This window comes from Metopolophium dirhodum, chromosome 2, assembly GCF_019925205.1.
Source record: "Metopolophium dirhodum isolate CAU chromosome 2, ASM1992520v1, whole genome shotgun sequence".
NCBI lineage: Eukaryota > Metazoa > Arthropoda > Insecta > Hemiptera > Aphididae > Metopolophium > Metopolophium dirhodum.
Genome location: NC_083561.1, coordinates 19,266,623 through 19,379,937, shown reverse-complemented (window position 1 = coordinate 19,379,937; position 113,315 = coordinate 19,266,623). Strand labels below are relative to the sequence as shown.

The 113,315-nt window shown below is 29.9% G+C and overlaps 4 protein-coding genes across 9 annotated transcripts; 2 read left to right on the top strand and 2 right to left on the bottom strand.

Moving 5' to 3' along the window:
• The first annotated feature begins 7,401 nt into the window (after positions 1–7,401).
• On the top strand, positions 7,402–10,437 carry LOC132939364 (uncharacterized). Its single transcript, XM_061006479.1, has 2 exons — positions 7,402–7,493; positions 9,236–10,437. Exons 1-2 carry the CDS (start codon positions 7,463–7,465, stop codon positions 9,943–9,945), a joined length of 741 nt encoding a protein of 246 aa, XP_060862462.1. The 5' UTR covers positions 7,402–7,462; the 3' UTR covers positions 9,946–10,437.
• Positions 10,438–12,092: 1,655 nt separating this feature from the next.
• Positions 12,093–104,240, bottom strand: LOC132939363 (follistatin-A). 5 transcript variants are annotated; one of them, XM_061006477.1, is made up of 7 exons: positions 104,123–104,240; positions 72,319–72,513; positions 28,060–28,254; positions 26,253–26,480; positions 25,864–26,088; positions 16,065–16,331; positions 12,093–12,964 (listed from the first exon to the last, which is right to left on the bottom strand). In XM_061006477.1, exons 2-7 carry the CDS (start codon positions 72,428–72,430, stop codon positions 12,903–12,905), a joined length of 1,089 nt encoding a protein of 362 aa, XP_060862460.1. In that variant the 5' UTR covers positions 72,431–72,513; positions 104,123–104,240; the 3' UTR covers positions 12,093–12,902. The 5 variants fall into 5 exon arrangements, with proteins under 5 accessions (XP_060862460.1, XP_060862458.1, XP_060862459.1 ...); XM_061006475.1 differs by lacking the exon at positions 104,123–104,240 and adding an exon at positions 96,574–96,714; XM_061006476.1 differs by lacking the exon at positions 104,123–104,240 and adding an exon at positions 75,000–75,309.
• Positions 32,193–36,072, top strand: LOC132938744 (uncharacterized). The gene is made up of 3 exons (XM_061005762.1): positions 32,193–32,627; positions 34,421–34,568; positions 34,940–36,072. The coding sequence occupies exons 1-3, from the start codon at positions 32,453–32,455 to the stop codon at positions 35,562–35,564; spliced, it is 948 nt and encodes a 315-aa protein (XP_060861745.1). The 5' UTR covers positions 32,193–32,452; the 3' UTR covers positions 35,565–36,072.
• LOC132938743 (uncharacterized) lies at positions 32,510–36,851 on the bottom strand. Of its 2 annotated transcripts, XM_061005760.1 has the most exons (3): positions 36,495–36,851; positions 36,100–36,403; positions 32,511–33,649 (listed from the first exon to the last, which is right to left on the bottom strand). In XM_061005760.1, the coding sequence occupies exons 2-3, from the start codon at positions 36,396–36,398 to the stop codon at positions 32,773–32,775; spliced, it is 1,176 nt and encodes a 391-aa protein (XP_060861743.1). In that variant the 5' UTR covers positions 36,399–36,403; positions 36,495–36,851; the 3' UTR covers positions 32,511–32,772. The 2 variants fall into 2 exon arrangements, with proteins under 2 accessions (XP_060861744.1, XP_060861743.1); XM_061005761.1 differs by lacking the exon at positions 36,495–36,851 and having other exon boundaries at positions 32,510–33,649; positions 36,100–36,486.
• Positions 104,241–113,315: the final 9,075 nt, after the last annotated feature.

Sequence of the window (113,315 nt, the reverse complement as noted above, 5' to 3'; positions counted from 1 at the left end):
ACGAATTGGTTCTGGATGAGGCAGCCGAAAACACGACTATATAGTATCTATAGCCGAGGCCAAAAGTGATGGCGACGGGTTGGAGCCAGTGACTACTACGATCCAAGCAAAGTCAGCAGCAGCAGAAAAACCCCGGCAAGGTCGTCGTAGATCGTTCTTATCGGCAGTTGGGAGGCGGCTCCTCAAGTTCGGAAGGACGTTATACTGCTGTTGCTGTTACAAATAAATAGGGTGCTAGGTACACTGATACAGCCATGTGGTGAGCTCGAGTGCATCTGTGAGATGACAACGAGTTGAGAAGACGAAATATATGCAAAAAGAGATGCTGACTTGTGGCATCGATCCAAAACTTAAGTTTATAATTTATTAAAATTAATTTTTGTTGAAAAACTTTAATCTTATAATGATTGCTAATTTTCTCATATTATTAAATAAACAATGAAGCATAAAATATTTAAATATTAATTATACTTTTACATTTTTTTTGATTGCTATCAAAAATAAAAATGTGATAATAATAAGTAATTACAATAATAGAAATAATATAATTTAATTTGTACATTCGTCTCAACATTAATTACTTTTTATTTGTATGATTATTGTATTTATATGTCGTATTTTAATGTTGTACAATAACCTAATACTAGAGATACCGGACAATTAACACGTTCACTGCGGATGACGCCAATTGGCGTCATTTAGCATGGTTCACATATTATGCGGATGACGCCAAATGTCATCCGCACACTATTTTTCAATACACTATAATTTAGTCCGCGTTACAATCAAAAACCTCATTTTCGGTCAGCGTTATCTATAGATATTATTTAATACGTGTGCGCAATCGCACATCGATATTTCTATTTTTAGTCTATAATATTTTTATTTTATTTTGGGATGTTTACTATTCCCTTATCATGTTAATTATCGGTATTTTCAAGAAATTCACTATCGTTGCAATCATTTTTCCATCGTCGGTCGTTGATGAAACACGTACGTATTCACATTGTATTGTTTTTATACATTTTATAATTAAATTATATACATTTTATTTCTTTTGAACGATTTTTTTTTATTTCGTTTACTTTCGTATTACTTATATTATGAACATGGATAATACATTGAATGAATCCGGTCCATCTCGACCAAAACGGTTATGCAGTATGAATCGAAATTATGAACAACAAATTGAGCAGATGCTTTTTAATTCTGATAGTGACGAAAATTATGATTTTTCCGATTCTGGTAGTGAATATGAATTTGAAAATACTGAACAAGTGTCTGACGATTTTGAGAGTGATACTGAGATCGCGAATAATGTACCAAGTGTAAATACTCAATCATCAACAAATACTAATAATGACGGTGACTGGCAAGAGGAAGAAATTGAATTATCTAATTTTTCTTTTATAAAACGAAACGAAATGCTTGTTTTGATAGAAGGCAAAATAAATCCTATAGATTATTTTTTTATGCTTTTCGATGAACATTTTATAAAACTATTGGTTGATGAAACGAATAATTATGCTGAAACCGAGTTTTTACGTGTTGGTAGTGCACCACGTTCTCGTATCTCCGATTGGAAACCAACAGATAAAGACGAAATGTTAACATTTATTGCATTGATAATTCACACTGGTACCATAAAACTCAACAGATTGAATGACTATTGGAAAACACATCACCTTTTCAACTTTTCTTGCTTTTCAAATTATATGAGCCATGATAGATTTTTTAATTCATTAAGATGTTTTCATTTTGCACCAAATATTGAAACTAATAATCAAAACCTACCTGAGGATCGCTTATATAAAATTAGACCTTTAATTACATATTTCAATAACAAAATGAATACCATATATTATCCCAAAAAAGAACTCTCACTTGATGAGTCCATGGTGTTATGGAGAGGCCGTCTCCAGTTTCGTCAATACATTCAAAATAAACGACATAAATATGGAATTAAATTATACATGCTTACGGAACCTCATGGATTGGTATTAAAATTTTCCGTTTATGTAGGAGTACTCGATGACTTGGGAGGAAAAGGCCATGCAGCTAATGTGGTTTTGCATTTAATGTCCGAAAAGCTAAATAACGGCCATGCATTATACATGGACAATTTCTACAATAGTTTTGATTTAGCCTCCAAATTAATTGAAAAAAAAACGTTTTGTACTGGAACGTTAAGATTGAACAGAAAAAATACACCACAGGATGTTGTAGAGTCAAAATTAAAAAAAGGTAAAACCGTTGCCAGGTACTCTCAAGGTGTTATGATTGGAAAGTGGAAAGATAAGAGAGATGTTGGTTATATTTCCACCGAATTTAAAAATAATTTAATTCTTACCAAAAACCGAAACGGTAAAGAACAATTTAAACCTGAACCTATCTCAAATTATAACCGTTTTATGAGTGGAATTGATCGGCAAGACCAAATGCATAGCTATTATCCATTTACTAGAAAAACAATCCGTTGGTATAAAAAAATTGGTATACATATAATACAAATGTTATTGATGAACTCATTTTATTTATATAATCAATATCACGCCGTACATAAAATATCATTGTATGATTTTCGATTATCCATACTCAGTGAACTTTTGCCCAAACATCCAAAACCTCGATCTTTTTCAGTATCACATACTAATCATTTCCCAAAAACTCACGATGTTGGAAAATCTGGAAGACCTAACAGAAAAAGATGTCATCTGTGTTATTCTAAAGGGATAAGAAAAGATACAACATACTTCTGTCCAAGCTGTCCGGAAAAGCCCAATCTTTGTCATCAACCATGTTTCAAAAATTTCCATAAATAGTTTAATAGAACCACGACAGTGGTATAGCTAAATTGCTTATCCGTAACGCCGTGTAATCATAACGATAATATTCAATTAATACATGAAGAAAAAAACTAACGGCATTACAGAAGAAGATAAGAATAACTTTGCCACCATATTATATACTAAACATATAATTATAGACTATTAGCCTTAGATATTAATATAGTTAACGTATTCAGTATAGTACATAAAGTTTAAAAACTTGGAAACTATTTGTTCAAATTTCGATTTAAATTCATTAAAAGTTCCTAAAATCATAATTAAAATAAAAACATAGTTTCAACTTTCAGGATAAAATGGGTATGAGTGCGCTTGATGCTTTGCTGAATCACTCTGAAAATGAAGACAGAGAAGTCATTTATGGATGGTTGACACCTCTTAAACCGACGACCACCTTCGATGACTCTTATAGACTAAACTCTTCAAGCTCTACGAATTTATTTTAATTATTGTTTTTTCTTACACACAAACTAATTTTTAATAACAATATTTTTAAACAACAATTTGATTTATAAATATTTTTTTTCATTGTGGAAGCCCATGCAGTAAATAATATAACTAATTTTTTTTTAAAAAAAACGTAAAATTTACAAGTATACGAAAATGTAGATAATAATATTGAATATCCATATACGAATTATGAAGTTTATATACCTAAGGACTAAGATAGACAACTATCTAATTTATTCAGTGTTTAAAGTTTAAAACTTTAAGCTATATTTTAGTATTTACCTATACATTAAATAACATTTTCTACCACGCAATAATAAAATATTTTTGACAAGAAAATGTTTTAACTTGTTTTTATATACCTGTATAATTGTGTCCAACAAAATATATTCTTCCCCGTGATTTCCCGACCATTGGATATAGTATATAGGTACTGAAATTCACGTATACCTAAGCCCGTTAACCGGTTATCGTCACGGAAATAAAAGTTTGGTCACTAATGTGTCGGTAACAACAAATTACGGGACGCGTTATGTTTTTAATTTTAAAATAGTTCAGCGAGTAGATACAAGTATGCAACGTATTATGTATTATGTATTATGTGTACCTATTAAATTTAATCCTATCTATACGACTGATTTGAAGTATTTTTCTTGGTAAAATTGTGACTATGTATTTTTAATATTTTTCAACTGTCATTGTAACAATATATTAGGATCCTTATACTAAATGTTCAAACTCAAGCTTTTTTACCCAAAAAATACAATTTTATTGACATTCATAGAAAAAAAAACTAAAAAAAAGTTAAAACTGAAAATGACCGTAAACAGTTCAAAATTTTATCGTGGACAGAAAATTCTAATATAAACAACCAGTGAAAACTTTATGTATCTAGGTCTTATCAAAAACCGATTTTGCATAAAAAAACGTTGTTCAAAATTTAAGTTTTGTTATATTTAAGTTGGAACACTTAAGTATATGCGATAAAAATACTAAAAACGAATAATGCACTCGCATTCTGTCATATTATGCAATATGCACCTTGCACCTATATAGCCACAACTAGACCTCTAAAACGCGGTTTTATTGAATTGAGTCCATGCGACTTTTATGTGCTTCAGTATTTGAATAAATTGAGTCTAGCTTATTAGCTTAATCTCTTTGAATTGAGTCCGTGTATTTAGTTGCAAAAGCATCTGATATGATATTATGAGATTAGCATACTACTTGGCTATTAATGGCACTAACATGGATTTTTATAAAAAAACGTATTTCAATTGTAAAGCAGTATACGAAAAACAATGTAGAACTTGCACATATAATTCAATTTGATGCTCAAGCCAACAACAATATATAAGTTGAAAAATTCTTTCTTAAATCACCAAGTATCAATCAATTGAATACCTGTAGCAATCACAAATGTCAAAATAACTGAGAAATGTATGTTATTAATTAAAGTTAATGTAAGTCATTAAAAAAACAAGGAAATATGAAATATAAAAAAAAAATGTTAATATCATAGTTTTTAAAAACAACTTATGTATATTCCTGTACCTATCTAAATGTAATAAATAATAAATCATGATTAAATTAAATTAAGTCCCAAATAAGTTAAATCATCAATAAAACTATAATGAATTTGGATGATATCATAATACGACCAATATTAGCAATATGCAATAAAACTAAACTTAAATGTATAGAAATATGAATGTTTAATTATAATTATAATTATATATAATTGATTTTACATTATACAATTTTAATACAAAAATCTATTGACTTATCTAATTTACTTTAAAAAATATTTTAAGTAAACAATTCTCTGATAGATCGCAAATTTTCTAAGTACATAATAAAATAAAATATAGAGATAAAATAAATTAATAAATAAATAAAATATAATAATTTATTTTCAGCTAGGTACCGTCTCACAGTAATAAATGCATTCATAGAGCCAAGTGGCTTAAGCGGAATACGTCATTACATGGCATATATAAAACGCCAAGTGGACAATGGGACCAGCACGACGACCTAACTCGCATAATTCGTAAAATTAAAGACACAATGCGTATAGTGTCACATACCAATTTTTTTTTTATAAAGCAATAAAATAAAACGATAAATTGTATAAATAATTACTTTCATTGATACTTTATTTTATTATGCAGTGTAAAAATTATTTTATTTTGATTGTTAAGATTTCCAAGATTTTAAATATTTAAAAAAAAATTAATTTGAATGTTATAATGATTATATTTGGAAAAGAAAATTTTATTTCACTATTTTTTATTATGTTTTAGAAGTTAATTTTTCAATTTATACCTCTTTTGTTTGTATAACATATAATACATTTATTTTATTTTAATTGTTTGTCCGCTGTTGTTAGAGTGAAGTTAGCGGCACTTTTTCAAAAATGCATATAAATTTATTCTGTTGCCATTGTTGAAAGTGATTTCGTGTACATTCCATAAGTGTGGAGATAATATCGGGCTCCGGACATCCCTCTAACATAAGTTTCGTCTAATATTTCAATAATTTTAACAATTACACAGTTTCGATGTATATAAAAAAAACCATTCCATCAGTGGCATCCGAAGTCCGTATTATTATTATTATTAAAATATTATAAGCAAGACGTGTATTTCATATACGTCTTACCAGAATGAATTCATTTTTGAAAAAACATTGTATTTGCATACCAATTTTTATAAATTATCTGTAATTTTTCGGTAAAAGTATGCGCTACTTGTATGAAAGACATTGTATTAAATTGTCTAGTCCACGGTTATCTACTCGATAACTAGATCTACTAGATAACCGTGGTCTAGTCTTAGCTATACACATTTAATATTTATAAGTTTTAAACTACAAATTAACTGTGGTTTTGACAAAATTTGAACTTTAAATACTTATAAAAAATAACCATGGTGCTGCCTATGTATCGTTAATATTTTACCTATAATAAAAACTTACATATTACATTTTTAAGCTTTTGACCGGATGAATAATTTTTTATTGACATTAATTATAGAAAAAAAAAATTTAATTAATCAAATACAATCCAAGTGAGAACGGTATAACCAAGCTGGTTACCAAACAATTTTAATAAATTTTCATTTTTTTTCTCTAATTATTTTAAAAAGCACTGAGCATTTTCAATTTCGACCTCCTAAAAGTACCAACTAGATCCAATTTGCTTCTAAAAACATACATCGGGCATCGAAGTTTATGATCGGAGCATTTTTTCTACCAGAAAAGTCACAAACATTTTAAAATACCTCAAATAAACGTCTGAAATCTTTAGACTGGACAAAATAAAAATAAAATTGTAACAAATTTTCAAGCCCCCCCCCTCCATTGAAAAATCCTGCGTACGCCACTGCATTTCATCCATTACTTCACTAAGTGGTAAAAATGCTAAAGCGTTAATCATACGGTACCTAACTTATTCTAAATGTATATTATTTCTATATAAGGAACATAATTCTAGACGAAAATTTGGTAATATCAATTTTATAATAGCTTTTTAACTAGATTAAATCTTATAGTTTCTACATTATTAGAACATTATTCAAAAATTAAGAAAGTAATATTTTATTTATAACATTTACTTAATATGCTCATTAAGTTTTTTTTTTAAATATTTAATCTAAAATTTCTTAAGCATATTAATACAACTTGCTGGGGATCAATTATTAAAATACTTGAAAAATCAAGAAGTTCAAAAAACACACGGTAAAACAAGTAAAAATAATGTTAGAAATGCATTTATTACCTACTAGAACAATTTGTATAAACGATATTGAGGAAAGTTGGTTACTTGACCCATGAGTATGTGTGTGGTAAAATAAATTGGTTTTATAGTCATGGACTTGGGTTTTTTTTGTCGATTTCTACTGCGATAATTAATCACCGATATCGCATATTTAGCGATATGTAAGTGCTATAAAATCCCAACCCTGGTCATTACTTATTATTGGATCTAAGTATTACCTTTATCAATCGGTCAACATTCAACAGAAAAAATAAAATAAAATAATACAGTTATGGGTAGGAGAACCGTCTATATAAGATAGCTGCTGTGGTAGTGTCCATCACAGTGCTGCTAGTACAGGAAACACGACAATTATTATTATCATTGTAAAAACGCAAACGAACACATCATGAAATCTTTAACAACAGTCCTGTTAGTAGGTAAGTCAATATTATTTATATTATTGTTATCTATAATAGTACCTTGCTACTTATTGTATATTAAATCCGCTAGGAATGAGATGTTTCACTCAGAAATTAAATGCATTATAAGTAGAGCGTGGATTTGTATGCATTTGCATATTTATTCTGGTTGATCGATAATATGTTAAGTGAGCTCAACATTTGTCTCATGACATAATGATTTAAAAAATGGAACTTTTTTAGTGCATATTTTTGCATATTTCAACATTAACCCATTTTTTTTCTATTTGAAGGGCTTATTTTACAATTATTTTAAATGCTTATTTCGATGTTTTTTCGTTTTTTTATAAATTTTTGAAATATATACTATTGTAGTCGTATAAAAAAAAAATAATATTAAATATTTATAGTTTCAATTAATATAAAAATAAATTAATATATATAGGTACTTGTAGGTATAGGTAAAAACGGTTTTTCTAAAAATGACTACATCAATAATCGGTGAAATAAAATACGTAAGTATACCAAGATGAGAAAATATCGATTTACTACGCCCATTGACCATAGACATTAGGTATTTCCGTAGTTATTTGCTTTCCGTCGTAATTCACGTTTTTATTATTTATTAATATAATTTATTCCTTAATTAAATGTTCAAAAAAATACTTTTTTTTCTAATTTTTTTATGCATATTTTTTTTATTTTTCATGCATATTTCAACATTTATATATAATCTATTTATGTGGAACCTTGTTTTAAATTTTGTTCAATCCTTGGCTATAAAAGTTGAACATATTTTTCTACGTTTTCAACTACTGAATAATATGTAGATTTTCAATTTCATAAATTTCGTAAAAATTCGAACTATAAATGCTTATAAAAAAAATTGTAACTGTATTTTTAATAATTTTCAACTGTCATTGTAATTATATATTAGGAGCATTGTATTAAATTTTCATGCTTTTTTACTCAACAAATAAAATTGTATTGACATTTATAGGAAAAAAAACTAAAAAAATTGGAAAATGAAAATGTCTGTGAACAGTTTAAAACAAATCAAAATATTTTGAAAATTCTATGGTGTATAGAAAATGCAAATATAAACAACTATGAAAAATTGCATGTATGTCGATCATTATTCATTTGCTTTAGAGTTACACCAAAATCCAAAATCAATTTTATCAAAAACTGATTTTGTTTGAATTTGAACTTAAAATGTCTGTAAAAAATAACTGTATTACAGTGCTTACAGTATGAATTATGTATGAGAATCCTTGTTTGAAATTGTCCATATACTTAGCTATAAAATCCGAACATTTAGTTATTTTTTAACTACATTATAAATTTGAAAATGTTCTAAATTTTGATAAGTGTTGTCAATAATTGAACTTTAAATTGTTATAAATATATAATATCTATTGACCTTTATTATTTCTCATCTACTATTATAACTACTTTTGAGGAACCTTGAATTAACTTTCCAAGCTTATTAAACCAACAAATACAATTTAATAGAATAAAAACTAAAAAAATTTCAAATTTCAAATTTCTTTATTAAAAACTCTATAAATACCTCAAAACGAATCAAAATATTTTGAAAATTGCATGTTAAATGTTAAAATAAACACTAGATAAAAATTTGAAGTACCTACTATCTATAGTTTATTATAGTTTATAACATAATATAATATAATACAATTTAATATTATAGTACTTATATATATAATTAAATAACAATGTTGAATATATTTATTTTTTAGCATCATTGCCGTTTACAATTGTACATTGTGAAAATGCTTTATCAGAATTTGAGAATACTTTTAAAAAACACAATCAAGCCTTAAAAGAGCTTACGATGATTAAAATACGAAATAAAAGTTTAACAGAAAATGTAACAAATGCTCAAAGAATATATGAAGATTCTGTTATAAAAAATGATAATCTGAAAATTGATAATCTAACTTTAACAATATATCGTGAGTGTTTAGAAAAAATACTGGATGAAGGTATGAAACCAAATGGAATAGATATTCAAAAAAATCATTTCTTAAACAATATACCGTATATTGATAATTTATGTAATGATTCTATAATACTGAGGCAATATTATAATTCCTCTATATGTGAAAATATTCCGGTTGTCCAATCTGCAGTGAGTTGGAGTTGGTTAACTAAAATATTTAAATCTTCACCAAGAGGTCTTTCAATTGATACAGCTCTTATGATAAGTAATGCTTTAGATAAGAAAAAATGGATATACTTCATAGGAGCACCGACATTTATGATCGGAACTGTATCCGTGACTTCTATATATCAAAAACTAACAAAAGAAAATCCAAAAGTTGTTCCCATTATGAATAATGTAGAAGACGCTATTAAAATACAAGAACAATTAAAGAAAGATTGTATCGATGCAAAAAATCATGTAGATGCAATAATTGAAGTTTTAAAATCTCAATTCAATAATTGAGTAAGTCATAAACGTAGTAATAGTAGTATATTCAGTAGTGTATTCAACCTAAAACAAAATTGTGTTTCGATTTTTTATTTATTATTTTGATTATAAACACATAAAACGTATTATTTTTACGGTATAATTGTAGTAATTATATTATAACAAAAATATTAATGTAATAAATGCTGCTTATACATATATATATTATATATATATAACAATTATTGTTATTCGACTGTTATAGTTAGTAAAACTAATTGTCAACTGTCAAGATTACTTCCTTGTAATATATAATTTATTAATAGTTTTGGACGGGTTTGCAGGTGATGCTGATGAGTGATGCCTAATAAATAAAAAATGATTATTAAAACGAGCCAAATAAGAACCCGTATAAATAAATTGTTATCAGGTTGTGATAAAGACCAATATTAATTATTAATATCTTAGTAATACATACTGGATACAGCTTTAATTTAAAATCTTGAAGCCAATTTATTCACTTTCAATAGAAAATTATGTATGCAGTATGCACTAGTACCTCAAACTTCTTACAACACGAGTCAAATTTATTTTTAAAAATTTATTTTGAATGTTTTTAACCATTTGTTGACCAGACATAAAAAAAGAAAACTTTTTTTTATTTTCACACTGATATATTTTTAAAAATATTTCATGAAAGATAAATCAATATTGATATATAATGATGGTACTTTATAATATCGTTGGTAAAATTCTAATTTTTACCGTGGTATTAGAAAGTACCCACGGTTATCTAGCTGACATTTTTGTGGACACAGCAGCATACAAACTTTTTTCTATTTTGCAAATAAATCTATTAAAAATATTAAAATGATGATCAGACTGATTTAATAGTATTTAATTTTTAATCCTTTTGAGTGTTTACAATTACTAAAATAATTAAAAAGATGTAAAGCAAATAATTATTGGAAGAATAATACGCGCGAACTAGTTCACGGGTGTGATAACAGTTTGCCCACAACACGCAAAAGTAGATCACACGAATGACTGACGGTATTCATTTCGGTCCGCTCCATAAAAAACATCATATTTTCTGCTAATTATTTATCAAGTGATAAATGATAAGTGCTTATCACTCAAGATACAGATGACTTAGTATCTAAACATAGCAACAAACAATTTTAATGAATTAGATTATTCTAATCACTAAACATGCGCTTAAAAATTAATATTAACGTTGAAACCACGGATATAGATACTATAGTACAACCTATATCCGTGGTTGAAACTGAGTAGGTCTAATGATAAGCGTTGTTATTGATGTTGCTGTCTCTACACGTACCTACCTAGTTTACACAATACACAACATTAAGCAAGTTTATAGGTATAACTTGATAAATTAACCATTTTGCGTGTATAAATGAAACCAACTAATACTTTAATTAATTAATTAATGCGATATTGGATTTTACACGAATTTCTAAATGTTTGGTACTTAAGTCCTTTAACAGTTTAACCCAATAAGACCGCTATAATTTGACCTTATTTTTTGAAATATCAATTAATTTATTAATTTGAAAGGTAAACAGCTGATAGCAATCTTCATCTGGAGTCGTTGTAAATGTTATGAAAGTTCCGTTACAACAGGCTATTTTCACCTACAAAGAAAATGTATTATAGTTTGTAAAGTACTGATGTTATCAATACATTTTCTTATTCAGAGTAATTTACATTTTTTTAAACTCACACTAAATTATTTTATTGCGGAATATTCCTAGTGGCACATCACTAAATGTATTAATGTAACATATATTATTAAGCCATATAATAGTATCATGTTCGATAATATCAACCTTACGAAATATTTTGCATACATATTATATTAGGTATATAATATGTGTCTATAAATTTCGAAGAACTATAAAGGTTAATATATAACACTTAATTATTATATTGGTCTAATTGCTATGAGTCTAAAAAAATACTTTGACTAGACGTTTAATAAGAAAAAAAATAATGATAATTATAATATCGAAAAGAACTATAATATTGATCTTTGACGTATTTTTGTTTGTTTGGTTATTTTTGGGATATAATAATTTATTATACCTAGACTACTTATTATTAATTTATATACTTAAACGTTACACATACAATATAATAAAAGACAATATATTCCTAAGTAGGTTCTATATAATATATAATATTATGTATATAACTACATGTACAGTATAAATAATTATAATTATATATCTATATGTATACATTGTACAGTTCGTTAAGTTAATTTATGTAATGATGTAATTAATTCATAAGAGGACTTCGTCAAGAATGAAAATATATAAATACAAATACTCGCTTATCTATCAATTCTACATCTTATATTATATTAGGTTATAAGTTAAACAATAATAATAATAATATTGATGTTGGGCGAGCCGTCATCGTCTCGTGACGATAACTCGATAATAATAATATCATTTTAGTCCGATATTAATCTGAATAAATATATTATATTATTATTATATAACATTAAATTATACGACGCACGTTATTGTAATATAGCATTATAGTCGGTATAGTTATATATTTTACAAAGGTATACCTAATAAATATTATATAATATAATTGTTTTAGTCTGGACGTAAATACTTTCAGGGTATGATAATATTACTATAATATTATTATAATACTACTGCAGTTATAATCGTACTTAAATGTATAGGTGATAATGTATATTATACGTGACTGTACTTATAGTAGTTATAGTATTACATATAGGTGTGTATAAATCGCGTGATATCATAATATAGATAATATCGAGTTATTTTAATTTCACTAAAATATATATTATATAATAATATTTTAATATTAGCATAATAATATAAGTGTATAATTATTATAGGTAAGTATATAATATTATATATAGTATAATGTGTATTAAATTTGTCTAAAGGAATCATATCACGTTTCTGATAGTCAATTTGTCTTGTTCAAATCCCATCGATGAGTACGTTGGACGCGTTCACGTAATTCCAATTGCCGTTGAATACATCTAAAAAAAAAATAATAATAATAAATCATTTAAATTATTAAAGTAATTTTTTGCAGTATTAGTTGAAACGAACTGAGAAAAGGTACTTAAAATGCCGGTAAGTTCGTTAAAAAATATAAACTACCAAAATAAGCAATAATTATCGTATATCATAATATATAATATAACGCCTTTATCTAAATGAAAAATAATTGGCTTGTAAATGTTTTTCATGTTTCAATTAAGAAGAAGTGATCCAAATCCGGGAATCCCTCCTTTTTATTTTCCTTAATCGGGATTTTGATAAATTTGAACTTTAAAGTTTAAATGATTATTAAAAAAAATCGTGTCTATATGTATCTTTATTATTCACACCTTGTATTCAATTTTCAATTTTTTGATCACTTATTTTTACTATTTTTGTCTTTATTGGTAATTTGGACTTGACAACTATAAATCAAAATCAACTATAAGTCATTTAAAATTGTATCGTTTTTTCCTGCCTATTAAAATGTATTGATTTATTAAAAACATTCATATTTTAATGATTTTTTAATGTTTTTAAGCATTTTTTTTTGTAAAATGTTATAATTAATATTTTATGAAAGTATTACAATTTTATTATTAAACAATAATGGTAATAATTGAAACTAAATAAGTCACAAACTGTTCTATTACATAATTTTAATTAAATTAAAAATATATATTTATGAAATTATTGGAAATGGCTCTGTGTTTACCTTTTACCTTTAAGGCCTATAGTATTAGACTATATAAATAGCTAAATTTACAAAATATAAGTGTAATAATTTGACTAATATTATGCTATATAATATTTTTAATTTTTGTATTTTGCAATTTATTCGGCAATAACAAGTAAATACACGCAGAATATAAATTTTATGTCCAACATTATTATATTAATATAACGTATAAGTTGTAAGTCGTGTACATACGAAGAGCGTATAATATACTATAATATATTGTATATTATATTGTTCGATATCCTCATGTGATGTCTTCGTCTTACAAACGTACAACATAATATTATATATCAAATTTAAGTTTGTTAATTCAAATTTCGTATAGTAAACTTTAATGTTAGAATGAATTGACCTCGGAATAGATCTATTACCAAACTTAAAGGTAAAATCATTATCCGTATTTTCACGCCTTATCTACTCGCTTACTTGCTTAAAAATTAAAATATTCTAAAAAAACCCATGAAAAAACACTAACATTGTTCTTACCTATATAAGTTTGAATGTTTGATAACAGGCCAATTGGTACACTGTATTATTTAAAGTTACTACTCAAAATTGGAACTTCTGATCACCAATATGCTATATATGTCATACGTTTGTAAGATGGAACACATGCGGATGTGGCGTCCTCTTAACAGTATTTAACTCTTTAACCACTCATAACCACCCTCCACAAATAACGCACCGGTTGCCGGCGGTTAATCGACAGGCTGAGGCGTAAGGTATAACGTTTCACAAATATTTGACGTCCCCTCGAAGGAATACGCTCTTCAATAGGTTCGTCTGTCTGAAAATACGTGCCTCTGACCGGATATGAATAAATTTAAGAAGCAAGACGACACGGGAAGTGGCGTATAAATAAATCATACCGTTTTGGGGGATAGATTATAATATTATACACCTATTACCTATACAGTATACATAATGCATCTATATAGACTATAAACCCTTGAGTCTGCACCACTCTTTCGGCTGTCGTCTCCTTGATTTATAGTCGATATATACACACCCGATAGACGGGTGCGGCTGTTATATTATACACATGGTGAGCGTCGACTGTTTATAGAACACTAAAACGATTGAACGGAAACGAGTAATTGGACTTATCGTGATCCTCTTATGACGATATACATAATAATATGTATACCGCTATGCATGTTGCCGTGGTAACTGGTGCAGAGAGTAAAACGAATAAATTTAGAACTTTTCGGCGGTGCATTATATAGAAGGGTGTCGGGTGAAGTGAATAATTCATCTCCATAGGGTTACCGATATTCGGCAGCCAGACGATGAAACCTAACAATATAATCGTATACTTACTAGAGTTTTGCCGTCGTGGGTAACGACTACCGACGGTTATTCTGGCACATACATTTGCTGATAGTCATTATCGTGTCTATTCTAATGTCTATTATATTGTATTATGAAATTATTTCCTCCACTTATACAGCTGGATTGACTCTTTTCACGTTTAGCATAAATACAGCTCCCGACATGGACCATTATATTATCATAATAACTATAGTACATAATATTATGCACACACAGGCGTAAATTGGGACGAGAGATTAGCTTAACCCTCCTTAAAACTCTCGAGTATTACCCCCAAAGTATTTCCTAACTGAACCTCGTAAGTATAATAAACTCAAGGCTGGGCATTAACGAGTTAAAAAGTTGAAGTTGAGTTAAAAAGTTAATTTAATTTTAACTTTTTAACTTAACTAGTTACTTTTGGTTTTTTATTAACTTAACTGTTAACTTACTAATTTTATTTTTTTATTAACGTGAAATTAACGAATTAATTTTTCATTTTAAGAAGTAAGTTAAGTTAATTTATTTTGTTTTTATTTTATTATATTTCACTATTTCGGACTATTTCGTTTTCAAATAAAAATATTTACCATGAATTGTTTAAAGTTAAAAATGTATATCATTCGAATTTAACTTGTATGTAAATACTGTATAAAGTATAAACACTATAGTCTATAATTTAGTTTTGGGTTGGAAAAAAATTAAGAACGCAAGCGTTGTGTAAACAAATTAACTTTTTTTTAACTTAATAAAAAGTTAACAAAAAGTGTGTATTAACTTTTAACTTAACTAAGTTAACCTATAGTTAAATTAACTTTTAACTTTTAACTTTTTGTTATTGGTGCACATTAACTTAACTGAGTTAAAAAAAATCATTAACTTGCCCAGCCTTGAATAAATTTTATTAGTACGTGTTAATTAATATTTCTAGCCCCCAGATTTTTAACCAAATATACGCCTATAAGACGAAAACGGGTAAATATAGTTGTGTTATAATAAACTATTTACCTACGGATATGTCGGAAAAATATAAATCGATAACTTACCCATTTCGCCGTCTCGGCACGGTCCCGACGCCTTGGTCTCGATCACTACACCCGTGGCACACGCGTCCATGAACATCTGACACCAAGAGTGGTACGTCTTGTCGTTGCTACCACACACTTTTCCGCTCGCGGTGTCCTTACGCTTTCCCGAAGTTTCCGGTTCCGGGCACGACAGGTTGCACGTCACGCACCTCGGACGTCCGGTCTTTTTCTCGACCAGACATTTCTGACCACCCTTGCAGCTCACAGTGGCGCACGTGGCAGATTCTATGTGGAAACACACGAGTCAGTTATTTTATACGTATTTTATTTATTATAATTAGTACAGGTTAGGCGTGGCGGACTTGGAATTTTTCAGAGGATATATAGTCTAATATTGCACAATGCACATACCCTGTAAGCACCAATAACCCGTTCACTGTCATATTTTAATCAGAACTATAACGGTTGTAGTTATTACTAAAATACTGTAGTTAATACTAAATTATCACCGATTGCGGCAATTACCCACCCACAAGAAATTATCTGCAGAGGCGGTTGCCTCTCGATTACCCTCTTCGCCACGCCATTGGATGCATCGCATCATACGTACATGGTATTAAAGACGATTAAACCGGGAAGATGGAGGTGGCACTGACATATCACTTAATAAATTAAGTATGCTATATAATATGTCTATTTTCCATAATATAATATTAAATCTGTGGAAAAATCACGCTAGAGCACCAAATGTATTATATTTGTTATAACTTATAATATATTAATATATAGCTTTGGAACTTAAGTAACATGTGCAGTAATAAGCACAGAGTAGAAAATTAAAATATTATTTAGAATCGGGTTACTTATTTTTTGTTACTGATGAATACGGATAACGGGATATGGTTTTGGCGTACCATCAACACGTAGATTATATGCGACGAGTCTAGTAGTAAAAGTTTGTTTGATTTATTGTTCTCAAAATAATGACGGGCTCCTGGCAAAGTGTCACGGAGTTAAAAAAAATACACACATTATTGTCGTGTAATAAGCGCATCATATATTAAATAACCGTAAACAATGTATATAATTATATTAACGAAGTATTTTGAGTTTTGACGGATGTATGGTCTTAGTGACAAAAAAAGTAACTACGTCAAAAGTTTATGACAACTATAATAATATATGATCACATTGCATTAGCTCATTGCAGTGTCTATTCCGGAAAACGTCACTATGATAATAATAATCATCGTCTCACGCGAACGATTTGTTTCGTTTCTGTTTGACAATTTGACGTCCTGCAGGTGTATGTATCTCAGTATCTTAGTACCTATTTTAAAAAATGTATAGTCGACTCATGCAAATAATGGTACTTCGTGGTTTGAGAGATTTCAAAATCAGCGCACTTATAAACTGCCCGCGGGCTTATATCGAGTGATGACTAAAATACATACCTACCCATACCTTGTGCCCGCAATAATTATAGCGTTTTATTGCCCTGTGTGTGTGTGTGTGTGTGTGTGCGTGTGTGTGTGCAGTGGCTTATTAGCTATACCTATTTTTTTTTCATTTACTCGCTCCGACGCGTTAAAATTCCCCGAGGTCAATAACGTATGGTTACGCACACGTTGTACGCAGGCATTATTATAGTGTCCAATAATTATTATATTTTTCACGGAGACGACGACCGGTAAACGAGACGTCGGTCGGCGCGACTGACTCACGTTGTACAGCAATACAATACCTATACATAATATTATATAATAATAACATATCACAAATATGAAAAAAAAAATCGCCTCGCTACAATGTTTCGTGTAGGTACACGGGGTACGTATTATATAGGTATACTTCCTAATAACCGCTATAATAAAAACGCAGTACGCGCGTTATCCGCACGCAGAAAGACCTGAACGAGTAGTCGTCGTCGCCGTCGAGCGAAGTCTCGTAAGTCGTATTTGAATGCATTACGTAGGTATTATTATACACCTATAGTGTATAATATATACATATAATATGATAATTATGTATTATATCCGAATAATAATAACAATATTATTATAATAACGACAGTAATGATCAGCGGACTACGTCTCTCCGCCGGACGAGTCGGCGGGGCGCGCGCGTGTGTACGCCATTAACATTTCGACGGTTCCTTCCATCAATTTAGCGGCGGCGCGGCGTCAAAACGTCGTGGGTCAGCGTTTTTAGTTTTTACGTTTCTCGCAGTCGTCCGCCGCCGCCGTAGGTACCTATGCTTACATGTTATATTATTATTATATTATACACCCACCGCCGCCGCACTACTTCTTGTCCGCCTACGCCTCCGCCGCGCACCGGTTATGGTAATACGCGTCGGGGATGTATGACGATGATGATGATAATAATAATAATATAATACAATGATATGATGTTATTATTATTTAGCAAGTCGTCACTGCGGCGGCGGACGGCGTTAAATTTAACTCTTGAATGGCGGTCAACTGCAACGGCGGCTATTACGAGTCATTACTCGTACATATATAATAGTAATAATAATAATATGTAGTAGGTACTATAAATTAAAATAATGATAATAACAATAATAATAAATAGCTCCGGTATTACGCTTAACGTTGCTTAGTCCATAGTAAATCTCGACACATGAATTCCTCCCCGCCCCCAGACGTCGACACTTAAAAATATTCTATTTTTATACATATTGCCAGATTTGTCGAAAATCAACGCTACTGCAATACACGCGTGAGTTAAATTTTATGATCAGCCGCTGTGACCTGGGAGGGTGGGAGGAGGGGTTTGAAAGTACAATCACCCCTACGCATAACGTAGCCCATTTTAGCTTTTTAATTATACGAGAATTTATTGTGAAAAATGAATAAGATGTATAGTAACAATTTTTTTTTACTTAAATAATATGTTTTTAAAAATCGTGTTGTCGGTTTTGGTAACATGATTTAATTTTAATGTATCACACATTTTCAACCAAATTTAGTGCATTCAAATTGAAAACACGTGTTTGGTGGTAACTGGTAATACTTATTAGTTAGCGGTTTGAGGAGAAGACTGATTAGAAAATATATCGACCGTCAACTATAGCAGGTCGTCTGTGTAGGCATTAATATATTAAAAAAAAGTACCTTTCACTTATTTATTCCAAGTTCTATACTCAGCACTCATTGGTTTTTAATTTATAAACTATTACTAACTAGCTTATTTTCATCGATCGTCTTGAATCTTAAAATACTTGTGCAGGCACCACTTTAAAATGCAAATTTTGTAAGATACTATCTTAGTGCACACTTACACGGTGCTACGAAGGTACCGTGAAAATTACAAGCCTCAAGCTATCATTAGGTTAGGATCTACGCGTTGATCAGTCAGTGAGTCAGTCTGGACACGTTCGATTATATTATATTATAGCCATCTCCCCCCCCCCCTCGGAATGACCTGTGAGACACGCTTGTGATTATGGGAACAGTGTATTTTCAAGTAGGGAATCCACCTGCGGTGGATTTCAAATCCCGCGAAGTGCATACGTAATTTCTAATGTTTTATTAACACGTCGTTACTATGATATACATGTGTTTAAGGTTCCCGGGACAACGGTCGAAAAATCAGATTTGGGAATACCATTTTTATTAAGCTATATTATAGTGTTGACCACGGACTAAGGTATAATGGACTGGAAACGAAATGATCGGCGGCGGTCGGAGGACGGTCACCAAAAGGTTCCTCACACTGGGAACACAATTTTTTCAACGCTACAGGTGGTTTTATTTGGCTTCACATTTTGTATCTTACTATCTTAGTCCGTGTTTTATTAAGAAGGAGTTGTGAACTTTGGGTCAGCATTACGGCCCCTCGCTTTTGCATCTTGTACCTACATACATAAGATAAGCTGCTCGTTTCCAGTCACCATTATATCTTAGTCCTAGGTTTGACCAAGTATAATATAGGTACAGGTCTAAAACTATATTCAATCATAACCAATAGTAACATATTAACTCAACAGTAATATGTACGCATAATATCATTGATTATAAGTACTAGTATTGTACTAGTTTATGCATATTATTATCAAACATATCTTAAACGAAACTGGTTTCGCGACCTGTTGGATACATGAAACCTATAGCATATAAATCCTAACTAAATACTCAAAATAGGTAGTGCCATCATTGGGTGGCTTCTTTCGTCATACTACTCGTGTTATATATTAATTTATCAAATTTGCATTATCTTCTTTGTACAGATTGTAAATATCTTGTAAAAATAAAAAAATTATAATAAACCAACGTCCGCCAATGGTTGATATAATAATATATTTATGAGACGACAGACCCATAAATAATAATAATATAATACTGTTAATAACATTATACGATGGGTGCTTTTATGTTACGTTGAATTAAATAAAAGAAAATTCCGGGATATTAAAAAATGTAATTGCCTGCACGGTATAATGAAACGCGTTGTTATATCTGTTAGCACTCGGCGCATTTCAATATAATATTATTATTATTATGTAGGTACAACGATTTTCATCGCGTATTAATTATTACAGAACGCATGTTTGTATTTTAAAAGTTGACGAGTGAGCAAACTTTTTCGAAATTTTATTTTTACCATCTACTATTATACTAGCATTAGGTAGTATAATAATGATTAAAACCTATATTAGGTACATTCCACATTTTCCGGGCACTGACCGTTTCAAGTGAGAACGTGATTTTTTTGTTTCCGCTATAACTATATTATGACGTTGTGCCTACTTAACAACGTTCACTTGATATATTTTCTTCGACTTTACGGGCAGTATATTAATTTAAGTAACAATAAATTACTAAACTATAAAATGTCTATAAGGAAGTGACCTAATGTTGTATTACAATTCAAAATTTCAAACTATGCCGACAATATGACATCCTATCGTCTAATTATGTTATATTATATAGGTAGGCATAACACAACAACTAGTTTTTGTGATTGTCTGTGAATCGTTCATTTCGACGAATAATATTTTTAAGTCACGACCATCCCATTTTTATAAAATAAATGTAATGTGTCCAAACCAACGTCTGTGTTCAAAATTACTAATAGGAAATGAAATCACGTACCTATTATAAATAACAACAACAAATTACCAAAATTATTATGGTATTAATCGTTAAATCATAATAATATTGTCATCGTTGCATGACAATAATATAGTTGGCGGAAACGAATTATTTAATAGGACCAGACGACAGGTCATGTTATACACATAATATAAAACTAGTTAACTATACAACTCGTATGATATTACTGATTTCACCTACACGCACAGGACTATTTTCGGCAAAAAACTAAAAATGGATGTCAGAGTAAAACATGACATTGCGGCGATATGATCTACACTTTAGATTCTACAGAAAACTTTAAAAAAAACTCGGTCTTAAAAAATGTAAGATAATTTTTGGATGCAGAAGTCGACGTGCAACAATAATATACATATAGTAACATTGTATACTTAATTGTACTAACTACTAGTATAAAATATAAATGTATAATAGCATCGTTTGTTGTAATCTTTATATTTTCTATATAATAATAGGATCGTTGTTTTTAATTTACTATTTCGTCTCGAACACCGAAGTAAATCGACTAGAATTTAACATATTAAGCATAGATTGGAGAGCAAAGTGCAAGTCAAATAAGAATATAATAACATAACAACATATCAACATCTTGGCATCGTATAGAGAAAATATATAATATTATGTTATATCCTAATCCTTCTAATCCTTAACTATAAATAATTCCCGACTAAGTGCAAACGTGCATGCGCCATGCATAATATATTAGTATTCCTGTACATAGTGCATATTGTTTTAAGGGTGTACTGCGTCTTTCGAAATTAATATTCGCGTTGTGATAACTCGAGTATTCGATTAAAACTGTTATTTAATTATTATAAAACTAGCTGATCCTGTGCACTTCGTTGCCCGTTAAATGTACCAACAACTTTACACGACTCAAACTTTGTTCAATTCGTTATTTTATATTCGGTGTATGGTGTTCAAAATTTATCTCAACTTTTCTGTTGCCTGGAATAAAAATTCTGATTTGCAGCCATATATTATCAGGTAGGCAATCTAGATCGCGGACTCAGTGCTGTTTGTACGTAAGTGTATGATTTAACTCTATAGTATCAAAGTTATACCAAGTTTATTTTGATATAATACGGTGGATTAATATAATCAATTAATACATAATCCTAACCGTAATAAAATCCGATGAATAAAAAAACCAAATTTAACCCTTTTTAAATTAGCCTATCTTCTTCCCAGAGATCTGCACACAAACATTCATTTATATATAATATAGCTGATCCTACGCACTTCGTGGCCCATAAAAAATGACTCCTTTTTGGCGTAACTCACTGTAGTACGTGCAACTCAGCCACCCTGGTAGGCAATGTGCGAAAATTCAATTTGATGCATGCTTATACCTGATCTGCCCGATTAAACAATAGCAACCAATAATAAACAAATACTATTTCTATTAATTATTTCTCATATAACCAATAGCAACCATTTATATACAAATATTTCCATCGTAAATCTTAAAATCACTGTTTGAGCACTTCTATTAATTCGTCGTAGCGTGATGTTATATAGCCTATAGCCTTCCTCGATGAATGGACTATCCAACAAAAAAATAATTTTGCTATTCGTACCAGTAGTTCCTGAGATTAGCGCGATCAAACACACAAACTCTACAGCTTTATAAATTAGTATAGATATATTGAATATTATTTATAATGACTGCAATAGGGTGACTATAAAGTTTGGAGAATTTCATAAATATTTAGTCCCAAAATTATACAATGTTACTGCTTAAAATCACATTCGAAAGACCCACGCTAGTAGAGTTGTTATTGTTACGTGTTATAATAGTTATATATAATCTAAGCATCAAAGTGGTGTTTTCTTGAAAGGGAAAACGCCACATTTCAGTACAGTACAAAAACATAAAAGGTTGTAGCAGCACTTCAATACAAATTAGAAATCTATTTATATTGCATTTTAGAAAGGTGATTTTTCAAGTATTCATATATAATAGCTTTCTAATGAAACCGTAAACGTTTTATAAAATAATGCTCATGGTAGCAAGTAGCACATGAAATTGTTTTTCAAGACGATCGCCTTGCTTTTAATGAACTAATATTGCACTTGTGTATATATATTATATATATAGGTATATTTTTACGAAGCAATATGATGACAATAATATACGCTGCAGTACATTGATCAGGACAGATGCGCATACACCCGAAGTTCGAGTATAATAATATGATAATATTAAATTTTATTATAATTTGTAATTGTATAGAAACTACGATCGACGGTGTAACGATGGTTTGTGGCGACGACGACGCCCGTTATAAAGTCAAATAACGTCGTATAATATAATATACATCGCCGTTGTCTAAGCCGGTGAATCTAAAGTATGATGTACATAATGAATATCTATCTATATAATATATAAAAATCACGCATACAACGAGTTTAAGTGCAATATTCTCAAAAAACTACCAAACCGATTTTGATAAGATTATGCTCTATGTGTGGAATTTGGTTCAGCTTAAAATACAGGATAGTTGTTATTTCGATAATAATTAGCCTTAATTTTATTTTTTTGAACATTTAAGAAACGATTTTGAGATTTACGATTGAAATTTTTGTCTATAAATGGTTGCTATATTTGTTACAGTTTACAGTATTATTCAAATTAATTGTTTTAATTGATTTCTTAAAGTAGGATATAGAGTTGGAATTTTTAACGGGCAACGCGAAGTGCACGGAGTCAATACGTACATAATAGTATAAAATATAAATACACACTTAAATATCGACTCGTCGACGAAATTAATTTATGACACAACGTCGACGACGTCCGAAAACGAAAAACAACAGTGTCGCGTAATATTATATACATCACACACGACGACGCGTATATAAGCGATGGTCTGCGAAAAAAACAGGTGGTGGCGACGACAGTGGCGGGTGGGCAATAGGCGGGGTTGTGTTTATTATAATAATACTTAAGCGATATTAAATATACCTACACACTTGCACACCCGTATTTATGTGTGTGTGTGTGTGTGTGTGTGTGTGTGTGTGCGTATTATATAAAACGGGCAAGTTTTGATGGGTAGTAAACGCCACGGACGACGACGGCGGCGGTGGCGGTGTGCGGCGCGCGAGTTTTGTTGCTGCACCGGAGCGTCTAGACGGCTTAATGAAACCGACTGGTATAATACAGTGTTGTGTTGTGCACACATATAATAATAATACAATAATAATAATAATAATAATATCGCAGCCGCCGCCGCAGCAGCACTATAAAAACGTCCATATAAAACGCGTACATAGTCTGCTGCCGCCGCCGCCGCAATAACAATAATAAAGTATATGCTGTTCATATACATAATATAATATGGTACGGCCCGAGGAGGAGAAGCTGCGCGGAAAAACGTAATTATTATTAGCGTGCCCGTGAATGTACATATACGAGTGCGATTCGGTAATAATTCCGAGCCGATACTAAAATTTCGTATTTTTTTTTTCATTCTTTCGCTTTAGTGCGGTGTGTATTATTATACACCGCGCGCGTTATATTATTATTATACCTGCCCAATGTCTACCTGCTGCTAATATACGCCATTTGTGCCGAATGTGCAGTACCTATATATGACGATGTACATAAACATAATGTGTGTACATGTATATGCGTTTACCTACTACGGGGCGCGGCATGCCTATATATATATATATACAAAAATATGAACATTTATAATATATCTCCTGCGCGCGCCCGTCGGCAAGCTTGTGATATTAATATTATGATACGACCGAATTCTCACGATATTGTAATAATAATAATAATAATAATAATATTATGATGTGTGCGTGTTGTACCTGTGTACGCGTATTATGCATATTACTGCAGTCGTGTAATAAGTATACGACCACGTCGTAATTATTATATTATTATCGTACACTCTGCGGAGTGCGGACCGTCATCATCGTTTACGACTCGGAGATTGGCGACGATAGACCATATCATATATAATACTTATGTATGTGTATATTTATCGTCGCGAACAGTAAAAGAAAATAAAACACTACTCCCCAATATTACTATACGGTATAGACATTATATTATGGTCTCCGCCAGCGGCGTCGGGTGTGTTCGAACACTAAAATGTATACAACATAATAATACGTCGTATATCTATATATGTATAGGTACGTAACGTCTTATTTGTCGACGGCCAGACGCTAACGGTTCGTATTTTAAGCCATTTGCTGTCGACGACGACCTGCGTGTACGCCATAGCCATATACACATCGTCTTTGAACATTGTAAAATAATATTAAAAATCTGGCTACGGTGGTCGGCGGACAATGTTTATAATAAACCTGTATTATTGTTATATAGAGCCGAAACCAAATCGAAAACAAACAGTTTGAAAACCCTAAACATGTCGGGAATCAATCGAGGAAAATCGGAGATTACCGCTGACTACCAAAATCCATCAGACTATACACCCTGCTCAAGTACCGCGTGTTACGAAATGATCGGCGGACATTGCAATGTTGCATAACCTAAGACCTGCTGTAGGATGCAGTACCAGCTGCATCAGGTTTTTTTAATGAAACATTTTGACGATAATCGTGTATCTTAATATTCCCATATTATAATAATTATTATCTACAACTCGATACATTTTATTTATATTATTATTATATGATTTCGTTTTGGTACTCACTCTTGCAAAGCCCCTTGTACGCTATCGGTATGGCCTTGCCCACCCGGCAGGCGGCTTCGCGCAGATGACACGCGCTCTGGTACGTTCTGCCGTCCGACCCACACACCAGCCTGGACGGCGACATGCCCGGAGGACAGAAAGTTGCACACTTGACGCAGTGCGGCATCAGGTTCTGGTCCTGTAGACAGTACTTGCCTCCCGGGCAGGTGACTTTATTGCACGAACCTGTACAAAAGTAATTATAGTTTTTTTTTTTTTTTAATTAAACCCATATACCGCAGACATTTTTTACTTGCAAAATAAACAATTATTATAGTATTATATTTTTCGCACTCGCATAATAAAATACACTTAGGTACCTGTATTTTATTTTTGTACCGAGTACTTACTCTGACACAGGCCGTGGTAGTCGACCACCAAAGATTGGTCTCTGGTACGACACGATCTCTTTTTCAGTCGGCAGTGCGACTTGTATGAAACGCCGTCCGTACCGCACACCGGACCCTTGACCGTGAATCCGTCACGTTGCTTGCAGTTAGGTGAACAGATACACTTTGGCGAGCCGGATCGCATAACGCACTTCTTGCCAGTAACACATTCCACGTCCGTGCACGATCCTGCGCAACGTGTACACGTGGAGTGAGTAATAATTTTAAATCACAATAATGAATAAAGACGACCAATAATTGGCTTCAATGGATTGCAGCTATTATTATACGGTATATATAGTTAATATCAGGAAAAATGAATTTCCGACAGTAGGTACACAGTGATTTAAATACTACAGTTGTAATAAGAATAAGGAGGGGGGCTAGTTAGATATACAATTTAAGGTGAGTTGGAGGACGGAGTATCAAGGAACCATGGTTATATTTTTGGTCATAATATAGTGTAATGGAAAAATATATAGTAGTATCAGTGGCGCAACTAGGGCTAAAATGTTAGGGGAGTTGTAGCCCCCATCTGATATTACATAAATACTACTACGGAATGGGGGGGGGGGGGGCGTTGCCCCCATGCCATCATATATATTCACTTAAGAATATAACAAAAAATTATGCAAAAAAAATATATTTATTTACTTAAGTTTCATTTTTCTCAATAATAACATACTGGCTGTATATTACAGTTCAGTACATACACTTTAAAATTATGCACAATATTCGTACCAATGTACTGATATAAATCTTTTCCTTAAAATTAAATACGGGCATACAGCTAGCGATATATTTTACCATATTAATTATGATAGGCAGTATAAAAAAATTATAAACTTTAAATAAAAATTAAATAATTACATTTTTTCCCCCAAAAAAATAAGAAACTACAGTTTAATTTTAAAAGGTTTATATTTTAGGAAACAATTAAATAATTTATTTTTGGGGGGAGGCTGAGCTTTTCCTCCAGCCCCCTCCTACCTAGATGCGCCTATGAGTAACATGCAACATTTTGTTATGAATTTAATTTAATTTAATTTTTTTATTGTTGATTTGCGTTTATATGGCAATAAGCAAAGCGTTACAAAAATCGTTCTCACAAAAATTGGTAACCACCCCAAAAACATATTAAAATATAACGAAGTATCTACTGAGAGGGTAATACACAATAAAAATGAGAGTAATAACGAACAAATAACTTTTCAATTTATTGTAGCTTGTAGGTACTCATAATACCTACTGGCTACTATAATATTATATATGACACTTAAAAAAAATTATTTTAATAAATGAATAATGATCTTTCAATACGAGTATACGACAATACATCACCACTACTGTACATTACTACTTACATTAAAATACACTGGTACACGGGTGAATTGCAATAACAATAATAAACATACTATTTATATATTTATACAAATTGAAATGTATTTATGATTCTAATACTATTCTATACTATGTCAATCTAATGTAAGCAAATATAACTTGTAGTTTATGTTTAAATAATAGTTTTAAAAAACGTTAAAAAAATTAAATGTACCTATTAAAAATGCAGTAAAATGTTATATTTTATTTTTAACATATTCATCATTTAACGTACAGTGCCCAAATCTAAATGGGCACAGTATACAATGCCCGGACAATGTTAACTTATTCCAACTTTGCCCTCGAAAAACGGGTATTGTGCACAATGCCCAATTTCCTACTTTGCATATATACAAACATAAGAATTCGGCTGTTAGCTATAAATTACCTTTGCACTTTGCGCACGGTACTCCGTCGCCCAAGACACGCCAGAAAAACAGCGCCCCAGGGTCCAAGTCAGTCGAACTCCAGGACGTGGAAACGGAACTGCCGCCCAACTTGCAGCACTGTTCTTTCGACAGGCGTTCAGCCAACAAGTCCTTGCACAGGCCATTTTTACCCATCGATCCCCAGCACATGCCACCTGCAACAACAGAATAACGAAACTTTATAATATTGAACCGTCTAAAACCACTAGAAATCAACCATTTTTCAATTTAATTTTATACCATGACATAAACATACCCTCCATAGAATTTTTTAGAATCCACTTTGACTCATAACCAAATATAAGTGTAATTTTAACATTTAGTCTCGCTATCATGCATCTAGTTATAATATTATAATATTTATTTTTACTTTTAATAATTGTATTTAACTTTGTATAACACTAAATTATTAAGTTATAAATTAATAAATTAAATCGTGTGTGTGTGTGTGTGTGTGTGTAGTGTGAAACCTGTAGAAATTAATAATAATATACAGAATATTATATCGGTGGCGCCGAACTATACAAAAAGTGAGTGGCCACGAGGACTACGGCGTCGGTTCCGACGCGTACCGTCGGCGGTTCGAATCTCGACAGGCGGCTCCTATCTCTGGCCAGGCAACTATATAGAAACCTACGGATGCCCAATTTTCAAAACCAAAAACACACGTATTTATCAAACCTACAGTACCCTCCCCCACAGTTGAAAAACCACCCAATGGCCTGAGTTACAGAAGGTTAATCAATAAAAAAAAAATCGGTAATTTAATAACACACACTGGAAAAAAAAAATTGTATTAAATTTTAGGATAGGGGCCGGAGTGGTGCAGTGGTCACGCAGTTGACTACGACTCACACAGTCATCGGTTCGATTCATAGCAAAGTGCAAAAAAATTGTGTGGTTCTACGCAACCACCAAAAATCCCCATGCTGTCGTCCGATTGCGTCATCCGGTTTCCAACTAGGTCCCACTCCACTGGGATAGACCACACATGTCTCCTCTTGGAGAAGGGGAGTAGTATCATGTATATAGTGATATATATACATAGATAAATAGATCACATGGTCTCCCTACTACCCACTTGTGATAAGCATTGACGAAGACCTTGAGGTCGTTTCAATGAACAAATACAAAAAAAAAAAAAATTTTAGGATGAAAATGCTTACGAAATAATATTGGCAAACGGTGTTATAGTTATTTTTATTTTAACATACAGTCATAAAATAAGTACCTACTAACTTTACGTTTTTTTCTTCATAATTACTTTACTTGTACCTACCTATTAGTTATTACATTATACTATATTATTTCAGACCAGACTGTGCACTGATCCCGAGTCTCCGAAACCATGACATCGGTTATGCGGTTACAAACAATGTGTCACCGTTGCTGAAGCGGCCGTACGAAATCCAAATAAACGGCGCTAAATACTCGGCCGGAAGTGACAGCTTGAACTATTTTTTCTTGACTCAAATAGTGAATTTATCGGTTGCAGTTAGTGGTTAAATAATGGCTGGTTAACCATTAAAACTAACTGTCTTTTCCAATCATAGGACACCGCCAACCATTAATATCTTTGTGAATCACATAGGTACCGTCAAGTGCAGAGCGAACGGACAAGCGTGTTATATTTAAGTATATAGTCTTTCGTGGCCTCCAGAAAGCGTGACATTCCAATCGACCTTTGGGGTATCTTCAGGGTACGTTTTTTATATTACTGTCAAAAACTCAAAATTATTTTTGGCACTAAAAGCTCCGCAAACTGGTGCAGGGTGCATCACTGTTGTACATTGTTGTACGGTCAACTTGATTAGGTATTTACAAATTTCCAATCACAATTAAGTTTTTTTCGTTACATTATCATTATAATATAATATTAATATATTAAACATTGTCCAAAAATTAAAGCAATTGGTTTCCAAACTTTTTTTGACGGAAACGGAAATCGTGCCTTTTTGTTTTTAGAGGAAAAAGACCGTGGCGGAAACAGTCAATATTATTTTGTGGTATCGGGTAACACCCTATACATTTTTTTGGCGATATCAATATAACTTAAAGACCATGCAATTTTTTATTGGCAACTGCAGTCGTACAAACACATCCTTTTATTACACACTGTAAGCATTTCTTCTGCACACAACTTTTCCAAAAATTCCAAGTGTGTGCGGTCGGGGTTGATATTATATGACACGGAAGAGGTTTGACCGCATTCACTGCAGACGCTGTGAAAATTCTGACGGCGGCGGTGGCGGAGGCGTGGTGACTACGGTATATTCTTCAGACTGCAAAGGAACCTCTTTCGTGTCATGTCATGTTTTTACCGTCGTGTTGTGTTTTTTCGTCGTGTCATGGTATTTGTTGATAATCATGGATATAGTTAAGTATATTATATTCATATAATGAATTTTTTCAAATATCATTATGACTGACTTCAGACAATTCTGTGTTTTGGTTTTCAGAGTATATTCACAATTCAGATTTTACTATTTCAGTTTACTAGATATTATTTATTTTCATAATTAATTCTATTTCACCATTTGGTACGTACGTAGAGTATCAACAGTATGATTTGACGAATCAAAACATTTGTATAAGTTTAATACGATGGTTGATTTTACTCAGAATAAAATCGTAATTATTAATACTGACATTCGTAAGTAATCAAAAAATGTATTAACTGATTTTCGTAAATCGAAATATAAACGATGATACTCACCATACACTAATCACTAATGTATGGCTATTAATGGGATGAATACTAAACCTTTTTTTAAAAAACTTTATTCCGTAAAATTGGATTATCTATCAAAATTGATAGATGATTTGCCGATATGATTATAACTGATCCTGTGCACTTCGTTGCCCGTTAAATGTACCAACTCTATATGACTTAAACTTTGTTCAATTCAATGGTGTTCAAAATGTATCTTAACTTTTCTGTTGCCTGGATTAAAAATTCTGATTCGCAGCCATATATTATCAGGTAGGCAATCTAGATCGCGGACCCAGTGCTGTTTGTACGTAAGTGTATGATTTAACTCTAAAGTAACAAAGTTATACCAAGTTTATTTTGATATAATACGATGGATTAATATAATCAATAATCAATTAATACATAATCCTAATCGTACTAAAATCCGATGAATAAAAAAAACTAAATTTAACCCTTTTTAAATTAGCCTAACTTCTTCCCAGAGATCTACATACAAACATTCATTTATATATAATATATCTGATCCAGCGCACTTGTGGCCCATAAAAAATGACAAAAAATTTTGATTGTTCAACTCCCTTTTGGCGTAACTCACTGCAGTACGTGCAACTCAGCCACCCTGGTAGGCAATGTGCAAAAATTCAATTTGATGCATGCTTGTACCTGATCTGACTGATTAACCAATAGCAACCATTTATAAACAAATATTTCCATCGTAAATCTCAAAATCCCTGTTTGAGCATTTCTATTAATTGGTCGTAGCGTGATGTTATATAGCCTATAGCCTTCCTCGATGAATGGACTATCCAACAAAATATAATTTTTCGATTCGAACCAGTAGTTCCTGAGATTAGCGCGTTCAAACACACAAACTCTACAGCTTTATATATCAGTATATATAATAACAAACACTGTATATATTTTACTTGGAATAAACATTTACTTAGTTCACTAAATAAAAAAATCATCGATACATTTTTTTATGTTAATATTAAAATAAAAAATATATTTTTCACATCAATCGGCAAAGAGTTGAAATTGACAGGACCCATAAATAATTAATAAACTTTTGACCAAAACTTCACTAACTTGTATTAGTATATATTACTTTAATATTACATAATCTATCTTCCCCGATTAGCTTGTCATTCTGTTTGATAAAGATAAAGCTATATATATATACATATATTTTTTATATACAAACATTATAGCGGTTTTTTGTAAAGCAAAATTCAAAATGTAGATAATGTTCTATGATAAGGTCATAAAGCAATAAATATAGACATGTTTGAGATTGTATGGATAATTAATGATGGTAGGTGGGTGCCGTCTGGTAAATTCCTAAGGGTCCCGCCACACCATGCGTTTTGGCGGGTCCGGGTAAAACGCATCCGGTCGACCGGAACAACAACTTGCATAGTTTCTAATCATAGGTGCTATATTAGAGCGTTTTGTCGGGACCGGTCGATTCCTGCCGCTGACCGACCGCATCATGTTGCGGTCGGGCGGGAAACGAATCGACAGGACAAGTCATCAAAACACATTATTTTAAATCGTGTATGCCACACTGTGCGTTTTGGCCGCTGCGTTTTTTGAATATTTTACCTAGACATATTTTTTAAATATTTATATTTTGAAAAATGGTTTTTGATACCGATAAATTTATATCATGTGTACAAAATAACCCTTCCATATGGAAAATTGGATCCAAAGATTATATGGATAAGCATATAAGACAAAAAAGTTGGAACACGATTGGTGAGTACATGTTTGAAGATTGGAGTGAGCTTGAAGAACATGCAAAAGAAAGTAAAGGTAAGTATTCTAAGTTATATTTTATATTTATTATACTGTTTACAATTATTATATTATTATATCATGTAGATATAAATTAAATTATTGAATACATTTTTAAATTTAAAAATAATTTTATTCTAGAACTTATATTTTTATTTAAAAATCAAATCATGTCGTATTGAAAATCTACTGCTCCTGGGCCCATAAAGTAGTTGGCAAAGTAATCCCTCACTTCAATTCCATGCGAACGAGTCCCTGTTCCACGAGCTTCAATATCTTCTAAGTTGTGCGTTTCAGAATCTTCATAATTTATACCATCTCTTTTACGAACGAAGTTGTGCAGTATGCAACATGCTTTTATAATGTCGTCCGTAAAATCTGGCTCCACCTGGATAGCCGTATGTAAAACACGCCATTTATTCGCGAGGACTCCAAAGGCACATTCGACTGTGCGCCTTGCTCTGGATAATCGGTAGTTGAACACTCTTCGAGAATCAGTAAGGTTACGTCCAGGGTACGGTCTAAGTAAATTTGAATGTAAAGCAAACGCTTCATCTCCAATAAACACATACGGTTGTGGATTGGTACTTGTATTTGGTAAAGTAACTGGTTCTGGTATGTTCAATTTACCTTCATATAATTGTTTACCAAATGCACACTCCTTGAACACATTGGAGTCCCCTTCACGACCATATGAACCCACATCGATTACAACGAAATTCAAATTTGCATCAACTATTGCCATCAAAACGATAGAGAAATACTTCTTATAATTAAAGTAGAACGAACCGGAGTTGTTAGGATTTCTACACCTTATATGTTTTCCGTCTATTGCTCCTAGACAATTTGGAAAATTTGTTTTAGTATAAAATATATTTGATATTTCCACCCAATCTTCTTTAGTCGGTTTAGGCATCTCTTTTGAATTTAAAGTTGACCATATCACTTTACAAGTGTCTTTTACGATCACTCCAATCGTACTTCTTCCCACACAAAAATCAAATTTTAATGCAGCGAAGCACGTACCAGTTGATAAATATCTAATAAACAAAAAATACATAATTAATAAATACATTTTGATGAATAATTTTTTTTTAGTTTTTACATCCTGAGCGTAACAATGAACGTATTGATTTTACAATGTGTTTGTTTTTTTAATTTTATTTTTTGTGTCTTTGTACACGATAAGATGTCGAAATAATGATTCGATATTTTCAACTTTAGTATCTTTTCCGATGGGATAGTGAATCTTGTTGGTACATACAGTCGAAATTAAAAATTCCCAGTAGTTTTCAAAAGCATGAGGAGAAAAAAAATTAGAAAAAACGGTTTTCAAAAAAATTAATTTTGGTTTTTGGTTTTACTCTGTTGATACATGGCATTTTTATTGAGTGTTTTTATTAGCATATTCTATACAACATAACATTTTTAAAAATATTTTGACTTATTTTGAGCTATTGACGGTCATTTTTAGTTTTTTATTCTATAATTAATATCAATAAAATTTTTTTTGTTGGGTCAACAAGCGTGCAAATGTAATACAACACTCCTGATATATTTTTACAATAGCAATTGAAAAATATTAAAATACATAGGCACAATTTTTTTTATAAGCATTTAGACTTAGAATTTTGACAAAATTAATCAAATTTAAAATTTAATAATTATTTTGTAGTTAAAAATTTATAAAATGTTCAACATTTTTTCGAAGGATTGTAAATTTTAAACAAGGTTTCACGGAAATATCCAGTTTTATACTGATTTGATTAATTATTTATATTTTATAATATTATAAATTAATATTATTATAGTGACCGATCTGAAAGCTAAATGGAGACATATTAGAGACCACTATTCAAAATTTATGAATCAGGGTAAAAGTGGTGATAGTGCTAAAAGAAAAAATTATGTATACGCAGAATCACTGACGTTCTTGCAGCACATAATTAAAAAAAGAAGGTAATTATATTAATAAAGATATTTATTACAAACATATTCATAATGCAATCTAAACTCGACAATTTTAGATTTTTAAAAATACGCTGAAATCCAAAAATAATTTTTTGAATTTGAGTCCAAAAAATCACAGTTTTTGTTAAAAATTACTAAAAAATGTATTCCCCAAGACCAGACCACTGCACTGTGATACATTTTGTACATACTATTTTTTTTATAAATATTTCCGGTTACGCCTCTGCAGAGTAGTTAGTTTTATCTGATATGAAATTAATATCAGAAATTATAAAATCTAGTTCATAACAAAAAATATTCATGAAAATGTACATCACTAGTAATGGCAACTAGATGAATTATTATTTATTTGCTCATAGGACGACAGGTAATTTCAATGAAAGTGTACAAGAAGAAGGAGAAAATACCGGTGGAGAAGATTCATCCTACGAGCTGGTTTTAGATAATGAAATTATGCCACCTCAATTCGACACATATTCAACTCCAAAAAGTAAAAAACAAAATAATTCCAAGGTACAAAAGATGACACCATTTCAAAAAGAGTTACTAAGCAATTTAGCTACTTCTGAAGATGATGTAACCTCTGATCCTGATAAGGCATTTTTATATTCCTTATTACCCGATTATAAAAGACTAAACTATAATCAAAAAACAGATTTTCGTCTTATGACTCTACAATATTTTAGGAACGTATCATTAGGATCTAATCAACTACAATCAACTCCGCCATATTTTAACATTAATCAAAACACTAGTCAGAATGTCCCTATCCCAACTCAATATTCAAATGTATGTCCTTCGTTCAATCCCGGCCTGGGGAACAATCAAAATCATAATCTTATACCACAACCCTTGCCAATATATTCATCTGATTTCAATCCAAATGCTCAACATCCCACACCATATCCTAAAAGCTCATATACTTATATATCTGATCAGTCCCAACAACCTACTACTAGTGGAGATTTGTTTGAAAAATTTTAATAGTATGATACATAATTAAAGTTTAAATTATACTTATTGCAATAAGGTGCGTCATTTAAATTTTAAATTCAAACATGACCTTTTTTAATTTTTTTTATAAATATTAAAGTAACAAGGTTTGTTATACTTACAGTAAAATATTATATGGTGTTTATAATGTATTAATGACATTAAAAAGTATGTAATTTTTAATTTTGTAAGAACATGAAATTGTTTCATTTTTTTTATATTTTTTAATTAAATAACGAAGATTGTTATGTTTTAATGTTATTTATACCATACTGTTAAATATTATTTGATCTTTGAATAAAAATAAAGTATTACATTTTTTTTCTTATACCTAATATACTGTTTGTCTTTGTATTTTCATAACCTAATACGGAAATTATGTTAAAAAATAAAAATAATTATTTTTAATTTTTGATAACTACTTATAGGTGATTAGTGATAACTTATTAATTATTAATAGTCATATATAATATATATCACGTTGAAGATCTTAACTTTTATACGTAATATAAAAAAATAAACTTACCTTAAAGTAATTGATAGACGTTCCTCAGCAGATATCGGATTACGAAATTCTGTGGTATTTTTCGTTATATGTGGCCGTAGAGTTTTTAGCAACTCATCAAAACTTGAAATCGACATACGGTAATACTCGAAGAATTTATCAGGATATTGTCTAATATTTTCAAAAAATGTCGTAAACTGGCCTATTTTCTCACGATCCGCATTTAGTGGGTGTACCCAATACCTTCGTTTTGCTTTTGGTGGATCTAATAAGCCTAATGCTTCAGCTACAGCAACAACTTTAGTATTTTGACGATTCATTTAATCTATATTTAAATGTATTTAATATGAACTAATTAATAATAAAATATTATATAACTACGATTTAATACATTTATAAAATACAAGTATACTTACTTATGTAATGTTCAAAAAATAAATAAAAAAATGTAATTATTTTGACACACTTTAATTAGGTACCTATTAAAAAATTATACTCGTACCTATAACGTTATAACTGATAAAGTAATATAATAAAATAATTCTGCATAAATTACGTAAGTAATCTAGGTCTAACTCAGAGAGCGTAGGGATGTTGAATGTAATGAAATTATTGGTCGTAGGTTTTTGACGAATTTGGGGACTAGTGGTGGCGTTTGGAACTTGGAATGCAGTGGCGGGAACGTTTTTAAGAACAAAAACGCATAGATGTGACATAGGCAAAATCATCCGGTCTAAACGCATCCGGTTTACCCGGACCTGCTAAAACGCATGATGTGGCGGGACCCTTAGTCTGTCGCCCGTAGAAAAACATTAATTTGCTCCACCTACTATTATATTATTGAGGTAGGTACTTGTACTATAATAGTACAATACGACGCAGCGGGCTTATGGTATCCTCATATGTCGTATATACTACCATTGTACCAATATAATATAAATATCTAGTAGGTATATTGTTCAATTGTTGAGCAACCATTCATTTTAGAAATGCGCAATATTATTCTAAAACTATAGAATATGGTTCAAAATATATTATATAATATTGTTGTTTCGTATTATAATATTGCGTTTTGGTTTTTCGACGTGTACGATAAAATCCGCGAGACCTCGGTGTACAAATTTGAGGTCCACAAGGTGGTGCACTGACCCTGTACACGCATCATAGTATTATACTGTTAAATGTAGCTTAATACTATTAAGTATGAGGTTTACAGCAGATTATTATAATATAGGTATAATAAAAAAAACCGCCTGTGCGTACAGACCGCTTTAAACAAACGATTAGGGAACAATATTATAATACTATGCGTTACGGTCTTATCGATCGCGGTATTGTCTACGAGTGTATTTAAAATATATTATCACAATGAATTTTACGGCAATAATATTATATTAACGGGCTGTATATATATATGCGTATCCGATACAAACAATTTAATATAATATATTATATTATAACATACGATGTTAATGATAACAATATTATGTCTGTATGCGTTATTGAACTTGGTACATTATTATATTATTGTTAGCCGTGTAAAGTAAAAAAAAAAAACTATTGTTAATTTATTTTAAATCGTTTGCATTATGTCTGTAGTTATGCCACGTCATTATTGTAATATCATTATAAATATTTCTGTTTTGTTTGAAAACAAACATTATACTATACAATATTTGTTGTAAGTATAGCGTATAGATACAGCTTAGGTACATGGTAGTCATATGCGGATATAACATGGATCGCGTTTTATTAATTAATTAATATTTTTCATAATAGGTAGGTATACAATTTACGATATGTGGGATCGCGTCATCGCGGTTAAATAATAATAATAATAATATGTTATTCTGACGTGAATACACATTTTACATTTTCAATTTTTTGTTTAACTCGGAGTTTGTTGTATACAAGTTTTATTGTTTTATTGGCTTAAGCACTGCAAAGTTAGGACATCAGTTTATAATTACAAAACAATTACATGCCTGTTCGCACTCTGTAACATGCTCTATACTCTGAGGAAATTCATGTAAATTTACACATTCCCGTCGGTAGATATTTTCCGCCCCAAAACGAAAACGTTATCGCCGCTATTCAGACACGATGACCCAGTCAATGTAAAAAATGAATGTTATTAATTATATTAAAATATAAAATTCGTTTTAATGTTGAATGCACACAACAAATATGAAGATGGATATTATGTTAATTAAGGTTGATTATGGCACATAGAATGCAGACCGACATAGTTTTTTAAGAGTAGTAAAAGTATATTATAGGTAATTATTAATATTTAATAGTATACTGGAAAGAAAAATTAACAAAAGTCAAAATGTAAACAGCGTTCGAGTTATGGGTTTACCACGAACTTTCTTGAAATAATAGTTTTCTTATTTTATAGCTTGCGGATGAAACCTAATCTAGCAGCTTATTGTGGCTTTAGGCCGTGTTCTGTGGTCATACATATTTTGTTATTATTGACAACTCGTAAATAAAACGTATAAACTGCGTTTCTCTGTGTCTCATGATTATAATATAATATGAATGTGTATGTACTTAACTATTGTAACTCTAATCAGCCGTAACGCCGTGAAATAATAGTTTTAAATAAAATTATTTCAATATTATAGAATCTAAAAGGTTTTTTGTTACTCAATAGTCTTTGTTTAAACCGTTTTTATTTTGAAAATCTGATTTAAACGTAGATATACGTTATAATAATATATTGTGCGCTTTTATTATGCGTTATATTTTACTGTTATCTAAAAGTTTTCAAATGCTACTGCCTAGGAGTATTCAAAATAGGTATAGGCCTTAGCTTACAGCTGATATATTATCACATGATATGTTTAATGTTCGATCTGTACATCAAAGTTTAGAGATGCAGCACAATATGTTATTGTTAACCTTAATTTACCTACTATAGTTACTACCATATGGCATATTATAATGGTTAGGTGCGCTGCAGCACGAACACGTGCCATAGACAAACACATTCCCTTCGCTGTGATTATTGGAATTTAAAATGTAAATAAGATACATACATATATTTGACCTATAAAAATCTATTAATCTAAGTTTAAAAAAAAATGTACTGTTGTAAGAGACGGTGGTCGATGTTTCATTCAGATAAAATTGTTGAATTTAATTTTTCATTAAATTTAACATATTATTACACGTAGATTCCATTATAGATTCCATTTATTATTATAATACATCATGCGAGTGTATATGCCAAGTACCTATGTATATTTTGTTTACGCTATATTGTTCGTACATTCATCATTATTCATTTTTGCGTAACGATTACAATGTACGTGTACCGTCAACGTCCTACAATATTATCCTTATACAATCCACCAGTTAATGTAATCATAATATGTAGACGTTAAAAAATTACAAAAAATAAAACATATTATAGGTACGTGTAGTACATGAAACGTGATACCGATGCTCACTAATCAACTGCAATATAACAATGATAATATAATATACATATTATCAAACCACGTTAGTATAATGCAAACACACACACACACACACACACACACACACACATATTATTATATATTATATTATATAATACATTATAGGTATCTAAAATCTAAATGTACCACAAAGGTTTGAGATTTTAAGTACTTTGGAGTCCTTTTTGTCTCAGTTATATTTTATAGCCGCGATTCTCAAATGTATATAGGGTCACTAGTACACACACTTTTTAATGCTATCACAACAAAAGAGTAGCCAAAAATCTTGGTGACATTATGGGGCATCAAAAAGAGTGAGATCCACAGTTGTATAGAACGCGCAGTACCTACGCGTCAAAATAATTGTTAGGCATATTATACTTATAAGTTATATGTATATAATACTACCAGAACGAAAAAAATAAAATAAAATATTTAAACCGAAGACAATTGGAATATTAATTATGATGACTTAGGTGATAGGTACCTTCCCTAACGATAATATTGTTAATTTCATCAGGACCAGTAACGAATGATTACGAGACGAGGCGACGAGACATGGCGGCGAGACAGAGGTGATTATGATAATATGATGCTCTCCCGCGATAGTTTGCTCTTTTGTATAGATACACTGATGTATAGAAATAAATATTATATTTAATATTCTATTAAAATGCGAATATGATCAAAACGACCCTACATAATGATATGCACCGGCGAATTGCGAATAACCGGTTCCTGGATAACACACAAGCGGTCCGGGCGGTGTTATATTATTTTATTCTTTCGGGTATATTGTAGTTAAATAATAATAATAATAATAATATGCGTGTAAGTAGCGACAGACCAGACGGAATACATAAAGTCAAATCGGATACCCTGACACGTTCCGATTGTACGCGCCGATGAACACGCCGTATGTACTATGTATGTATATAGACACGTTCGTTTGTACAATGTACGAGACCCCCAAAAACTGTTTGACAGCTCGTCGCCGTATTCAATATTATTATAATTTTTTTCCTATCCAAAACTTGTATTACAAGTTACAATAATAATGACAATGGGGGGGACGAGGTGGCCGAGCGGTCTAACGCGACGGATTCGGCACAGTCGGTCCGAGTTCGATCCTCGACCACCGGGCGGCATTTTTCTCCGTGCAAGTCACGGTGTCCGGAGAACAAGTGCCGCCATCCCCCCACCCGGGGCATGGCAGAAACCTACGGGTGCCCCATTAGAAATTCTGCCAAAACACAACACACACGTGTGTACCAACCTACCCAATTTAAAAACCTACAGTGCCCTCCCCCACACACAATGGCCTATGTTGCCGCAGGTTACCCAATAAAAAAAAAAAAAAAAATAATGACAATGAATTAATGCGAGATAAAGGATAAAATATTTAAAATGGTTTCTTCAAAAACAATAAATTGCTTGTAACAGAAACTAGTTCACTCGAAAACGGCGACCACACGAATTTTCATTACACGCATCACATGCATTAAATATTTTTCATACATACCCAGCTATAGTTTGATGTTATACCTAGGTACATGCGATAAACAGTCTAATAGAGTGCTCTCCGCGTGTTTTCCAAATCGATTGACTACTGTTTTTTTTTTACAATAGGTGTATAATATGGTTTTGGTTAGGATTATCATCACTGACTATAATTTATAATTAATATAATAATAATTACTAGAACTCGTTGTATTTTTCTATGTACCTATATAAACTCCGAACAAATAAATATGATCAATATCGTGTTTAATCTGGGTTAACCGCAATTTACGTAAACGTTTTGAAATTTTCAAATTGTCGACATCATGAGTGTTCAAATAGCTTTGCTGATGGGACCTCGGGGGAGGGATCCAGGTAGATAGTTTGTTCCGGTATAATTTATATGGTATACGAGGACGAACACATTATACTATTATAGTGATACCCCGCAGTATAATAAATTTCATATTATACGTATCTTGGTATCTTCGGTATATATCTACATATATAGGTACGCACATACAATAAACATTTTTAATAATACGTATTATTAAGCGTGCGCGGTTGTCAGACTATAAAAAGAAATGTGTTAACTCATTACACTCGTATTGTATAATGTTATATATTATTATATTATGTTATATGCGTCTGTGTTGACGTCTGGACGATAGGTGTGCAAACTGCAATCGTATTATTGGTATATAATATGACGTGTATTGTATATGATGCACCGCAGGATGATCGGAAATGTATTATTATATCAAGTTTGAAAACTTATTTCCTTACAACAACCGTTATTTTATACGTAGTTACATATAACATTATTGTATATAGCATTATGATATTACAAACAAATGTATCAGGTGTATAATAATATACGTCATTATGGTTTTGTGCGAAGAAATGAATTATAGCGATTACTAATTGCGTTATCATAACGCGTATAATAATACAATAATAATATGCAAATGCTGGACATTTTCACTCTTATAAATGATAATATGATAAACAAATTAGCAAATGCACAAACTACGCCAATATTATAATATTATGATAGTTGACGAAATGGCATTGTTGCAATATACAGTTGTAGAATAAATCGTATTATATATACGAGCTCTCAGAACATATTATATTTCTAACTTGGCATTGTTAATTGAAATAAAAACAAATCCACTAACAATTCTTTCGAGTGTATGACGTAGGACCATAATATGTCCATATGCATTGTATTTTTGAAGAAAAAACAAAATAAAACTAATGACTCAAATTCTTTCAAGTTTCGTGTGAAATTCAATATAGTCAGAAAATTTGACTAATTTGAATTTAAGTTAAAAACCTAAATACAATATGATATTATTACAGAATTTCGTTAAATGGTTCTAGAGTTCAGAATTAAATTAAAACATATACGTTATATAATAATATCGAAATAAGTTTTATATTATTATTATTTAAAAAAAAACTAAAAAACGCCGTGCCTGCTTAGTTGATATAATAGCAATAATAATAAACAACAATTATTTAAATGTCCTATTTCTTCGAGTGACATTGTCTTTGTAGTAAATAATTATTGTTTTAAAATCGTTTAAATATTGGTTTTTATTGAACCGTGACACATCCACGAAAAGCATTACTAAAAAATCTGGTCTAAATATACAATATACCTATGCACGAATCGGAGTTGTAGGCGTGCAATAGACGACATACACGCGAACCGATTGTTAGGCGGAAATAATAATAATGATAATAATTAATAATATATGCTTATTACCTACGTGGCTACGTATATAAATATAAGAGCTTCGAACACACCTGCAGTTCCGCATTTATTTACATGATAATATATAGGTATACATATACTTACATAAATACATATTAGTGTGGTGCAAGTTCCTAACGGGATGTATATAATATTATAATCGCGCTGTAACCCGCGGTTGTAAACACGATGACGACGACGCAGCCCCGTTACCAAGATAACGATCAAGTTCGACACAGTGGTAGGTACCTACCTATCTATAATATTATAATATAATAACGTTTTCGCTATCAGATAAAAATCTGAGCTCGATCCAAACGGCATATTATAATATCGTATTATACAGCGCGCAACGTAAAGTTATTGTAATGTTGTAAGGAGCCACAGAGGTATAAGATAGATAGTATATATTATACTTAGTGTGACCAGACTTCCCGCATTTGGGGGAGGAGGATTATCCCGCTTTTGAAATCGGTGATCCCCTTTTCAAATATTTTGTCACGGATTCACTAAAATTTAATATTTTAATGTTTTATTTAATTGTTATGTAAATATATTTTTTACTACGTAAGGTTTTTGATAAAGTGTAAACCATTGAGATCTAGCGACCCCTATGATCGTCATTCAATCATAAATTATAATAATATTATTATATTATAACTACCTATGTACGATATACCCACCTACTAAAAGTAGTATTTAAATTTCATATGTTATTTTACTTTTTTTAAATATTATTTTCCATAAAAATAAAATTAACAGGCGTAGTAACTAAGTAGTAACCGTTTTATATAGCTTTGTAAATCTAACAGATATCGGTAATTATCAAAAGCTTTTAAAAGTATCCCCTTTTTTGATGGGAACATGATTGCCAAATCATATTTTATATAATATATTATATTCGACATCTTTGCAGAGATATAACCATAATATATGGGTACCTATGAGCTTTGTTCTAGGTATACTTGATGATTCACCAAGCATATGTAGGTACAGTGTAATTAGTGTAAACCTCCAATTTTTCATTCATTTTTCATTCATATGCATTTATACGAATTCTGATTTTGGGATTCTTAACTAAAAGTACGTTTGAAGACTTTTCCTACTTGGATTTTTAGACCATTTAAAAAATATTCTGTGACGTTATAAACTTAATTTTTTTTTCAAATGAGCTAAATTCATTTTTAGAGAATAATATTTAATCAGGCTATGTTTAATATTTTATTTGTATAAATCGAAATGCAAACGATTATTTTTTGAGTTATTAAAAGTTATGCATGTCTTAATATTACAACTGAAGTATTTGAAAATATTCTCTTTAAATGTTAAAATGTGCGATAAAAACAAAGACAAAAAAAAACACAGAATAAACACATTATTAATTAATGATAAAAGCTGGTGAGCACATTCTCGAATGAGGTGGTACGTAGTTGTTGAAGTTAGCCGTTGTGCAATTTATAGTAAACCGCGAGCGAACAAATGCATTGTTAAATGATAAAAGCTGGTGGCATAATATTATTCTATTATTCTTGGTGATTCACCCTGACCCTATCCGTAGTTGCAGTTAGCCGTTAGGTATTTTTTGTAAACCACGAGCACATTATTACCGTAGTAGTGTTTGTTGTTGTGATGATAATATTAGGTTGCTGCCTTCCGGCGGTGGCGTGGAAACTTAAACATCTGTACACGAGGAAGTGGCGACGGCGTTTTTAATAGACGTCGCGCGTGGCACATGCTAGGTCACGGCGGGCACCCCGCGCCGGCTGGTGGGACGCGAACTGCAGCTCGAAAAGCGCAGAGTTGCATAATATTATTATTACCCGAGTACAATATAACAACTGGGACGAATGCATTACACAATAAATACAGTGAACACACACACACACCAAAAGACTGCAGTTTAACCGAATAAATATACGCCGCACATACAATAATTGTGTGCAGCATATATTGTGCACGTCGTTGTAATATGTACGTACACATGCACAGTACACGACGCACGTGACAATAGTAATAAACTAATGATAATATTGCCCTCCGCACTCGTTCCACATGCATATTACTGCGTTTGCACGTAATGTAATGCAATATCGCGAGCCAAATGCAAATAACGAGACAAAATCTGGCGGAAACGATGTCGTCCACGTGCAGCGGTGCAGCGACGTGAGCGCTCGGATTTAGGTCAGGCACGCGAATTTAGGTCAGGCACGCGATCCCTCTCGCGCGATTTCAACGGGTCCGCTAATGAGTTTGACACAGTTTTTGCATAGCCAACAAGCAACTGCAGTGTATTATTATTATTATTATTATTATTATTAATACCATTCTTATCATCATCATCATCATCATCATCATTATTAGTTATTACTATATTATTTTAATATTATATACTGTACATATTATAGCTGCGTGTACCGCGCACGTGTGAATATCGATTATTATATTATTATCTCGTTTCGTTAAATAGGTACCGCGTTTTTCCGTTTTTGTGTATTAACCTCATGAGAAAACTAGAAAACACGGTGAACCAACCTCATAGTGTAGTAGGTAGTCATGCTGACATTTGTAGGCTTTTTTTCAATGATGGTAAGGTTTGTATGGTGACGTGGTTACTGATCATATAGCTGGGTTTAGTGTTTATGTTTTAAATTGATGATCGCATCGGGAACTTTCCAAAAATAAAAATTAATAATGTTCAAATATCAGTGGTTTCAGAGGAGATTATAACATCTTATATTATAAGACTTATAAGTTATAAGCAACACGTGTACATATAAGGTTATGCAGTGCCGCAACTAGGTACACATTATGGGGCTGATGTGCAAATCTTAATTTGGGGCCTAAATATAAAAAATATAAATAAATTATTATATTAAGCCATGTAAACAAAAAACAAAAATATTTAATTGTAGGTATAATTGTTATAAAAATAGTATTATAGTATAATTTGTACACATTTATAAATTATCTAACAAAATTGATTTTTCCTCGCTTTTGCGTTTGAAAAGACTGTCTCTACATCTATATCGGTAAGTCTCAAGTTCTTCTCCTTTCTATGTTCAGTATGGAAATGCCACTGAGATGTTCTTAACTTATAGACTTCCGCAAAAAAAATGTTTGATTATGGATATTGGATAATGTAGACCTGCACGGGCCCGCATTATTCAATTATTTTTGTTCTAAGAATTAGTATTACATTTGTCCATTGGCAACAAGTGTGTGAACAGTTAGGTATGATATTATTTGATTACAATAAATTATAAATATTTAATAATATGATCGATTTGTTTTTTTTATTCTTCATTTTACTTAAATTTTCTTCAGCCACAGCTTTACACTTAATTTTAACACATCTATTTGGGGGCCTGTATCGGATTGGGGCCTTGGAGGGCCAATATGCAATGCACACCTTGCACAGCCGCTAGTTGCAGCACTGAGGTTAAGTTAACGGAACAACACAAAATATAATACAACTAATTCGTGCCAAATTGAAATCACACTATCTTTGTGTACGGTAATTTACTAACGAATGAATAATTACGTCAATTTTGTACAAAATTACGTCGCGGAGTTGACACGTTTAATCGTGCGCATCACGCACACACGCTCATAATATACACAATACACACAGTGTATAGCGGAGCTTTAGGTTAGGTTAGGAAAAGATCAAAGAGTTGTGCAGAGTTTATATTTGTGATATACGCTCAGCATAAAATATGCAGTAGGTACATATATTATACTCCGTACAATAGATTTTCATCTTCGTTATATTTTCTGGTAAGAAAGTGAATCTAGTTGGTACCTGTGGGGGGGGGGGGGGGGGGAGGAATTAAATAAATTTGAGAAAATGGGAATTTTTACGTAAAACCAATTTTTTGACAGTACCGATTTTCTCATTTTGTTGGATAATATTCAAAAACTAATAAATCGTATGGATACATGAAATGTTTACAACTGTTTATATTATTAGCATTTTCTTCATATCAAATAGTTCTCATAAATGTTTGACTTTTTTGAATTATTTATAGCCTATATAAGCATGTATTATTTTTGATTTTTTTTTACTTTTTTCAATATATGTCGATACATTTTTTTGCTCGGTCAAAATTACGAAAATTTTAAAATTATTCTGTAGTTAAAAATGTATTCAATACCTAGGTATTTTATTCTTATGGCTAAGCATTGAAAATGTAATACAAGGCTTCTCATAAGTAGTTCATACTGGACCTAAAAAAATTAAATATATAAACCCAACTTTTTATATAACCATTTAAAGTTATGGCCAAATTTCAAATTTTAGCCAAATTAGATATTTCAACAAAGAATAACAATTTCATTTAATTTGTTGCAATTCAAAAATATTTTTTGTATGGATTTGAATCTTTTACGTACATTATTATATTTTATATACATATAATGTCACAATGACAATTTCAGAACATTTAGATTAGTTGTATGCTATATCGCCTATATTTATACCACGAACCTGAATTATTATATAACACCAATAGTTATACGGTTTAATTCGATATTGAGTGAAAACTCAAAACTTAATAACAATAATATATAATATTATATTCTAACGATTAAATATTATAATAATAAAATAAATGCACTGATTTCAGCAAAAATTTATTGAAATTACCTTCTGTTACTAATAGTAAAATGAATGACTATAATAATTATAGTAGCATAATATACCATAATAATTATAAAATATACTATAGGTGTGTAGGTATTAATATATGCTGGAAAACGCGGTCTTCGCTCAGAATCATTTTTCATTTGCAGTGATTTATCGCTGAATTAAAATTTATTGCATAATACATACATTACAGTGACTTTCCCAATGATGAAGTACATTCGACGCCTATATATACTACAGTAGGTACAGCCGAGCGGTTACCTATACTTTTCCACTATTTTCTTATTTTTCGGGTCCCCGGGAAAATACAGTAGACTGTCTACAATTTTATGGAGTAAAATATGTATCGTGCATGCATTCCGTGCGGATGAAAAATGAAATGTCTTGCCATATCATTATTACTATTTTCTTGTTTTCGCATAAACGTCGGGGGCCGTATGACATTTAAGACTATTTTGGCAAACGATGGGTTTCGGTCGATTTAGGTAGATTTATTATTTATTTTTTACGGTTTGAATATTCTCGAGCGTATGCTCGTTGGAAAACTCACCATTTCCTTACACGAAAATTATCGGCTCGTACACATAACATTATTATATATAGCGGCGTACGTTGTACTATGTTTTACTGACCGGCTGTACCATAACAACCACCACCAGTCCTTTTATCTGGGCTATTAATCTCGGACCGGACCTGGAACACACGACGACGGTCGCACGGTAAATCATAGAAGACGGATAATGAGAAAAAATAAAACGTAATAATAATTTTTTTTCACCGCACACTGAACGAAAGACTGCACTGTCGTTCGTATTTGTAAAAAATGAGAATACAAAATACAACTACACATTGTACCTATATACTATACGCGATTCTTATTAATATGATGCCAAGATAAATTATATATCCACTCTGCGCCTAAGCGGCATTAGGTATAGTGATGTAGACGACGGTGGAAGTGGTGGGGTGGTGGCGGACTGACTGTCTGAGAGTCAAGGGTTATCACAACAATTATTATTCCATAATATATTTTTCACTCGGCGAAAGTCCTGTACAGTCCGGCACCCTACGAGTATACAGGTATTATATACAATAAGTTATTTGGTTCAAATTTCTCACGAATTTTTAGTTTAAACAGTACAAATATTTGCGATAATAGCTGAGTGAATTTATATATTTCCGCACATTTGATTTGAAAAATGGAAAACTAGTGGAAGAACAATATAATACAATAAAATTATCAGTCTTTGGAAGAGAATTATACACATAATAATTGTATATGTTAGATTAAGTATTATGCATCTATAACAGGTCACAACACGTGTCGTGAAAATTACAAAAAATATGATTATTGAGTAGTACCTAATATTATGATTTATAAATAATTTAATAATTATAACTAAAACAAATCTATTGAGGATTACTTTTTTTTTAAATTATTTCCCTTTATCCTTTATTAATTAATACCAATTTACTACACTAAACACATATTATTATTGTGTATACATAGAATTTTGTATTTAACCTTAACCTTAACCTTTAAGCTATCCATGGTGAACCTCATTTAAAGTTAAATTTGTTGACTTAACGATTTATTTCTGCATATAATATACGAACCACTGTATAAATTATTGGTTACTCGTGTGTATCATTTAGAAAACAATCTTCTATGACATTTAAATTTATTTATCAATGCAGATATGCAGTTACTATTAAATGGTTTTACACAATATTGAATATCATTAAAAAACAATAACAATTAAAAACGTTTTTATTTCTATACACGAAAAGATATTGTATGTATATCAACTACAAACAATGATGAGCACGCATTCAACGACTTTAACGCGTTTATTACACCCTGTGAGTTTACTCTACTTACAATTCGTTAAAATGCATCAGTAGTTTAATAATGAAAAAAAAAGAGAAAATTACAGTAATATAGTATCACACATAAATAATAACTAATAACTAACAATCCGGTCATGAGACCTATACGAGATTTTGTTCAAATAAAAAAAATGAGCGTAACAGAAAATATGATTTATGATACTACTTATTATAATTACTATCCACAAAAATAAAGTGAGCTGAAGCTCAAACTAACCACTTATATTACGGGTAGTATTACTTAGTTTCTTAAGCATTTTGTATTTTGAAATGCCTGTAATTTAAAATGAACATAGGTAGTAAGAGGTAAATTGGTGTAATATTATAATTGCAGTAAGTACACATTATATGCGTAATGCGTGTAATATGTTTTGTGTTCATTCATTGAAACGTCGAGTGCATTGTAATTTAACAAAAACATTTTTGATTGTTTTTTTCTGATTGTTTATAGTTATTTGTTTGGGCGGATATTACCGAAATGTTTGGAGTTTGAATACAAAATAATAATTATTGTCTTAGATACTCAATAAACCGAAATATGCACAACAATAATAATAACATCATTATTATAATAGTATAATATCATGCTAAAAAGTTTATAAGCCTGAAGCTTATAATAGTAAACCTCAATAATATTAAATGTGATAATAATTAATAATACACGATTATTACATCATAATTCGATAATATTGAATTATATATTATATATTATACATGCCCGACACTATGCAATCACATTGACAGGAAAGTAAAATATGAAGTATGTGAATTTAAGTACCAACCTACACAAAAGTACTCTTTTTTTATTATGAATTATTGTTTGATAATTATCAATTTCATAAATTAATGTGTCAAATGTATATTATATATTATTATATGTATCTTATATAGCGCAGGTACTCACTACAAATAAAAAAAATTCTGACGTAATTAAATAAATTTTAAAATTATAACACGAAACAACAAATCAACACCGTAGTCTGTTCTTTTTACTAATTCGAGGCCTCAGGAAAAATAAAATAATAAAAATAAACGAAGGTTCATTTTAAGTTTTTAAACACTGCTCATTATTTGGGGTATAGGTATTTCAAACAGATATTCAGAAATCAATATTGTACAAACTATTTGACAAGAGAATAATATTTTTATTCTAAAATTAATTATACAGTTCTGCATAAAAATAATATACTGTTGTTATACCTACTATGAAATAACTACATTTATCGACGTCCACGATTACTGCCAAAATCGCTCCGCCGACACAGTAGTTCGTGAATATTAATATATTGCCAACAATTATTAAAGTTAAAAACATAAATATTCAGATATTATTATTTAAGTAAAAAATAATTAGCTGCCAACAGTGTAAATCTGCAGACAACAACTATAATAATATAACACAGCGATACACAACAGTTGACAACAGCGATCAATAATAATTGAAAATTTATGTTTATCATAATATAGTAATAATATACGCGGCTCAGTATTACGTGTTAAACAATATTAATTTTATAATATTTTTCAATACATATCATCCGTTCTTAAAAATATTTTACATCCTTAAATAGCTTATATTATAATATTTTATTATTAGTAAAATAAATTTGAACCATTATCATACTTAGCAATAATACATAAATTATTATATTCTCGTGGCGAACGATATACTATAATTGGATCGAGAGAGGGAACGAAGACGGCAGACATTTTAGCTCAATACACATTTTTTAATTAGATGTAATAATTTTCCAGATATACGTATATATAGCAATAATATTATAATATAATGTAAAATATTATAATAAATGAATGGCTGGCTATTCGTACGATGATAGAATCAGTAGGTATTCATAATTATTATCCATCACGAATGATATATTTTATCAAACCACACCCGAAAAATGGCCGTTAATATGTGCGAAACATAAGATAATATAATATTATTATTATGAATACGATTATTATTTACATTTTGAGCGACCATTACAATCGAATCAGGTTTGATAAATCACGACCATCTACTATTCGACTAATATACAAAAATTCGAAGAACGCTTCACAAGGTGAAAGTTTGATACGAATTAAGTTCCTGCAGTATACATTTGGACTGCCCGGTCCAAGCTGCACTTATCAGATCGCGAGGTAAAGTGCATTATTATTATACGTAAAATGCATTAATTGAACAATTATATACTTATGTACCAATAATACATAAATTATTAGATATTATTATCATGGCGGACGATATACGCAAATGGGGCAGTGAGAGCGGACGAAGGCTGCAGACATTTTTGTCTGTATATACGCGGCTCAGTATTACATGTTAAACAATATTGATTTTATAATATTTTTCAATACATATTATCATCTGTTCTTAAAAATATTTTACATATTTAAATAGCTTATATATTGTATTATTGTATTATTAGTAAAATACATTTGGAAAATTATCATACTTAGCAATAATACATAAATTATTATATTCTCGTGGCGAACGATATACTATAATGTGATCGAGAGAGCTGGGAACGAAGACGGCAGACATTTTTGCACAATAGACATTTTTTAATTAGATGTAATAATTTTCCAGAGATACGTATAATATATAGCAATAATATAATATAATGTGGAATATTTTAACAAATGGATGGCTATTCGTACGATGACAGGAATCAGTAGGTTTATTCATAATTGTATTATCCATCACGAATTTTATATTTAATCAAACCACACCCGAGGGATGGCTGTTTAAATCTACAAATTGTATAGATATAAGATAATATTATATTATGTTTACGATTATTATTATGTATACCTTATGCGACCATTAATCGAATTAGGTTTGATAAATCACGATCACGGTCTACTGTATTTGACTAATATACGAAAAATATCGAAGAACGCTACAATATAGGTGAAAGTTTCAAATGAATTAAGTTCCTGCACTCGACCTGCAGAATAAATTTCGACTGCTGAGTCCAAGCTACAGATATTAGAACGTGAGATAAAGTGCATTATTAATATGCGTAAAATTAATTTTGACAATAATTATACTTACCAATTATATTTAAATTATTATTAGATATTATTATCGCGAATGGGGTCGAGTGAGGGAACGAAGACGGCAGAAATATTTGTCTCTACACAATAGATATACACATTTTTTTAATTAGATGTAATGATTTTCCGGAGATATATATAGCAATAATATAATACCTATAACGTAGAATATTATGATGAATGGATGGCTATTCGTACGATGACAGGAATCAGTAGGTGAATGATATATTTTAATCAAACCACACCCGAGTGATGGCCGTTATTACGAAACGTATACACTATAATTATAAGTACCTATAAGACGATACGTTATATTTATACGATTGTTATTAGGTACACGTCTTTAAGCGACCGTTACTCGAATCAGGTTTGATAAATCACGACCACGGTCTAATATTGCATTCGACTAATATACGAAAATATCGAAAAACACTATACAAGGTTAAAGTTTAATTCGAATTAAGTTCCTGCAGCATAAATTACACGCATTTCGACTGCAGAGTCCTAGATGCACGTATCGGAACGCGCGTGTCATTCAAACTCGAATTCTTATCACATTCACCTGCCAGATTTTGAAACTAGAACAAAATTTCAAAATCTAAATACATTTTTTGTATTTTTTTTTTCGTAGTCCATCAAATATTTAACTCCGGTATGCGATGGCGGTTTCCGCTCACAACGAATAACGATACAGTTGGAGAATACAAAAAGTATATAAAAAGTAAAAGTAGAAGCGTCTTTTTTCTCTTTTTTCTCCGAAGGTCTTTTATACGTAAATCTCGCATGTATTATAAATCGACAGTAATAACGGACATTGGAGTTATGTATAATATCTCGAAATCTATAATTCGGAGAAAAATAATCTTAACTGTATACGTTTCACCAAGTATTTATTTTATTATATATAAATATTTATTATACTATATTTTATTGGTACATAATATATTATATAAAATAATTATGATACATAAACAATATTAATGATAAATATAATATTATATGCGAATAATAAGGAAAACGGGGGACGAGGTGGCCGAGTGGTCTAACGCGACGGATTCGGCACAGCCGGTCCGAGTTCGATCCTCGACCACTGGGCGGCATTTTTCTCCGTGCAAGTCACGGTGTCCGGAGAACAAGTGCCGCCATCCCCCCACCCCGGGGCACGGCAGAAACCTACGGGTGCCCCATTAGAAATTCTGCCAAACACAACACACACGTGTACCAACCTACCCAATATAAAACCTACCAAACCTACCCAATATAAAACCTACAGTGCCCTCCCCACACCCAATGGCCTATGTTGCCGCGGGTTACCCAATAAAAAAAAAAAAAAAAAAAAAAAAAAAAAAATAAGGAAAACGAAAATTATCAGTATAAATTCGTAAGTATGTACATAGTACGGCGTTTTATGGATATTTTAGTAGGTGTTTATATATTATGGTTATCGTAAAAATGTTCTTTTTTAATGTTTTTTTCGCACGATATTGCTAATACTTGAAGTATTTATACAACAAATACGTTTTGGCCAAGTGAATATCGTCACGTAATTTATTATTATTATTATCATAACAAACGAACATATTATTTTTGATGAAAAGTCGGACATTTGCCGTGCATATATATATTATAGCTATCTTCGATATTCCCCTCACAAGTATAGTGTGATACTGAAATGAATTTGAACCATGTCCAATAATAAAGCTGATCACGCGTATTTTACTCGTACAAGCCGAGTTCACTGGCGTAATGTATAAAATAACAAATATGTGAAAACCGCGAAATTAATAGAATTTCATAATATTATAACGACAAGTATAAGGGTCTCCCTTAATACCACGCGATAAGACTGCCCGAATGACATACTGAATACACACTAAATATTGTTTTGTATGTGTTTCGCGAACAATTATTACTGCAGGTAGTATCGCAGTTATATGCCGAAAAAGCTTTTCATAATAATGTATTATTTTCCATATTTTCCTTTGCATAACGCGGTCGTGTCTGGAAAAATGTGCACACCATATTTATGCGTATATTTATGGCCGCCACGCGTAGGTAGGTATAACAATCCTCTATACAACTTATACCTACCTCAATTATTATTTAGATACAAATAGTTATGTGAGCGTTATAGTTATTTACCGAAACGCAGCTTTTCATATAATAATAATGTCCATTTTCAGTGTTATTTTCCTTTGCGATTCGTCACGTGGTCGGGGGGTCTGGAAAAACATGCAAGCCCTATTCATATAGGTACCTATATATATATTTATAGCCACTGCGTAGGTAGGTATAAGTATGTATAACAATCCTCTGTCATAGACTATAATACTATACACACTACCAGGTAGTCGGACTACCTACCGTAATAATATTATTTTAATACAGTTGCAGTATTTTTTTTCCGATTGATGTGTAATAACTAGCATTGATAATATTATACTATATTATCATTCCTCGTTTTTAAATGATATTATTTATAACGTGTATGACAATAATAATGCCGTCTTGTATGTATATAATATGTTATAGTCTTCGTAGGTGGACGCCGCGTCCACGTATACGTCAACCTATACACTCATCAACGGCGTCAAATCATGAATGACGTATACAATTTAATATATATTATACACCATAATATTATGCCAACATTCTTCGATTTTCCTCATCGTTACTACAATAATATACCTTTGAAACGCCGCCAAATCTCTTCCCGAACGCATGTCCGCCGACAGCCCAAACCAATAATTGTTGTCTAAAATATATAGCAAAATTAAGTGTACAGAAACACGCCGTGCAGTGATAATAATTTAGGGTTTTAAAATTTCATGAAATTTTATTTCTTGAAATATTTCACGAAACTTTTATCAAATATTACATTAATTATGAATTTATATGAAAAATAATAAAAAAACAATTGCCTATCATGATAGGTATCTAAAAGTTTATAATAGTCATAAACATAAAGCAAAAGAATATTTTTAAAAGTGGGTTTATTGTATCGAATACTAATAAATAATTGTAGCATGGTATGGCGCGGTGGTTGGCCTCGGTCACTAACGTGTTCTGAGGTCAAGCATTGGCCAGTGTTGCTAGCTCCCGGATGGGTGACCACCCGGATATTTAGTGACAAATCCTCGCCACATATATGTGTTTCAAACCGTACCCTCCCCCACAGTAAAAACCGACTAAAAATAACCTTCAGGCTTATAACCTCAGTTGTTGAAGCCTTATCTAAAAAATAATAATAATAATAATAAATAATAGCCAATAGGGACGCATTTGATAATAGTGATGATTGAACCAATTATATATTACGACCATTTATAGGTAGGTACCAAATTTATAAGTTATAACCAATAATAACATAGTAATTCGTAAACCTTGGTTAATAAGTCATTCATTATCGATATTATCTGCGTGTAATCAATTATCTTTCCTAATTATCCATAACCGAATAGGTACGTTTAAATGAAAAAAAATAATATTTTTCATAACTTCATATGAAATATTTCAAGAAGATTGAAATTTTCAATTTTTAAATATTTCAAATTTAGATCCTTAGGTTATATACATATGCACGTATAATATGTGTGCCCTCAATATTTTATTTTATATTTTTGTATGGAATCCAATCGACGACCACTAACCACGCAGACATCGAATTCTTGAATTCAATTAAAACAACATACATTTAAGTACCTATAAAGAATATACTACAATATTATTACATATATCTTCGTCGACCGCGATGGTGCGACACTATATATGTCGGAAAATGTGCTTATTCGTCTTGTTCGATATTTGTAGGTATATATGAGATTATTATCATACGCAGTTTAATGTACGGACAGTTTGTGATAATTCATACGCTGTTTTCCTAAAAAGAAGAAATTATTATACCTACTTAGAGTGTTATTGAGTACACAAATACACAATATATACGTATATTTTAATAATATAATATTTTATGGGTAAGTAATGTATGTCTAGACTGCCCGTGGCTGTGCTTTTGTCGTGGAGAAATCCAAAAGCACATAAATATATCAAAACGTGCGCAAAATTATGGATTATTGCCACCGGGTGCAACCGATGCAATTTTCGTCGCCGGGGCAAGCATAATATAGGTAGGTAAGTACACACGATTTATAAATTGAGACGAGATTGCAGTGCGTACCTGTAGTAAGTACCTATATGTTATAATATACATATTATTATTATTATTATTATATTATGTGTGTATAGAAAAGCAATAATTTTAAACTCTTATAAATAATATAAATCGATCATAAAAAAAATAATAACTGCAGGTGTACCTATATACCGTGTACGTGGTTATTATCTCGCGAAACCGACGATTTCACATAACTATATATTATATTATATACAATGACGACAGTGGTTATTGTGAGGAGAGCAATTCGGTGGAACTTTTATTTTTTTTCCTATACGTGGAGATACAAAAACGCAGTGCAGATAGAATAAGCACAGAAAAAAAATGTCTAAAAACATAATTATAATGGAACACATACTTCACATATATATATCGATGTTTTATTACTTGCACGTAACACGTTAATTAATGCTCTATATATATGACGTAGTTACGGATCGAAACGTTCCTTATATTATGGTGTCCGATCGAGATGAACTGTATTTTTATACCACTTTAGCCCGGTGCATCTAATAACAATAATTACACAGGTATCAAATATTATTATGCATCATCGCGACGGTGACCACCGAGAACAGTGATGGCGTGACCAATACAAATCATGTACCCCCTATGATTTACCTGCCTATATTTAATGAGTAGAATGCATATATGTACACTTAAAGCATTTATATGGCGACCAGTGTGATACTGATAAAATCGATGGCTACACGATTATAATTGCGGCATATCACAGTATTTGAATCATACAAGTAGGTATATGTACCTACTTGTTTATCAAAGGCCTAATTTCTATACCGACGACTTACAACTAATACCATTGATTATAAATTCATAAATAGATACCTACTAGTATTTAAGTATAATAAATGATAATACCTTACTATACGTACCTCACTTGTCTATACGACGAAGCAGACTACCAATTGTATTCGAATTATTAATTATAATATGTGATTGCAGAATAACTTAACAAACATTTTTTTTTTTAATAAAAATGATTTGAAGTGTAAGACGTACTTGATAAATAAATTTATCGCTGAAGATCAGATTATTTTTTCTTTACCTGCAGTACGGCTGTGGGTACGCAAACAAATTCAATAATATATATTATTGTGAAATGCGTACCTATCGAGTTTAACTGTAAGCCATAATTATACATCATGTGCATTACATATTATATTATTATTATGATATATAGTGCATTCCTTTTAAAAACCTTAATTTGAATGTATACTTCTTATAAGTTGATACATAAATCTATACACCTTTACGTATTATAGTTGGGACGTTAAATTGTTGCTTTTACATTTTTTAATTAAATCACGTATCTTTAAATTAACTATTGTGATTTATCTTTAATGTCAAAGTTCCTTCAGTGGGAGGATTCTCCGTTATACAGAAAAACATGTCTTCATGTTCTTCATTATATTATTATAGGTGGTAGGTAACACATTCACTTATTGTTCTGATTCATATATGTAACCGAATGTGTAGGTAATAAGACAACTTTAAATTAAAAAAAAAAAAATTAAATGAGAATGTAAACTACATTTTACTTATACTTATTTGCCTCAAGCTGCAATTTATTTTAAATGTATTACTTTTTAAGATACATTATATTAGATAATTCAAAGAGTTGAGAATTATTATTACTTAAAAGCGTACCTACGACCTACGTAATAATTATTTTTGTCATTTTTTTTTCTACAAAATTACGAATGATGCGCGAATTAGAAAAAGACTATAATACTCATTTATTATTATACCACCTGTATGTAAATATTAAATAACACTTAATCACTTTATATTTAATTTATATGGTTAAACTTTATATTGACATGGTTGATTTTAAAAGTTGTTGTTTGTCTGATAATTAATTCCTGAGTTTCCGAGTAGAAAACAACTTGACCCTATTCACGGAGATATTTTCATAAATAATATTTTATATAAAAAACGTTATACAGTTAACAATAGTAGGTAAACAAGCGAAATTAGAATCCACATTTTGGCAAGCTACCATAGTTCACCGTACTGAAATATACTAAAGAGGGTAGAATTACCATATATTTATAATATTCCATTTTTGGTAATAAATAATGAAAACATACATGATAATAGTAGGAATGAGTGAAAATAGTCTACTAAATTTTTGTAAACGAATGGTCTCGGAAAGACAGCTCTTTAAGAAATATAAAAATAAAATTACACTTTTATCATTTAAACAAACAAGATTTGTTCTTTATATTTTGAGCGTAATTTTCGTATGTAGGTTAAAAACATATATATATATACTAGATTTATACAATAATATGAAAGGTTAGATATAATATAACTATAAGAATCTATTATAAAATGTTTTAAACAAGAGATTATTTATCAATTACAGTTTGTTTTTAAATTAGTTGATGCCACACTATTATAAAATCAATTATTGTTATATTTTGAGATTGTTATTATCAGTAATTTTTAAGCATATTTTAATGTCAAAAAAAGTCGTTTTTGATTAGTGAATACATATTTCAACTACAAAGTTGCAATCATCAGCATTTAAAAACGCAGACTTAACAACTTATTCAATTCTTATCTGCCTGCAATGACCTCCTTTTAAATTTTACTAAACGTCTTTCATTTTTTTTTTTTTTTTGATTCATTAAAACTTATAAATTAAATTTTTAACGCATAACGAAGCTATATACTCTACAAGTATAAAATAACAATATTTTAACTAGCATTGGGTAACAGAATAAAATAATAATATTTTAAATAGTGCAAAGTATTATGTAATATTTTAAGAAAAAATATGCGACTTGTGCAAATAGAGAACACCTTCCATTTAGGAACATTGCTCAATAAGATGGTTATCATTACTGTCAACTATACATTGTATTACAAGACTAAATATAAGTAATTGTTATAAAGAGGTGGAGTTTATTTTTATCTTACCTACCTACATGGGTGAATTTCAAATTTAAATTCATAACAAATCAATCATTTTTATAAGTTTAATGTTTAACCCCTATGTAATTAAATTAAATTTACATAATAATAATTACGATATTGTAAAAAGTTAACTTTGTGTTAACCAAAATGTATCTGTTTAATTGAAGTTAATATAATTATTATTTACATCAAGAAAACGAAGGCACTTTGATTATTTAAATAAAAAAAAATTTCAAACAAGAAATCAATTAATTAATTTGAAATTGAAATTTACTTTTGCGCAAAAATATTTAAAACTATAATTTTCTTAGTTTCTAAAATTCAAAATTTATATAAAGATGCACATATTCATGCACAAATTAAAAAAAACAACTATATCGTTACTATACAATTAAAATTCTCACTAGTTGGGTAGACAAATAATTTGTATACTTTCATGGCGAAGTCTAAATGGAATATTATGACATCGACACGACCATAAAATTCCTTCAAAATGCTCGTTGTTACATTAAGCGACATCTCCATGATTCGTTTTAGTTTCATTATCACAAATTTGTCCATACACCATAATGTAGGTATATACCTATAGGTATATGGGCGCTAATATGGGGCACGTAATCCCGTTATATCTATTGATTGGGTAATTACCACCGTATCTATAGTACCTACAATAACCAGTACATACTCTTTAATGCTTTCTATTATAATACACGACGAGAGTGGCTCAAAAAGAAAACCAAACACACAACAATTAATATTTTTAAACGAATCATTCATCGCGATTCGTCCGCAATCGATTAACCACCCCGAAATAGTATAAAATATATTAATAAAAATATTACGCTTTTCGAATTCCGGGTAAATAAATTCTATTAAATATTTTAAACACCGATGCACCTACATACTTTACACACAAACCGGGAATTAAATTGAATGGCAAGTATTGAATAAGTAATATTTTCCCCAAAGTTTTTCCTAGGTTTTCCCTTGTTCTATACACCGACACGCTGTTGTAACTACGAGCTGAAGTCACCACTCAATAGATTATTATCCTCTTGCAATGCGATAAATGATTACGATTTCATCTATGATTCCGAATTTATAAGTTAGCTCAAAAATTTTTTGTTAATATTATAATGCGTAATTGTATTAATTTCTATTAAATTTACATAATATTATCTATTGTACCTACATTTTTTGTTTTCAATTCTTTTACTGTTTGCCTTTTTGGCGTTATTCTGAAATAAATAAATAGATATTATTATAATATTGCAAACCACCGGTGGTATAGATTTCTCCAATCACACAAAGCCGAATAATTTTAAATTGAAAAAAAAACAGTAATTATTAAACAATTTATCGTAAGATGCATATTTTAATGATGCAGTCGACGTCTTCATTGCCGTCCGCTAAGTAACTACGGTGACGAAATGCCGCATTTAGCTTCAATAACACAAAATGTATGACGTATAATATGAGCGTCTATGATAGGTACCGGAGAAAACTTTCGCAGCTGTATCCTTCGCATAACCGTGCTCTAATAGCACTCGCCCAGACAGACCGAAGGTGGTCCCACAACGAATGTTTTGACGTCGTGTTTCCTCTCGGTAAATATATTTTATTATATAATGTAATTATATTATCATATCGGTTGTAAAAGCGGCCAACGGCCCGTGGCGTTCTCCGTCATAGCCATTTACGAAGGCTATTATAAGAATCAAATGTACGGCAGCGGCGACAATAATATTATGAATTATTTTATAATATTTAATTTTAAACACCTGCCCACGTCATATTACGGGTTCGGGGTTGTCGGGTTGACGAGTGGAACAAGTTGCAGCAGCAGTTATATATTATTATGAAATAATCGCGACGCCTCGCCGCGGGTACCTACTTGCGGCCCCAGACAGGGAAATCAGATAATAAAATATGTATATAGCCTAGCGCTTATAAGTAGCTCCACTCGACAGGACGAGACGATAGCGGATCACGCTGGAGACTGCAACACACAACTGTTCTCGGTAAAAGTTAATGTACCCTCCTATATTATATTATACCTTCGTATTAACTGCGATCGTGATTCGTGGGCGTCTGCAGGTCGGATATAGCAGCAGATGAGTTAACACGCGGAATTAAAATATACAAGCCGTTTATGTAGGTAGATATAGGTAGTAGGTACCTATATATACGTGCGTCCTTTGAGTGACCGCTGGCCGTAGAGTATAGGTATAATAAGACGTAGATCCTATTCTCACTGCGGCTACAGCACTCGGTCGTCTTAAACCGTCTGCATCGTCAATGAAACCGTATTATATTATAATATTTATCTTATCACGCTTGGAGAAACTAAAATATATTTCATAACGTTACCTAGGTAAGTATACATATTATTATTTCAAAACCCAAGGCTATGACGTATAGAAATTAAAAAGGAGAGAAAAAAATTATAACGACACGATGATAACATATAGGTAATATAATATTATAAGATAGTCTGCTCATTGGTTCGAAAGACGTGATGTGTACCAAAACGATGTCGAAAAAAATGTTATTTGCAATTATTGGTTATTTATTATTAGTGTTATTATTATAACTTTTGCTAATTTCTTTTTAACTATTGACTTTAGCTCCACATGGTGTATTTATATTATATGATACTTCTTTAATTACCAACTTATTTAATATTTGTTAATTATATTTTAATGTCTATAGACTATTATGATTTATGTACTATACAATATAGTGAAGTTTAATACACGATAACGATTAAAATAATTTATCATATAATTTATTACTCAAACGTTTTGGAGGTCATAAAGATACATAGTTGATGAATTCATAAACGAATGCATAACAAATAACAATATTATGTACAAAGTACCAATCAGATAATATATAATTATTTAATTATGAAGAACATCAATATGGAGAATGTTTGTAATAATTATTATTGTTTATTATCGATAGAAATGCGTTATATTGTTATAATATTATAATGTAATGTTTGTTAATAATGTGATATAAATACACGGTTTAAAGTTAATCATATAAAAAACTATACTTTTTTAGATACATCTTATTATGTGTGAAATATAATATTTCAAAAGTATTGCATTTTTAGCGAGCGCTTTCTATATAAAATAAAAAACCATAAATTATAATAATATGCAATAGAAATTCTGAAGAATAAAATATTAATTGTCTTTGTAGAATAATTTATTTGTAAATCCTATAGATGAAATGCTTTATTTTATATGCGCAGACGTTTACATAAAAATAATCCTCGTAAATTATAATTCACCTGAAAACACAGGTTTTACTTTTAATGGTTATATTATATAGTGTTATATTTATAAAATTATTGAATTTTAAAATGACATTAACTAGTACAGTCGTTGCATCAAGGTCTAAACAATTAGTCTTCGCCATTAATTATTTTAAATGTTAATATACGTGAAAAAAATAATAGCATAGGTATACTTTAGTCTTTAATTTATAATATATGACCAAGTTTTACATAAAAATGTTCCATACCACGAAAGGTAGTGTTAAACGTTAAAATAAATTAACCAAGGCGTATAATTTGTTTAACAGTGACATTTATTTTCCACGTGTTTAGTTCGATTATATACCTATTATTATACAGTACCATATATCTTATATTATAATAAATCGTTCATATTATAGAACGAGACGAAATACACAAATTTAAATTTTTGTGGATAAAAAACACGTTTTTTTCTTTCAATTATGTTTGAAAATAATAGGAATTGTATTTGTTTGTAATGGACTTATAATTTATAAACATATAATACTCACTGTATTTTACAAATCATTAATAAAAAAATATAATATACCTAGTAGGTATACTACCTATATTATGATAAAATATGTCGACTTAAAATTCGAATTTAAAATCAACAAAATTAATAAACAGCTGGTTTTTGTTTTTAACGATCAGACAAAAATAACCATTTGAGAATAGTTTTAAGTTTTGACTTTGTTTATTTCATAATAATAAGCACCACAGCTATTGTACACATACTATATTTTTACCCCTTAATCGATATTCCAAAAATTGATTTCTTATAAGTAAGTATTTGGATATTTCGCTAAAAAAAACAATTTAATTTATGACTTTTATAAAAAAGTATTTCTCAGTAAGTGTGTATCTATATTGCTCCAAAAATATTTTTGAAAATTACTCGACCACAAAAAAAAAGTTATGTGGTGATTACATTTTACAGCTGTCATTTAAATATAGGGTAGTTTTTATGAAACATTATGCACTTTTGTGGTTTTATGTAATTGATTTACCTATATCCGATTTACGAAAATATTGTAAAATAGCATTAGTCCGGGCTAATGTACCTACATTTGTAAATAATTACACTGCAACCGCGTGTGAGCACGGTCTGCGAGTAAAATAATTATAGTATCATGAACCCTGTATAAACGTATAATTTATATTTTATAATATATTTCAATATACAGAACGGTTATTTTATCGTAATAATTGTTTCCCCCAAAATGCAATGTTGTAATGGATTCAAATTATGTAAAACAAAATAATGTTTTCCAAAAACACATTGATTTACTGATAAAACGACTGTTTTTTGATATGAATGAATATTTACTGTATCATTATATAGGTGCCACGGGTAGATAAAACACATATTAGTATAATACTTTCGGTTAGCCTCAGAGTTTGGGCAAGTCAAACGTGTATAATCGTCGTGAACAAGAGATGAATCGTTTCCGGTAAAATGTTCGTCGCACGACGTCTTACAATGATAACATGGTTTTTTTATTGGGCGCGTCTCCCCGCTGCGAAGTCAACATACCGCAGAGTTGACTTTGGCCAGACGGATCCTCTACGTCTGATACACCTCTCCTCATTGATGTCTTCAAGCGTCTCCGTCGGATCTATTGTTGTCGGCACCGATTCAGCTTCGATATAATGCAACCGCGACCTTGATGCAAATAAACCTTCGTCCGAAGATATTTTCCCATATAATGTCGGCTATACACACGCCATTGCATGGTTGTTTTTATCGTCATATAACGACTACGTGGGTTCACGTATATATAAGCGCATATAGCACACATCATAACTTGCGGGGAAAAATCGCGGGATGGACTAATTCTATTAAATATTTTGCAAATTTTATGTGTGCAATGTATAGGATATATTATGTGCGATCGGGCGAAGATCAATTTATCAATATAACGATATTATTAGGTAATAAGTACAAATTTAAAAACATTCCAAATCTTGGATTTTTCACATATTACAGGCATATAACACATCATAACTTGTAATAAATAAACCATGGACTATTGTATTCAAAATTCTATACATTTTATGTATACAATGTATTGGATATACGATATACCTATATACGATCAAACGCAAAAAAAGTATCAATATGTAACGATATTATTAGTAAGTATACCCATACATTATAGCCACTAAATTACTTTTTGAAAAACTTTTGCACATAACATGTTAATAGTATTATACTATATTATATGCAGACATGTAATATTTTCATGTGTCAACGCCCTTCTCTATCGACGCGGGTCAACTATATTTTTGAAATTATATCTAAAAACCTTCCAAATCTTAGATTATATATTAGATATTATATTTAGATATATATTATGATAAGTACATTTGGTCAAAGTTAGAAAGAATAGATACCAAGTATTAAATTGTAATTTGATTCTTTTAATGATAAATAATATCTTAATTATTATTACAAAAATAAACAGTTAATAGTAAACAGATTTATCACTAAATTATTAACGTTGTGGAAATAAGTTTTTTCATATATAATTTGAATTAATTTCAATATTATTTTTTAAGATTTTTACTTTTAAATAATCACAAATTTTTTTAATTGACATTCCGAAGTAACGTATTCCCAAAGAATTGTTATGCATAAAAATCAAAATTTTTCGTAAATAAATAATAGGTGTTTTAATATTAATTAACGTCATATTTTGAGTGTTTTAAGTCCTGATGAGTAGAATAAAGTGATTGCTCATGGGTCCTAGTAAAATGTTGGACCACTTATATATAAACTCATAATACTTAAAATAAGTTATAAGGTCTAAATAATTAACAACTCGTTAGAAATTCCTTTATTTATACTCATAAATATTACTATAAAAACATTCTTCTGCTTAAGAATAAAATAAAAAAATTTTAAAAATACGTTTAGTGATGAATTCAGACATAAAAATAATCAAATATTTTTAAAAACATTAATACTTTTGATATATTGAGAGTTTATTAATTATTGTTCACATAATTACTCATCGTGGTTATGTTGCAATGCTTGAAAATGGTATTATTCCATATTTCATATTCAGGTTAAACTTTAAACATATACGAATATTAAAAACAAATTGATTATTGTAAAAACATAAACATCAACAATTTGTAAATTTCCACTTATTTATAAAATTGTATAACAGTTGTAATTCGATACACAATTCGTAGTTTATTAGATGACCAAAACAAATTAATAATTATCATAATAATATTATATACGTATTTTGAAATACCGGCATACATAGAAATATGTACATTTTAACATTATTATTTAAAACTGTAAATATTGGTTATTTAAAATAATATAATAAATAAATATTATATAATATTATACTGATAACAATATAATCACTATAAAACTAATTTAATTTAATAATATTTACAATTATGAAAGAGAGTGTTTGTTCGATAATCCAATACCAAAGTTTAATGATAACTTACTTGACTAGGATTTATTAAAGCTTTATCAATACAAATAATTTCTTTATGGCCTTTAAAAAAAATATATTGGACTTAGTTTTAAAATCATTAAGACAACACTTTTTTTTAAATGTATCATGAAGCAAATCGTATTAATAATTAATTTATTTGGAGATATTCCACAAATTTCTTTAAAAAGACTAACATGGCGCGCATAAACATAAGAAATGAATTAATGAATGGGCAATAATAATTCAAATTTAAATATTTTAGAATGAAAAATAGTCAACTGTGGGACGTGTGTGAATATAAAAGCAACATTCCGGAAAAAGATAATCATTTTATGAACTTTTAATATTAATTGCTGTTCCATTTTTAAAGAGACGTTTAAAAAAAATAAATCTTATCTAATAAAAAAATCATGTTTACACTCTTATAGGTAGGTAGTTACATAGTTATACTCGGCTCGTCCGTCAAAACAGCAAATGGGATTAAATATGAAAAATTAATGTGTCTGGCAAGCCAGACGGCGTTGACACTATATTCGTCATATATCTATTGTTCGATAAGACATCATGTGAATGGCAAAAAAAAAGAATTATTAATAATAAAAACCTTTTGAATATGCGAATCGTTGTTAACAAAACATACGAAACACTGAACGCGTATTGTGGTTACCACAAAAAGCGTCAGTGAGTGTTGGGTGCTTTATTGCGCACACAGACGTGTTTTCCTTACGGAGACACTAATGATTTATATACGCAATAAATAAGCTTCTATTAATGTAAACGCGAAAAAAAAATAAAAATACAAGAATGTTGCTCACGGTAACAAATATTATTCGTTTATAATAATAATTTTAAAATTCATTATAAACACTTGGTATAGGTAGGGTACCTTTTAATGGAGGAAAACAATATTTCCCAGAAACTAAATTTTTCTCGGAGAATAAATGTAAATATAATATAGGTAGTATCGTTTATGATTATTAAAATATATTATGGATATTACAACAATACAACGGTTTAAATTTAATAATAATTATATGAATATTGTACTTACTAATAACTGGGTAATAAGAACGATAGATATTAATAATATCAAATATTATTCATATTATTATTATATTGTCATTAATATAGGATCTTCCATGATTTGAGAAATGTCATGATGAGAAACATTCAAAGTTATATTATATTTTTTATTTTATCATAAAAATACTTTATAAGCATTTTGCGGGATTTCAATAAGTTAGATGTTTTAAAAATATTTTCATCACTGTAAAACAAATGAAAGTGTCAACTCGCATTGTTTATTTCTGTTCGTGTCTCGACTCGCAAGTTTCCTCAAACGATTTAAAACGACCCGAAAAAAACTGTAAACTAAACTACTACTAATACAATTTTAGTGATTTCTTATTTCTGTTTTATACTTGCGCATTATTGTAGTTATACGAAATCGTCCGGAATAGAAATGTTGTGTTTCTAAATCTAAAATTATTATACAGTTCCTAGGTACAGAAGAATGTTATTTTACAGAGATTTTTATCATTTCGTAACCAAAAATCAGAAACATGAATTAATTTTTTGTGAATTCTTTTACATGGTTAAGAAACACAGGTACATCGTACATGTCAACTTTTCGTATTTTATTATGCCCAGCCTACGTTTAAACATTAATAACACATTTTTCTGTTGCCCATGTATTTTGATTCACTCGTCTAACTTTTTATGGCAGTCCGTCGATTCCACAAACACAATTACACGTATTTCAAATTCCACAATAATAATATACATAGTATATGATCTATGACAATGAAATCTCTTAACAATAACATGTGCATTAACAATTGGAATTCCAAACAGTGATATAGCTCAAGATATAGAAGTGAACATAACAATTATATTGCATCGACTTAATGGAATTTGTTTGTAGGAAAAACTAAAAGTTCCCGATGTATATAGTTTATAATATAGTACGCGAGTATATTAATACAGGGAGGATTTCACCTTCGATGGCTGATCACTATTTCTAGCATTGCCTATATAGTCGTAAATGTTAGGAAAATAATAGACGTTAACAACATAATATAAGTAAGTATAGGTAGGTAGGTAATAATTTAGTATAATTTTAAACGTACATTTCACTTGATACAAGTAACAAGTAAGTATATGACTATACCATTCAAGAATCAAGATAAAATTGATAGACGAAAAATTTAAAATATAATATCATAGAGTAACCTATGCGTACGGGTTTGCTAGTTTCATCATAGAAATTGCTACAGAACCATTATTTTGTGTTAAACGATAATTATAAATTTTGAAATAATCGAAAAATAAACTATTTGCCTATACCTACCTACGTCGAAACGCTCACAATTTTTTGACCTGAATCTGTGTTAATGATTATGACAAGACGTATAAAAATTAAACTTAACACATTACGCACTTCATGGTCGTATTATTTTCAGCATTACCACATATAGAAAAAGTTGAAATTTAATGTATGCAAAATTGCGTACAAAAAAAATCACTGTGTATGTTAGAAATGTTATGAATTAGGTAACAAAGATAAATAGTTTATAAGTCTGCTGCAACTGCAGATTATATATTTGAAAAGAAACGAGATAACAGCAATTCATTTTAAGCCATATAAGTATACAACATAATATTTGAACTTATTTTAATCAAAAGTTATAATGTTATATTTTGGCATATAGAATGATATATTTATTTATTATATAAATACTAATATTAAATATTATCATGGACGAAAAAATCGCACAAATTTAATTATGAATGTATTTATGATGGCCTACACCTACCTAACCTGTAGCACGTAGAAAAGTCGAAACTATGACGAATATAAAATATGATTATTATAATGTAAGTATATCGTGTCATTATACTTTTAAAATCGTAGTCATTATAATATGTTAGTTGTATATTTTTATTTACGAAAAAACGTTTCTATATACCTTCCGGTAGGTATATATTATACCAACGGCTGATCGCATCAACTAACCCATTTGGAACTGACGGTGGCGTGTAATACAAAAAAAACCGTCGGAAACTTCCCGCGCTACACCGAAGGGGATGATGTGCGAACAGCAGCTGGGGGAGGGTTATTGAAAATATTATGTTGTCATCATGGCCAACTCGACCGCGGATGTCGCATATAATGAAATGATCGATCATTTATAAGAGAAGAAATTCGCTGCTCGATGGCGATTTGATCGTTCTTGATAATAATAATATAATGTTTTGGACGTCGTATGGGCGGCGGCGATCCGCTGTATACATAGTTATAGTAATCAGTCAAAAGGATTTGACTTGTACCGCCACCACTGCTGCAGCCATGGCGGTCTGAGGAGACGACGCGGAATTGACTAAAAACGTAATAATAATCGCCAACGGCTGCGGTGGCGGCGGAATACCGTTAATGGCACCACGCCGGGCAAGGTCATCTGATTTGCGTGCTTGTGTGTGTATAATATTATTATGTCTGGAAGTGTATGTAATAATATATGAAATAAACGGCGAAAAATATAAATTAAACGAGACACATTTTTTTTTTTTTTAATATCATAGTATTTACACAGACTGAGCTGCGGCAGCAGAAGGAGTAAAAGTATAATATAATAATACAAGAAACGTAAAATAAAGAATCACGGACACAAGAACACAAACATTTGTAATTGCGTAATGATATGTCTATAGGAGCGTCTGTCTGGAGGAAACGCGTATATGTAGCTTCTAAGAAGTATGACTCGCGTGGTTACGATTGCTACAACAATTTTACAGTGCCTCATAACAATAATAATTAAATTACCGAAGTCTAGATTCTTAGTTCACGATATGTACAGACTCGTACTACAGTAAAAATACTACTGTTTGTTTGTTTGTAAAAAAATGTCAACGATTTCAAACCGTTCCGGCGTTTCTCGACCCGTCCATTTCTTTTTAATCGAGTTTTTATGGAGTTCGCGTTTATATGCATACTAAAAAAATACTATTCTATTAATTTATTATAATTCATGTATTTGTATTTGTGTTTACAAGCACACATCATTTATAATAAATAAACAGAATTTGTGCTCTATAATGTAAGTGTGGTTAAGCATGTTCATAATATATATAAATATAATGTAGTAGAAATCAAAAATGAAGAAATTTTCCTTACAATTGTATTCTTTAATCTTTATAAATGCCTAACTTTGGTGAATTGAAAATGTACTATTATAGTTGTACAATTATACTACCTATGTGTAAATATATTATTTTACATTTAAAAATGTCTATTTAGATTCTATGAAAATCTTATAACCAAACCAAACATCAACGCATAGTACAATACATTTAAGCAATCGTGTCTGCGTGAACGACTTGTCGATTATTAATTGTCGATTTATGAGAGGTGTAGACATAAATATTAACTTTATGATATTACTTTTACCATGTACCCACCATATTGTATACAATATACATACTTAATATTGTTATTGTAAATAAAATAGTATATTATAAATAAGTAATAATTTTCTATTTAATAATAAATATTATAAGCACGGTATAATATAGTCTATAATCTACCGTTATTATAAATGATAGATTTGTTTTACTATATTTGATAGATTAATACAGATATGTAGATACTTACAGACTTAATAATTATATTAATTTCCTATGGTCACAGTTTAAACTTGAAATTATTATATGATATTCGTTTGCTAGAGTAACTTTTTAAACATTTAATAGCAACAATTTTACTGTCACATATATTTCGTCACATTTAACTACGTAGTTATTTTATGTAAAGGTTTATCTAAGATCATTTATGTTCTATCGTCAACTGGGGTTAGAAAAAATATTATAACGTTGGGTCAAGTCGTTTAGATCATTTATGGTCTTCCTGTATAATATATAGAAGAAAAATAATAATGAAAAATGGTAGACAACAATTGCTACGTAGTTTTATAGCATTTTTATAGTCAAAAAGTCAACGCAATGACTACTAAGTAGCTGAATGTAATAATGGTATGATTCCATTTAAACGATTTAATCTAGAATTTAAATTTATATTAAAAATTATAACAATAATTATAGTTTAATAAACATAAAATTCGATAAATATTTATTGTGTACAAGAAAAACGGTAAGATAATTTTGATTTTGATAATGTTCTATCAGCTATTTCAGAAACGCGAAAGGAAAAAAAATGAATGTTAATAGTTGTTACAAGTCCAGCACTCCAGCACGATTTCAAAATAATGAATAACCAAATATTATATATACCTATATATGTAGGTAGTAAGTAGGTATACCATGTATATTGTACACCTATTATTATAAGCCATTAAAATTATATGGGAATAAATACGTAAAATGACTGGCACCTATATGTGTACAGTATTGTTTTAGGAACTACCTGCAATAAAATGTCGTGTTATTATTAAAATTGTTTTAAAACCTTTTTATATAAACTGGCTTATACCTTGCAATAATATTTCTTTTCAAAATGTATTCATAATTCATATTGGTACTATATTATGTTTCCAAGAACTTTAAGGTTTAAATATTAAATATATGAGTTCCTGTAGGTATAGTTACTATTACAACTTACAAGTAGGTGTTATAATATTAAAAAAAAATAGATACTTTATAATACTATATTGTCACTTTAATACAAGCCGATGAATGTGTGTACTTTACAGAAAATCTTTAAAACTAATCGTTAAAATAATTTTTCGGTTTTTACCGTCGATCGTAAACCACCATATACGGTGTTGATGTATACGAGAGGCCCGCCTAGGTGAATGCGCATTGTATTTTCAAATTAGTGATCAAAATCAAAACAATAATCGTAAGAAATATTATTATAATGGTCGTATGCACTATTATTGCAATTATCAACGCGTCTATCATAATATAATAACCTTCGCTGCTGCAGTTTCCTTGATCAAAGAAAATCTAAATGCATATAGGTATAACTACCTACTACAAATATTATAACAAATAACAAGGTTACACTTACCCAGCACCAGGTCTAAACTGCACACGTATAGGACGACAGAGAACAAAAAGTATTTGGGTTTCCAAGCCACCGGGTACATGCTTTTCATGGAGGCCACACCACAGATCGTCATAGAGTGAACGTGCTCCGTGATAAATTGAGGACACCATAATTCTGCTGATGTGCATGAATCACCATTTTTGAATCGGTCGTCGCCTATAAAAATAAAATACAAACACATTAAGACACATAACAATCAATGGACAGCGTTCGTCGTTTTGTCGATTTTGTATTATTATTGTTATTATTATACATTATGCATTTCTTTCGATTTACTAAGAATGTTGCATATTATTATATCGTACAATATTTTCAATGAAAACTGCCGTCGTGGGGAAACGACGATAAACACCGAAAGAACTGTTTAAGATTTCATGCGCGCGTTTCTATACAATATATTTAATATTCGCTTATTATAATATTGTATTATAGGTCTTATATTGTGATATTGTTTTGGTTATATAGCGTTGGTCGGTCGACACAAAAAGTGTAAATAGAAAACATTCCGGAGAGAAAAACATAATAATATTGTAATAAACTTCCAACATCGGTTTCGTTTAATATAATATAGGTGTTTACATTTTTTTTTTTTATCGTACATCATTAATCAGTTGCCGTTGAGCAGTCTTTCATTAAAAAAAAAAAAATAGAAAAAAAAATTCTAACTAATTTCTAGTATTGTGTTCGTGCACAAACGTACACACACACACGATCGAGCGAGCACACGGGAAATGCGCTTTTCGGCCTTGAACTGCTATCGACGGCTAGCCAAGTAGGCGGAGGCAACCGTTCCACTTGGAACCGCACCAACCGTGGTTGCGATCCGCCGGGCAGTCGGTTCACGAAAAACGTCGCGTCTACCTTTAGCGATCGCACACACACGCACCTGTGACTTATGTCTGCGCCGCACTGCCGCCGTGTAATAGGTGTCTCCGTGATAAAAATAACCGCGGTTATGTGTCGGCGCACACATAATATTATTATAGAATCGTTATCACCACCGCCGCACACGACTGATAAAAATTGTTAAATATCATTATCATTAATAATATTTTTGTGTTCTCGTGGGACTACAATAATAATATTATTATCGGCTGCACGTGACGTCAGCCGCGGCCGTCACGCTAAGACGCTGTCGCGCGGTTGGTCCGCTGCAGCTGACATAATAATATAATAATACAATATAGGTGGATACCTAATTATACCAGCCGGCCACGGGTGAATTGTACACGCTTATATTATAAGCCGAGTTTCACGGTAACGACGATATTATTATTTTTATTATTATTATATATACAGCGTACCTACGCGTAGGTAGGCAGGCCATTTATATACCTATGTTATATTATTATACCACATACGTGGTAAGCGCGCCTGACACTTTCGTTTTTTTTGGACAAGACTGCGTGGCTGCATATCGTCGTCCTATTAACGCCGCCGACGCCGCCGCGCCGTTCGAGCCTATTACAATTTATACTTTTAAGTGACATTTACCGTGTAATATTCTTAGATATTGAACTGCGTAGGTATTTTATTAGATACTTGAACACGTTTCAAAATCACTTCAACGGGTCACTGTGTATACTATACGAACCTATTTCACGGAAAACTAATAAGAAACGAAATTAATTATTATACTTTGTAAAGAGTACAAACCGCTATATACATCATCGACCATAATACTAATACTGTGTGCACTTGAGTTTTGAAACATTTTAATATTACTTTCTTAAAACTATGTATAGGTATGTGATGATGATTATTGTTATTAGTTGTAACTTTCTCTGACCAACTGAAATTACCTAGGTACTAATAATATAAATAATAATATGAGATATTACTTCACATAATTTGTTATTGAATTAGAACTATTATTATAAATTGAGTGTAGGTTTATTTTTATAATTCCAACAATTACCTATTATGATTTGTAAATATTAAAATCTAACTAAGTAAAATTTAGTAAATATACCAACAATTATTAGTCATAATATGAATTATTACTAAACAAAGTTTAAACAACGGTTACAATTATACATCACTTTATGTATGAAAATAATATGTAGTGTATTTGTATATATTTGTAATTGTATAAATATAATATATCAAATATCGTAATCTATTTATATATAGGAATTGGAATGAAACCGAACTCAAAGCTGTCAAATAATATTTTATAAGCACAGAATATTTATCTTGAAATTTACCTTAATAGATACTTATCATTTAATAACTCTTCATTTATAAATCTTCTAGTTAATATTATCAAACAATTTTGGAAGATATGTTAAACGAAAAATAAATTTATACTTTTATGTACCTAATATAATTTCCCTTTTTGTGATTCTTGAAAAAAAAATGTTCGTGTTCCTAATTATTGTCTTTAATATTTCAATTAAATTTCCAAAGAAAAAAAGCATTCAAAATACTTTATTGAGACTTATTATACAATTAATATTATTATCATAATAATCTGCGTAAAGGTTAAAGTATAAAATTTATTTATAGAGTGTTAATAAACCTAAATAGTATTATAGATATTATATAGATAAAATTAAGATGAAAAACAAGGAAGAAATTATTATAATATAAAATTGAATTTATTATATTCTGGTAAAAAAAAAATTCGTTGAATGTCATACCTTCCGAAAGTTCAAAGTTTTATAAAAAAGACGAAAATATTCTAGCGGTCATGAATCCGACAACGTGTTCAATAATGTGTTATAATAACCGCGTTCCCGTTACTATATTCGATTTTTAATAATTAATATTATATCGTGTTAAAAATATATTTCGAGTTAAAAACTATTCAACCATGGAACACACAAATTAATGTAAACTACGCGGACTTCCGTGCCATTCGGCACCGTCAATTTCGGACTGTTAACCGTCTCGGCACAAGCAGGTACAGAGAATGTGCATGGGACCGTTCCCGCCATGTGAAATGCACTGCTGACACTATCGAACGTGGAAACCATCGATTTACTAACGCTCACCGCTACTACTACTACTAGTAGTACTTCACGATTGCGGCGATTTGTATCCCATTTTATCATGTTATAATAATAACACGAATGAGCCCCGAAAACACGATATTTACAGTTGTATATAGTTAGAACGACTGCGTAGTTGTCATCAAACTTTATTAATCAGTATATAAGCGCCTGATGCAAAATCCTATTATATTAATTTTACAAAATAAATTTACTATTTTTATTTTACAATATATGGCAGACCACACTCTGGGTAGGTACATACTTGACTATAGTAGTGTTAAATCGCACACGCCGGTGAATAATATTGAACGCGATTTAATCATTTTCATTTAGAACATGTCAACGCGATTATGCGGTGTTGTAGGTATACGTCCTGCTGTTATATAATAATATAATATTAGAAACACACGATTAACTGTTCAACGAAATCGTCGATAATACTTTTACAGTACGTTATGTAAAAATAATATGTATACTTAAGAAGGTTTAGTACCTACCCAGGTACTTACTTATTTATATTTACATCCAATAATAATTTATTTAAAGAAACAGATATTACATGTACCATTACATTTAAGACTTTAGACTGTTTTAGGTTTTTCGTCATGTCTATTTGACAATTTATATGAGTATCTCCCCATAATGTCTTACACAAAAGTTGGTCCGCAGTTAGTAGGCTTCAATAGACAGTAGAAAAAAATAATAACCACCTAAATAAGTAATTTTTAATTTTATTTGACTACTATAAAACAAATAATTATTTAATTTTTAAAAATATGACGTATTATGTTAGTTTATACCACCTACCCAGTACCTATATAGTTTTGTTATTAATATTACCTATATTTAAAACCAATCGTCAAGCATAATATTATATTAAACATATTATTTTTGTGCGTAGATATTAGGTAATAAGGGACATAAATATGAGAGTAGATACTAAAATCAATATTTATTTTTATATCCCAACCCCCTGTAACTTATAACGATTATCACCTACAATTTAGCAAGTAGTTGAAATATATACAATTTAAACGCACTTGTTGTAGTTGGAGCCTTGGAGGTACCTAATACAAACAGTATATTAATAAAATATATATAATTTATAATATCAGCTATAATAGAAATTCAAAGCTCAGTCAAAATACTAGCTTACACATAAAATAGCTTATGATTTATTTATTTATATTTAATATTTATACGAGAAGCCGAGAGGGGGTATACAAAAACTTAGTTACATAGTACAAGTATAATATTAGTATGCAACATATTTTTTAAAATTCAAATTCTAGAAAATACCGGTACTCTAAATGAATATTGATTGCCAAAAATAAATTAAGTGTGTAAATACGAGTTTTGAATATCCTAATTATTTCTGATTCAATAAATGAAAAACCTGTAATATAATATCCCAAATTTCTTCGATATAATAATCAAACATATAAAAAAAATATAATTCCATTTCGCATTATAATTGACGCACTATAATTGTAATTCAATAATATTAAAATTGATCACTCGACAGTGAGTACTACAATACATTATTTAATTTTTAATTAAAACATAGGTAGATTATGAATAATTATTAATATTTACTAGCTGATCCGGCTTACTGTGCTGCCGATGATAAATTATTGATAGATGATTTACCCTTTATTCTTAAACAACGTTAAATGTAAACTTCACAGATTTCAAACACGGTTATTTGGGTTGTTTTGATAATATATAAAATACAGGAGTAAAGTTATATTACCTAATCATAATAACTATTTTATTTTCCTGGTAATATAATAACTGTAAAAACTCCATCAAAATCAGATCATTCGTTTCGAAGCCTTTCCCGGACAAACAGACAGTCGGTCAAGTGTATCTGTGCGTGATTAATGCAATATTACATTTAATCGTGTAAGTTTAAAAAAAAAATCATAGAGTATTTAAAATTTTAATACTTTTGATTTGTGATACGCAAGATATGATATCAAAAATAAGACCGTTTTTCAATTGCAAAAGTGTCAATTTTCCAAAGCTGTGCGGTAACCCTTGTGAACAGGCGTGACATGTAAAAAGGAATATAGAAAATTATGGTTTTTCCGAATAACTGTTAACTTCCCACCAACTATATTTGTATCAAGTTTCCATGACAGTTTTAAAATAAATAATACATTTTGAAAATTATATCCAATCATTCCAATTATGATGACTAGGTATTTTATTTTCTGTAACCAATGGCAACCATATTATATTATTATATACAAAAAAAAATAATAGATTTCCGTTTACCGAAACAACATTTCTGTGTTAGCCCGTTTATAAGGGTTTAGTAAGTTCCTACATGTAAAGATTTGAACACTTGAAATTCTTGTGTTTTTGCAGTGTTGCAATATACCTATAGATATATTATTATTATATGGACTGGATTCAATTAAAAGTTGGACTAGACTTATTTTTATGCAACACAAAAACAAATTAATTTTACATTTTTGGCCACAGTAACTATACGTTTAAGTTGTCAGTCCTAAGTCTAGATAAAGTGAGTAGGAAATTTGTATTCGTTAAAAATTTTTTTTCGTGTGGGGACTTACATGTGACACACCTGTGGTGATTTTTATACCCACTATTTAGCAGGTTATCTCGTCTAGGAACTTACATTCATAGAATTTTTTTAAATCCCTTCTTACTGCATATCGCTAAAGCATCGGAGGAACCACTAGGTACAAATTTCAAGTTTTGTCGTTTTTGTTATTATATAGCTAAGGCCTAATAGTGTTTGTATTTTATGTAATAATATATAGATAGATTTTATTGCTTATAAACCCCCTCGCCCCCTTGTTTTGCATATTCTAAAAAAATGCTCCATAATATACCTAACATAATATTATGTAAATGTCAACACTTATAATAGTTTTTAAATTTGCTTGATCGTGTTTTATCGTTTGTATTACAACTTCGATAATATTTACTTTCTCTATATTGTATATTTAGAACAATTAATATTGAATTGAATATATTATAACAGAAAATAAACTCTATTATAATATTATTAGGTATGATACGAGCCGATAATATAATATCGGGTATTGATGTATACTTGTATGTAAAATGACTAATGCTCTAAGAATTCTGTCTAAACTACGGAATGATTATACTATGTTATAGAGAGAGAGTATAAAATATAATGGAGGATTAAGCTTAATGTGTAATTATTGTTTATGATATTATAGTCCTTCAGAAAGCTATTTTACGACGGAGACCATCATAAAATATTGTCCAACAACAGAAATAATATAAAAGTGTCTGTATAAAATATTTCGAACTCGAATCGAGCCCCGACACAGTATAATCCGTATAAATAATTATAAACCGACGACCCAAAAGGGGAAAAATATCATATTTGACCAACCTGCAACGTGACTAAAAGTCGGCATACATTCATAAAAAATATTAATATCGAAAGGCCCAAAAACGATATACTTGGCCGACATACTTCATGAACTGTCAAAGTATAAATAATAACACGACAGATTTTGAAATTCCATGATAATTATAATGTTCTTATAAACGCCAACAAATCATTAAATATAATTAGATCTTCTCATTAACGCTGAGAAAAACGAAACAGAAATCAGCGGTGCAGCAACTGCAATTTTTGATTGAAAAAGTCTTCTGTCGTCCACCGAGATTGTTGACTCGGGTGTTATCCGTTTCCGCCAAAATTATACTTATTCAATATTATATCATTTCTGCCACAGCTATTTTCCGTCTACAACGAAAAAAGTACAATTCCTGTTTTCGCTAAAAAAAGTTTGGACGCCAATGGTTTTAATTTTTAAGCAGTATAATATTTGCGAAGACCATAAGTACAACAATATATACAGCGATTAAAATATGAATCCTATATTCGACTAAATTTTCAAATTTAGATTCATATTGGCAGTAGGAGTCAAGTTATTTATATTGAGAGTTATAGCATTAAGAGTTATTGGGGAATTCAACTTTCTATAAGATATAATATTTAACTATTTAAGAATACCGGCATACCTTGCGAAAGAAGTCAGCGCACGCCTACAGTGGCGTGTTGAACTAATTTTTGACAAGAAGCAAAAATGTATACAAGGTACCCACCCCTTTGATGTTTATAACGGCATTTCCAACTAAGCAAAAAGTTTAAATTAAAAATGTACAAAATTTGCATACATTTATAACGATTTGTATATAATCGGATATGATATTTCTACGATATACCTAGTCACCTAGGTGGCCGTGTGGGTGGGAAATTTATGGTAGGGTGACCAATGACCATTTGTCCCGTTTGAAACGGGGTTGTTCCTTTTTTCATCGTATAGTAGTTAGTGTACCGTTGTGGCGTTGTCCCGTCAAAATTCAAACGGTATACGTTTTTGTTCTGTCCCGTTATCTTATAAGTAAATCCGTTTCTTTCTCGTATTTTCATTCGAGTAATCGAGTATATAGGTAAGCATAATATTGTTATCTGAAATTATTATTATTATTACTATACGACAATAATATAATGGACTATATTTTCAATCCAGGATTTGGCAAATAACGAGTGGTGCGAGTCACTTTTTACGCATTATAAAGAGTGACATTTACTCACATTTTCCATATTTTGTAACAGATTTAGATTTAGAAAGGCTTGATGGAGATCAACTTGTAAGTTGCTCGTCTACATTTTAAATCAAGTTTCCAAAATGTAAGGAAATTACCACTCGTATATTCCAAGAATCGAGTCGTCGAGACTGCAGCGGACGCTTAGCACATGCGGATATTGCAGTTTCTCGTCGCTTGGTGCTGCAGGTTATGGAAGGGCAGGGTTTGTAGTCGTAATAGTCCCGTTTTTAAAACTTTTCAAAATACCACGACCCCCCTCCCCCCTTATAATATGATGTTACAATTTCATAATCTATATATTATATTATTTTGTTTTATCACGTCTATAATTACTATAGATTATAGATGTACACGTCTGGTCGTCGCAGACGGCTTCCGCCGCAGGTTGAGCCCGTCGTCGTATATTTACATAATATTGTAGGTATAGTAAACTGTAAACAACTAGGAGACCGCGCGTGGGCAAGAGGGGCGGCGGCGGCGGAGAATATAACGACACCGCCAGCGAGCGGGGCAGCTGTAGACGGGCCCGCCGACTGACTTACGGCGGTAGACCGCCGCCGCCGTCTCGCGGTGTGCGCGCGCGGCGGTGGTGCGTTTCGTCGGAGATAATAATATTATTATAGAGGCGGCGGCGCGCGGTGGCCGATAAGGAAATGCACTCAGGCGGGCGAGTGCACACCAACGGCGGCGGCAAGAATATTACACACAGCATCCGGTAGTGGCGGTGGCGTGCAAGTGCAGCTGTATAGCCGGTGTCCGGCCGCGGCGGTCGGCGATGTTGAGGCCACCGCCGCCGCCGCTTATTCTTTAAGTATCTCGGCGGAGGTTCATCGGTCTGTTTATTGCGAATACACGAAGAACGGGCCGCCGCGTTGAACCGCACTCGCGGGCCGTCGTAGTCGCAGTCGCAACAGTCGTCGTCGTCGTCTTGGCTGCGGTCTTTAGCCGCAGTCGTCTTGGCGACTTGGCCGTCGGACAATGCTGCGAAATGTCTCTCATTTGAATAAATACGGAATATAATATGTGTACGTATATATAATATATACGTGTGCTTGTGTGTGTATGTGCGTATACTTATAGAAACACTGGCGGTGATAAGGGGAACGGGTAGAGGGGTGAGATGGCGACGGCGACGAGGTGGAGGCAAAAAAGCACTCCAACAACAGTAATGACGGGCGCAGTGACCGGCGGCCGTTGACGATACGACCGTTCAGTCGCGCGCGCGCACGCGCACATGTTTTCGACTGAGCGTGTGTGTGTGTGTCGAGGGCCTCTGCGTGTGCGTTGACGAGACCCAACAGCAGAGCGATCGAGAGAAGGATTTGCTTATTTACCGTCTAGACACCTGTATAAACCAGACGCTCTCTCTCCTCCCCGCCCGTCACCACCCCGAACACCCTATCGTCGGCGGTCATGTCGGCGGTGGCGGCGGCGGCAGCCCAAGTCGTACATGTTGGGAATATGTGTGTATTTTTCTCGTTCCATCTCATTCTCTCCCTCTCCCTCTCTCTCTTTCTCTCACTCTGTCTCTTTCCATCTATCCGAATACATATATATCATGTATCAGTATTGAATCTCTCGCTCCCTCTGCTGTACATAATAATATTATACTTAGGTACACGTATAGTATCGGTTTCGTGTGAACAGAAATACCGCACGAGTTGGGTGTGTTTTCCGATGCAATAGGCCACACGACCCAGAACTATAGGACGCGGGCCAACAATGATAAACCGCGCCGCCGTCGCCGAAAAGTGGCTACAAATATTGTGGTTTAGGTTTTTTTTTTGGGGGGGGGAGGTTGCAAGTATCAAAACGCATGGATATTATGATACGACCTGACAAGTCCTTTCTCGCAGTCTTACACGATATACTATTGAAACGCTGACATTAATTTTACATGTGCGTGCACATGTGGATTTTCTCTTCGACAGTTTTTATTTTCCGTTTTACAGTTTACTGAGCTGCTTCGATATCGGCTACAATCTTCCGTCATTGTCTCTTATAGATATTATATAATATATGATTTGACCGGACAAGTACGGATTTTAATACTTTGTGCATCATCCGTCATGTGCAAAATACTATTAAAATACTGAAATTAATATTATGCACGTGTACCAGGGTACCTACATAGATTTTCACCTTGGTAGTTTTCATAGGATTTTATCCTCGATAGTTTTCTACAATTTTCCATTTTACAGATTTAAGCTTCGATATTAGTTACAATCTTCCGTAATTCTGTCTTAAATAATATTATAATAATTATTATATAACATTATAATATATGATTTTTTTTATATATAAATAAATTAAGGCGTAGTCGATAATTGGGTAAAAACTAAAAATTATTATTTAGGTATTTATTTTTTTTTTTAAGAGAAGAATTCAAAATGAAGATTTTACGATTTTACCTAACAAGTCAGAATTTCATACATTATACGCGAAATACTATATTGAACAACTGAAATTAATATTACATATGCGTGTAGAAGGCTTTTCTCCTCGGCAGGTTTCATAATATACGATTTTCTTATTTACAAATTCCAGCTACGATATCTACAATCTTTCGTCATTGTCTCTTGAAGATATAAAAATATGATTTGACCGGACAAGTCCGGATTTTATGCATCATCGTCAGTCATACGCGAAATATTATCAAAAGGCTGAAATTAATATTACCCTCGCGTGTACATAGCTTTTCTCCTAGGCAGGTTTCGTGTATATGGTTTTCCGTTTTACAGAATGATGCGAGCTTCAATACCAGGCACAGTTTTCCGTCATTGTGTCTTAGATATTTTGTAATATTATATATGATTTTGCTTAATCGAAGATTGGCTACAAATTTTGGTTTTGGTTTTATTTTTAGGAGGCTGCAGGTAGTATATCAAAACGTAGATATTATGAAATGTTCACATACAATGTTCCGTTTTACAGATTCGAGCTCCAATGTCAGCTACAATCTTCCATCATTGTGTCTTGGATATTATATTTAATAAATCTTTTTTTATATAATATATAAATAAAGGCGTACTCTTTACAGTTGTTATGTGTAGCACCGCGATGTTTAACTCATTCTTCAACCGCTGGTTGTTTAGTGCATAATAATGTATATAATACTATTTTTCAGTTAATTAAACGTCATGTAAAAAAAAATTATTAATTTTCTCTCCGATATAAACCAAACTTGTTCTTCAATATTTGCAGTTTACTTCACAAAAACTTGTTTTTAATATTATCTTTTTAGTCTGAGTCATCAAATATATTTATATATTTATAATATTAAGGATTATCAAATATAATACCAATGTATAATAATATTAAATTATTACTATAGTATGTTACACCTACTTTCAAACAACGTTGTATTATATATAACATAATTAATTATTGTCGCCAGATAATTTATCTAATTATTATTTTTTTTTAATTAATCGTTAATTATAACTTAAGCTTTTGAGGAATTATAATGAGAAGAACAATTATTATAAAAAAACCATTAAATAAGTTTGCTTGAGTATAGCCTGAGTATAAAATCGATGTGTAATGTGTATGTTTGTTATCACTTATTTAATTATTGATTATTTTATATTTGTTATTATGTCTGGCGTCACCTTTAGGATCTTTAAAAAGTTTAAACATTCATATTTTAGGGTGGTTTCTGGTAGAAAAGAAGTTGATAATTTTGAGAGTTTGCCTATTATAACAACTAAAAAATATAAAATTCCCAGTTATTTTCAAAATAATAGGAGAAAAATAAAATATAGGATTTTTTACCTGTATATGGAATACTAGTTTTTGACAAAATGTATTTTGTTATTTTGTAGTCATTTAAAAATACTAACTGTATATACTTGAAATGTGTACAAAATAACAAAACTGCCATTTTTTTTACACTTTTCTAAATTTTTAAAAACTTTTTTTAAGTTATTTATACTATGAATTTCAAATTTTTACTATTTATTAGTTTTTTTTTTTGATTTATGTTGATTCAAATGTTTTTTCTTCTTTGTCAAAAAGCTTTAAAACTTTAAACAAGTAAGGATTCTCATAAGTTGTTTTTAGGGCAATTAAAAAATACTGAAAATACAGTTACTATTTTTTTTAAACTATTATAGTTCAAATTTAAAAAATATTTTTACTTTTTTATCACAAATTTATTATATTATATACACAGTACAACCTAACATATTACCAAATATATAGAAATTCATTATTAATAGTCATATATAATTAAAAAGTTATAAAAAAACCTTATAGAAATAGAGTCTAATATTATATTCGTATGCAACGTATGCAACATCAATATCATTTAAATCGAATTTAACTCAATATTCGTTATTACAGTGACTTACCCGCGGGTTTTTTAAACTTATATTTCCATGCGTTATGTTATATCATACCTACGCATTGTCCAGAGTTGCAAAATTCAACAGGTTCGTTAAAAAGCGTGAGTGGCAAAGGGGTTAAAATGCATACACTGTGAAGGGCGTAAAATATATAATAATAATATAATACACCTCCGAAAGACGTATGGTAATTTTGTCCTTGAGGATTTAACTATTTCATTGTGAAATGTTTACATTGATGTTCTATTACAAGGTTTTTCTCACGGTACATAAATATTACGCAAAATAATATACCCAAACAGTTATTACTTGAGACCGCCGTTCATTCCTTAAAATAATAAAGGAAATTTATTATTGGAAATATTATATTACGATGATAACTGTTGATTATTCAAACGTCATTACTCGTTACTTGAAGGTGTTATACTTTAATTAATTTTACTAATAAATATTATAACATATAATCAATTGTCCATAGCGCTATTACTAATCATCCATAGTTGAAATTATGTACGGAAAAATATACTTTTCTATATTATAATATTTTATTTTCTTTATTTTATTACACCGCTGTCCGGTTTTTAATACTCGTCATACACATACTTGTTATGCATACTGTATAATATTTAGTTAGCTCGTAGTCATAAGTCATAACTTAAGTCAATAAAGCTAGTCAGAATAATCTTTATTATTAATTAAATTCATGTGGCCACGAAATGTTTCATTAGTATTTTTATGGCTCGGATTTAATGTGCACAACGTGTATGTATAATATAATATGTACCAGATGTTATAAATCAAAAACTAAATAACTATAACGAACTCTCAAGTAATAAATTAGAAGTAGTCTCTTTAAGAGTCTGTAGGTCGGTAAGATAAAGTGAAAACATGGAATGCTACCGAATTACAAATAATAACCCGTTTGCTGGAAAATACATTTTTTTCTATATTATATATTTTACAATAATATGTACGGATAAGAACAATGAGAAAATGTGTTAAAATATGGTAATTACCCATAGAAATCATTATTCTCTAGAACGGATCAAACTACCTTTGATCTCGATGACACAACATATTATTTTATTATTTTAACCTATTACCATGGTAAAAATTATTTCGTGAACTTAATATTATAATATTATTATTTTAGTAATTATTTAGAAGCGATCTTGAAATAATTTGCACTTTAAGTGTCTTGGAGGATTTCCCGGCATGGAAAAGGACGATAGTTCTTTTACAAATTGGTTAGAATGGAAAGGTAGTTTATCGTGACGTTGTTAATACAATTATTTAGCTTAAGAGGACTCCACCAGTGCATTTGTAGTCTTCGTCTTACACACGTAAACATGGCAAATTTTCGTTCACTAGTTTCAATAGGGTGCTGTTAGTTTTGCTTTTGTTTTTAAAGCGAATTGACCTATTATTAAACTTTTAGGTAAATTTCCATTATCTTTGCTTAGGCATTGGCAATTTTTTTGTTATTTTAATTTTCAAGTGAGATATGAGCATTTTTAATTTGTGGTATTTCATATACCCATTTCTTGCTTGAAAATTAAAACATCGAAAAAATCACAGACGCTTGAACACAGATAATGTTCTTACCTAAAATGTAGATAACAGGTCAATTCACTCTAATATCAAAACTAACAGCACACTATTGAAATTAGTGAACGAAATTTGCTATGTCGTACGTTTGTAATACAGAGACAATACAAACGCATGGGTTCTATTAATGTGTACTGGCATTATTTTCAGATCTTAATAGAGCTGCAACGTTTCTCAACCTGTGGTACGCGTATACCTCTAGTTCATAGGTGTAAAATCTCCTTTAAAAAAAAAAAATAGAATGAATCATTATTTATATCAAATATTATTTGGTTTATTTGATATTAATAAATAATAATAATGTAAATATTAATTGTACATACTATTTTATCTTATTTTTGTGTATTAAATGCTTATATTGTCATAACTTTGTAGTTTTAAAATAAAAAACAATTCCATACATCATGTGAAATTATGTCTAAACTTTTGATAAGCAAAAAAATTAATAGATTATTTGGTCAAGAGGTGCATGAAAATTGTTAAACCGTGTAGATAACTAACTCCATCTAACGTGGATATAAAAAGGTTGATAACTACTGTTATGGAGTGTACCTATCATGGTTATAGCGAGGTGCATTAGATAATTTTCCGAGGGAAATATTTCTGAAGATTTAAATTTTATCAGCATAAGTTTTTTAGCACTTTCCTATGGTTGAAGATGTATTTTTATATAAAAGTGGTCTTAACACGTGAAGCCAAGTGTTAAATTGAAATCTTTTAGTTTTCGTGTGTTTAGGATTTCGTGATACTATATTTAAATTACTATAATATGCCATAATTAGATAATTCTCTCGTCTCGCGTGCAGGTCTTGGGGATCTTTCAATAATATTCTTCGACCATTTGTTTTTCTACTAACATTTTCATTTATAGGTACCGACGTTGGGTGTTATCGGTGATCATTTTATAAATGGCACATTAACAATACATTATAATAATATATCTCACTTGAATCCTTTCAGACGAAACTGTTTGGGCGTGGAAAATAATTGAACTTTACACATTTTGAATTTAACTCAAAGTTTAAAAATATTCTACCGCTGTCATAGACCATTATAGTAATTTCATATACCAGTACTATTACTTCTTACGATTCAGACATTCTCTGAAAATTCCATACACTTGTTTATTCGAGTAACTCGCAGCCATCCTATCACAAACTGGTATTTAAATATCATGTTATATAATAATCGGTTTGGAAATAATATTCCAAGTTAATGGCAATAATTATGTGTTTATGCATCATTTCTCATTAATGCATTTGTTTTCGTCGTGACTTATTGAAATGCATAATTAAAACCAATGGGTAGCTAATACGAATATTATACAGGGTGATTCACCAAGCATGCTCACCCCCATTTATTCAAACTCTGATTTTGGAAATTTTAAATATGCCCAAAGAGAATTTTATCACATTCCTGAGGGTTGATTTCTCGAGGAGTGTCCTGTGGCGATACAAACTTCTGCTTTTCAATTGAAAACTCCCTTTTTTACTGTAAATTATTTAGTGGATAATTTTTTTGAAAATGTTTATGTACTTATTCAAAAATCGAATAAGTATTTTTTAGTTAGTAAAATGTTTGTACCTACTAATTTAGTCCTTAAAAATGGTTTAAAAAAAATATAAAATAGACGTATAGGTATTGGAACTCGTATTTATTAAAGGTACTTAGGCCATTTTTACAATTTATTAATGTTGATGGTTAACATTAATGACTAAAATTTCCAAATCACCATAGCCCCTCACATTATCTTAAAAACCCATTACCATGGACCTTTCATCCTTATAACACAAAGTTAAATAACTCAAAAAATACTTGTACGAATTTTGATTCTGATACGTCAAATTTTTCAGAAAAATGATCCACTAAAAAATTTAAAGTTGAAGGGGGGGGGGAAGCCATTTGAAAAATAGAAGTTTGTTTCTCGACAGGAGTACAGAACACTCTTTCAGTAATATAAAAAATATCAAAAATTTGAAAATATGGTCTTTAAGACTTATGCTGGGTTACATAAACAAACTATTAAATTTAATGGTTCACTAAAAATGTAATGGACCAATCGTGGGCCACTAAATCTTTTTAAGGGACCATTAGCTCACTATTGATTCATTAAATGTTTTGTGCAACCCGACATTAAAGTTTCAGTATATTTAAAAATTTCAAAGATCAGCTTTTGAATAACTGCATTATTGAAGAAAAACCAGAGGATGAGCATGCTTGGTAAATCACCCTCTATATTATAATAATATATAATATACTCTATTCAGTTCTGGAATTCCAAATTTATGATGTCTTTTAATCCAACTTTTGTATGTTATCGATGGACGATGATGAATAAATATACATGTTTATTGAATACATTTATATACTTTTATTATAAACATGTTACTTGGAATTTATAGTGTATATATTACCTTTACTAAATACATCGTATTGTACTGATGGTTTACTATCTATATATTCTACTTATTTTTAGTTGTCGGTAAATAAATAGGTTTTATAAAAATTATTTCTGTAAAAGTCTGCACTATAAATTCTAAAATTATGGTAATTAGCAATAATTAGCTATAGAAACTGAATAAAACAGTTATTTAGCTAGAATAACAACCAATTATGTATATACCTATAAATATGTGTATAATTCAGGGCCTAAATACATATTATTTCAGGGGACACACCACACACTTATTATTTTAACTGCTACTTTTGGGCTTTGACAGTTTTCTATAGCAAAAAAAACCTGTGGGGGTTGTAAGTTTGTAACACACAAAATCCCCCCTACTTTTATATACCACTTATTCAGTAAGTGAGTTAGTGAAGTAACTTTTATAATTTTTTAAATCACTAAAAGCAGTAAAAGTATGTGTGTAGTACCTAAATTGAAAAATATTTAAATATGTTTGTATGTTATCATCATCAATTAGAATATAATTTATGTAACAAAATAGTTTATAAGAATATTTAGTTTTAAAAAAAAAATTTTGATTATGTTTAGAAAATAATATTGGGTTTCTTAAATAAACTTTTATAATATTATATTATATGTATATTATTAATTAGTATGTACGTAGATCCTTTTAGTTATATTTATCATAAGACAAAATGACTATCTAATTCTGTAAAATCCTATTTATGATTATAATAATCAGTTTAAACTTTCATTTTTTTAACTTATTTTACATATTTTAGACTTAAAATAAACAACATTACATATTTATAATATGCTATAGTATGTACCAATACCTAATATTATATAATATTATGACAATATTCTATAAATTACGATGCTCTTATTAGTTCACTTTTCAGTAGGTGTTACAGTAAACAATATTGTATTTCAATAGATACAGCATAGAGCCATAGAATAATTTAAATATTTTATGTAGGTACCTGCATGTTTAGTTATTTTATACTAAGGCAGGTACCTAATTACTTTGAATTGACCCATTATCATTTCTTCTTTTTTTTATAACAAACTTGTCCATAGTACCTATAGAAATAAAATAAGTAGGTAATAACTTAAGTTAGGTAAAAAAAATAGGTAACTATAGTAAATTAAAATATTAAATGATTAATGTTTGTTATTTCTTCAAAACTAAAAACACGTTATACAATTTGGGACACACATTTGTCATTCAGGGAACACACTTTGATTTTCAGGGGACACAGTATTTAGTCCCTGGTATAATTGATGAATAAAATTCAATTAGAAAAAAATGACTTCATTGATTTAAAAAATATTAAATCCTGAACGAAATGCTGACAAGGTTTCAGTACATAAAAAATTTGTGAAGTTAAATATTTCTATAGACATTTCTCGCACATAAATAAACCCGAAATATTTATAAAACAAATTATCTGAAATCAAAATATAATTTGGTACCAATTTAAAATTTTTATCTGCAGTAATGTCGTGTATGTCGGCCCATATCAATAAATAATTCAGATTGTCGATATTTTAATTTTTATCGAAATTTTAAGCGAACGCTTTAAAATGTACAGCTATAATTACTATAAAGTATAAATAAACGATTTTAATATGCTAACACTCATTAATTAACGCGGAAAACACAACTCTGGTCTGCAGCTATTTAATATGGTACATGACTTGTGGCCTATTATGGGTTATTAATTGAGAACTATGTTAATCCCTAATTAAGATTAATTAGGTAATTATGTTAAAATTGTTTTTTCTAATGTACCTACAATAATATTATGATAAGCCTCAATATCACTGTGAAGGTCGGCGATCTCGCGATGTCTGACATCGAACTCTGAATAGTTATTCTATATAACCGCGTAACCCTGTCAACACGTGCATACTATAACTCTTTGAGTGTAGGGCGTACAAGGTCATTGACATAATATACTGGGTGAACAGTAAACGCCAATATTATCTCGAAAGGTATATTAACGTTTTAGAGTTTATATACCTACCTATATATTATTATATAGGTTGGTATGTGTCACAATATTATTCCAAGTGATTGCGAAACGACATTTTTTCTATACTTTTTTTCGTTATCGTTTGCGTTTAAGTTTTGACGACGTAGGTAGATATAGTTTACTGAGAATTTCTGATGATTAGTCGATGACTTACAACTATTTTAAGTCTAGATGATCAGCGATGAGTGATACAGGATAGTTGTAGTTCATATATTGTAAAGTTACAACTTACAGTGGTCTAAACTCCGTTCATCTAAACCTCGTCTAGCGGCTAGGCCTGGTAGGACCGGGCCTACCCTGATTTTAAACCCTTATAATTTACCCGAAGTATTCATTTTAAAATAAATATTTTTAAATTAAAAACAGGAAACGTTATGATTATTTTTTCTATTAACACGCCTAACAACCATACAATATTAAAACAATTAAAAATGTCTAATAGAAATATTAATTAAAAATATATTAAAAATTCCCTTGAAAAGAAAATGTGTACATTTTTAAATTTTTTTTTATAACTAGACAAGTTCTAAATTGTTATTCTGCAGGACACGCCTCTGATCTAAACTTGAAATATTTATACAATATTAATTCACTACTTATTCGAAATTTAAACTATTATGAACCTATGTAAACACAATTTTTTTTATTGACATTTTAATTTCAAATTTGAATGAAATTAGATGTTTAAACGAAGAATAAAGATTTTAGTTATTTGTTGTAATTTAAAAATATTATTCGTGGGTCTTGAAACTTTTACGTAGGTATATTATTATATTTTATTATACTCAGACATTTTTAAAAATTTTAGGTTAGTTTCTAGCATATATTTACCATATAACTCCTACCATAATACCTTAAAATGAAATAAACTACTAAAATTATAGCAATATAATAATATTTATCATAAGTTATTATACTTAGTAACAGGTATAATATATTTGCTCAGAGTATCACTTTTTAAAAATGTAAAGTAAATAATTAATTTTATTTAAATTAAGTCAAATATTAGATTCGTCTCTATAACCAAAATACTTTGAATAAATGTGTGTGAATATTATAATTAGTAATTATGTCAATAGATATCACGTTTTATATAGGTACGTTTTATAAAGTGCTAAAGAAACACCCAACCAGAAATTCTCAAATAATAGTAGTCCACTATGGCTCTCACTTCAAACAATTGGCTATGTAGTGCTACCTAATTGTGTTTTTAATAAATTAAAATTAAAACTTATAACAATGTATTTATTTATCATTGTTATCACAAAAAAGTTGATTAGGTACTTACTCATAGGCGTGGGTCCAGATGGGGGGCTAAGAATGGGCTTTGGACCCTCCCCCAATTTGGAAATGTTATAGATTACGCATTTAATTTATTAATCCGTAGACCTTAAAATCTATAAATAATTATAAATATAAATAAAACTGTTAATATATTGTTATCAAATCTTATTCATGTTATCGCGAATTTAATTTTATATACCTAGAAAATTTATAATTTAATTTTTCTGGAATAAATGTAGACGGGGAGGGGGGATTCAGATTTCTAGATCTTTATTTCGGGCAACGGAAAAGTTAAGATAAGTTTTGAACACCATACACCGAATATTAAACAACGAATTAAACAAAGTTTGAGTCATATAGAGTTGGTACATTTAACGGGCGACAAAGTGTACGGGATTAGCTATAGTACCATATATTTATAAGTAAAAAAGTGGATTGTTATAAGAATAATACATTGCGATAAAATATATAAAATACTTAAATGCCTAAGTCGTCTATGATGTTTATAAGTTCAATGACTCAAATAATTGTGTATTCACAATAAAACACGTCATATATATAATATAATATATGCACGTAACCATAAAAATTGATTAACCGGCGGATATGTGTAATTTAATTACGGTTGTAAAATTTAATTAAAAATAAAAATATATATAGAGGTACATTTTATAAAAGTAAATTATATTGTTTACAGTTTTGTAAATACAAAATGATTATTAGTTTGCAGGTAATAAACATTAATAGAGTGTCATTCTTAGTTGAGTAGTTCTTAACTTCTTTATCAAGTCCTAACCTACCTACTTACTTTTTTAAACCATCTGTTATAAATTATAATTATTTGTAATATATTTAAACGAATATAAAATTAAACCTGTTACGAAATCGAATTAATGCGTAATTTTCAATGATTGAGAATTCCTACTTAAATTCCGTTTAAGACATGTTAAACACAAATCGAATATTATAATAATATGTATAACAGACAGCAGACTAAACTTTGTATTGTGCTACATAATAATTTGATGCAATTATAAGTTAATAGATTCAACAAACACTATAAACAAAGCTCATTAGGCATATTATATTGTACATAAATTATAAAATTTTAATTTCTTTTTTTCAATTTTCAATGTGTACCTATTGACTATCCATACACAATATAATAATATATTATTTAACATAATATAACTATTTAAATTACAAGACTCATGCCGGGTTGCATGAACAATAATCAATAAACAATTATTACCGAATCAATATAGTGAGCTAATATGGTCCCTTGAATATGATATAGTAAGCCATACAAATAGAATCTAAAATTCTAAATTGTATTTAAAAAAAAATAAATTTACTTATCGATGTTCAATATGTGTATTTACTATTTTTTAACTTACCCAAATCCACAGGCAGCAATCCATTTCAATTTCAGGATGGCTAATAATTTTCACATCAATGTTTAGTATAGTATGTAACAATATAATATTCAGGTTAAGACTATAATGATGTTATTAATTATTAGTTAGGTATTTATTCGTAATATTATATTATCAACTTATCTAAAAACGAATGTATAATTAAGTTTAATTGATTAATTTTACCGTAAAAATTTGAGTTTATTTTATCAATATGACCAAGCATCAACTGTGCATCTGTACGAAATTAAATTACGATTCTATGTAATTACTAATAATAAATTAATACACATTTATAGAAGATTTAAATAAACTAATAATTTCTATTGTAGGTAAATAGTATAGTCAATATATTGATATTGCACACGTCATGGTTGTGTACCAAGGTACATATATATTATTTGTCCGTATTATGGTATATAAAGTGAATCGAGTATAAAGAAGTAAACAAAAATTGAAAAATCTAGATGATTGGATGGATATATATTATGCTAATGTTCTAAAACAACAAAATATTAAACTTTGGTCTTTGATCAATGCAGTTCGCAACATACTCATTAACCACTCGCTCGATCATTAATTTTTAATAGCAAATTGTAAAATAGAGGATAATGACAAGAGACTCGAAAATATTTGCCTTAATACCAAAACATATAATATATTATATGTATATTATGCTAAATTCGGGAAGCCTGCATGGTTAATGAGCTAACAAGTGTTTGGATTTTTAAATCAGATACAACACAAAGCTGATTACAAATTATCAACAAACTGAAAGCACGAAGGGAATGAAAATAATTGTACATGAGAACATGATGTTACACAATCAAAACATAAACAAAGACAACACTAGAGATCAACCAAACTTGTACTAAATTAAGATTTACATAATAATTTCCAGTATACAATTTGGGCGAGCGTGGAGCTAATTTGACGCACAATATTCGGCTTCGCTGTTAGTTATAGTCTTAATAAAGTACCATCTTGATCCAATTTGACTGTAGATACATGACATTTCCACTAAATATTTATATTAGCATTTCCTATACACCATATAGTTTTTAAAATATTCGGACATTTTTATTGATTGAAAAATATTAACTTCTTTAGAAACTTTTTTTTAGAATATTATGTAAGATACCTGTAATTTTTAATTCAAATTAATTGTTAGGTGTACAAAACTACCATGTATTATAGTATAGTGTATTTACCTAATAATATTATATATTCATAATATACTGTATATTTTTAAGAAATACAAAATATTTTATCATGTATCACAATTTTCTAGCTTTTTGATTGCAAAAATGATAGGTATAGGCAACATATCAAGCTCTGAAGTGTATATTTTACAATCGTCAATCAAATGCATTATGGAGTGTGAAATGGTTGTAGGGAAATATTTACCTAAATATTATGTTCAGAAAATTAATACGATACGTTCAGTTATTTATCAAAAAATTAAATTATTAAAATATTTCTATGACATAATTATTGTACAAGACCTAACCTTGAAAGCAGTGTTGGGCAAACTGCAATTATACAATTAACTGGTGATTACAGTTTATATGGATTCTATTTATAAATAAATATTCATAAATTGTATTAAATATACCTACAATCATTGAATTTGCTATAACTTAGAGATTAAGATGATGTATATACTTTTGATGTTAAAAATAATAAAATTTCACTATGAAAATTATTATCTAATTAGTGCGATTTATCATACACTATGATTAACAATAATATAATCATTTTCCACGATTAATTTCACTAATTAACTTATTCATAGTGAAATTGTATTATTTTTAACATCAATAGTACACCATCTTAATCCTTAAGTAATGGCAAAGTCAACGAGTGTATATTATTATTTAATGAAATTTATAAATATTTAGTTACAGATAAAATCCATAAAAACTGTAATCACCGGTTAATCGTAGATTGTTTCTGTCAAACACTGCTTAAAAGTATATTATCATATTTTACACACACAATGACATTTTAAAATTACATTTTTTAACCTACTGTTTTACTAACAGTAAAATAAATTAACAGAAATAATATCATGAAATATTCTTATATCAGAGGCTGACACAAACCGTCTTCGTTCAGAATTGTTTTTCGTTTACAACGATTTGGTGTCGTTGAATTCAAATTTAACACATACATTACAGTGACCCACTCGAAAACGATGTATGCTGTACTGCAGAGTGGTGTCCACACGCCCACCTTTTTTAAAAATTATTCTGTGGTAGATTGCGGACCCCGTGCTGTTTGTACGTAACTGTATGGATTTAACTCTAAAGTATCAAAGTTATACCAAGTTAGTCGTTTTTACTTAATTCCACTTACGGTGGATTAGTATAATCAATTAATAAAAAATCCTAACCTAACCAATAACCGTAATAAAATCCGATGAATATAAAAAAACAAATTTAACCCTTTTTAAATTTGCCTATCTTCTTCCCAGAGGTCTAATCTACACACAAACATTAATTTATATATTATATATAACCCATAGCAACCATTAATAAACAAACATTTCTATCGTAAATCTCAAAATGCCTGTTGGAGCCCCTATCGGGGGTGATCAATTCCCTTTTTAAATTAGCCTATGACACTCACGAAGAATGTGGCTTTCTATTGGGGAAAGAATTTTCCAAATCGGTTCAGTAGTTTCGGAGTGTATCCCAAACATACAAACAAACGCTATCATTTTATATATTAGTATAGATTTGATATTATTATAGTTTCTATGGCAATAAAAAAATCGTTACAAAAATCGGCATCGCTAAGATCGGTTGAAAAAAAAAATTGTAAACAACCGAAAAACATAATATCTATATATAATACTGTGATTGATTTAGAATAGGTACATTAATTAATTTAAAATTTAACGGCGGGATCATAACATCCAAGTACAATATATTATGATACAAATATATAATAGTACAATATTGATAGTAATATAAATTATAGTAATAACAATACAAATGATATATAATAATATAAATAGGTACATTGAAAACAAAAAATTCTATTCATATAATTATTAAAAGATACCAAGCATGTAAAGTAAATAATTCAATTTTTGCTTCGTTTGCTAACATCATTCTTGTGATAGGGGAAGTTAAACCATAGTTTGTTTTTTGTGAAAATACATAAGCAAAAAATCGTAGTAGACCTAGTTCTACACCGAGGGACGTTAAAATTAAGAAAACTCGATGTTCTTAACATCGAGGTTCTAAACATCCAATATGGTTCATTCAAAAGTTTAAACAATGATTCGTATACAATGTTTTACCTACGTATGTCTTATACATATAATAATATGTATCCTAAACAATTATTACATTATGTGCAGGTATATTAATTCATATAATAATTTTAAAAAAAATTACCTATACACAGAAAAAGGTTCGTAATAATATTTATTTTTAAGTATACCTCCGCAAGTATAATAAATGTTTAAATATATGTACATACCTTTTATTTGTTTCTTCATTAGATATAATAATGATGTTCTATTCCAGACGATGTGGACAATAATATTTTATACTAAAGACTCAAATTAAATCGATTTGACCAAAATCAACGAATTTCGTAGCGTTTTATAATGTGGTAAACTTATGATAATTCAGATTAGGTCAATCAGCCTTTTATATAGGTTCATAACTGAGTGAGGGGAAACAAGCTGACAATGGTGCACTAGTGCGTGTTTTTTGTGCACATATAACATTAAAACCGGCTGTATATATTTTATTCTATAAATTGTATTAGATGCACTCTTCTCTGGAATAACGTCTTCCCCCTCTCGAGTAGATCTCAGGGTGTTTCCTATGACCACCGCATGCTTTGAATTAATTACCGGAAACAATTTATAGTACCTTTCTACAAAAAAAATATATTGTTTCGAGTATAATAACTTATTGAACATAATACTAATTTTTTTTTTATATAAATCCCGTTCGGCCACGGTTCAGGAGGCATTGGCAATAAATCATATAAAATATAACTATTAAATATATTGGTACAAAAATGAACTATGAATATACCACCTAAATTAATTTAAACTAAAAAATAAAGTGTCTTGAGACCACAAAGTTTTTTTTATTTTGGTTTATGAACATTTAAAAATATTTGAAATTCAATGTAACATAAATATACATAATATTATTTTAAAATAGGTACTAAAATACTTGAACATTGTATTAAATAATTTGCTTGATATTTGTTTCGATAAAATTCGTAAGTGTGTGACAATAGATTTTCAGATTTAAAAATTAAATAGGTACGAGATTTACATCACTATATCTAATTGAAACTTGATTTAAAAAAAATCTAAAAAAACAGATATCCACAGTTATTATATTGTATTTGTACAAAAATGTATTTTGAATTCTTTGAGAAAACTTGAAGAGTTATTGCAGATTTTTCAGTTGGGTACCTATTTAGACGGATTGAATAATATCGCACCATTTATGCAGTATAGGCCCTATTTGATGAACATCATCCATCATAAAGGTAAATTATCATAAACCAAAGGTAAATTATCATTCAATTCGGACTAATTTTGAATACTTAAACATAAAGTGCTACAACATTTTTAAATGACATCATTTATCAGATTTGTTTCCAAATATTTAATTTACCAATGCAATTCTATAATAATATTATTGGCTAGTCACAAGATGAGCATTGCAAGACTTGAATGGTGAGTACACATTAAAAACACTAAAACATCCATTGAATACAATCACTGTATTATAATATGGTCCGATTTGTTTTCCCGATATTTCTTAAATTATATTTTGCTAATTTACGTCAATGCATATTCAAGATTTAAAATGTTTTATGGAAAAATTAAAATATATACGGTTAGAGTAACTATTAATTTTTAAATATATTAATTTTCCGATTTTTGAGCGAACAAATTAAATAATTCACTATTTCTTACAGGTCTAATATAGAACCTAAATATTATATAATATATACGACACAGGGTGATTTTTAAATCATGCTCGCCCTATTATTATGCTTATATTAGACATATAATATTCAAATTCTAACTTTTGGAATTTTTAGACAAACTTGAAGACCATATTTTTAGATTTTTTAGAAAATCGTTCTTTAAATGATTTGCAGTAAAAAATCACGTCAGAACATAATATTTATTAACTATTATAATTCCAGGAACATTTTTGATTAGATATTTTTTTTTTAGATTTTTATAAACAATATGATCACTTACTCTTATAAGCCTATAACTTATAAGTTATAATGATTCAAATTAATAACTTTTTTTTTAGATTTTGTTCGGAACTATAAATGTATTGATTTATTTGAATCTATTTTGTAACTTGGTAGCTCAAAATGGGAAATTTTGAATACTTTTTAAAATTATCAAGAAAACAAATTAAATTTAAGAAAAAATAGAAATATTTACGTAAAAATGATTTTTGACATAATTTATATTTTTATTATAATTCAAATATTAATAAAGGTTTAAAATTGTTATCAAGTATTCATATTGGCACTAAACATAACATAATTTCACAAAATATTTTGATTCTATTTAAGCTATTTATAGACATATGAAAATTTGAAATATTTTTAGATTTTATTCATGAATTGTTCGTTGTTTGGTAAAAAAAAAAGTATGGTATAATCTAATACAAAGTTCCTCATAATTGATTCTTACCGAATTTAATAAAATTCATTTTTTTTATAAACGTTTAAAGTTCAAATTTATATAAAATTTATCAAAATCGTAAAATGCATGCTTATGGACATATTTTGGTAGTAAATTCATAAGACTTTAAATGTATTTATGACTAGAAAACTTCATATTCCTATCAAATTCCTCATAATTGAATTAGTAATAATTAATAATTTCATTTAATTTTGATAATAATATTTAATTAAATTATAAATTTAAAAAAATTATACATGCCTACTTATGTCTACAATAGTACATCATATATATTATAATATATATTGTAGTTTTATCAGATACAAATTTTAATACTTCGCATCATACAATATAAAGGGGAGTCAAAGAGACTTCAACGTTCGTTACACACAAAATATAATTTGAAAAATTCAGATATTATACCCACATACTTATGTAGGTAGTTGAAAATTATTCCTTTACTATCAACTGAGTAATAGTTGTGCTTGTGTGTGCATGTGTCTATATATTATTTTTTCTTATCACAAACGACCCGATTTATTTGTCATAATTTCGTAACCTGCAGAGGTTTTTTGAAAATAGAAATTTATTGGTCAAAGTCTCATATCCGGAAAAATTCACGTTTTTAAGTTGATGTTGAAAAATTTATGAAAATCTAAAATATCGATATAATAATTTGGATATTTCAAAGAATATAAAATATTCGGAACATGTGTTCTACAAAGTAATTCAAAAAAGTCTATTTTGAGAATAATATGCTGGTTATACGTGCGGTATTGCCGTGACGGTCGCGATTCATAAATAATTAAATAAGTATTATAAATAATTAATACAAATAGGTATAATTTTAAATAATTATTATATTATAATATAAAATAAATATACACGAAACGGGTGGGCAATACATCTTTATTTTTGTTTCTTCATAAGAAAAATAAACATTTTTGTTCAAACAAAATGTAAAACCCTCGAAAATTGAACCCCTTAAGCCGGGTTACCGACTACCGTGCACTAATATTTTTAATAATTCTGACATTTTATGCCAAATAGTTTAAAACTTTGAACTAAGAACGTATTAATAGCTATTCTACTTTCACGCCTTTAAAACATGTTTGGGACAGCGATTAGGCAGTTATACTAAACCCTTTGATAGTTTGATACATTTAAAAAAGGCCAAATTCACTTGAACCCTCTAAAAATCAATCTTTGATACACGTGGCATGTGCATAAATCGTCAAGGTCTTCCACAACATTGGGATGATAAAAAAAATAAATAAAACGTTCATTGTTTTACCTATTTATTCTGCATCCGCAGCAGTAATAATCCACCACGTGCATATAGTGCATATACATTGTAAACAAGGTAAGCCAATGACCTTTATTATTGAAGTCTTAAGCTATAATACAAAAAAACAGTTCATGGTTTATACATAGTACATACACACACGCCAATAATCTTTTCAGTTGAATAATCTCTTAAGAATTTGTTGATATTATAATAGTCAATATGCACACATGAAATATTTATCAACATCAATTTTGGACCGAGCGCACCGAGATCATACATTTAAGTTTAAAATAATTTATTCGACTGGTTTTATATTATCTTATAGTTATTAGGTAAAAAAAATAACAAAAATGTTTTCTATTCGTTGATTTAATATCTAAAAAATAAAAAAATGTACATAGTTTCTTTCCTTTCTACAATTACCTATTCATTTAATGTGAATTTATTGTATTTTTTTTTATTATTATTTAAAAATCAAGGACTAACTTGTTTTACTCCCAATTTTTTTATGATTCGTTTATAACTAAGCGCATTATTAATCATGTTGTGTGCATTTTAAAACTGTCTTCGTAAAACTACTACACAATGTAAAATACCCAATTGTTAGTTCAAAAAACTTTTGGTGTTTATTGTTTAGAAAATTTATTTTATAAAATTATGAGCAGTCCTGATTTAAAATTATTTATTGGTCATTTTAAAATTAATCCATAGGTATATATAGTATAGTGTGTATAATACAGTGAGTAGGTACAAAATAAAACAAATATTATTATAAATATAACGAAGTAGTGAGGTTTAATTTGAATAAAATCTGACTACATACAATATATTATGTTTGTACAGATTTTTGACATCATTCCAATAAATTATTTGGTAATATTCACGACAACATTACACAAAATATAATTAAAAATTTAGAATCTTTATATCCTTGTATTTGAGGTGTTAATCGTTTGAATTTAAATCAGTTACATTTTTTTATTAATACGATTACACTACATTTACAATTACCTACCTATGTAATATATATATTATACTTAAATAACCATTTTAAGTAGGTATGTAAAGTTATTATAGTTACTTTATTAATATCTCAACAATGAACTTTTGATACAGTAATTTTTTTAGAAAGACCTTTCTTGAACAATAAAAATTATTATAATAGAAATGGTTGTGTTTATTTTATTCTTAAATATAAAAAGACGCATGTACTGCAGTTTATTCTAAGATCAACAAATGGACTCAATATTTTATTGTTTCTTTTTCAATTTATGTACCTATACTTATATATTTTAATCTACAATAAGTATAAAAACCCAAAAATGGTGAATAACTGCAGTATAGGTAGTGAGTTTATCCTTTCGTTAAATATGTAACTAGGAGGAGTCCCTAGACATTTGCAAGGGGACGAAAACTAAAGGTTTCAGTCTTTGCATAGTATAATTTTAAATTGCTTATTAGTTATTATAAAAAATATATATCTATTTTATTTTTTAATATTTTTTTTTTTTAGTAGTTTTTCTAACGCATAACACTAATAGCAAATATAGCAGTAAATAACGTTACAACAAATTTACAATAATTTTAAAATGCTCTAACTTGTTTTAAAATTAAAATCACAATAAAAGCCAACGTAGGGCCCTAAATAATATTCTTAAACTTAAAATTTTCATTAGTTCAAATTACTCTGAAATTAAAAATAACAAAGTGAAATGGATTATTCTGAACATATTTGCCATGGTATAGTATGCGTCGGTTAGACGGAAGACAACTACACAAAAGGTACGACGTCCTCTTGAGAATTTAAGGATATAAGTAGGCAATTATTTTAACCACAAATTATAACAAAAAAATATTTAAAAATATAACATATGCTACTAGATATTTATTCTCTGCAAGGAAAATTGAGGAATCTTATTGATGTTTTTGTATATAATGCAGTGGAGAAATATCTATATAGTACCTACTGTGCTACATTTGGTTAGGAATTTAATGAATTAAGAATTAATAATTATAGATTGAATTTTAATTAACATTTTACTTAATTTATTGATTTGTGTTTCTATGGCTATATACAAAACGATATGCAAAAAAAGTCGTATCCAGCCCAAAAACATAATAATATGTTAAAATATAATATACATATTACATATATTATTAATTCATTCAAATATAGTCATTTAACCTATTATTATCAAGTAGTATGCACATGAATCAATAATTAATTTCCAATTGTATTAATATTAATGTAAGGATCGCATACAGAATAAGTTGATTTGCAGAAAAATTAACCATACAAAACTAACAACATTTTTAAAAAGTTACAAGATAGGGTGAGGGTGAGTTCATTCCTCCTTTGAGACACTTCTGAGGTTACTGTGATGGATAATTTCAATACTAATTCAACGATAGATCATTGTACGAAAAAAAAACAATATTGTACAAAAGAGGCAGATGGATCCGCACCTATTTTTAAGGATACTTAATTTTATATTAAAGGCACCTACTTAGATAAAAAATTTTATATTTAAGAAAAATTCCATTGTGTATAAAAAATACTAATATACGTTATGGTGAAAATTTGTAATTTACTTAGTTAAAATTTTTCGAGGAAAAATTTTTACTTTAGGTACTTTTAAATATCCAATTTTGTCATAGTTTAAACTTCAAATGATTATCGAAAAAACTGTGACTGTATTTTCGATATTTTTGAAGCGATGTAAGACAACCTTGTTTTAAATTTTTAAATCTCAGGTAAAAAATTAAGAACTTTATAACTACTAAATAATTTGCGATAAGTTTATATATGTCTATAAGTAGTTTTAAAAGTGGCATATTTTGAAAATTGTACACCGTGTCTACAAAATGCTATTACGAATATTTAGCAAAAACGTGAAGTCTCTAAAATACGGTGAATTGTTTCTGTATGTTAATCTGTGTTTTTTTTATCAAAAACTGGTGTAACTGAAATATTCCTCTCTGGCCACTGTTCTTTGGTAATTTTTCCCAACAACTTTGAAGTTTAAAGTACTATTTACATCAAATTTGCCACCAGAAACCAGTTTGATAACTAAAGCAAAATTATGTTCCAAAACGCGATGACAAAAAAAAATTAAAACCAATACATCCTGAGTGAAGCATATAATAATAATAACAGGATCTAAAATGACGTAAATCCGTAAATAATATTATTATAAATATCAGCATACCTCTTAAGAATAAGTTGTTTATATTATATTGAAACTGAACCAATGTGATTGGTGCATAAAATCATTACAGTTCCACAAAATAATAAATACTTGTAATGATATCCATTTGTATATTATAATATTATAATTTATAAATATATTATGTACTTACTACTTATACAATGTTATTACTTATCAATTATCATACATAATAATGTTAATTGATAATATACTATTTATACTTATAATTAATATGTTAATTGTTTTATTATATATGAAAAAACTAAATTACTAAATTAAATATAAAGGTCTTTAAATTCAAATATATACCTATCTCTAAAAATATTTCTTTTTATGTTTTTTAATGATATGATTATTATTTTACGCGGTTTTACGAAATTGAGTTTATAGGGTTTTTTTGATAAATAGTTCTACATGATATCGAGTCTGATAATTTAGAAATCGATTTTAATGAAATTTAAATATTATTCAAATTTTTTTTCGTTATAAAAATATAATTCTTCTATTAACGTAGAATTGATGATTTCTCCTGCAAACCTGAATGAACAAATTATTTTATGCTTCAATCCAAAATAAGTTTGTTTATATATGTTAATACTATAGAGTCTTGTAATATGATGTATATTGTTACAATAAATTCAGAAATTATACAAATTCGTGGATAAATTGATAGTTAGGTCATATTTGTAAATTATAAAACAAAAAGAAAGTTAAAAAATAGGTAATTATATTATATTATACATATTATACCACAATATCAATGTGAGTATGATTTAAATTTAGCTTTTTTGTCCTTAAAATTACTTTAAAACTAAAAATACGATATACACATAAAGTTTTACTTACAGCTGACGAATGAAAAACTATTATATACAATGAAGATCTACATCGGATAGGCGTTATACACAATATACTTCTTCGTGAATATACGTAGTATTAACTATTAACTGAATAGACCAAGAAGCTCGCTACTAGATAGGTAATAAAAATATTGTAGACAAAAATAAGTGGGGAAAATATATATAAAAAAAAAATCGACACCATTATAAAATTTTAATTCATTTTTATAGGTAGGCAGTACTACGTATATAATATTATATGTACGTGTATATTTTTTTATCAATACATCAATTTCGACCGTGAATAATTTTGATGTCACTTAAAAAAATGCATGTACCTACCTACGGTTTTTCTCGACCAGCGCGCACCTATAATGTCTAATGATTTATATTCTGTTGAAAATTAAGAACACTTATCTCTAATCATATTATTATAATACGCGCATCGTTTATATTGGCATACTGCGTATACGTCAACGTTATAATAATAATTGCTGATGACATACACAGCATTAAAAAATAATATTGTCTATATAGTAACACGCTAAATTTTTTTTTTATTATTACTTTAAATAACTGTTCTACGGTTTGCAACATGTAAAATATTGTTTAGATTAAAGTCTACAGATCCCAGTGTATCTCTGCTTATATATATAACTATATAGGTATAATAGTAATTGTAATTTGTAAACCTTACTGCTGCAGAACAGCTATTTAAAGTAAAAAAAAAATGTAGCCCGTTACTATAGGCAATATAATTTTCCTCTGCAAGGAAAACTGAGGGATCGCAGATATTATGATTTTGCAGTGGAAAGATATCTAGTAACACACTACGTTTTTTTTAAAAGAATTTAACGAATTAAGAATAATATCAATATATTATAGACGGATTTTTAATATAAACTGCGTTTATAAAATATAAATAAATATTTTAATTGTATCATTAAACCTTGTATTATTTTAACCACAATAAAATTGATGTATTATTGCAAATTTTTCGGTAAATTATATGATGCCATTTGCAGTGTGGTGATTGGCATTGGCAGATTGACAAGTTGACTGAAATATAACTACACAGGTACATAGAGTTTCCCGACAAAATGGTGGTCTACTTCTCCGCTCTTCTAACTTTAGCTTAAGTTATAATAATAATTAATTGTTTTTCAAAATTCAATTTTTATACACCAAAATGCATCTATTACATCGGGATATGAAAAAAAAATTAAAAATTAAAATTATATCAAAATACTAAAAATAAAATTTCTTTCAATAATGTCGTTTCGTGCCCGTAACTACTTCAAAGTTTAGAATTATACAACAAAATATTCTCTAAAACGTTAATCATACTTCTCAATGATTTATCGACGGTTTAAACTGCAGTTAAAAGAACCATACTTCAGTATAATATGTTACAGCAACTACGGAGTTCAACCTGTGTTGGACCAAATTTTGGTGTTTCCAATTTTCTACGCACGTTATACATACTATATATTATATTAATAGTTGAAAAAACGTAGGTGTTAATTAAGATTATGAATAAGGATCGGATTTATACGCAAATTAATATTATATTTTTTTTTTTTATTGATCTTGAAGCCCGGCACTATGGCCATTTACAAACATTGTTTTTTTTTTGTCCGTAGGGGAGGAATTGTAGGTTAGTAAAAACGTGTGTTTTGTTTGGCAGATTTTTTAGAGGGCACGCGTAGGTATCTGCCATGCCCGGGTGGGAGATGGCGGCACTTCTCTCCGGACACCGTGACTTGCCCAAAGAAAAATGCCATCCGCGGCCGGGTTCAAACCGGCGCCGGTGTGCGTCACAACCGACGCCTTAATCGGCCCGACTACTCCGTCCCCCTATTATATTATTATATGTATTGGAAAAGGCTATTTGAAATTCGATGAGAATTATTCCCGATTTAAGATCATATTTGTGACGATAAAATTACGACCCGTCGTCAAAGATAAGATTTTAAGATAAGACAACTCTTGATGATCGTGCAGTGTAATGTAGTAATTTGATATTAAATTTGAATTAAATATTATTTTTACTTTTAACTAACGTGGATTAAGAATTTTTTTGGTGAAGAACAAAGTAAAGACGACGAAATACTTAATACTTTTTAATACTGACTTTTTACATAATTTTAAATAAAATATTTTCAATTAAATTTTAAGTAGGTAGGTAAATATTTTGTAGCACATTAGGTACAGTGTTTTTATAAGCATATTTTGAGGATTTAAATTAGGGTATATAAATTAGGGTATAATTAGGGTATTAGGGTATATTGGTATACCATTGAGTATAATATATAGCATCTTAAGTACTCAATGATATTACCTATACAATGACTACCGACCTAACGTCATATTATATTATTGGATATTATCACAATATATCAATAATACTCACGAGAAAGGTAAAAAAAAAAGGTGGATAAGTGGATGTCGCTCTGCTGTACAGTAGGTTACAAGTGGGTCACTGTAATGGATGGTGTTAAATTTGAATTCAATGATATAATATCATTGTATAAGAAAAACGATTCTGAGCGAAAACGGTCAGTAAGCCTATATGATTTTACCAAGTATATTTGATGATATTATTGTGAATAAAGTAATTTATATATAACCTATTTACGTGGAGCCTTGTTTTAAATTTTCAATCCTTAGCCATAAAAGTTAAAAATTTATAAATTTTTAATTTTTTTCATCTGCCTTTGAAACAATAACCTAGGAGCCTTCTATTAAATTGTCAAGCTTTTTTACTTAACAGATAAAATTTTATTGATATTTATAGAAAAAAAAACTAAAAAAATTGAAAACTGACAATGGCCGTAAACAGCTCAAAAAGAGTCAAAATATTTTGTAAATTTTATGGTGTATAGAAAATACTAATATAAACATTCAGTCAAAATGTCATATCCTTACGGTCATTTGTTTTAGAGTTACACCAAAAACCAAAATCGATTTTGTCGAAAACAGATTTTGCGTAAAAATTCCCGTTTTTTCCCTGGGAAATTTTTACTTTTGACCCCCCAAAGTACCAACTAGATTCACTTTCCTATCAGAAAAGTTACTATTGAAGAAAATCCAAGCACTTTTACTGTCCTAAATGTGATGACAGACACAAAAATAAAAAAAAAAAACACACATCATTGTAAAATCAATACATTCATCGCTTCGCTCAGAATCTAAAATATTAAACAGTTTACAATCCACCCTCGTTTATTGAAATAAACCCATCGATCAAATTAATAATTATAATTTGAGCCTTCATCTCTAAAATATGCGAACCAATTTCTATCTTATGGAAAAACATAGTTAATATAAACATTATATTATATTATTTTCTTTATCGATTTTAATATGACTATGATTATATTATATTGAACACCGTCGCGTAGTGGGCCTAGAATATTTCAATTGTGTAGGTCAAGGATATTCGTTTTTCAATTTTCCATTCACGTGCCTAATATTTTTTTTCAAACAAAATGTTATTAAATCTATTTAATTATTTATACCGATAGATTAACGATACATACAGAATTTGTATTTTGTATACCTACAATTAATGTAATGTAAAACAATAAAGAACTATATTGTTGTTGCAAGTAATAAGGAAAATTAATACGGCAACGGGTAATTTGTCCTGTTAAGGTTAGGTGTACTATAGGTATTAGGTACCTATACTTACCTATATAATATTATTATTTAAACAGTTTTAAAATATTTTAATTTTCAGATAGGTACTAATATTTTCTGATTTATAGATTTTAATTATTTTAACAATTGTATACAAGGCAAACGGCTTAAGAATCATATGCATAAGGTGAAAAATTCTGCATACGAAACAAATCAGTTGTTCGTAATAACGGTTGGCACTGTTCCAATCATTTGTTTTTTTTTTTATATAACAAAACAACTTATCAAAAAGGATAATGAACTCGTTATTATTCGAATGTAACTATTGTACGCGGTTCCACAATTTGGAAACCAAATAGGGATTGAAGAGGAAACAATATGTGTGCGTGAGGATAGGTCAGTGCCGCCAAGAATGTATCTAGCGTACAACAAAAGATAGGTAATAAATAATTCACATTTTTTTTTCACAACCAGTAAAATAATAAATTCAAAACTGCCAAAGTAGTTTGTTTTTTCTGCATAGGTAGGTAGGTACTATTGATTGCTAATTGTTATATAGCCAAACTATAAAGCAACAATCCTATAAAACAAGTTTTAATGAATTATTTCACATTTTACGTTTAACTCACCGTTTCTAAATTCTATGCACATTATACGTGAATTAAATTCTGAAATTTTCAAATTCCAAAACTTTCAAATCTTTAAAATAATATATATTAGTTTATACATATATATTTCCTCTATAGTTATTTTATCGCATTATTAACAATATTTCGTATAAAAATGTTCCTGGCGCAACCATACTATGTAACAATATATTTCAACATAAACATACAATTTCAGTAAAAAATTCAACGAAATCAAATTTTCACAAAATGCACCTATTAACTTATAAAATTATCAACATATCTTCCAAAAGATGACTATGTCTATACGTATGTAGGACGTAAGTATGTATGATTATGTATGAATGTGCGCCATTAGTCATTACACACTCAGACTTCGATTTATAGCCATAGACCTTTTTAAGATAATAAGATATAGACTGCAATATATATGGATAGAGAAAACCAATATCTATTAACATCTATTAAAGATGATATATGGTGAGAGAAAAAGACTACACCTCTTATCATCTCTCCATCTATACATAAATTATGTAAAAAGTCTTAACATAACAATTCTATACGATACAAAGTTATGATGAGAACATAGAGAACTTTACTGTCTGAAGAAGACGGATAAACGCAGATTGGATCAACAATCAGTCTATGTAGGCGAGATGATGATTTGTTAAAATGTATTGTCTTTATGACTTTATCTATTATCGAGATACGCCGATAAACACCGATATGTAACACCGCATTTTAGGAGTGTTCATTTTTTCCCGAGCTAGTGACTCAGTGGCGTGTAAACATAGGGTCCAAGTGTCGCTCGGGCAACACCTTAAATATGGGTAGGTGGGTATTGATAGATGAAAAAATAGGTCATTTTATAGGTTGGTATAACAGTATTATGAGGGGTTGGTCATCTAAAATTATTTGAACAACAGTAATAATTTTTCTTTATTATGATACACGACACTGGTTAGTGTATTTATAAAAACAAAATAATATTTTTTAATTTAAACTGTTATAGTTAGCTAGTTAAGCTCGAAGTTAAAATGTACAATATGCAACATTTGACAATTGTTAACTATTAAACTAAATAGTAAATACTAAAGTTTTATCATCAAATTCATGATAATAATTCAATAATGATGTAGGTACGTATCACCATAGGTGCATTTAGGGTTAAAATTCTGGGGGGGGGGGCTAACAAAACTATTTATTTAAAATAACACATAGGGGGCTTATATCTAAATCAATAAGGGATATTTGTGGGAGGGCTAAATCTTAGTCCAGGGGGGGCTAAGCCCCCCTAGTTTCGCCAATACGTATCACATATGTGGCTATGTTGTATGTATTTACCATATAATTTATAAACATAATTATTGAATTATTAAAACAACAAAACAGTAAACAAAAAAAATGAATAGGTTTTCAATAAAAAAATAATCACTTGACCTACCTTACTATATTAGCACAATTAATATAACGGGTTTTCATAAAAAAAAATAATGATTAAGTATGAATACCTACCTATCCAATATTCTGTGTTTATATAGATAATATTACCTTCTAGTAATATAAGGTCAGCAACCTATAGCATTAAATAATAATTTTACACAATTAAGAAAAAAATATTGGACTTATACTTTAAATATACCACTGCGGTGTTGAATCCGACAAGTGGGAGAATTCTATACCCCCTCAAAATATTTACTCAATTTAAATTAAACCAAAGTGAAAAAAAATGCAAAAAACGAACTGTTAATAACGCACTGCACTGCACAACGCAACCGCAAACTGAACGATATACACTCAAATACCATTTCATTTTAGCTTGATAAACCTACCTACAGCCCGGATTAAGGATCAATTGGGCCCCGGGACACCATACACTTGACGGGCCCCCTTTCAACTTTAACTTCAAAAAAATTATATTACTATATTTTTACGACTGTATATAATTGTATAATTTTGTATTATAATATATTATTACCACGTGTCCACGTACAATGTAAATATTGCGTCCAATATAATTTACAAATTTTATAAATTTCATCATATTGTTATCAATTATTAGAATTTAGAATATTAATTTAATATATTTTATTATTATTTAGTCATTTTTCGTGCCAAATTAAGAACATTTTTATTTTATAATTATTAGGTAACTATACTAAAATAATTTCATTTTTTTTAAAACTGTTTTGAATGGGTCAAAAAATATATATTTTGGGAATAAAGATGTGGGTTCCAGAACCATTACCCTCCCCCCCTGCCACCCTTGATACACAAACAGCCACAACAGTTTCAACTATTATAATATTATATTAATCAATTTGATGGCCAGTCGGTCTATCGCAATTGCCTATGGTCGTTTTAGATTTTTAATACCTATTGAATATTTCAGTAAAAATTAGTTTATTTTTTTTAGACATTTAGACTTGGAGTTAATTTTATTTTAAACTAGTTAAAATCAGTTTTGAGTAAAAGTTGTTGTGAAAACTAATGTTGACTAGTTAGAACGAATTTTGACGGATTTCGGGTTTTAAAATAATAGGTATAATATCTACTGTTTAATATATATTATAATGATATTAAATTTGCGGTAGTATGGATAAAAAATAACGAATCGAACCGTTTCCGCGTCATCAGCTGCCCCGGAGTATAATATAATTTAATGTAAGTTACACAACACGGCGTATATACCTATGCATAATATAAGACATATACCGGATGCGGGGGCGTCGGCGCGGCGAGGGGGATTTCGATTGTGGCGAAAAGGAGCGGGGTCCTTTCGAGGCGTCGGCGGCGCCTCGGTTTTACGAAAATTAATTGGTGTAGGTCACTGTCAAACGCGTAAATCGATCAAAGCGCCGATATATTATATTATATATTGTATACGTGTCTGGGGCCGCGTTGATAAATCGCATAAATTCGACGGCGGCGCTTTTCCGATGATATTAATGATGGCGGCGGGCCCGTTCGCGGCGTCGTAGTCCGAGACGCGCGTACACTGCAGACGGGACGGGTATATTACAAAGAATGGACGGTGAGACCGCAGCAGGTGATTAATGACGGTCGGGCGCGTGAGAGCTTTCGAAAGCAAAAGTTTGTGTATATATACATAATATATATATATTATATAGGTTAGGTTAGGTACAGTGTATATACACCAGATGTAAGTGGGAGTTCTTTCACCTCGGTCCCGCGGTGCAGACGCGGCCCTCGGTTTCCTATACGTACCCCCCCTCCCAACAACCTTCCCCAACCGCACCCAGACTGGTCTAGACTTACGTGGTGTGACACGAGATCATATATACATAATACATAATATACATTATGGGTATATAATATATAAGTATACGGTATATACACCTTTATGTACGCGCGTATACATAATGTATAGTAAGTACGTTTACGGCGGCAATCATTATTCATGTCGTCTGCCGCCCGAATGAGCAGTTCCAGCCCTCGAAATGCTATTTACACCGTTGCAGCCGACGACGGCACATTACGACCAAGCATATTATCGTATACACATGCGGTCGTATTATATATTTGTGTTATTTCGAGTGTCGGAATGTAGGTACTTACATGCATTATATATACCTACGTCCTACACGGAGGAACCTCCATAGATCGAGCAGTCGGAGACGAAAAAAAAACGATTCGAGTCATAGAAAAAATTGTATTTCGTCATACACCGCGGAGACTTTATTTAATTTATTCTTCTATTTTATTTGCGCGTGTACTTACACTACGTCACTACCCTGTACATATGCTCAGACGTACATGCGGACATACGTTAACATTTTCAAAAAAAAGTGTTCCATATACGTACCCAGTTGTAATTAAAAAAATATTTTAACTCATATAATATTATGACGTGTATGACGTATATATTATATATTGATTTTATCTTGATTTTGAGACCGCGCTGTTCTTCGAAAAAATCGGTCAGATCTATTTGTTTTTTATTTTTTTATGCTGACCTATCCGTAAAGTTTTCAATCATGCAATCATGCCGAGTGCAGAAAATGGGTAATACGGAAATTATTATTGGTTCCCGGGTCAAATAAAGTGTACGAATTCGTTCCCGATAAAAACGACAAAAATACCATCCACATAAATTGTTTTCGATTCACGCAAAAAAAGTCTTGGGATACGCTGCAGAGTGATCAACGAATCGACGAATATCAAACTTTCATCCACTATTATAATTAAAACCTTTTTTTTTTTATCAAATACGAAAATCCAATATTCGTAGACAGTCATAGTGAATAACATTGCCGCTTTTTATTATACGAGCATATAGACGTCATTACGGGATAGGTAGGTAGCAATAAGGTATACCTATCAATATCGCGACCACGCTTATTTTATTATTTTATTCACCGACTGCTCCCAGGGTTCATTAGACCGGCACGTGCAATCGAATTAAAAATATTATGATACATGCTACCTCATGATTTCAATCCAAATGACGTCCCTGTGTACAAGTATAATAATATGTGACTGGTAACTATTTCGTATTTTTTTTTTCGTTAAATGTCTTGGTCGTTTCGATTTTTCCAATCACAAGAAGTTTTATACTTTTTCGGTTCCTGTCACATTATTGGCTCCGACAATGACTGTTACTCGTTCTTTATTATTTTCCCCTCCGTGGCTCCGTAAAAAGTATTCTTTTTGAATTTCAAAGTTCTGTCTGGTAATATTTCACAATTTCACATAACTATATATTGCTTAAAAATTAAAATGTTGAAAAATCACGGATAATGTTCTTACCTAAAAGTTTGATAATAGGTCAATTCACTCTAATATCAAAACTAACAACACACTAGGTATTGAAACTAGTGAATGAAAATTTGCTCTGTCGTACATGTGTAAGACGGAGACAAGTGCTTGGGTAGTGTCCTCTTAATAGTGAATAAATAGCTGGATTAAAAA

Excerpts from the sequence above, each read along its gene's own strand:
- LOC132939363 (XM_061006474.1), bottom strand. The coding sequence starts at position 72,961 with ATGATGTACGATAAAAAAAAAAAAT. Across the intron at positions 16,332-25,863 it reads GTACAAGGGGCTTTGCAAGA|AATCTGCCACGTGCGCCACT; the intron begins GTGAGTACCAAA and ends GTTTCCACATAG. Across the intron at positions 12,965-16,064 it reads GTGCCGAGACGGCGAAATGG|ATGTATTCAACGGCAATTGG; the intron begins GTAAGTTATCGA and ends TTTTTTTTTTAG.
- LOC132938744 (XM_061005762.1), top strand. The coding sequence starts at position 32,453 with ATGGTTTTTGATACCGATAAATTTATATCATGTGTACAAAATAACCCT. Across the intron at positions 32,628-34,420 it reads ACATGCAAAAGAAAGTAAAG|TGACCGATCTGAAAGCTAAA; the intron begins GTAAGTATTCTA and ends ATATTATTATAG. Across the intron at positions 34,569-34,939 it reads CACATAATTAAAAAAAGAAG|GACGACAGGTAATTTCAATG; the intron begins GTAATTATATTA and ends ATTTGCTCATAG.
- LOC132938743 (XM_061005760.1), bottom strand. The coding sequence starts at position 36,398 with ATGAATCGTCAAAATACTAAAGTTGTTGCTGTAGCTGAAGCATTAGGC. Across the intron at positions 33,650-36,099 it reads CGTCTATCAATTACTTTAAG|ATATTTATCAACTGGTACGT; the intron begins GTAAGTTTATTT and ends TTTGTTTATTAG.
- LOC132939364 (XM_061006479.1), top strand. The coding sequence starts at position 7,463 with ATGAAATCTTTAACAACAGTCCTGTTAGTAG. Across the intron at positions 7,494-9,235 it reads AACAACAGTCCTGTTAGTAG|CATCATTGCCGTTTACAATT; the intron begins GTAAGTCAATAT and ends TTTATTTTTTAG.